A 144,179-nucleotide genomic window follows, 5' to 3' on the forward strand; every position below is an offset into this window, starting at 1 on the left:
CCGTCTCCCAGGTTCAAGCAATTCTCCTGCCTCAGCCTCCTGAATAGCTGGGATTACAGGCACACGCCACCACGCCTGGCTAATTTTTGTATTTTTAGTAGAGACGGGGTTTCACTATGTTGGTCAGGCTGGTCTCAAACTCCTAACCTTGTGATCTGCCCACCTTGACCTCCCAAAGTGCTGGGATTACAGGCGTGAGCCACCGTGCCTGGCCTTTTTTCTATCTTTACTCTCTCCCTTTCCATCAGATAGTTCCTTCTCCCATGCTGCAAATTATGACCCTGTATTCCTTAACAAGGCAATGATATTCAATGAAAACCCTGCCAACTTGCAGAATCCGGTGTGGTCGGACAGTGACCTCCCTGGTCAAGGGTTATCTGCTGCTGCTATATTTAGGACGGCCGCTCCTCCAGGTAATTTTTCGTTTCCCCTACAACTCAAGTATGCCTCTGTGGTTCCCCGCCTGGAACTCCAGCCATGATCCCCTCTGTCAATACTACTGTTGCCAAACTGACATCAGTGAAGGGGTGACTGATTCATTCAGTAAATACTTTTTGAGTGCCTACTGGGTGCCAGGTGTTGTACCTAGGCTGGGGAGACAGCAGTGAGAAAAGAAACCCCAATTCCTGTCTCCGTGGCGCCTACATTCTAGTAGAGGAAATAGACAACATATTATTCTAGGGAAAAGGGCTGTAAAGAAAACAAAGCCAGTTAGGGGCAGGGCATGATAGATACATGTGTGTGCTGGTCTAGCTAAGGCGTTCAGGAAGGACCTCTCTGATGGGATGACATTCGCTCAGTGTCCAGAATGAAGTGGGGAGAGGGTTAGGCCACGCAAAGCTCTGGGAGAGAGAGAAGGCCCTGGGGCAGTAGCGTGCCTGGTATTTGAAGAACCTCGTTTGTGGTTTTGGGTTTTAAGCGTGGGGTGATGTAAGGAAGGGCACAGTTCCCTTCATCCTACTCTCTCACTTCCCACTAGAAAGTGAGCTCCATGAGTGCAGGAGTTTCATCTCTTTTGTTCATTGCTCTTTCCTAAATACTCAGAACAATGCCTGGGACACAGGAGACACACAAGAGATGTTGGTCTAATGTGTCAATGCGCATCGTGAACACAAGCCCAGCGTGCATAACACATGTGGGGTCAGCCAGAGGAATTTATAACAGGGGAGAAAAAGTAAAATTTAAAACCTGATGCTAGGCTGGGCATGGTGGCTCTGCCTGGAATCCCAGCACTTTGGGAGGCTGAAGTGGGCGGATCACATGAGGCCAGGAGTTCAAGACCAGCCTGGCCAAATGGTGAAACCCTGTCTCTACTAAAAACGCAAAAATTAGCCAGGCATGGTAGTGGGCACTTGTAATCCTAGCTACTCGGGAGTCCGAGACATGAGAATTGCTTGAACCCAGGAGGCAGAGGTTGCAGTGAGCTGAGATTGTACCATTGCACTCCAGCCTGGGTGACAGAGCAAGACTCTGTCTCCAAAACACACACACACACACACACACACACACGCACGCTAAATATAACTGTTCCCAGAGTCCTAAAGAAAAAATAGGCCAGGCATGGTGGCTCATGCCTGTAATCTGAGCAATTTGGGAGGCTGAGGTGGGCGGATCACTTGAGCTCAACAGTTTGAGACCAGCCTGGGCAACATGGCGAGACCCCATGTCTACAAAAAATACAAAAATCAGCCCGTGTGGTGGTGTGCATCTGTAGTCCCATGCCACCACGGTAGTGGGAGAGTTGCTTGAGCCTGGGAGGTCGAGGCTGCAGTGAGCTGAAATCGCACTACTGCACTCCAGCCTGGGCGACAGAGGGAGACCTTGAGTTTCAACAACAACAACAAAAATTTAGTCCGGTACCAGGAGGTTGAGTCTGCAGTGAGCTGCATTCCAGCTCACTCTCATTCTCTCTCTCCATATATATATATATATACACACAAAATATATTTATATTTGTGTATATATATACACAAAATAACTAAAAAAAAAGAAAGATTCTCGAGCTCCACTCCCAGAGTTTCCAATTCAACAGGTTTAAGGTGGAGCTTGAAAATTCACATTTCTAGCAAGTTCTCAGGTATTGTTGAGGCTGCTGGTCTGGAAACTGCACTTTGAGAATCACTGGCCTAGAAAGACACCTTAAAAGACATCAACTGGTGCCGGGCGCTGTGGCTCATGCCTGTAATCCCAGCATTTGGGGAGGCTGAGGAGAGTGGATCACTTGAGGTCAGGAGTTCAAGACCACCTTGACCAACATAGTGAAACCTGGTCTTTACTGAAAATACAAAACTTAGCCAGGAGTGTTTTCATGCACCTGTAATCCAGGCTACTCGGGAGGCTGAGGCAGGAGAATCACTTAAACCCGGGAGGTGGAGGTTGCAGTGAGCGGAGATGGTGCCGCTGCACTCCAGCCTGGGTGACAGAGCGAGACTCTGTCTCAAAAAAAAAAAAAAAAAAAAAAATACATCAACTGGTACCTAAAGGTGAGCCTTTGTGAATCAAATTTGGTTCCCCTTGAGGTCTCCCTGCAAGGGAGGAAGGGAAAGAGTCCTCTCTGTGGCATTGCACATGATGGAACTAGTATTCCTTGCATATTATTCTCATTCCCTTTGCTTGCATTAAACTTCACTTCCCTTTTCCTTTACTGATTGTCATTTCATCCTCTGTCCAGCCTCCCCTAAAGGTGAGTGTTCCTCAAGGTCCAGGATCTCCGCTGTTTTCACCTTAGCATTTTGCCCTTCAAGAATCCACCCACTTTCTTTTTCTTCCTCCTCTTCTTCCTCCTCCTCCTTCTCTTCTTTCTCCTCCTCCTCCTCCTCCTCCTTCTTCTTCATCATGTAATAGCTGACATTTATTTCAACTTCCTATGTTCCTGGTAATGTACAGGACTTTACATAAATGTATCAGTTAGGATGCTGCTTTTGGTAGCAATGAGCAGAAAACCCAACTGAAAAAAATAAGGGCTGGGTGTGGTGGAGTGTTCCTGCAGCCCCAGTTACTTGGGAGGCTGAGGTGGGAGGATCACTTGAGCCGAGGACTTCAAGGCTGAAGTGAGCTATGATCGCTGCACTCCAACCTAGGTGATAGAGTAAAACCCTGTCTCAAAATAAACAAACAAACAAACAAACAAACAAACAAAAATTTCATCTCACATACCCAGTAGTCCCAGCCAGGGCAGCTGCAGGGTTGGTTGACTCAACATTGTCATTAAGGGCTCCTTCCTTCTTTCTACACCACCTTTCTTGGCCTGTTGGCTTTGTCCTCAGCATTGAGTCCCTCGCGGTCAGAAGATGGCTGCAATACTGCAGGCATTGCACCCAGTTATGACATTGTCTCTGTCTTTTTAAGAGCCAGGAAGCCTTTCCTGGAGGCATCCTGCAGATCTCCCCCTCACATCTCATTGGCTAGAGTTAACTTGCACGTCCACCTCCTATTGCAAAGAGAATGGGATTCGCATGTTGGTTACCCCTGTGTTGGGGCGGGTCACCTTCTCCGAGTACTTGGCTGTCATCTGGACCGAGCTGGCAGTCTGCTGCAGGGAAAGAGAAGGGAAGCGGGTGCTGGGTGATCAGTCAACAGCTGTGCTCTGGTTATCTATCCACTGCTGTGTAACAGCCAAGACAAAGTTGATGAAAACAACAGCCCCGGTCAATTCCATGTGAATGTCTGAATGTAACTTTACAGTCTATGTATTTAAAACCATGTTTATTTCTTGTTCCTCAAAACCAGCTCTCCTGTGTGGGGGAACAGCTCCACCACCGCATCATGGTGTGAAGGAGTGGCCTGCCCCTCCACACCTGTGGGCGTTTCTCCTTAGGTGGAACGAGAGACTTGAGAAAAGAAATGAGACACAGAGACAAAGTATACAGAAATAAAAAGTGGGCCCAGGGGACCGGCGCTCAGCATACAGAGGACCCGCGCCGGCACCGGTCTCTGAGTTCCCTCAGTATTTATTGATCATTATCTTTACCAGCTCAGAAAAGGGAAGTGGCAGGATAATAGGATCATTGTAGGGAGAAGGTCAGCAGTAAGACATATGAATAAAGATCTTGTGACATGAATAAGTTTAAGGAAAAGTGCTGTGCCTTCATATGCATATGCAAACATCTCCATAAACCTTTTTAGTGCATAAAGAGCAGCATTGCCGCTAGCAAGTCCCACCTTCAGCCCTAAGGCGGTTTTCTCCCATCTCAGTAAATAGAACATACAATCGGGTTTTACACCGAGATGTTCCATTGCCCAGGCATGGGCAGGAGACAGATGCTTTTCTCTATCTCAACCACCAAGAGGCCTTCTTTCCTCTATTACTAATCCTCCTCAGCACAGACCCTTCACGGGTGTCAGGCTGGGGAACGATCAGGTCTTTCCCTTCCTACGAGGCCATATTTCAGACTGTCACATGGGGGAGAAACCTTGGACAATACCTAGCTTTCCTAGGCAGAGGTCCCTGCGACCTTTGGTAGTGTACGTGTCCCTGGGTACTTGAGATTAAGAGAATGGTGATGACTTTTAACAAGCATACTGCCTTCAGGCACTTGTTTAACAAAGTACACCCTGCACAGCCCCAAATCCGTTAAACCTTGAGTGACCACAGCACATGTCTCTTGCAAGGACAGGGTTGGGGGTAGGGTCACAGATTAACAGCATCTCAAACACAGAGCAAAATGGAGTCTCTTATGTCTCCTTTTTTCTATATAGACACAGTAACAGTCTGATCTCTTTCTTTTCCCCACAGTGGTGACCTTGCATGTATCCACTTAGGCAGAGTCTTGGCAGAATGCCTCATGGTCTTCCTGGATGTGGGAGGCTGGGAGGCCTGTGTACAGAGCCGCTGTGAGGCGATCTTCTGTTTGCCTCCTTATCTCTCCTGGGAAGCTGTCATGAGACAGTTTCTCATATCTTGGGGGTTCTGGTGACATGGAGGCTTTCTGTCCTGGTTTCCTCAGAATACAGCCTCCAGGATAAGCACCTCAGTAACGGGGGATCCCACAACTCACACTGCAGTCATCTGGGTCTTTGTTATGGTGTCATACATTTCGTGGTATGTGGGACAAACATCACAGAAGCTGGCACATTTATTCTTTGTGCTGTCTATGTAAGTAATAAACTCTCTAAATCTTAAAGTAGCTCCTTGTAACTTGACTGGTTGATTCAGAACTTGGCTTTGGCCTTGGCACCCTGCACCTCCACACTTCTATCATCAACAGAGTGTACACAATAAATATTTATTGAACACATTCGTTCTTCCAAGGCTGAAAATCTTGAGAGATCCCTTACCCCTTTCCTCTAGGTATCCTACATCTTGGCCTGTCAATTCTTCCTCCATGAATGTTCTCATTTCTGCCTCTGCTTCTATCGAATAACTTTCCTGTTTCTAATCCCTCCCCCTCATCTTCCACCCTGCTCCCAGAATAATCTTAAAGTGCCATTTTTGTACGTGGCACCCTAAAGTTCATAGTTCACAGATTTATGGCATGTTTTAGGTTCTTTTTTTTTTTTTTTTGAGATGGAGTTTTGCTCTTGTCACCCAGGCTGGAGTGCAATGGTGTGATCTCAGCTCACTGCAACGTCCGCCTCCCGGGTTCAAGGGATTCTCCTGCCTCAGCCTCCTGAGTAGCTGGGATTGCAGGCGCCTGCCACCATATCCAGCTAATTTTTGTGTTTTTAGTAGAGATAGAGTTTTGTCATGTTGGCCAGGCTAGTCTCAAACTCCTGATCTCAGGTGATCAGCCTGCTTCAGCCTCCCAAAGTGCTGGGATTACAGGCGTGAACAACCGCGCCTGGCCACGCATCCAGTCTTTTCTTCTTGCCAGCTTGCCAACATGTTGTTCCCAGAACATGTCAGAATGGCATCTCCTTAGAGGCACAGCCTAAGTGCCACTTTTTTTCTCTCGGAAACTTTTCTCCACCACTAGCTTTTCTGAACCTGTGTACTACTGACTTCTCTGTGGGTTTGTGGATGAATCAGAATAGAAAATGGCTGGAGATAGAAGATAACCAGACAGAACAAGCTCATTGCCAGTTTATACTAAATACGTCTGAGATACCTCAGCTAGGACTGGTGTCCTTGGTTCAGACGTTCTTAACTGGAGTCTTGGAGGCCCTTGAAGTTGGCTGCAAAATTCTGCTGTATGCACCAAACTTTTAGGGTCAGAGGGAGGGAGGAAGTGTCTGTAACTATAGCCAACTTCTTATAGAGATAGGCTTAATGATACAATAAAGGCTAGGAACCCCTGACTTAGGAAAAAGAAGGCATAACTTAGTGGGGGAAAAAATAAAGGAACAACAAACTCCACTAAATTTTGGAGTCACAAGACTAGATCAGTATCCTAGCTCTGTACAGCACTGGCATGTCACTAGCCTTTCTGAATCGCAATGTGCTCATTTAGAAAAATTGTATCTACTCTGCCTACTCAATTGGGTTTCTATGGGGCCTACTTCACATAAAATTGTTTTATCAATGATCATATGCCCTGCTAACATGTATGTTACTTGACTCCAGACCATACGGCTCTGTTTATATGTTCCCATTTACACAACGTCTTACTTATTTAGAAATAATAGGTGCTTATTTGTCTTATCACCCCCTCTCGCCAGTTGTCTGAGGGTTTCATTGGTCCAGAGTCCATTGCCATTACCCGAATCAGGTCAAGATTTAGTATCAGATTGAAGGTCATGGCTCTCTTCAACAGTCTGATGATGGGAGGCCCAACCTGACCACCTTATTTAATCCTGATTACCTCCCAAAGGCCCTACCTCTAATCAACTTGTGAATTTGGGGATTAAGTTTCAAATACATAAAATTTAAGGGAATACATGCAAACCATAGCAATAACCAATTCACTTTATAATGGAGTTCACTTTGCACCCTTCTCTCAATAATACTGGATTCATCTTTTTTTTTTTTTTTTTTTTTTGAGATGGAGTTTTGCTCTCGTTGCCCAGGCTGGAGTGCAATGGCATGATCTCGGCTCACTGAAACCTCCGCCTCCCGAATTCAAGCGATTCTCCTGCCTCAGCCTCCCAAGTAGCTAGGACTACAGGCACCCCTACACTCAGCTAATTTTTTTGGTATTTTTAGTAGACGGGCTTTCACCATGTTGGCCAGGCTGGTCTTGAACTCCCGACCTCAGGTGATCCGCTCGCCTTGGCCTCCCAAAGCGCTGGGATTATGGGCATGAGCCACCGCGCCTGGCTGGATTGTTCATCTTGTATGACAAATATATAAAGGTTTTTCCACCTAAATGTCTGGGCTATGTCCTACCTAAAATGACCAGATGACTGAATGTTCGTCAGATTCTGAACCTCAGGTCACTTGTACATAAAGTGAACCCTCAGAAATGAACCTCCTAAGTGATCTCCAGACCCAATCATACAAAGGGGTTACAGATTTCATTCTTCTGTAAGAGCTCTTTTTCCTCAGCTGGGAGCCTCTGATTTGAGAAAATTGCTTATTAGTATTTCAGCAACTCTTGAAAAAAGTTTTAGTGATACTTATGAATTTTCTTCAAGCAGTACAATATGAGATGAGTAATTTCACCTCAGTAGTACCCCAAAGTAGTAGTTGTTGACACCTTAGCTGCTCGGCAGGGAGGAGCTTGTGCTCAAATTGGTGAGAAGTGGTGTTTTTTTGTTAACAAAACATTAAGTGTTATGTTGTATTTGATATTGTTGTCCAAAATGTAAAAGTTCCTAAAGAACACAAGGTTTTCATCTCATTAGCACTGCCTCTCTTGATTTATTCAGTTGGTTAAATCTTGGCTCCTGGGAATCTTTACTCGGGGTTATTTTTCAGTCCTTTGCTATTATAGTTATTGTGTTTACCCGTACACAGTGGGTACCCATACACAATGGCTTACACAACACAGTGCATTGTATTCTCTCAATAATTTTACAAATTTATTATTTTTTTTTTAGCGACAGTGTCGTGCTCTTTGACCCAGGCAGGAGCGCAGTGGTGTAATCCTACCTAGCTCACTGTAGCCTGGAACTCCTGGACTAAAGTGATCCTCCCACCTTGGTCTCCTGAGTAGCTTGGCCTACAGGTGTGCATCACCACACTCAGCTAATTTTTTTTTCTTTCCAATTTAGAAAGTTTATTTTGCCAAGATTAAGGACATGCACGGGCACGAGACACAGCCTCAGGAGGTCCTGATGACATGTACTCAAGGTAATCAGGGTTTCCCTTGCTTTTATACATAAGAATATGGAACATTTCATGAATTTGCATGTCATCCTTGTTCAGGGGCCATGCTAATCTTCTCTGTATTGTTCCAATTTTAGTATATGTGCTGCTGTAGTGAGCACTGCCCAGCTAATTTGTATTTTTTTGAGATGAGGTCTCAATCTGTCACCCAGGATGGAGTGCTGTGGCACAATCTCGGCTCACTGCAACCTCTGCCTCTCAGGCTTAAGCGATCCTCCTACATCAGCCTCCTGAGTAGCTGGGACCAGAGGTGTGTGCCACCATGCCCGGCTAATTTTTTGTATTTTTGGTAGAGATGGGTTTCATTATATTGCTTAGGCTGGTCTCGAACTCCTGAGCTCTAGCAATCCACCCGCCTTGGCCTCCCACAATTCTGGGATTACAGGCGTGAGCCTCCATGCCCAGCCCTGACCAGCTAATTAAAACAAAGTTTTTATTTTTATTTTTGTAGACATAGGGTCTTGTTGTCTAGCTGGTCTTGAACTCCTGCTCAAGCAATTCCCCTACTCTGGCCTCCAAAGTTCTGAGGTTACAGGTGTTATCCACAGAGCCTGGTCCTTTCAAGGATTTTTAAATGCTTTCCAGCAGTCACTCATATGTCAAAAGATTGCCATAAGGATCAGACAACTGGAGGAAACCAGCATGGACTATGTCATTCCCGAGGGTGACTCTGAGCCCTAGGGCAGCTATTGATAAACATCTGACTTTTCTTCCTAGACTATGTCAATAGTGGTAACTGAGAGTAATGCCATGCCATTTGGTCACACACTCAGCTTGCTGACAGGGTGACTAAAAGTGGGGAACTGTCAAAGCAAAATTAAAATGGAAACTAGGCTTGAAATGTTCCTGAGCAAACAAAACTACTAGGCCTTAAAAATAGCCCTAACCTACTTAAACTGTAAACATAAATGAAACTTAACTTGGGTCATTTTTGATAAATGCTTATGTTAGAAACAAAACTTAACCTCAGCCAATCATAAGCAGCCAACTAACATGATCATGAGACTGGGGACTTTCCAAGAAAGTAAGCCAAAAAAGGCAACCAATCAAATCATTTCTTAATTTTGCTTCTGTATCCACACTATGAATACTTCCTTCTGATGTTGTGTCACTGAAACACTAAATCCTCATTGGGTTTGGGGTTTCCCAAGTGACAAATTGCTTCTTAAGTACATTCTAAAATTTTATTGTGCCTTTTTTTTCCCTTTTACAATAGTCCATGTGTAACACTTTTAGCTCGAGATCTCCAATCCCCTAGCATAAGTAATTTTTTGGTGTGTGAAGTTTCCTCGTACAGGGAATCCCTCAGACAACCGCATAAGCCCTAGTCCTAGTGCTCAGAATGATGACAGGTCTGCCAGTATTTAACGCTTTTAAAATACTGTTGGTGGTGGTTGTGTTGATGACGAAAGGCAGTGGGGAGGATTGGCCTGGGTTCAATCTCTAGCTCCGAGCTATCAATGTATAACCTGGAGCCAATAATGTCTACCTCACAGAAACACAGATTATAAAATAAAAGCATGTGACACCTAAGTGTACAATAAATGTGTGAAGCTGTTTAAGAAGTCCAAACATGGAATCATTACATGTAAGACAGCCTGCCTTGTGAATGTCAGCAGCTATCACAGCCACATTCACATGCACGTAAATTATCAAGGGGCATTATGCTTGGCACTGTCTAAAAGAAAGCAGGCAAGTGATCAAGTGATTTTTATTACAAAAATTTTATAAAAATGGATTTCCAGGTGAAGATGACAGAATAAAGCAGGACTACAGAATCTTCTTCCTCTAATGTCTAATAAAATTAATAAAAGATTTTACATACCACAAGATGTTTTTCAGATCGCTACGGATAAATCACAATGCTTTATGAAAATCCAGATGGAAGGAAACACACAGTTCTGCCATGCATATTAAGATGCATTCACTCTCCCGCCCTAAAAATAATCATATAACCTTATGGTAGACAGTAGTCAATTAGTTGCCATCCAATACTTAAAAATTAGATTTCATATACTCTAAATTGCTATCTTTTCTAGAAAAATAAATTCTGTTCACACTAGGCCTGCTTCCCAGGAATCATGTGCTCCAGTTTACCAAAGTCTCTACAACTGTTACCTTCATTGCTTGCCCAGCTCCTGTAAGCACTTGCAATCCCTAGGTGGGCATTAATTCCCATTCTTACAGAAAAAGAAAATTTGAGGCTCAGGAAGAACAAGTAACCGTTCAGTGTTAAAATTACAGCGGTGGAGCTGGGTTTCCATTCAGACATTTCAAATAAATGATGTATTTTTCCATACTCTACCAACTGAAAATAAGGTGAATTCACCCATTTAATCCCACTTACTGCTCTGCTCTGCCAGGAGCCAGTTTATATGTGTGAGAATGAATGTTGCTCCTAACACGTGTATTATTCTGTGCTCTTAGGCTACAAAAGCAATGCAATGTGAACTTTTTAATCTTTCCATCTAAAAGTATGTGATTCAGAACTTGCCACATAGTTTGTCCTGCTGTAGACCAAGAACCATTTTTTGGGACACTAAGTCAAAGCTGCTTATTGTATCTCATGGTTGTGTCAAAAAACAACACAGTATCATACTTAAGTGCTACACTTTTAATTTTATTAAAAAACAAGCAGGTATCTTCAACATATCAAATGCTTTAATTCACATTTCTGCCTGCAGGCACTGCACAAAAATACAGACCCAACAAAACAAAAGCAATTAACACAGGGTTAATTAAGTGGTTAGGTACATAGGACTGTGGTGGGCAGGGGAAAGTGCAAGAGGCCAGCTGGCTGCGCAAGTGGAGTCATCACACGTGTCCTCAACATTGTGGGTTTAGGGATCCAGTGCAATCAGTTCACTTCTAAGAGGACTGGGGTTGAGAACTCGAGCTAGGCTGCTCTAAACTTGTACAGACAGGATTACAAATGAGAGTGCCAATTTATCTGTAGGGTTCGTTTAAGCAGTTCAAATCTGAACTGCTGGCAGAGCCCTAAATTGGATTGAGAACAAACGTTTTTATGAGCCATCTTGGATCATCCAACTCCACAATGTGCCTGCCTTACTCTAGGGTTTTTCTCAGCCAAATCTACTCATCTGATCAGGATGCTCCCTTGCCTGGACAATGTCAGAGGAATAAAGAAAACAACTGAGCTTTCCGGCTCTTCCTTTTCAACATTCCACGTTAGTCACCAAAAAGTAACACATAATGGAAATTCCCTTGATTACAGCTTATTTCCTGTTTAGTGCATTCTGTGTTGATGTCGTCCTTTAATAGTGAGGTAGCTGAGGGCATTCTTAGAGAGACTGAAGTGTTCTTGGTCTGACATCTGATACCAGCAACACAATTTTTTTTTTTTATTGAGACGGAGTCTTGCTCTGTTGCCCAGGCTGGAGTGCAGTGGCGCGATCATGGTTCACTGCAAGCTCCGCCGCCTGGGTTCCGGCGATTCTTGTGCCTCAGCCTCCTGTTTAGCTGGGACTAAAGGCATGTGCCACTGTGCCTGGCTAATTTTTTTTTTGTATTTTTAGTACAGATGGGGTTTCACCATGTTGGCCAGGCTGGTCTCGAACTCCTGACCTCAGGTGATACACCTGCTTTGGCCTCCCCAAGTGCTGGGATTACAGGGGTAAGCCACTGCGCCCAGCCTCAGCAACACATTTCTATTTATAGTTTCTAGGTGATTTATTTTCTGCAGACATTCTTGCAGATGGTTAAGCTCAATCATTTCATTTAAGTTTTATAAACGTCTGTATTAGAGGATGGCATTTTAAAATTCTTTCCCCAGAATGCTGGAATATACCTTTTTGGGCTAGGCTATGCAAACCTCATGCACTGGTTACACAGGGCCATATGGGTAAATATGTATGTACTGATGTGTATTTACGTATCTAAAATTAAATACAGACTATATATTTAAATTAGAAACATGAGGAACGAAGGCTAAGTTCACTGCTTTACTATTCAATAAAATAGCTTTAAAAACTGTGAAATAGCCAAGTGGCCACATTCTAAGCAGCAACAGAGACCTCCAAAATATTCTGTCCACCAAAAACACATGAAGTTTCTGAATATGTAAAAATTAGTAGAAAATCAATTAGGTGACAAAGTCATTATAGTAGTGGCTTTCAAACCCTTTATAAAAAATAGTAGAATCGTTTTAAATGTGGAAGTATTTTATCTATTGAGATCTGAAGCAGCACTCAGTATACACAAGTGTGGCTGCATTGATTGAAGTGAGAAGGCAGGAGCCTCACTATAACTAACTCCTGAAGCAACTCCTTGTCCCCCGACACTGCATGGGTCACAGTCCAAAAACTGACTCCACATATGAATCATACCAATTTTTATGTAACAGAGTTCAGACAAATATATCAATCTGGGTGCAATACAAACAAGTTTTTCATAGAGTTCTTTTAGAAAGTGATTTTGAGGGAAGAGGACAGTGAAGTAGAAGAAAAACAATTTTAAGAACATACAATTAATTCAATTTTTCAGCATGGTATCCCACCTAGCAAAAGCCCTAGGTGAATACAAGAGGTTCAGACCAGAAGCTTTCAAATTTCAGTATGCTTAAGAATCACCTGAGGTGCTTGTTAATAAAAACAGATTTCTATGTTGCGTCTCCAGAGACAGGGAATCATTAAGTTAAAGGTTGGGCTCAGGAATCCATATTTTCAACAGCCTGCCCAGGCATTCTGATGCCGCAGATAGCGTGCAGAGCATACTCTGAGGAACAGGAGAAAGGCTTCAAGGGAAAAATTAAAAAAGACAGTGGGACACTGTTTAAAAGCAAAACCCAAACCCCACCTTTTGTCTTGTTGCTGAGAATGAATTCAGATTGGGATAAACAACCTTTTTTTTCTTTTTAAATATCTAGATATTTTAAATAAATCTACTTATAGTCCACTGTCCTCAACTGGGTGGAAATATTAAAAAAATTATCAATATAAAACATTGGTTCTTGCTTCAGTATTATCATTTTGAAGGAAAACCACACAAAACCATTACCCATTCTAATGACCTTTTTGGCCAAACAAATTATGTATTTGGGTCCACATAAACCTTTGAATTAGTATAACTTTTAAAGTTTTCAAGTTAGTGCAAATTTAAAATTCAATAAATATATTAAATACAATTTTACTTTATATTACAAATGCAAATTATTTTTCTTTTGACATGCTGATAGTATTCATTTTTACAACGCAAATTGATTTCACAATTTGAGTCACAGTAGACTATAACTCTAAGCAAATGTATTTCACAAAGCAAACACTATGTTTTTGAAACACTCTAAAAAAATAAAAATAAATAATTTTGACTATAAAATTTGTATAAACATTGGCTACATTAGGGGTTCACAGCTAATTGTTGCAGAAAACTTAAAACACACTTAAATCATGTAACCTTACTAGTAGAAAACTTGTATTTTAAAACACAAGTCAGTTTGATTTCTATTAAACATGACAAAACACTGAAAATTATCATCATCTGCCTATGGGATCTATAAGAGCTGCCAGGTATTCAGTATTTAAGCCACTATATTTATAGGAGTAAGGAATGTATTGGGATAGTAAAAAGATGAGAGAAATCTGGAAACAGACATGGAGATATGATTTACTTCATGTATTTCTTCCTGAGAATGTTGAAGTTATTTTTTTAAATATCAAGACAATTTAAAATGGAACAGGAAAATCTTATGGCAATTTTTTTGGTAAAGTGTAGAATCCCTGGTAATATAAACAATCACTACCCTAATATGTAACTTGCAAACATGAAGTCTTATAAATTGTACTTACTTAAACAAGACACATGCCTATACATTTATTTGAAATGCTGGGTAAATGTGCCCAAAAAAGTAAGTGAATTTTGCAAAAACAAGATGATACCTTTTGATATGGTATTCTGAAATAGCTTCCCTAAATGAAGTCTAAATGAGTGAATAAGCCAGCAGAAAAACTTCATGACAGATCAGTAGTGATGCAAAAACCTTACTAGATTACAATAACCAAAAAAACAACTTGTTTAGATAAATGGGGGCATTTTACATAAGCCTGTTCTAAATATAATGTAATATTATGGTTGGTATTAAAATTCCAATTTTTTAATTGTAGTTTTCACAATTAAAAAACTATGTTAGTTATTGTGATTATTTTAATTCCGACATCCTAAATTGATTTACTTTGCTTCTACTACAATTAGCACTATGAATTTTATAACAGGTAAACTATAACCTACAGCAAAGTGAATTTAACAGTGTATTTTTAAAATGTGATATCTTTAACAATTTTGATCATGAATGAATGGATATAAACTTCATAATACTCAGAACATGATTGGCCCATTAAAAAAACAAAACTCTGCCATCCTCACTGCCATGGTTACCTACCATGAAAGGTGTATAAATAAGCTGAAAACAGATCTGCTCATAAAGTTTCTCAAGACTAGAATTTAAGATCACCCGAGGAGATCTGGAAGAGGTTAATTTGGCAAAATAAAGTATTTCATAACATGTACTGACTACTGTATACATTACTAAGTTGCTTTTCGAAAACATGGTCTGGGCCTGAGGTGAGGCAAACTTAGGTTTATGGCAATTCACGGATGACAGATTCATAATAGACCCTCAAAGACAGCTAATGGTATTTTGGGGGAAACATTCTGATCTTTCAGAGATTAATGTCATGAAAGAGCACAAAGCCTACAAACGGGCCATTTGTCAGAAAAACACGAGGTTAGATGCCCATTGGGTCAGCTTACCTGTGGGTCATGAAGGGATGGGCTGGTCAACAGCAGAGAACAAGCACCCTCTAACGGGAACCATGAAACTGGCCCTTCAGTAAGTTTGTGGCAATTGAGGGGCAAACAAAACAATGAAACAAAGCTTTCAGTTATCCAAAAGTAGTTCCCTAGTGCTTTTCATGCCCTCCTTCTTTTTTCAATACAATGAGGAATATTTGTGAAGAATAAGAATGTCTAGATATCTGTCAGGAGAATTAAATTAGAATTTTAATTACTTAATAGACTAAATTTCTATCTGATTGTGACTAGCAGAATTTATGTGATCAATTTAACTTATTAAGTAAAGCTACAGAACGTAAACACTAAACACAGGTATCATACCACAAGGTAAATAATAAATAATTTAAAAATATATCTCTCTTATTTTAAAATAAATATGATATAAACATTTTAGCAAAGATTTCTGTCCACTTACCTCCCTAAGGGGAAATTCTGTTAAAAGACTACTGTATTTCAAAATGCTACTAGACCACTAAAGTTTTAAAACTCATCAGTCAGCCTTGAGCTTTTCCTAAGCAATTAATCTCACCATTAAGCTTCCTTTAAGCACAATTTTTGAAGTGTTGACACTGTCTTTTAATAAAAAGAGGTTGATAAACTGTTCAGCTCAGAACCTACAACTTATAATCCAAAGTGCTCTGAATCTTATTTCTTACCAATTCACTTATCTGCTTCTCTTTTGGCTACACTGGTGTCATAAAAAAGATCCTGAATTTCAGCTAAAATGGTTACCTACAGAATTAAACAACATTTACGTGTCTGAATAAGTTCCTAAAATAAAAATTATAATATAAGTTTTAAGTATGATCTTTTTTTACTATTCTCCTTTTGGGGGTTCCTAGAAATCAATACATACACTTGGTTTGGGTTGCAGAAAATTTTAAGAGGCATGCTGCAGGAGGATGCCCACAATTAACCATGGTGGTTTGACAGTAATCATTTCCTTTCAAAAAAGCAGGTTAATTTTTAAAATGCTATGGTGTCACCATATTAAAAATGAAGATGGAAATGATATTTCCACCCACACCTTGTTGGAGATATAATGTATCCACCCATTATGCATCCATCATATGCATGGTTCAAAAATTAGAAATGAGACAGCACATACTTCAGAGCGAGTCCCACTCTCAAAACAATAACAAATTTTCATTGTCATGTAAGTTTTTGTGACTTTTCGTAAGTTAATACTATTCATTTGAAGTATTTTGCTGAAAAAAGAACAAACGTTTGTAAATAACTGAAGGCTGGCTGGTTTTTGGATGCTATTTACAAAAATGTATACCCATAATATTACTAGTGAAATTAAGACTGAATAGCTGATAGAGAATTTCTATTAATACTTTTGGATGAACATACATCTACTTGCGTGAGGATTCTATGCAAAGTTTTCACTCCCTCATCCATCTATTCAGTCTCCTTTATATCTTCTTGATCCGAAGTACTAGAGATGTCATCATCTGTTTGTTCTCCAGAGAAATATAACATCATTGCATGTGTCTTGTGAGTTATGGTGACAGTGCAGGGCCCTTGGGCCCAAGGCTCCCCATCCACCTGCATTGGCATCATGGAGCACTTCAAAATCAGCTGATATTAGGGAACAAATAACGTTTAAAAGTCAGTCCCCCAAAATTTAGAAAGGTCTTCCTTAATAACACCATCCACAATCCCTTAACCCTTATGCATTTCATTTTTAGAAAATATTAATCTGAATATGTTTTTATTCATTGATTAAGGAATTCTTTTTTCAAGTGAATGTTTTATCTCATGGAGCTTGAGCCATGTTTCTGTTTCTTCCTCATCCCACTCTAGCCCCTGGTGTACAGTGACCAGCTGCATGAGCCATAAACCACTGTTTAAAGAAAGATATAGCATGTATACTTTACATATCAACAGCTTAGAAATGGATTGGGACAAATTAGCCTGTTATAGCCATATTTCACCTACCCTCACTGTATGTGCCTGTCCTATTCGAAAAGGATTCGCCAGTTTTACTTGAATCTGAGCACAGTGGAAAGACCCATATACTCCAACGACTTCCAGTAAACCATCGTCATGCCTAAAATTGGAAAAAGAAAATATGGATTATATGATGCAATAAAACAAAATCAGTTATGCTAGAGCAATTACTTTTTAACACAGTTGGACCATCAACTTTAAAAATATTATAACTGAGATATACAAAAAAGAAAATTTAAGGAAAAATGTTAAAGTCTATAAACAAGAGATTGCTTTAAATAAAATAGTGACATAAAAAAACAGACCACAAATGTACATACCTGGCTAGAGGGTAAGTCTCGTCTCCCATCCCTTCCCATAGTCTGCAGCCACCGCCCCAGTAACCAATGTTCAGAACTATAATACCTTCCAAGCTGGGCAGTGCTACTCGCTCACCATCCAGTTCTAGCTTTAAAGAAATACAAACAGATAGTGACTACAGGGTACATGATTTCCATACACATCCATTTAGAATTCACATCTATTTTCATAAATGTGCTTATATATGAGAGACGCACATGTAGAAGATGCTCCCTACCTCTCACTCAGGGCCTCTCATCTGGCCTTTTCTATCTCTTCGGTGGAACTGCTTGCAACATCATCAATAATGTCCTTTTTGTTGAGCCCCATGATTTTTTCAGGCCTTATCTAAATTGCTGTTTCAGTAGCACCTGACACTTGCTGACCCCCTTCCTCTTTTCCTAAAATCTTCTTTCCCTTTGCTTCCTGGGAACCACAGACTCTACTTCCCTGGATGTTCCTTTTCAGGAAAGTAAACTGGGCCAGATCTATCAATCCACTGCCTACAAAACATGTCCATGAACTGGCACCAAATTCCTATGTAAAAAATTGAACAAGCAACTTTTCTGCAATCTGCTCCGTTCCCCAACGTACTTACCAGGAAAGAGTAACAATCTTCCCCTCCTCCTTCTCTTAGTTAACTTACTTACTCTTTCCTAGTAAGTAGGTTAACTCACTCCCAACCCAGCTGTTTAAGCCAGAAACCTGGCAGTTATCTTTGATTTCTTTGACTTTTTACCCTCCACATCCCCTTAATCACTAAAAACAGTTGATGCTATTTCTGTCTTTCTCTCTCTCCACCATTTCTTCCCTAAAATGTTCCTACCTGGCCTATCTGCCTCTAGCTTTACTTTCTTATGCATCCCTCGCAGAGCAATTGGATCAACACTTTAAAAATGCAAATATGTCATCCTCTAATTACAACCCTTCAATGGCTTCAATTCAACCCTGCAATGCCCTCACTTCAACCCTGCAATGCCCATGATGAAATTCAAGCTCCAATACCAGGCAAATATGACACTCTGTGATTTGACTTCTGTCCATCTCTCTAGCCTCAGCTCTTGTCACTTTCCTTCCTGAAAGCTATGCTCCAGCCTGAACTCACTCAAATATGCCATGTGCGCCTCTGGGTCTTTTGCACATGCTGTTTTTAGCCTACAGCAATCTTACCCTCCTCCTTCTCTTAGCTAACTCTTACTTATTTTCAGATTCCATCTTGTCACTTCTTCCAGAAAGACTGCCACTTTCCCTAGTCTCTGTTAGCTCCTAGGTTACATACTGCAGTTATTTATTCCTGTAAGACCACATGCTTTTCTTACATAACTTCTCATACTGCATTGCAATGTGTTAAATATCTTTTTGGTTTTTTCTTGGAGACAGGGTCTCAATCTGTCACCCAGGCTGGAGTGCAGTGGTACAATCACGGCTTACTGTAGCCTCCGCCTGCTGGGTTCAAGTGATCCTCCTGCCTCAGCCTCCTGATCAGCTAGGACCACAGGTACATGCCACTATGCTCAGCTATTTTTATTTTTTGTAAAAGTGGAGTATCACTATGTTGCCCAGGCTAGTCTCCTTGCCTCAAGCAATCCTCCCATCTTGGCCTCTCAAAGTGCTGGGATTACAGGCATGAGCCACTGTGCCCAGACTGGTTTAAATACCTTTCTTCACCCTAGACTGTAAATGTAGAGCAAGGGATTTATCACTGTACCTCCAGTATCGAGGACAATGACTATTTTGTAGGTATGTAAATACAGTTTATTTTATTTCTATATAATTAAAAGTAATTTGTATTTTTATATAAATAAAATGTCAGACAATAAAGGTCTTTATTTTATGTGCTTGTATGCTTTACTCTACCAATACTATCAAAGGCAAGAAAAATAAAATATGATAAAGTAACACTCTTTTTTTTTTTTTTTTTTTTTTTTTTGAGACGGAGTCTCGCTCTGTCACCCAGGCTGGAGTGCAGAGGCGCAGATCTCTGCTCACTGCAAGGTCCGCCTCCCGGGTTCACACCATTCTCCTGCCTCAGCCTCCAGAGTAGCTGGGACTACAGGCGCCCACCACCACGCCCGGCTAATTTTTTTTTGTATTTTTAGTAGAGACGGGGTTTCACCATGTTAGCCAAGATGGTCTCGATCTCCTGACCTTGTGAACCGCCTGCCTCGGCCTCCCAAAGTGCTGGGATTACAGGTGCGAGCCACCGCGCCCGGCCGTAACACTCTTTTTAACAGAAAATGTTGTTCTTGCTTCTACGCCATGGCTACCTAGAGACTTTGAGCTAAACATTATGCCTAACGGCAACATGTTTCCTTGACTAATGTATAATCAGCCTCCTTACTCCCTGCTCATTGTCTCCTTTCCCAAGCTGTTTATGATCTCTTTTTATTTATTTTATCAGTTCTAGGTTGCTATGAATTAATGTCTTTGTTGTTGCTATTAACCATTACAGATTCTTTTTGGAATCAAGCAAGGAATATACATAAGACTGCCATATCATAACGTTAGAGATGCTCTCGCAATAAGCAATCATTAATATTCTACTTTTACTATTTACACATTTTTATTTTGGTATGTAAGAGAGATACCCCCCAAAAGTAATCTGAATTAAACTTTCCATTTAAACTTCCTCTGTGTCTTTGAGTCAGGCACTGTATTAGATAACTGTAAATTATTTATCATGTATGAATGGAGGCCATTCATCCTAATAAACAGATTCTGGATTTACATAAATCTGGGTTCACATCTTGATTACATGTGTATTTAGGCATTAAATGAGAGAATTTGGGCAAATTACTTCTTTCAAAATAGTTTTCTTTTCTGTATAATGTAAATATATAATACATGCCTTATAGAACTGTGGAGAGAATTTAGAGGGACAATGTATACAGAGCACGTAGCAACGTGCCTGGCACACAAATAAATACTCTATGTATGCTGGCAAAATATATTAACAGAAAGTTTAGCACTTCTGTTTAAAACGTCTTCATAATCCAGAGACCACCTAAAATTTTAAAAAATAAAAAGTGTTAATAGCTTACCTCAACTTTTTTATTCAAATCTTTACATTCTTGCACTAAACAATCTTTGGTTCCATAGAATAAGTAAACCGCCTATGAAAAATGGACAGAAAACATAATATTAAAACAGTCTAACCCTGTAAACATTAAGAAAAAAATACACTGTATCAAAGCTCCCTTCAAGAATGTTGAAACGCATTTTCCTTACGGTAGACTAGATGCTGATGAAAAGAAGGGCAACCAAAAGGGATACTTTTGGTGTGCACCCTCTGGCCCTATCCAATACCTCCATTCTAGTAATTTCAAAGGGTAAAACTGGAATCCACTAGGAGCAGCAATGGAAATCTATAATTAAAACACAATGTAAAAATGCCTTTAATATATTACAGATACTTTTGGCATCATTTGTTATTTTACATTTTATTCTCTTAAGCTATTAATAGTTTAAAAGTTCTAGGTGAACTGTGGTTACTCATCCTTCTTTTTTGGAAGATGACAATACAGGCCATTTCATTTAAGTTTAATTAGCCTCTTTCTCAGGGGAAATGTGGGATAGAAGTGATTTTTTTTTTCTTTTTCTTTTTTTTTTTTTTGAGATGGAGTCTCGCTCTGTCACCAGGCTGGAGTGCAGTTGTGCGATCTCGGTCCACTGCAACCTCTACCTCCCGAGTTCAAGCGATTCTCCTGCCTCAGTCTTCCAAGGAGCTGGGACTACAGGCGTGCGCCACCACAGCTAGCTAATTTTTGTATTTTTAGTAGAGACGGGGTTTTACCATGTTGGCCAGGATGGTCTTGATCTCCTGACCTCGTGATCTGCCCACCTTGGCCTCTCGAAGTGCTGGGATTACAGGCACGAGTCACCATGCCCAACCTACAAGTGATTTGTTTCTAAACGGTGTTTTCTCCCAATTTATCAAAAAAGTTGTATTTTATAAAGAAAAATATTCGAGTTAGAAAATTCCACTTTTTCCTAGTACCTCAGATTACTTAAGAATAGTAATGCATATTAATCTAACAAACATTTTCTAATCACTTTCGAATACAGAAAGGTTGATATAAAGACTGAGATGAGTTAATTATCAATTGTATAAATAGTAATATGTATTACCTTAGTAACTATATTAATAAAAGGGAACTATTTTAAAACCTGAAATATTTGTAAAACAGAACCAGGAATACAACTGCTTTGCATTTATTTTTGATATCCTGTTGGTCAATCACCAAACGTTATTTAAAAAATTCCTAAGCAAAACTCCATCAAAGGAATCAACTGTACTAGAAACCAGATATGACCTTAGTTCAAAGCTGTGGCAAACAAGCTGCTCTTTTCTTTATCTCATCTGCCTTCTGGAGGTTTTTCAAACCAATGAAATCTACTGTTCCATTAATGACCTCACCAAAAATTTAGTCTGCCTAAAATTTCCTTCCAATTTTAGCTGCTGTTTAAGATAAACTATCATATATTCCATTTAGTTGCCATCTAAGCAAAATATGCTATAAAACACCCCAAATTTGAATTTAAAAAAATTGTTAGAATTATGTTATACTTTGATAAAGCTGTTTTGTTTTTTGAGATGGAGCTCCATTCTGTTGCCCAGGCTGGAGTGCAATGGTATGATCTCAGTTCACTGCAACCTTTGCCTCCTGGTTTCAAGAGATTCTCCTACCTCAGCCTCCCGAGTAGCTGAGATTACAGACATCTGCCACCACGCCCGGTTAAATTTGTATTTTTAGTAGAGACAGGGTTTCACCACGTTGGCCAGGCAGGTCTTGAACTCCTAACCTCAAGTGATCCACCTGCCTCTGCCTCCCAAAGTGCTAAGATTACAGGCGTGAGCCACTGTGCCCGGCCTGCTAAAGTACATTTAAAGATCTAATTTAACAAAAAGATCTAATTTGACAATCCTACACAAAACAGAGCAGGTAAAAAGTTAGTTAAATCTGAATCTAAGAGTGCTAAATATAATTGAACTATTGATTTTTACTGTACCTTCGGTGATAAGCAGGAAATGTTATTTTATCCAACACACCTTATTAAGAATTCTGCTAGAAAACAGAGATGGTGCCTTCTCACGATGAGCATGAAAATTGAGAGCCATGAGAGCATCAGGTCCAACAGAAAAATAGTTGTTCATTGTGAATTCCTGTGAGAAAGGGTAAGAATAAGCAACAGACTATGATTCCACCTAAGCCTGAGTCATAATTAAACGTCAATCTTAGTCTTTGTGTTCTTTTGAAAAGGGAGATGCTTTCTGTATTTACTTTTCACATGGCTATTTTATACTGTCCGGTGACGTTACCAGAAATAAAGCTTCCATTTAAGGCTGATAACTACAGATGTGAATCTCATCTTCCATTTCTGTTTTATATGCTGCACCTCAGACCTTACCATCTAGAATGGCTCTACTTGATGCTTCCAGGCTTTTCATGCCTGTGTTCCCATTACATTTGCTCTTTAATTACAGCCTCCAAGCTCTCAGCTTCTTAGTCCCAACCCAGGCTACTGGTCTCACCTTAATTTATCTTACTTCCCAATGTGGCCTGGATTCCAAGGTCAATCATTTCAACGACTGTACTCAACACCATCCTTTGTTCCAGCACTCTCTTGACCTCTTCTCAATTTAGCTTTGTTTTTTTTGAGACAGAGTCTCGGACTGTCGCCGGGCTGGAATGCAGTGGCGCGACCTCAGCTCTCTGCAACCTCTGCCTCCCGGGTTCAAGCGATTCTCCTGCCTCAGCCTCCCGAGTAGCTGGAATTACAGGTGCCTGCCACCATGCCGGGCTAATTTTTTTGTATTTTTAGTAGAGATGGCGTTTCACCATGTTGGCCAGGCTGGTCTCGAGCTCCTCACCTCATGATTCGCCCACCTCAGCCTCCCATACTGCTGGGATTACAGGCGTGAGCCACCGCGCCCGGCCAGCCTTACTTGTTAATCTTCTCTAAATCAAACTGTTTTCTCTGCTCTATTTCCAGGTTGCTGGACATTGCTGGTAAGAATCTTATAATTAGGATCCTGTTACAAAGTTATTTCTAAGGATGGCTGGACACAATTGCTAATAGGACACAGTAACCCTTTCGATGACCCCTTTCTTGTATTCCCTAGTGGTTTATTTCAAAATTTACAACTCTCTTCAAGTCCCTGGTAACTAGTTCCCTTGCCTTCATTATGTTCAGATGATCTTGATTCTTGCCTCACTGAAAAAAATGAGATCCTCAGGTATGAAAGGTATGAATTCTCATGCTTGCTTTCTGCCATCTAAACATTCTGACTTTACTCAAGTGTATGACTTTACTCAAGTGTACCTTTCTCCTCCAAATCAAAGATGCTCTTCCTCCTTTTGATGGTTAAGTCTAAATTTGGTCGCTTGTTCTTTTTATCCTTTTCTCATTCATCTCTTATGGAACTAAATGTCCCTTCACTGCCAAAATATAATTTTCAATCCTAGTTGTTCTTTTAAACAAAACCCATAAACATCTTATTTTAAATAAAATACGTCAATGTACATTAATGTGCCTTTATTTTTTAACTGAAATTTTTTTCTAGTTTTCTAGGCGTCCTTTTTTTTTTTTTATTTTTTTATTTTTTTTGAGACGGAGTCTTGCTCTGTAGCCCGGGCTGGACTGCAGTGGCCGGATCTCAGCTCACTGCAAGCCCCGCCTCCCGGGTTTACGCCATTCTCCTGCCTCAGCCTCCGGAGTAGCTGGGACTACAGGCGCCCGCCACCTCGCCCGGCTAGTTTTTTGTATTTTTAGTAGAGACGGGGTTTCACCGTGTTAGCCAGGATGGTCTCGATCTCCTGACCTCGTGATCCGCCCATCTCGGCCTCCCAAAGTGCTGGGATTACAGGCTTGAGCCACCGCACCCGGCCTCTAGGCGTCCTTTATTCAGACACTAAGAGTGGGGTAATATAAGCTTCATGAGGGCAAGGCCTTCATCACTGAAACTCCAGCACCTAGGACAGTGCCTGGCACCAGATGGGCACAAAATACTTGCCTGAATGTATAGATAAATGAAGTTCCTTCTTGTATTTGATTGTTTGGATGTTCTTCTATAGAGGTAAGCAGAGCCTACTTGATTGTAGTGTATTTATTTTTGACAGCAAATGGCTGAAGAACATGTCTTTTTATTTGAATCATCTAACTGGTGTGAAACTTTGTCCATCTTTCTTTGGAAGAATGATCTCTGATAAATATTTCTAAATACTCAGCTCCGCTTTATTACTGAATAGTAATACATCCTGGTATGAATGAGAAATACATCTTTTTTTTTTTCTGCATATCCATCACCTCAAATATTTATCATTTATTTGTGGTGAGAACATTTTAAATCCTCTCTTTTAGGCTCACACTTATAATCCCAGCACTCGGGGAGGCTGGGGTGGGTGGACTGCTTGAGCTCAGGAGTTTGAGCCAGCCCGGGCAACACAGACAAATCTTGTCTCTATTGAAAATAATAAAAATAAAATTGGCTGGGTGTGGTGGCATGTGCCTGTAGTCCCAGTTAATAATGAGGCTAAGATGGGAAGATCACTTGAGCCCAAGAGGTCTAGGCTGCAGTGAGCTGTGATCGCGCCACTGCACTTCAACTTGGCAATGGAGTGAGACCGTCTCAAAAAACCCCAAAAAAACAAAAACACAAAAAACCTCTCTTTTAGCAATTTGAAAATGTACATTAACTATAGTCACCAAGCTGTGCAACAGCAGAACTTATTCTTCCTATCTAACTAAAACTTTTTACCTGTTAAACAATGTCTCCCCTTTCTTCATCTACTCTCCTACCTTCTACAGCCTCTGGTAACCATCATTCTACTCTTGACTTTGAGTTTGATTTTTTAGATTCCACATATAAGTGACATCATACAATATTTGTCTTTCTGGGCCTTGTTTATTTATTTAACATAATGTCCCCTGGGTTCAGCTATGTTGCCGAGAATGACAGATTTTCCTCCTTTTTTTTTTTTAAAGTCTGAATAGTTTTCCGTTGTGTATATATGGCATATTTAAAAAAAACATTCGGCCGGGTGCGGTGGCTCAAGCCTGTAATCCCAGCACTTTGGGAGGCCGAGACGGGCGGATCACGAGGTCAGGAGATCGAGACCATCCTGGCTAATACAGTGAAACCCCGTCTCTACTAAAAAATACAAAAAAATAGCCGGGTGAGGTGGCGGGCGCCTGTAGTCCCAGCTATAGGGAGGCTGAGGCAGGAGAATGGCACAAACCCGGGAGACGGAGCTTGCAGTGAGCTGCGATCCGGCCACTGCACTCCAGCCTGGGCGAAAGCGCGAGACTCCCTCTCAAAAAAAAAAAAAAAAAAAACAAACAAAAAAAACATTCATTTACTGATGGGCACTTAGGTTATTTCTGCATCTTGGCTATTATACATAACGCTGCAATGAACATGGCAGCATGGACATCTGTTTGATATACTGATTTCAATTCCTTTGGGTATGTATCTATAAATGGGATTGCTGGAATAAATGGTAATTCTAGTTTTAGTTTTTTTTTTTTTTTTTTTTTTTTTTTTTTTTTGAGACGGAGTCTTGCTCTGTGCCCCAGGCTGGAGTGCAGTGGCGCGATCTCGGCTCACTGCAAACTCCGCCCCCCCGGGTTCCTGCCATTCTCCTGCCTCAGCCTCCCGAGTCGCTGGGACTACAGGCGCCCGCCACCTCGCCCGGCTAATTTTTCTTGTATTTTTAGTAGAGACGGGGTTTCACCATGTTAGCCAGGATGGTCTCGATCTCCTGACCTCGTGATCCGCCCGTCTCGGCCTCCCAAAGTGCTGGGATTACAGGCTTGAGCCACCGCGCCCGGCCTCTAGTTTTAGTTTTTTGAGAAACCTCCGTATTGTTTCCCAAAATGGTTGTACTACTTTGCAATACCAATAGTGTATAAGGATTCTCTCTTCTCCACATCCTTGCCAACATTTGTTATTACTGACCAATGAGATAGGATAGGAAAGCCCAAAATAAATACACATATTGATGGCCAGTTGATTTCTGACAAAGGTGCCGAGAACATACAATAGGGAAAGGAGAGTCTCATCAATAAATGGTACTGGGAAAGCTGGGTATCTACATGCAGAACAATGAAAATCAACCCTTATCTTACCCATTATAAAGAATCAACTCAAAATGGATTAAAGACTTAAATGTACAACCTGAAACTATAAAAGTACTAAAAGAAAATGTAAGAAAAAAGCTTCATGACATTGGCTTGGGCAGTTATTTGGTTTGATATGACCTCAAAAGCACAGGCAATAAAAGTAAACATAGACAAAAGGGATTGCATCACACTAAAAAGATTCTACACAGCAAAGGAAAACAAGAGTGAAGAGGCAACCCACAGCTTGGGAGAAAATATCTGTAAATCATACACTCGATTAGGAATTAATCTCCAAAATGTAGAAGGAACTCAAGCTACTCAGTAACAACCAATAATCTTATTAAAAAATGGGCAAAAGGACTTGAAGAGACATTTCTCAAAAGACATAAAAATGGCCAACAGATACAGGTTCAGCACCCCTAATACGAACATCTGAAATCTGAAATGTCCCCAAATCTGACCCTTTTTGAACACTGACATGACACTCAGAGGAAACGCTCATCGGAGCATTTTGGATTTCAGCTTTTCAGATTAGAAATGCTCAACGGGTACATATTCTGCACATATTCCAAAATCCAAAAAAATCAGAAATCTGAAATACTTCTGGTCACAACCTTTTTTTGCATAAGGGATATTCAACCTGCATATGGAAAAATGCTAAACATTTCTAATCATCAGAGAATTGCAAATGGAAACCACAATGAGCTATCACCTTGTACCTATTAGATTGGCTTCTATCAAAAAGAGAAACACATCTTTAATGCTGGCATTTCAGGCACTATGATAACTGACAAATACTTCTGAGCACAGCAACCATTTTAAAGGATCTCCAATACTTTCTCTTTTTTTTTATGTTTAATTTTTTTTAATAAATCAAAGCAATCCACTTTAATAAGCTATATAGTTCTACAAGGCTTCAAAGGAAACACTACAGTTATCTGTCTACTCCTCATTCATAATTCCTGTTCCCACAGCTCTTTCCATAGTTCTTTCTTCTGCTATTTATCTCTATATTTCTAAATAACATAATCAGATTATTTCTTGATTTTTTTTTTTTTTTGAGACGGAGTCTTGCTCTGTTGCCCAGGCTGGAGTAGAGTGGCGCGATCTTGGCTTGCTGCACCCTCTGCCTCCCAGATTTAAGCAATTCTCCTGCCTCAGCCTCCCGAGTAGCTGGGATTACAGGCACCCACGACCACGCCCAGCTAATTTTTGTATTTTTAGTAAAGATGGGGTTTCACCATGTTGGCCAGACTGGTCTCAAACTCCTGACCTCATGATCTGCCCGCCTCAGTCTCCCAGAGTGCTGGGATTACAGGCATGAGCCACCGCACCTGGCCAATTCGTGATTTTTAAATTTTAAATATTACTTATTCTTTTTCTCTTTCTTTAGAGATGGGGGCCTCATCTGCACTCTGTCACCCAGGCTGGAGTGCAGTGGCGTGATGATAGCTCACTGCAGCCTTGAACTCTTGGACTCAAGCAATCTTCTGGCCTCAGCCTCCTGAGTTGCTGGGACTATAGGCGTGTGCCCCCATGTCCAGTTCCTTTGCTTTTTGTTGCATTTTCTGAGTGGTGTCTTCAATTGTACTTTCCAATCTGATACTGAATTTTAGTTTGTCAGAGCCTTTTTTGAGGTGTGTGTTTCTGAATGTTCCTTTTATAGAACCCTGTTCTATAAATATTTTCATTTTTCTCTGAGAACATTAGTCCCACTCCCTGACTTCCTTCAGCTTCCTGGACTGTGTTTCCTATAATTTTTTCTTCTTATTTGGGGCTCTCTCATGATAGAGGCTTTCCTTAAATGCCTGCTTGTGCTTCCAATCCTTGGCTGTATATGTTCATATTTTAAGAGTAAGGCATAAAAGGCAAACTGAACTTTGCATTCAAAAGCAGGTCTTGCTAGGGCATAAGCTTCATTATAGGACTACAGTGCAAAAATCTGGTCCTTTTGCTAGGGGACACCCAAATATTGGTAGTTGTTAATTTTTTCCTTGGGCAAGGTAGCTTCCCAGAGAGACATACTCTCTGCCACTATTCTTGAAGTTGAGTGGATGAAAAGGGCCAGTGATCTCACTTTGCACTAAATCTGTTTGTAGTATGGCATTAGCTGGCTAGAGTCTTTCTAGTTTAAACGTTCCAGAGTAAACCTCCAATCTACTACCTGAGTTGAGGAGGGTAGTAAATGACCACGTGAAGCTGGGGAAAGGGAACAAACAGTTTCTTTGGCTCACTCCTTCTATTTTCAGACCCACTCTATACTACTGCTCTCTGAGTGATGTAGTGACTTGAATTCCTAAGCCTTTGCTTGGTTCTGCTCAATAAACTGGTTTCTTTCTTGGTTTTCTGCAGTGTAGGCACTTTTGAGCTTTTTTCAATTATGCGAACCTTCCTAGTTTTGGCTTCTGAAGACTGCTGTGATCTCTTTCTCCTTAAGGTTTTGTGCCTTCTCAAAGATCTATACAAGATCTGTATCCCCATTTTAGAGGGATTTTAGTGGCAAGGAGACAGAGAAGCAAAGAAACATGCATGAGTTCCCCAAATGCTCTTCTTTAAAGTCTGCTTTAATTTTGCTGTTTATCACCCACCTACTGTAATTCTCTTTCTCTGTTTTCTCCTTATTTACTTACTACACTCTTTAGTTTCCCTTAGTGGCCTCTCTTAATCTGTGTCACCTAAATCTATCTATTTTCAAGATGTAGTTTGTGGCTGGACACAGTGGCTCATGCCTGATCCCAATACTTCAGAAGGCTGAGGAGGGAGGACTGCTTGAGCCTAGGAGTTCGAGATCAGCCTGGACAATATAGGGAGACCCTCTCTCTACAAAAAAGAAACAAAAACAAAAACCATCTGGGCATGGTGGCACACGCTGATGGTCCCAGCTACTTGGGAGGCTGAGGTGGGAGGATCGCTTGGTCCCAGAGGTCGAGGCTGCAGTGAGCTGTCATCACAATACCGCACTCCAGCTTGAGTGACAGACCGAGACCTTGTCTCCAAAACAAAAGAAAGAAAAAAAAAGATGTAGTTCTTGACCTTCTTTTCTTTTCTCGCTCCCCATATTCTCAGCATTTAAACAATTATCAGAAATAAAGTTTCAGTTCAAAGGTTGATAACTAGGGGCATAAATCCCACAACTTGGGCTACTCCCCTGCCCCCACCCCAGTTTATTTTACTTTCTAACCCAGTCTAGATTCCTCAATCTGCATCTCTAGCTCTGTCTTTATTCCTGAGCAATAAGCCTAAACTTCCAACTTCTTGTTCAACACTTCAAAAACTTTTAGATTGATATGCTCAATTCTATCTCATTTTCTTCCCACCCAAACCTGAAACTTAGTATTTTTCTTATAGTCATTTCCATATATCCAGTTATAAAAACTAGAAATCTAGTAGTAATACGTATTTTCTCTCTTCCCTTTCTATTAATCAGTTGTTAAGTACTGATTAATTCTACCTCTAAAATGTCTTTGCATTGTCCTCATCCTAATTCTACCTAGTACAGGCTTCTAAGCTATTTTCACATTATCTCCAAAGTATCTTTTAAAAATACAGATCTGCTCTCTCTGTATTATTTGCTACTTGCTAACCATGCTTTGCACTGCCTGGAAAGTCCTTCGCTTTTTTAAGGACCAACTCCCATATCACTTCCTCTGAATCTTCTCAGCCACATCAGCTAGGCAGAACAGGTGCACTCCCATAACACATTTACAGTCCAGCTTGTGAGTTAAGCATATAAGCTTCTGTTCTGTTCCACAGCCAGCTCCCTTGAGATAAGCACCAGGTCTATGTATCCCACCACAGAGTGCCGTATCTTGAGCAATGAAGCTGAAACTACTTGCAACTGAGGCACTAACAACATACCTTGGGTTTTCTTAAGTTGTAGTATCCTTTATTTGTTACTTGAACTTTCCATCTAAAAAACAGAAGTTAAAAAAAACACTTTTTACAATAAACCCTGTACTCTGGATGTTTGGATAAATGAAGGTTTTCTATTAAAATACCATCTAAAAAAGTAACCACACGTATGATAAGCATGCAAATTTAGGGATAAGTACTCAGTGTAACTTATTACTTTGGCTCTTACATAATAAAACAAAACACCAGTATCTATGTATAAGTACGAGTATCATCTTTCACATTTAAATTACATGGCACATTTCACCTACACAAGTCTTCATTTGTAAACCAAACAATGACGGCTAAATCTCAAGAAATCTACTTTTTGGGGAAATGTAACTTACCGATCTAGTTTAATTCCATCTGCTTCCATTACATTTCGCAAAACCTGTGCAACTGGAATTTCTCCAGCATAACCTGTACCCCAACCCAACGTATTGGATAGATCGTTGCCTGTTCCCAGAGGCAAGACTGCAACTTGTGGAATGTACTTTTCTTGTCCCTAGAATATGGAAGATATGTTTTAGATTTTTCTCTGCAGACTATTTGCTGGGTAATAACACTTTACAAAATTTATTAAGACCAAAACAGTAAGAATACAAATATAACAACTGTATGTTGTTTTGCTAAAGCTTGTGCTAACTGCTTAATCAAAACATCTCATTTTTAACTATTTGGAGCTGGCAATGTCTCATATTCATCTGCATAATAAAAAATATAAAGTATAAATATTCCATATTAGGTTGGGCATGGTGGCTCATCCCTGTAATCCCAGCACTTTGGGAGGCCAAGGTGGGAGGATTGCTTGAGCCCAGGAGTTTGACAGCAGCCCAGGCAACATGGTGAAACCCTGTCCCTACAAAAAACACAAAAAGCAGCCAGGCATGGTAGCACACACTTACAGTCCCAGCAACTTTGTAGGCTGAGGTGGGAGGATGGCTTGAACCTGAGAGATGGAGGTTGCAGTTAGCTGTGTTTGTGCCACTGCACTCCAGCCTGGGTGACAGTGTGAGACTGTATCTCAAACAAACAAACAAACAACCCATATATATATATGCATAGTATATTTATCTTAGAAGTCCTTCTGCAGTAGTTCTTAAAGACTAATACCTTAATTTTCATGTCATCAACTGCATCCAGGACCCACCCTACAGTCCCATCCCCTCCACAAACAAGTACTCGAGCTGAATAATATGGAAGAAGAGTACAGAGTTGTAGGGCTTTGATAGGAGGAGTTTTAGTTACATCAAAAACCTAGAAAAAAAAGAAAAAGAAAAATTATTTTTATCCAACATTTTCCTTCATCTGTAAGGATGATTTCTCTCTAGATGAGTAGAGATATAGTTAAATAACATTACTGGCTACTTTGTACTTAACAATATGCCAGGCACTGTGCCAGACTCTTTATATTCATTGTAGCTCATCCCCACACTGACTCTACAAAGCAAGAGTTAGCTTCATTCTATTGGGCTGGAAACTGAGGTGCAGGAAGGTTAAATTCCTTGCCTGTGACTCTCCAGGTAATTAAGTGCTGAAATACAAGGCTACGTGTGGTAACTCACGCCCATAATCCCAGCACTTTGGAAGGGCAAGGCAGCTGGATCACTTGACGTCAGGAGTTCGAGACCAGCCTGGCCAACATGGCAAAATCCTGTCTCTATTAAAATACAAAAATTAGCCAGTGTGGTGCTGTGTGCTTGTGATCCTAGCTACTTGGGAGGCTGAGGTAGGAAAATCACTTGAACCTGGGAGGCAGAGGTTGTAGTGAGCCAAGATCATGCCCCTGCACTCCAGCTTGGGCGACAGAGTAAGACTCTGTCTCAAAAAAAAAAAAAAAATCAAAGTTATAGTTTATCTGTTACACCACATTGCCTCCTTCCTGTTCACATAAACCACAATGTGCTAGGTTCACCTTTAACTAGTATTTCATATCTTATACTGGCTTAAAAAAAAATCACCAGTGCAAGTTAGTACAAATTTCTGGAAAGCAATTTTGCAATACATAGAAAATGACATAAAAATGCAAGTAACTTTGATAATCCATAACTCTGTCAATGACCCTAGAAAAATATTTCAAAAGACAAAAATGCCTAAAAATATGTATAAAAATATTCACTGTGGCATTATTTATAATACAATCATAGAGACAGTGTTACCCTTCAACAGCAGGAGAGTGGATAAATAATGCTATTTCCATTCAATTATTTTAGTCATTAAATATGTAATTATGAGGACAATGTTGAAACAAGGAAAAATATTTATACCATTAAAGTTAAAAAAATCAGAATGCAAATTTGCATCTAGATTATTGTTATAGTACTGTTAACATTAAAGTAAATGCATAGATAATTAATGGAAAGAGCAAGAAAAAAGAAAACTGATGTATTCGTATGGAGAAATTGCAAATGATTTTCTCTGTATTTTTTATAATTTTCTTAAGCTGTATAATATTGAAAGTGTAAAAAATACAAATTGGAAGGACAAAATCATTGCATTTCTAATTGTTACACAATAGGTTAATTTTCCTCTTTTTAAATTTTGTTTTTTGGTTAATTTTTCAAAGTAAGAGTCGCTAGTTGTACATTCAATTTTAATGATCCCTTTTATTTTTAAACCTGAGGTATAATTTACATATAAGATTCACCCATTTGAAGTGAACAAGCCAATAATTTTTATTAAGTTCACTGAATTGCACAACCACCACCATCATCCAGTTTAGAACATTTTTGTTGCTTTAATAAGATCCCTCAATATCCATTCGCAGTCACTCTCCATTTCTAGCCCTAGCCTCAGGCAATCAATAATCTATTCTCTACCTCTACAGACTTGCCTTTCCTAGACAAGTCAGATAAATGGAGTCATACAATATAAGGTCCCTTGTATCTGCCTTCTCTCACTTAGTGTGTTTTTGAGGTTCATTTACTGTAATATGTACGTATCAGTAGTTTGTTCCTTTTGGTCATTTCATGGTATTCCATTGTATGGCCTCATTACATTTTGTTTATCAGCTCATCAGCTCATGAACAGCTGGGCTGTTCATGGGTTTTGGCTATCATGAATAATGCTGCTGTGAACATTTTCATGCAAATCTTTGTGAGAAATATGTTTTCACTTAACTTGGGTAGATTCCTAGTAGAGGAATTGTTAGAAGATATAATAAATTTATGTTTAACTTTTTAAGAAACAGCTAAGATGTCTTCTAAAGAGGTTGTACCATTTTATATTCCCACCACAAGAGTTCCTGTTTCTCCACATATTTAAATGGCTGATCTTTTCGTAATTATTATTCTTTCCTATGATCAGGTGATTAGTGACTTAAAGCATTAATAACCATTCCATTTTAGGGAAAATTAAAACATTAATAAAGAAAGGAAGTTTTTTTCTTTAGTTACCTGGACTGGATTCAACAAGATCCTAAATTCTCCCAACAGTCCTTCTCCCATATTAGTTCCACTACGAGAGTTGGCCAGGATTATTAACGGCGTCCATTGCTTTCCAAGCTTAGAGGCTAGCTAAAAGAAATTGCCATGAGTGAAAAGGGTTTAGAATCTCAAAGATGAAAAACACATTTTCCATGCCTTGAGAACAATGGTGCTATAATTTGCTGAAATAAAAACAACTATACCAGTTCTCTCAATTCAATATAAAAATCAAAGAATTCTAAGAATGGAAGGGAACCTCAGAAATTAACTAATTTAAGCTTCCATTCAATGTTTAATTCTCTTCTACATTATTCTAGATAAGTCATCCAGCATATGCTAAGACACTCACATAAGGAACTCACTAATAATGCAGCCTATTACACTGCTACATCAAATTATTAGAAAGTTTGGACTTAAACTGAGTTGAAAATCTGTCCTATAACTTTCAACCACTCACAGAATAGACACTGATTTTTTTCTCTGATCTTTTACCTTGATTTTCCTTTACTGGATGTATTCTAGCGTATTTTGCAAGGTTTTATTTCTTTTTTTTAAAATGGGGCACTCAGATTAAAAAATCTGGACTTCTAATAGCTCGAAGTCAAATGAAATTAATACTTTTCACAATGTAATCATTTCTTCTTCCCTTCTCCTTGTAGATGTAACCATTAATGAAGTTATTCTGTGGTTTGACTTAGAGATTATCCTCTCTTGTGATCTCAGGTTGAACTCAGATAAATAAGAGATTGTACATTTTTAAAAAAAGTGTCAAAACAATATTGTTTGAAAAATTTAAAATGTCCCTTTCCTTGCAGAAATATTGATAAAGGTGACATGTAAGACATAAAATCTTAATTTGAAAAAGGTACGATTTTACAATAAAATAGTTTAATTATTTTAGTATATCCAATTAGAAAAAAAATCTATAAATTTTTATGTTTCCTTAAGAGCTACATAAAGACTGATTCAGTAAGCTACATCAATTTCATACACATATCTACATACTATAAACTGTTGTCAACAGGTTTAATGTTCACCATTACTTGTAGGAGCATTTAATGTGCAATGTAAACTGATCTCTAGGGACCCTGTATAAAGTTCAAAATCGAAAAATATTTTTAGAACAAGGTGTGAGGAAAATCTATTTTCTTCTCACTGACAATAATCATGAATCCCAAAACTGACTGTTTATCACAATCTTCTGAGGACCTTAAAAAAAAAGATGAATTCCTGGACTTACCCTATACCTACTAAATCAAATATGGTAATGCAAGTACTACTCAGAAATCTGTATTTTTAAAAAGCTCCCTAAGTCATTCAGATGCAGGCAGTGAATTAGAAACCATCAATATAACATTTCCAACTTCCTTTTAGACATGAAAGAACTCAAAAAGCCAAAATTTTTGACCCATCTCTAGGAACCAGGTAGGGTTTTATGGCTTACCATAATGGCATTTTATTTCCTTCCTTGGTCTTGATCTGTTATTTAAATTTATTTTATTCCCGGCACTAATTCTTCTTACATACTGTCTTAACCATCTCAAACAATGACTTAAGCAGCTTTTAAAAAATCAATCATATAAGAGAAATAAACTCTAATTACCACTTCATAATCTGTTTTTTTGTCTTTACGCATCTGATTAATGGAGGTTAAATAACTTGGTGGAATGATTAGGTTTTTGAATTCTCCAAAATCACACTTTTCATTCTTTAAACTATTTCTCATGCACTCATCATGTACTGTTTTCTGGCACCAAATGCACCTGAGGGAAGGAAGAAACAAGTGTTAATTTTAAACCATAATCTCAATGATAACCCACAAAACCATCATTTTTGTTAAAAAATAAAACAGTAATTTTATCACTCTTACTTACCATAACATTTGGCAAATAAAAGAGATGTATCTACACAGTGAAATGAAGCAATAAGGTTTGAACATATTTGGCAGTTTAATCTAATAGCATTTTTTTTTTTTTTTTTTTGAGAAAGGGTCTCACTCTGTCGCCCAGCCTGGAGTGCAGTGGTGTGATCTCGGCTCACCGCAGCCTCCGTCTCCCAGGCTCAAGTGATTCTTCTGTCTCAGTCACCCAAGTAGTTGGGATTACAGATGTGTGCCACTACCGCCCGGGTAATTTTTGTATTCTTAGTAGAGACGGGGTTTCACTATGTTGACCAGGCTGGTCTCGAACTCCAGACCTCAAATGATTCACCCACCTCGACCTCCCAAAGTGCTGGGATTGCTGGCGTGAGCCACTGTGCCTGGCCTAACAGCATTTCTTAAAATGTGGCTTGGGGGCCCCAAGATCCATTCAGGGCATCTGTGAGGTTAAAGTTTTAATAATAATACTAAAGAGTTATTTCACCCTCATCCTCTCAAAAGTGTGCAGTGGAGTTTTCCAGAAGCTTTATGACATGTGCTATGACAACAGAAGCAAATATGATAATCTAGCTGAACTATAAGTGAAAGAAACGTACAAAAATTTAAAACAATGTAACTCTCCTCACTAAATTTTCATAAAAATAATTTACTATTATTTAAAAAATATTTTTAAAATTTATCAGTTTTAATTAAATATCAATAGATATGATCCACATAAACAAAAGCTGATCTAAAATGATAGTTTTATATATATTTGTGCTTTGGCTGAAATGTAGGTCCATGAGGCCTAACGTCCTTGCTGTTTAAATGCCCCACTGACATGGACCCTTGAAGAGTTCATCAGGGACCAACCTGAAAATCTCTTAACCTGTAAATATAAGTACAACAGTGCATTTCTTTTTGTCAGTCAATACGAAAATAACTCATATGCTTGCTTTTGAAATAGACATAAGAACATGTGCATTCAGATTTGCAACTATGTTTGGACCTAATTGGTAAAACAAGCAGAGAACAGAGCTGGTAAAGGTCCTGGGTTTCTATTATTAATTTGCTAAGTATTTAATCCACTCACAGGTAAGGCAGATCTGACTGAAGAGATAAAGCAGGCCACCAGAAAAGAATGGTTATAATTAAATGAATACAAAAAAAAAAAAAAAGAGGATAAACATTCTTTCACCCAGAGGTCCACTGTTGACCTTCTATTTTAAGCTGTTTTTTCCTTTTGGATATTCAGATTTGTCAAGTACTTAGCGCTGTTTACTGGAGTCCTATTTACTGCTAAAAGAAAGAGTTCTCTGTATAATCTGTTACAGAGAAAACGAAAATAATTTGCATTATCACATTTGTTAATTTTAAACTCAACTTGAGAAACTATAGTAGACTGGTTACGTGGCTGAGGCATAATATCTCTATTTATTGGTCTACCATAACTTAAAAATAGTATATTACCATCAAAAGCAATCAGAAAGGATAACCACTGAATTATTTCATAATGGTTTCCTCTGGGAAGAAAAGTAGGATTGAGGAATGGGAAAAATATTAACTTTTTCGCCTACATTTTTGTTTGTATGTATTGCTTGAGATCCTAAAAACCAGAATATATACATGAACTACTTGTATAAATTTTAAAAATTATTTTAAATAATATTAGCTTCTAAAAACTTAGAAATACAAAAAGGCATAAAATAAAAATCATCCAGAGAGAGTCACTCTTAACTTTTTGACTTATGTATTCTCAGTTTTATAGCGTATACGTTTGTTTTTCAGGTTAGAAGTATGATGTATATATATCTGGATAATGCATTTCTACGCTGTATCATAAAACTTTTTTGTATAGCATTCATTTTTTTAAAAACATGGTTTGTAAAAAATGTATATTATTACATCATGTGAATATAGTATAATTTATTTGACCCCGTCTCAAAAAACAAGAAAAATAAACAAAAATTAGCTTGGCGTGGTAACGTGGTAATCAGCTACTAGGGAGGCTGAGGTAGGAGGATCACTTGAACCTGGGAAAGGGAGGTTGCAGTGAGCTGAGACTGTGCTACTGCACTCCAGCCTGGGCATTAGAGTGAGATTCCATCTCAAAAAACAAAACAAAACAAAACAGAACAAAACAAACCTGACCTCTTTTCTGTTCTTTAAAAAAAGATATTTAGTTTATTTTTGAAAATATAAATAATATGGGTAAATGAATGAGATTATTTCCTTGCAGTCTTGGAAGTTACTGAATCAAAGGGCATGCATTTTCCTAAGGTTCTGGATGTTCGTCCAATATGCTTGTTAAGACTGCATGAAAATGCCCATCATATGTAACACTTACTAATACTGCTGCTCATTAGTACTTAATTTTTCTTTGATAATTTGATAGAAAAAGGTATCCTATTGTTTTAATCTGGAAGTCTTCGATTACTAGGTAAAACTGAGTTTTTCAATCCCCTTTTGTGAATTCATTCATGTTCTATATTCATTTTTCACTAGGTTTTAATAATTGCATGTACTTTTATTTATCTAGAATATCAATCTCTTTTCTGGTATATTTATTGCAAACATGCTTCAGTTTTCTTTAAAATTTTCTTTTTAATCTACTTAAGTTTTAAAAATATATATATACACATATATATTTCCGTTTGTAGTTGGCTTAAATGGTGTTTCACTTAAAAACAATTTTTTGTTTTTTTGAGATGTTGTCTCGCTCTGTCGCCCAGGCCTGGAGTGCAGTGGTGCGATCTCGGCTCACAGCAACCTCCACCTACCGGGTTCAAGTGATTCTCCTGCCTCAGCCTCCCAAGCAGCTGGGACTACAGGTGCGTGCCACCATACCCGGCTAATTTTTGTATTTTTAATAGAGATGGGGTTTTACCATATTGGTCAGGCTGGTCTCAAAAACTCCTGACCTCATCAGTCTGCCTTGGCCTCCCAGAGTGCTGGGATTACAGGCGTGAGCCACCGAGTCTGGCCAAAAATGTTTTTTCAAGAGACAGTGTCTCACTATGTTGCTCACACTGGCCTGAACTCCTGGGCTCAAGTGATCCTGCCTCAGTCTCCTGAGTAGCTAGGCTACAGGCACCTAGTTAAATGCTGTTATGTTTTAAAGTCCTTTACCATTTCCTAGATATTCACCGAGAGTTATTTTTTACTCCCACACTTCAGTTTTCATAGTTACACCTTTAATTCAGTGCTTCTTAACCTTCTGGGGCTATAGATTCCATTTAGAATCTCATGAAAGTATCAGGCTTTTCCAGAACTTTATGAACCACCATGTTATTTACCCCTGTATTGGCTGGACACAGTGACTCATGCCTGTAATCCCAGGATTTGGGAGGCCGAAGCGGGGGGATCACTTAAGGTCAGAAGTTTTAGACCAGCCTGAGTAACGTGGTGAAACCCTGTCTCTACTGAAAATATGTAAAAAATTAGCCAGGCATGGTGGTGCACACCTGTAATCCCAGCTACTTGGGAGGCTGAGGTGGGTGAATCACTTGAGCCTGGGAGGTAGTGGTAGCCGTGAGCCGAGATCATGTCACTGCACTCCAACCTGAGCAATAGAGTGAGACTGTCTCAAAAAAACAAAAACAAAAACAAAAAACCACTGCATTAATCTACTTGTAATTAATCTGGTATATTATGAAAGGTTAACCTTCTCCCCTCCCCTAAAGAGCACTTGTCCTAACACGATTCATAAAACCATCTTTTCTATCCCCAATAAATTGTGACAGAACATTGATCATTTACTAAATTCTCATAAATTTCAGAAATAATAATAATAATTATTATTTTTTTGAGACAGAGTTTCATTCTTGTTGCCCAGGCCGGAGCGCAATGCTGTGATCTTGGCTAACGGCAACCTCTGCCTCCTGGGTTCAAGAGATTCTCCTGCCTCAGCCTCCCGAGTAGCTGAGATTACAGGCATGCGCCACCACACTTGGCTAATTTTGTATTTTTAGTAGAGATGGGGTTTCTCCATATTGGTCAGGCTGGTCTTGAACTCCGCCCGCCTTGGCCTCCCAAAGTGCTGGGATTAGGGGCATGAGTCACTTCGCCCAGCCCAGAAAAGATTATTTTAACCAATATAATAGCTATTATAAGCCTTTGCTCCATAAAGGTACAGCTAAAATGCTTAATAGGGCCAGGCATGGTGGCTTATGCCTGTAATCCCAGCACTTTGGGAGGCCAAGATGGGAGGATTGCTTGAGCCCAGGAATTTGAGACCAGCCTGGGCAACAGGCTGATACTCCCATCTTTACAAAAAAGAAAAAACAAATTGTCAGGCGTGGTGTTGCATGTCTGTAGTCCCAGGTACTTGGAAGGCTGAGGTGGGAGGATTGCTTGAAACTGGGAGGCTGAGGCTGCAGTGAGCCATAATCATGCCACTGTCTTCCAGCCTGGGCAATATACAAGACCCTGTCTCAAAAAGCAAAATAAAATAAAACACTTACTACTCAGTATTATATTCTTCTTTAGAAATACCATATTCAAACCTGAAGCCTATTGTCTTTACATATGTTGTAATTAGTATTTAACAATAGATTTCAAACTCACTGGGAAGATAAGACATTACTAACATGTGTTGATATTTCAGCTTTAGCATCATGTCACTGGGTAACAGCTTATGATCTTTTTTCTTTCTCTTTTGAAAAATTTCAAACTTTCAGAGAAGTCAAAAGGATAGCAAAATGAATACCCTAAGCCCATCCTTCATGCTGATTCTTAATGAACATTTTCTCCCACAATATTCTCTTTCCATATAAACTCATATTTTGCTGAATCATTTGAAAGTAAACTGCAGACAGTATGAGATCTCACCCTTCAATATTTCAGCAAATATATTCTAGAAGAATAGTTTACTTTTTAAAATATTTTACTTAAAAATATTTTTTACAGGTATGCCTACCACCTACATTCTACCATTAACATCTTTCTGTAATTGCTTTGTCACATTTCTATCCATCCATTAATCCATCTTATTTTTAGTACATTTCCAAGTAACCTGAAGACATCAGAATACTTCCTAAATACATCAGCAAATAGGCTTATCACTACCTACAATTCATGATTTGTTTTTTCCTTTTGATGTAAAATTTACATACAATGAAATGTACGTATATACTTCCTGAGTTTTGATAAATGAACATATGTAACTAAAACCCTTATCAAGATACAGAACATTACTCTAGAAAGTTCCTTCATATGAAAATGCAGAATGGTTCATGAATTTATATGCTGTTCTTGTGCAAGAGTATGACTGCTTTATTGGAAAAAGAAAAAAAAGGTTTAACAAGGCTTATTTTCTCTAAAAAATTACCTGTTCACAATACCTCTCTTTTTTAGTGTGCTGAAGGAGGCAGCTGAATTATACATAAAGTTGAGATGGTCATTTATGAGATTCACTAGAACAGGGTTCTGCAAACTGCAAATATGTCTGCCATCTGATTTTGTGAATGAAGTTTTACTGGAACACAGGTAAGCTCATTCATGTATGTATTGTCCATGGCTGGTTTTGCACTGCAACTATGGCAGAGTTAAGTAATTATGATAGACAAAATGGTTGGGAAAGCTGAAAATTATTTTGGCTCTTTACAGTAAGTTTGCCCACCTCTGCTCTAGAAGATGATTTGGTATCTTTCACTGTTTCAGATAATTAATGAAACGAATAAACATATACCAATAGAATATAGAAACAAAATTTATGATCAAAGCTGAGACTAATTACATTGAGGCCAATGTAATTGCCTTCTGAGAGTCGGCAGCTTTGTTTTACTAATCACAGTAATTGTGTGTGGGGCGTGGGGTGGATGTAATGAATAAAAAGTCCTATAAATTAAAAAGCAATTTATTTTTCTCTTAATGAGATAGAACACTACAAGAAACAAAGGTTCATTTAATAAACATATTGAATATGTAAAAATATAACCTAATTCCCTATTTTAGTCAGAGGAGAGACAAGAAAATGAAAAAGAAGAATAGGGAAATAAGAGACCAGGTGCAGAAATACATTGTAGTGGTTGGAGGTAGAAACAGGAACACACAAAAAGAAAAAATCTACAAAGTAGACTCTAGCATAGTGTCTAGTACAAAAATAGATGCTCAATAAGTATAATGACTGAATAAGTATAAATTAAAGGGCCTTTCTCACTTATTCTGCAGGCTTTAAACTCAGTCATCATCTCTCATTAGTGTCCTTTGAAATGCTAACTTGTCTGCAGAGTTCACTCACTTCCTTAAGAATGAGATGCAGACAGGGAAGGAGCCCTCCTCAGGGCTAGATAAAATTCAGCAAAGGACTGTCTGGTCTGTGTTTAAGGTTCTAAGTAGCTATTTATTTTGTTTCTCATTCCAAAGTATCTCATTCCTACAGAAGGTCACAGGAGACTGTAATGTTATATAAAATTACTGGCCAACATAAATCAGTTCAGAACATTGTAGAATATGTACAACTTCAGGACACTGTGGTCTCTTCTCCTGGGAATAATAAATATCTCCTAAATTACACAGAGACAATTTCTATTATGGGGTAAGGGGTACTCTGTAAAAATGCACTAATGAGGAAAAGAAAATTTATTATCACAAAGATTCAGTGTGCTCAATGGGAGGACACAAAATTAAGACACAGAGGTGCATGCTTTTTTAAAGATATGTAAATATAGCAGTAGTTCTCTATCTTTAGAAGGACCTGTAGGGCCTGTTAAAACCAAGACTGCTGATGTCCAGCCCAAGTTTCTGATTTAGTAGCTCTGGGGTTGGGCTAGGATTGCCAGAAAAAAAAAAAAAAAAAAAAAAAAGACAATGCCTAGTTAAATTTGAATTTCAGAGAAACAACAAATAGTTTTTATGCTCCAAATACTGAAATATTTTATTTTTATTTGCTAAATCTAACAACCCTAGAATTTGCATTTCTAACAGATTTTGAAGAGATGCTGATGCTGCTGGTCTAGGGACCTTACTTTGAGAACCACTGAGATATAGGATATTATGTTATCACCAAAAAGGAAAATTTGGGGGAGGAGGGAAGGTGAGTAGATCAGGCAAGAGTTCCTGGAGGAAAGGACAAGGACAGGGGATGGGTCTTTAAGGGTGCCTAGAAGCTAGCCAGAAGAATATTAAGAGAGGAAAGCTTTGAGCAAAGGGGCAGAAATGTCAGAAAACGCCTAACATTTTTTTTTTTTTTTTTTTGAGACAGAGTCTCGCTCTGTGCCCCAGGCTGGAGTGCAGTGGCGCGATCTCGGCTCACTGCAAGCTCTGCCTCCCAGGTTCACGCCATTCTCCTGCCTCAGCCTCCTGAGTAGCTGGACTACAGGCGCCCGCCGACGCGCCCGGCTAATTTTTTGTATATTTAGTAGAGACGGGGTTTCACCGTGTTAGCCAGGATGGTCTCCATCTCCTGACCTCGTGATCCGCCTGTCTCAGCATCCCAAAGTGCTGGGATTACAGGCGTGAGCCACCGCGCCCGGCTTAGAAAACGCCTAACATTTTAAGGAAATTACAAGAAGCTTGGTGTTGCTGGTGCATAAAGTTTAATGCAGGTGGTGTTAGATAAAACTGGAAGGACAGAGGCCAGAGAGTACTAGGACCTTATGTACCCTGTGAATAAGCACTTAGGGGTTTACACTGTAAAACAATCAGCTTACATGATGGGGAGCAATTTAAAGGGTTTTAGGCAGAGCAGGGACTTGACCAGATTTGCATTTTTAGAAAGATCATTTGGGTGGAGGATCAGAAGCACTATGATAATGTGTTCAAGAGTATTTGAAATAGCGTTATTTATGGAAACCATTTTTAATATAATTCTGCACAGACACAGACTGCTGGAGGCTACACCAGAGAAGGGAATAGAACAATACTCAATTCACTATGAAATTTATTTAAGGTCCCTGCTAACTTGGCTCTCACTGATGCCAGAAGGACAGCATTTAATTTTTAAAAATACCAAATAAAAATGCATGGTTACAAAACTTTGTAGTTGGCTAGAATATATTATTTTGAAAATTTATTCTTAAGCCTCTTTGATAACCTGTAAAATTATTTAAAATAAGACTTAAAAACAGGTACTGACATTATAAAAGCATTCATGCTAATCAAATAATTTCTGCAAAAAAAAATTAAAAAAATTAAAAAGCAGCTTTCTATTTACTGCCTATTTCATTTCTTAAGCATGTTTAGGGGCCTTTCTACTTGTCAGAAATAAAATCCATTACAGTGATGATGTCCAGACTTAAGGCTCAAAGGAGGCTAGGTGCTAGTCTGGAGTTGGAAATCCTGGAGGCCAGTCCTGTTTTACCAGAGTGGACCTAACGGGCTTTAATTTTCTCAACTGTGAACTGAGTTAGAAGAGATCATTTGCAAAGCAGCATTCTCTTTTACTAATTTCCAACATAAGCAAAGGACATCTTCACCTATTTTCAGACAATATTTAAGGACAAAAATGTGTTGTCCAGTGTGTATATAAAATACATTAAAATATTCTTGGCTTAATCAAGGTCACTTATCTAAGATTCAACATGTCCTGAAAGACCAAGCGTCAAAAGGAATATTACTTTCAGTGCTCTTTTTCAGTATATTTCGCTATGATACCAACAACTATATTAGCAAAAGATATAGAAGTGCTGCCTCGGAATGACACTTGTTTTCACTGCACGTTCATAGTACAAAACCTGTGACCCACCAGTTTTGCGGCTGAAGGGAAAAGTTAATTTGTCCATATTTCATTTTTCCTTATTTAAAATAACGAAATAATCGATAGGAACAAAAGCTAAAATCTACAGTGGCCATGAAGCAAGCACCACTTAGAAACCTCTGTATTAACGTCAGGAGCCAAGTTTTATTACCCAAAAGGGCAGGCTGGCTGAGGAGTGGAGGCTGGACGCATCATCTCAGCAAATGACTACTGCAAAGCTGCCACGCTTGCACAAACTCAGGGATGTTTATTTACTAGCTTGCTTCCTCAAAACGAGTTTAGGTCATCAGCAGAGATTAAAGCAGGCCTCTACACCACTCTATGAAGTCCTGACTCCCACGGCGCATTCTGGGACAGTGAGTGTCCATGAAGACCATACCTGTAATCGCAAAGCTTGGGTTGACAGCCACACTGCTGCTTGCAAACCATACAGTAACTGCACAGGGGCACGTTGCCCCTGATCCAGTGGTGGGGCATGGCGTCCAGGACCTTGGCGTCATTCTTGAGCATAATCTCCTTGCACTGGAAGCGCCTGTCGGCCTTCTTGAGGCAGCCCTCGTCCACCCGGAGCCCGCAGCAGTCGCAGAAAGCGCCCTGCAGAATGTGCTGCGCGCACACGCAGCAGTAGGTGGGCTGACTGAACAGGTCCGTGTCGCGCCACCCGTGCTTGCTCTTGCGGAAGATGTCTCTGCGGTGCAGCAGCCGGCGCGACCGCTGGAGGCTACACCAGAAGGTGATGAACACCGGCAGCAAGACCGAGCACAGCGTCCACAAGATCAGGTGCCCGTCCGCAAACAGGCCCTCGGAGGGCGAGGCCGGCGCCGGCCGCCTCTCCGCTTCCATCTTCTCCAAGGACGATACCTAACGAGGAAAGAAACAGGCGGTGCACCCCGGGCTCGCCATCCCTTCCCCGCTCCCCTCCTGCCTTTCTGGGGCCAACCCGGGCGCCCTGAGTCCAGGTGGCTCCGCTCTCCCGAGGGCGGCGCTGCGCCTCGTACCCCGGTCGCCCGGGACCTGCCGCGCCGAGAAGGCGACGTCCAGCCGTCACGCTCTAGTCCCCACTCCCCAACCCGCCCCACGTCGGGAGCGCGTCCAGGAGCCGAAGGCGGCTGCTGCTGTCGCCGCCGCCGCCTCACCTCCCCGCCAGTCTGACCCACGAAAGGGCGCAACACACAGGGGCAAGCTGCCCTCCACCGAAAGGCCGGGCGTTCAGGCCACGCGACGCCGGTCGGCACCCGTAACCGTCGGCCCAGGCCTGGCACTCCCCTCCGGGCGCAGTCTCCTCCCGGGCCCCACCTGCCCCCACGCGCGGCCCGGCGCCCTCGCCCCTCTCGGGAGGCTTCCGGAGACCTGCGCCGCGCCGGTCCTCGAGCCCTAGCTCGCGCGGGCGGAGGCGCGGCTCCTGGCCAGGCCTTGGCCGCCCTCGCGCAGGAGGAGTGCGACGCTGGGCCGCAGGCGGCGATGAAGCCGGGGCGGGGGGAAAACGCTTGAGGCTCCAGCCGCACGCACGCCGACCCGGCGCGCGGGGCCGCGAGCAGGAGGCGGGGCCTACGGCTGCGAGCCCCTGGTTGGGCGGAGCCAGGGCTGACGGGCGGGGCGGAGGTGTGAGGTGGGAGGGGAGACGGACCGGCCTGAGGGGGCGGGGCCGTGGAGGAGGCTGGAGATGGATGGAAGGGCAGGGCACTGCGGCTGGGGGCGGGGCCTAGGGGAAGGGGGCGGAGTAACAGTGGGGCGTTTGAGATGATGGAGGGTTGAACGCCAAAAACTCATAATCATAGAAAATTCTGGAGCGCCGCGGCGGGGGAGGGCCACGCTCGGCGCGGACACGAGTGCCCCCGGCATGAGCCGAACCTCTAGCCTATACTGCCGCCACCGCGGAAGCGTACGCCGACTGGGAACCGAGGTGGGATGAGGCGGAATGAGGCCTGCGCGGCGCCGCCGCCCGCCATGGCCGCGGCCGGCTGAGGTAGGTGCGGCGGCCGCAGTCGCGCAGACCCGAGCGCTCCTCCGCTGAGGACCGGCGGGCGGGCGTGGAGGCCTAGGGCGAGCGGGGTAGCCGCCCGCTCGTCGCCGCTGACCCGGAGCCCGGCCGCGGTTTCCGCCCCCTCCGGTGGCGGGCGGGCCTCCCATCCACCACCCCGCCGCCCGCGCCCGCCAGCGCCGGAGGCCGGGGAGAAAGGGGAGCAGCGGGAGCCGGAGACCACCGGAGATGGGAGCACACCTCGTGCTGCTGTAGTCTAGCCGCAGGTTCCGGAGGAATGCCCGCTCCCGGCTGGAGTGCTACTGGCCCCACGTGGACCTGAGCCGCAACCACGCGGGCTGCAGCCTGCAGCACATCAGGGACCCGGAGAACGCGGACGCCAAAGCGCCGCCGCTCAGCACTCCCGAAGAAACACGGAATCCGGAGAGACACAGGCGCCGCCCCAGCGCGCACAGCTCCACTCAGCGGCTTCCTTCCTACCACACACGTAGGAATGGGAGCCGAGGACTTGCTTGAGGACTTCCTCTAGCGTAAAAGATGGAAAGAAAACACACACCGAAGCAAGGGACCAAAGGAACAGAAAAGAAACAGAGATCATAGGAAAACTGCGAATAAATACCTGATATCTTCCAAAGGATTAGAGAAGACATAACATTCATTAAGAATGCACCTATAGATGTGTATATATATATACGTGTATGTGTGTATGTATATGTGTGTATATATATGCATATGTGTGTGCGTATATGTGTATTAACTGTAGAAGATAAAGGTTGACACTAGTAAAAGTGGTAAGAGCAGATTTACAATGTACTATTGTAATAGGGAAGAAGGTACCTCGTGAACAGGACTGAACTTTGTGCAGAAGTGACTGGGTGTTTCAGAGGAGGAGAGAGGGAGTATGAAGGGGATGAGCAGGAACTCAGTAGTCAGGAAAGTGAAACTTGTGAAGGGTGGGTCAATGTAGGTACGGTTAGGCGACAGTGCCTATTATATGACTGTTATGGGAGTCAGGGTCCTATCCTCCCACGGGAACTGGGAGATAGGCACTTTGCTTCCTGGTAATTGCATGTTGGAGGAATGGCTTTCAGGTTCTTGAGAAGGACACTCCTGATGTGTCGGAGACATTACAACCCAGAGAGAGGAAGGATTCACAATTGTTTAGTTTGTTGTTGTTGTTGTTAACTCTTTAAGAAAGGGACATCAGGGGCTGCTTGTAAGGTGTTGCCAATAACCAACAGTGAGTTCTTTTGGCAGCTTTCCAAGGCAGACACTTTAGGGGGTCTGGGGGGGGGTCATCCTATGGATGCAGCTTTGAGTAGTTAAAAATTGTGTGTTTAGGCCAGGTGCAGTGGCTCACGCTTGTAATCCCAACACTTTGGGAGGCCGAAGCAGGTGGATCACGAGGTCAGGAATTCAAGATCAGCCTGGCTAAGATGGTGAAATCCCGTCTCTACCAAAAATAGAAAAAATTAGCTGGGCGTGGTGGTGGGCGCCTGTAATTCCAGCTACTCGGGAGGCTGAGGCAGAGAATTGCTTAACACGGGAGGCAGAGGTTGCAGTGAGCCGAGATCACACCGCTGTACTCCAGCCTGGGCGACAGAGCGAAACTCCATCTCAAAAAAAAAAAAAGAAAAAGAAACAAACTATGTGTTTAAGCCTTTTAATATGGGCGAAGGATGGACCATATCCTGTTTTGCTGAAGTCTGCAGATTTCATAGGCCAAGGTGGAGGCCTAGTTGAAAAGGGGGCTCAGGGAAGCCTGGCTAGAGCTTGGTCAAGGAGGGGATCTTCATCAGTCTGTATGTATATACACGGCATGTGGACATGCATAGACACGCGTATGGTGGAGGCTGTCTTACGAGGATTCTGCACAACTCAGGTCCCCTAATGGGAACAGAGTTGGGGAGGTCACTCTTGAGGCTTTTTGTGGTATTGTGGCTACTGGGAGACCTGAGGAGCGTTCTGACCACTAGCAGACTCATTTCATTCACCCCTTGGAATCTGCTCAGGCCTTGGACTTCCGTATAATAGTAACTTCACCCCCCAGTGATCCTCCATGTTCCTTACTGATGCTGTGATTGCTCCTCCAAGTTCTCTACCTATGTCCATCTGAGCACTTGGTATTTCTACTCTAGTGTAAGAAGGTCCTGGTCCCGAGTCTCCTCCCAAACATTTATTCCAATTGATCATCCAGATGCCCCTCCTTTGCCATCCCTCTTTGTTCCAGCAAAGAACACCACCCCTCAGGGAGATACTCACAGTGGACTCCTTGTCCTCATCCTGACTCCCCTTTTTTCTGGCACTCACAGGCCTCAGTGAGTCGGTCTCTGGCTGCAGCACAGGTCCTGGACTTGAGCGCATCTCTCCATCCCCACCTCCACTACTCCCCTGGTCCAACTGTCACTATTCTCACCCTGGAATCACTGTCGCAGCCTCCCAGCTTGTCTGCCTGCTTTACCATGTTCCCTGCATGCTGCCTCTGAACTTTTATATTGAAATGAAACTCTTACTGTGGGGAGAACCCCTCCATCCTCAGACCTCTGGTACCCTTCACTCACTTCCCACTCTGGCCATCATTCACTGAGTTCAGGCCACTCTGGCCTCTGCATGGTCCTCACGCCCACCAGACTCATGCCCCTTTCAGGGCTATTGTCAGTTCCACCCCCTTTTCCTACAAAGTTCTCCATGTCTTCATTTTTCAGGTGCTGCCTCCCGACAGAGGCCTTGCTGACCACCCCTACCAAGATTGCCCCACCCTCCCACGTGTCACTCCCCTCCCTTCCCTCTTGATTTTTCTCCATAAAACTGGCACCTCCTTACATGCTGTGTTGTGTGTTTAATTATATTGTTTAATTATATCTGCCTTAAAGGAGAGCAGCATTAAGACAGGGACTTTCTAATCTTCATTGCTATCTTTAACCAAAGCACTTGTTTTTTTTTTTTGTTTGTTTGTTTGGTTTTTGAGATGGAGTCTCGCTTTGTCTACCAGGCTGGAGTGCAGTGGCACGATCTAGGCTCACTGAAACCTCTGCTGCCCGGGTTGAAGTGATTCTCTTGCCTCAGCCTCTCAAGTAGCTGGGATTACAGGTGCCTGCCACCACACCCAGCTAAGTTTTGTATTTTTAGTAGAGACAGGGTTTCACCATGTTTGCCATGCTGCTCTTGAACTGCTGACCTCAGGTGATCCACCTACTTCAGCTTCCCAAAGTGCTGGGATTAGAGGTGTGAGCCACTGCACCCGGCTGAACCAAAGCACGTCTGCAGCTGCTGTCCCTGTCATTGATCTATGTGACTTCCCCTCCACCACAGTTATTCAAAATGTCTCTTGCTGCTTCCCTTCCACCAGGATAACACCCATCTGTGCTCACTGCCTAATGAGGGGACATCACTGGTGTCTGAGTACACTAACTGTGGGAACCTTGGTTTAATTTTGTGAGAGAGAAGTCTCCTCAGTTTTCCACTGAGAAATGTTTTTGGTGATTTTGAGAGGAGATGGGGAAAAGTGATGTGGGGTTCCCCAATGTTGTCCAAGGGGATTTCTTCTTAGAAATTTCTCACTACATCACTCTTGTAGTGAAATAAAACCATTTCCATGCAATTTATCAATTTTGTTTTTTGAAAAATACCCGCTATTTGAATCTAACTATTATAGAAATTTCTCTTTAAACATTCCCTTTTACTTTATCCCAAAATAAATTTCCCTTTGCATAAGATTTTTCTTTTTTTCTTTTTCCAGACAGTCTCACTCTGTTGCAGTGGCGCAATCTCGGCTTACTGCGAGCTTCACCTCCCAGGTTCATGCCATTCTCCCACCTCAGCCTCCTGAGTAGCTGGAACTGCAGGCGCCCACCACCCACGCCCGGCTAATTTTTTTTTTGTTTTGTGTGTTTTTTGTTTTTTGTTTTTTGTTTTTTTTTTGAGACGGAGTCTCGCTTTGTCGCCCAGGCTGGAGTGCAGTGGCACCATCTCGGCTCACTGCAAGCTCTGCCTCCTGGGTTCACGCCATTCTCCTGCCTCAGCCTCCGAGTAGCTGGGACTACAGGCACGCACCACCACGCCCGGCTAATTTTTTGTATTTTTAGTAGAGACAGGGTTTCACCGTGTTAGCCAGGATGGTCTCGATCTCCTGACCTCGTGATCCGCCTGTCTCGGCCTCCCAAAGTGCTGGGATTACAGGTGTGAGCCACCGTGCCTGGCTTTCTTTGTATTTTTAGTAGAGACAGGGTTTCACTGTGTTAGCCAGGATGGTCCCAATCTCCTGACCTCATGATCTGCCCGCCTTGGCCTCCCAAAGTGCTGGGATTGCAGGTGTGAGCCACCATGCCCGGCCAAATATTTCAACAAATACATATGCCAAAAAATGATGCTTTCACTTATGAGTTAAAACTATTGGGACTATAACTCTAGAAAAAATATTGCAGTTGAGTACTGAAAGTCTTTATTGATAAATGAAATCTATTTTCAAAGTATAATACAATAATTTTGTAGAGAATAAAATAGAAATTGTTCACGTAGGAGATTAATACATAAATAATATTTACAGAGCATTGTCTTGAGAAATGCAGTTTGATAATGTTTCAGTCTGAGCAAAAGATGAGGCTCTCAAGTATGGCATTTCTTTTGCTGCTAATGAGAGAGAATCCAGACTTTGCTGATGTGCTGCAGGATCTCCTGTATTGTTTAGATTTGGAGGAATTGATCATGAAGGAGCTGACTGCAGCGTTAGGAAGGGAAGGTGGAAACTTCAATGCAGGAAGGGACTCCCCTGGATCCACTGGCCTCAGGGACCCTCGGATGGAGTTAACGTGGGAGAACCTAGCCTGGCAGCTCTGGAGGCCTGAGTGGAAGGGAGAGAACAGTGCTGACCTAAGACCCAGGCCCTCCTGGGGAAGGGAGCAGCAGGGCTTGGCTCTTGGCTGCTTGGCTGGTGTGGAAAAGCTCCTAGTGATGGGGTGACTCCCATGGCCTCTTCCAGGGACTCCAGCATTGATAACATCTCTGCCAGCCCTTCTTGTTGCTTGGAGAGTCTGGATCGCTCTTCTTTTTTCTTTTCTTCTTCTTTAAACCTCTCTTCTTTCAGTTCTTGAACCAGGGATGTGATTTTTTTTATATTTTATTTTATTTTATTTTTTATTTTATTTATTTATTTTATTTATTTATTTTATTTTATTTATTTTATTTTATTATTTTATTTTATTTTATTTATTTTATTTTATTTTATATTTTATTATTTTATTTTTATTATTTTATTTTATATTTTATTATATTTTATATTTTATATTTTATTTTATTTTTATTTTATATTTTATTTTATTTTTATTTTATTTTATTTTATTTTATTATTTTATTTTATGTTATTTTTTGAGATGGAGTCTTGCTCTTGTCGCCCAGGCTGGAGTGTAATGGTGCGATCTCAGCTCACTGCAACCTCCACCTCCCAGGTTCAAGCAATTCTCCTGCCTCAGCCTGCTGAGTATCTGGGATTACAGGCACCTGCCACCGTGCCTGGCTAATTTTTGTATTTTTAGTAGAGATGGGTTTCACCATGCTGGCCAGTCTGGTCTTGAACTCCTGACTCAGGTGATCTGTCCACCTTGGCCTCCCAAACTGTTGAGATCACAGGCATGAGCAGCTCTGCCCTGCTAGGATGTGCATTTCTGTATCAGCATTGCGTTGGTGCTGTTCACCTTGTAAGCATCTACAAAACTGGGGATATTTAAATACTTTTTTGTACCCGACATCCTCTAAATATCCCTCAATCTCTGCAGTGTGTTTTTTTTTTTTTTGGCATCACCGTGCTTGCCCATGAGTTGGCGTTTCTCCTCAATGTGTGAATCTAGTGTTTCTGCAAGCTGCTTTGCATACTGCTTTTCATATGTTACATGGAGTCGATTCCTAACAGGTTGACTAAGGAAATGAAAGCCACGAAAGTTAGGATAGTAGTTCTCTCTGATGGGGGAGAAGGTGTACCAAACAACTGGGCACACCAGAGCTCCCAATCTTCAATATGTTAACATGGGTGGTGGGTACACAGGTGTTTGTTTTATTGTTATTTTAAAAACTGTGTGTATATGTTTTACAAACTCTTCTGTATGTGTGACAGGTTTCAAAATATAAACATTAAAAAGTTTGAGTAAAGAATTACTTAGGGATTTTGTTAAGAAGGCAGATTCTTAGCTCTGTTTCATATTCTGATTCCAGAGACCTGGTCAGGACCACAGAATCCACAATTTTTTTTTTTTTTGAGACGGAGTTTTGCTCTTGTGGCCCAGACTGGAGTGCAGTGGTGTGATCTCGGCTCACCACAACCTCCACCTCCCGGGTTCAAGCGATTCTCCTGCCTCAGCCTCCCGAGTAGCTGGGATTACATGCATGCGCTACCATGTCCAGCGAATTTTGTATTTTTAGCAGAGATGGGGTTTCTCCATGTTGGTCAGGCTGGTCTAGAACTCCCAACCTCAGGTGATCCGCCAACCTTGGCCTCCCAAAGTGCAGGGATTACATGCGTGAACCACCGTGCCTGTCTTTTTTAATTTATTTTTTGAGACGGAGTCTTGCTCCGTCCCCAGGCTGGAGTGCAGGTACACCCAACTAATTTTTGTATTTTTAGTAGAGATTGGGTTTCACCATATTGGCCGGGGTGATCTAGAACTCCTGACCTTGCGATCTTCCCGCCTTGGCCTCCCAAAGTGCTGGGATTACAGGCATGAGCCACCGCACCCAGCCCAGCATCCACATTTTTAAATGAAGCTAATGCAGGTGGTTTGAAAACCAGTCTGAGGTGTGTCATATACTCCATGCCCATGTTACATGGAGTCCATTCCTAGCACATTGACTAAGTCTAAATAAAACTAAGAGACCCATCACAGCCTGTGAGGTGTTGATACAGCAGTGTCTTCCCATGGAGGCTGTAGAAAGTGACTTGAGGACTTGAGTCATGGGGTGGCAGCCCCACCATCTATCTCCTCATCCAGCTTCCCAGGGTTCAGTCCAGAGTACAGCTCCACAGAGGATTGCAGCCCCTCCATGACGCTGCAGTCCCACACAGCCAATGGTGGGACTGAGATCACTGTGTTTTAACTTAGTCAACCAAGTCAGCTTCAACTGAAATTAAACCATTAGAGAGAGACTTTCTCTTATTCTGCTACTTCTCTGAGAGCCTTGTCCTGGAAATCGTGTTAAAATGCAGATTCTGATTTCCTTTCTCAGGGAAGAGGCCTGATAACCTGCATTTCTAAGAAGCTCCAAGGTGCTGCCACAGGGCTCTGCCTAGTAACCATGGATTCCACAGCCCCAACAGACACCAGAGAACATCCCACCATTCCGCCTGCACCCAATCAGCAGTGGGCATCCTGGATTGGTTAATTTTATGATCAGTTAGAGGGAGAAATTTGTAAATGAAATCTACTTGTCTCAAAAAAAAAAAAAAAAATCCAGTAGGAATGATTTACAGTATAAGTTAAGCTTATCTATGACCTTCAGCTTCCCCACTTTCTCACCGTGTGGTGAGAGCTGGCACAGTTTTGAATGTTGGGATGTAGAAAACCGGCAATTTTGAGAATGTTATATACTAAAGAATGGGACAGTTCAAGTCAAAAATTGATAAATGGTAACTTGTGCTCTTGCTGGTTATTTATTAAACACGTACTGGCTGAGAACTTACTATGTGCCAAGCATTGCACAGCTCCTGCAGAGTGCCAGGCCTGTCAAAACGTACCCAACAAGAAGCATTATTTACAGGCACTGTTTACAGACACTGCACCCAGCTTCCATCTCTGCACTTGCTATGCACCATGTAGGTTTATCATCCCCATTTTACAGATGAAAAGACCCAGGCACAGAGAGGTTGAGAAACATGCTTCATGTCACACAGCCAATGGTGGGACTGAGATCATTGTTTTAACTTGGTCAACCAAGTCAACTTCAACCGAAACCATTAGAGAGACTTTCTCTTATTCTGCTACTTCTCTGAGAACCTTGTCCTGGGAATCTTGGTAAAATGCAGATTCTGATTTCCTTTCTCAGGGAAGAGCCTGAATAACCTGCATTTCTAAGAAGCTCCAAGGTGTTGCTGCTAGTTCCAGGAGCACACTTTTGAATTTGGAGACTGAGGTATTTAAGAGTCTGTATTGTGAAAATGGAGGGCAGTGTAATGAAGTGGGAGGAGTGTTAGATGGGATTGTGAGGCCTGGGAACGGAACCAGGACCTCAGACATCTGTGTCCCCTTATGCTTGTCACTTCACTTTCTTGGACTCAGATGAGATCTCTAAAGTATAACTTCTGCTTTGGTAGCCTGCACAGTGTGTGAAAGTGTCGTTGTCTTCTATGAATCCTAGCTCATGCAGAACCCTTAAATTAGTTTAGATTTGAAGATACAACAAAATAATATACTTTAAAAAAGTGACGGACTGGGCACGGTGGCTCACACCTGTAATCCCAGTACTTTGGGAGACTGAGGCGGGTGGATCCTTTGAGGCCAGGAGTTCGAGACCAGCCTGGCCAACATGGTGAAACCCCATCTCCACTAAAAATAAAAAATTAGCTGGGTGTGGTGGTGCGTGCCTGTAATCCCAGCTACTCGGGAACCTGAGGCAGAAGAATCGCATGAGTCCAGGAGGTGGAGTTTGCAGTGAGCCGAGATTGTTCTACTGCACTCCAGCCTGGGTGACAGAGTGAGACTCCGTCATACACACACACACACACACACACGCACACACACACTCACTCTGAAAGGTTTTCCCCCATCCCCATTATAGAGTATTTGAAAAAGTAAAAAGGAAGAAAAGAATCACCATCTCTCACTCCAAAGTCCCTTGTGTTTGAACATTTTGGTCTATTCCCATTATTTTCTGTGGAAACTGATTTACTTTTTTGTATGCATACTTTTGATGACATGATAGATATAGTTTCTGTGTGGCTGTTATTTAGCATTACAAAGTAACTTTTATATGTTATTAAAAAGTCTTATTTAATGGCTACATTATACTCCATTCTATGAATATAGCTTACAGTGTGTATAGTCTTACTTTTGTTGTAGCTATTTCTGATATTTTGCTGTTATAAATAATTCCTCTGTTTAGGGTTATTTCCTTAGATTCTCACATTTAGTTAAAGAATTTGAAGAGTTTAAGGCCTATGGGAAAGCTTTTAAGAATAATAGTCTCTCTTTGCTAAGTAAATTTTTATCTGGAAAATTTACCTGTGTAGGGACGGATTAATGGAAATTACCACACCTGAGGAGATACACTCTTAATTCACTAAAAGCAATAATAATAATATTTGTGGCCAACCTGTGTTGATGAGTTAGTAGGTCCGAGGCACTGTGCTAAGTTTATTATCCTTATTTTACAGATGAAGAAAACCTGCTTGATATCATATAGTCAGGAGCCAACCGAGTTGGGGCTTTGAACATAGGTTTATCTGATGCCAAAGTTTGTGATGCTCTTCAACTATTTAGGGTACCTCAGAGTGTGGATTTTGAATCACCTGCATCAGCATCATTTAAAAATATGGATTCTGTGGTGCTGACCAGATCTCTGAAGTCAAAATATGAAGTGGAGCTAGGAATCTACCTTCTTAACAAGTTCCCTAGGTAATTCTTTATTCAAACGTTTTTTGTTTATATTTTGCAATGTGCCACACATGCAGAAGAGTTTATAAAACACATATACACAGTTTCAAAAGTAATAGTAAAATCCACTACCCAGGTTAACATATTGAAGATTTGAGAGCTCTTGTGTGCTCACTTGTTTGGTACACCTTCTCCCCCATCAGAGGGAACTACTCTTGTAACTTTTGTGGCCTTCATTTCTTTGCTTTTCTTTATAGATCCCTGAGGGTATCCCTGAATGATACAGTTTTGTTTGAAAGACTGAAAAGTCCAAACCTGGCACTTTTGGGAAATAGCAGTAAATCATTGATATGTGAAGGTTCCCAGCAGGAGGTAAGCTGAGCAGTGTCTTTGGGACAGAGTATGGATTCAGCTTCCTTGAGAAGATTCCACCTGGGGAAGTCAGTGGGCAAGGTCTTGGAAAGATTGTTAATCACAGTGAGGGCATCTGAGCAGGGCTGTGGTTTGAACAGCTGGCAAAAATATGGCTGAAGAGGAAGGAGGCTGCTTTTTATCTTTGCAGCTCAGCTCACTAGGACCTCCCTCGAGTTCTCAGAAGAAGATTAACAAAGAATGCCTCTCAGGGAGACATGAGTATCTTCAGCTAATCCATGCAATGGGGCATGGGAATGGGGACATGGGAGAACAGGGAGCCCATCAGCTCCTGGTTCTTGTCTTAATCTGTTTTCTGTTGCTATAGCAGAATACCTGAGATTTGGAAATTTAGAAAGAAAAATGGTTCATCTGGCTTATAGCTGTGGAGGCTGGGAAGTCTAAGGGCATGGTGGCAGCCTCTGGTGACGGCTTTTGCTCTGTGTCATAACATGAACAAAAAGTCGAAGGGCAAGCCAGTGTGTGCAAAAGAGACCACAAGAGAGAGCCAAGCTCAATTTTATAACAACCCGCTTTCAGGAGAACTAACTCACTCCTGTAAGAACTAATTCACTCTCAAGAGAACAAACTCACTCCGCAAATAACAGCCTTATCCATTCAGGAGGGTGGTGCTCCCATGACCTAGTCACCTCTTAAAGGCCCCAGCTCCCAATACCATCAGTGGCAATAAAATTTCGACATGAGTTTTGGCAGGGACAAGGGACACTCAGATCATAGCAGTCATTAAGATCAAGTACAAATAAGCTTCCGTATCAGGCTCAACAGGCAGCCTGTCCTTAGACTGCGTTCTTTCACTGAGTAATATGCATTTAAGTTTCCTCCATGTCTTTTCATAGCCTGATAGCTCATTTTTTTTTTTTTTTAGTGCTGAATAATATTCCATTGTCTGGATGTGCCACAGTTTATTTATCCATTCACCTCCAGAAGAACATCTTGGTTGCTTCCAAGTTTTGCCAACTATGAATAAAACTGTGATAAACATCTGTGTGCAGGTTTTTATGTAGACATGAGTTTTCGACTCATTTGGGTAAATGTCCTGTCTTTTAAAAATATGTTTTTCTCTCTTGTGTTTTTAAAACTTTCCTCTTTTTTGCTCTATTATTCTAAAAGATTTCCTTAGCTTTTTTCTTGACTCTACTGTAGAGTTTTAAATTTCTGCTATTATGGTTTTTCATTTCTAAGAAGTATTTTGGTTAATTTGTTTTCTGAACATTCCTTTTTTACAGCATCTTGTTCACGTTCCACACAAGCAAAACTTTGGTCTCTTAGAGAATATTATGTTTATTTATTTTCTCCAGTTGCATGGTGTCTGATTGCCCCAAGTTGCTCTTTCTTTTATCTTTTTTTGTCTTTATCTTTCATGTCAGAGGCTTTCTAGATGTCTCTTGAACCTCAGGTGATTCTAATGCACCTAATGGTCTGAGAAGCACTGCTAGAGTCTCCTAACCTCTCTGAAGCTTAATCATCCCAACAGAGATCCCACCAAGAAAAATGACACAGTTCAGTATTTTTCCCCAGAACTAGAGCTTTTCTCTTCCAATTAGAGGCCTAGCACTTTTCCTGAATGAAATGTCTTATGACAGTAGCCTTAGAAGTGGTTTTATAAATTATTTTGTGCATGGTTCACTCGCCTAGTATGTTTATTCGTACCCATCTTACGTTCTTCTGCCTGTGCCAATGCTCCTTTGTCCTTGTTTAGGTTGGAGAGAAGCCTGACACTGGCCATCGGGAACATGATGCTGACCTTGGCTGTCCTCACCTGCTGGGCAGACATAGTTGAGGCCAACATCCTGGACCCAGAGTAGAAATTATAGTCCACTTGTGGAGGCATGCAGCAGGCCGGAAAGGCCCTGTCCAAGACCAAAACATCTTACCATTGTATTGCTGCTGCAAACAGGAAGGGGTGTATGCCTGTACAAGTGCTGAGGATATGTAAAGGGAAGCCAGGGCCTGCGGTGTTGGCACAGGGGGCAAGTCAACTCACATTAGAAATGAACCATATTTTCTTTTCTAATAAATACATATTTTTTATTTCAACAATATATAAAGTTGTGTATCTTAATACGTGTGATTAATCTATCTTTAGTCATTCAAAACATTTTTATAAAATAGGGTGCATATGCAAAGAGATTTGGCATAGAGAAGGATGAGAAATAAAAACAATGATTTCCAAGTAGTAGACTTTTACTATGTGTCATGAACTTTACACATATCTCTTTTAAATATTAACTTTATGAGGTGAATTGTATTATAATTCTTTTTTTTAATATAAGTGAGAAAACAGTGATTTGGAAAGTTAAGAAATTTCTCCAATGTCACCCAACTCCAATGTAACACAGGTAATAAGTTTGAGAATCAGCATTCAAGGCCAGGTCTGTTGATGACTCTGCTGCCCACAGTCATAACCATTATACCACACTGCCTACACAATAGACTCTCAGTCACTTTTGATTGAATGTTCTGGCAGGACCCTATTATTAACTTAGATGCAATAGCACCCAGATTTGGACACACCAACCATCCCACTAGAATCCCCTGTATCAGTTAGCTATTGTCAGAGTAATGCTATGTAACCACTCCTATTCTCAGTGGCTTAAAATAACTGTCATTTATTCTCGGAGATCTGCAGGTGATGTGGCTCTGCTTCAGGCTGTGGTAGCTGGAAGTCAGCTGAACTAGGCTGGGCTGGATCGAATGGGTATCTTTTAAGCTACAGATCTTCATAAACTTGGCTCCTTTCTTAGCTACTTTGCATGTAAGCTAATTCTGAGACTAAGCTTGAAGGGGCAGTAGCCAACCAGGAAGGTCTTTTTGTAGCAATGGCAGACATGCCAGAGGGCACACTTAACTGCACAAACCATTTCACACCCTTGTTAGTGTCATGTCTGCCACCATCCCACTGCCCAAAATGTCATTTGGTTGAGTCCAAAGTCAAGGCACGGGCTGCAAAGTCATGTGTCAGACAGCATAAATTTGGGGTGCTGGTGAAGAATGGATGCTAATAATTCAACCTTCCATAGCTGCCCAAACCTAACATATGCCTGCACAGTGTGCCTATAAATAAATGTTTACAGGGAAGCAAAGTGACGAGGTCTAACATATTTTCTATGTCTATTTCATGAAGATCATCATTGCTGCTGCATAGAGAATGAATTGAAGGAACAGGGAGGGAAGCTGAGATGCCAGCTGGGAACCTGGTGCTAGGTGAGAGATAACAGTGGCCTAGATGTGGGTGGTGACAATAGAGATGGCAGGATCTAGACCTATAAACACCACACACAGCTTATGGAGTTACTATCATTGCTTTAAAGTTACTATCACTACTTTAAAAATACTGTAGTCTAGTTTACCAACTAGACTATAAATTCCATATTTTTGCAATGTACATATAATTCTTTACAATGTATATGTGAGGTAGACAGTAAAAAAGATGAAAGCAACTATGGAAAGGACTGTTAGAATTTATTTAATTGACCCTGGGCCTAAAGGATGTGGACACATTATAACTCTCTTGATGGGGACAGATTTGGCATTTTTCTATACTTAAAAAAATGTTCCTTTGGGAGGCCAAGGTGGTAGGATTACTTGAGCCCAGGAGTTCAAGACCAGCCTGGGCAACATAGCAAGACCCTATTTCTACAAAAATCAATCAATCAATCAAAATAATTAGCTGGGCATGGTAGTGCACACCTGTAGTTCCAGCTATTTGAGAAACTGAGGCAGGAAGATCTTTGGAACCCAGAAGGGTGAGGCTGCAGTGAGCTATGCTTGTGCCACTGCACTCTAGCCTGGGCGACAGAGCGAGATCCTCTCTCAAAAAACAAAAACAAAACAAAGTTCTCTTGTCTCTAAAGTTTCTTTAGTTCAGTGTGATGGCATGTAGAACTCTAGAATGTTGGGTTTGTCATTTGTCAATGACCCTTAAATATCCATGTAATGGGACAGTTCCTTGCAAAAAAAAAAAAAAGGGGAAACTCACCCAAACAAAAAGTTGTGTTTGCATGTTGTGAATATGGGTGGTAGCACTCTTCCTTTACAGGCTTTTAAATGTTGTCACAGCAGGTCCTCAAATAACATTGTTACCTTCAACGTTGTTTCATTACAATGTTGATGAGAAAAAAAATTAATTCCAGCCCCGGGCCTGACTGTGTGGAGTTTGATAAGTGGGTAAATATTAATAACTATCTTACTCGTTTTTGTTAATCTTTCTTAAATACATGTATAGCCTTCAATGTTTGATATTAGAAATGTTTTTGGTCCTTATTTAGAAGTTTGGTGATGTTTTGTGACCAGAAGTATGCCATAGGAACTCACCTCTTGTGCATATCAATTAGCTTATGGTAAAATTGGTTTATTCTGGACCATTTGGCTTAAAGTTGCAGTTTCCAAGAATTTATCAGCAATGATGTTGTGAGGATTTACGGTACCGCTTTCCTAGGCCACAACATCTGGTGAATGCCTTCAAGTAGTACATTAATTAAAATAAAAATAGGGAAATAGTTTTAGGTGCAGCAGCACCCTCTCTCTCCACCTCCAGTGATTCTCTGGAGCCGCTGGCAACTTGTTGAATAATTAACCTTGGTGGCCTTGAGCTCTTTCCCCTGATCTTAGTTGTCCCTGGTTCCACTCTCTGCTCTGCCACCTTGTGGATTTATTGGGAATTGCATCTTCTCCTGGGAGCCTTGCCGACTCACCTAGTAATCCCGCTGGGCTTTTCCTGAGCGGGGGATGGGGTTTAGAAGAGAAATCTCATCGCTGTAGTGACAGTCAACAATAGGACACTTTGCTCTTTCGATCTTTCTATATTCTTCCCCCTCTCGCTTCTTTTGGGACAATATCCAGAGGCCAAGCTGAAGGGCATTTGATGGCTTTGCCAGTATCACACCTGAACGGCCCTCCCCACCTGAGACCTTGCAGCAGCCTCCCAGGGTGTGATACAGGCCCCGACTCTCCAGTCTCACCACCCCAGTCCACCAGAGGTTTCCTTATGCTTTAAAAATTATAAAAATAATACAAGCTTGCTTAGAGCTTACCAGTGAAGGAGACAGATTTTTAAAAAGTAAACAAATAAATGCAATATATATACATTATGGTGAATGCTGTGAGATGGAGAGTAGTGGTGGTGGTGGGGGCAGAGAACTTTTTATTAAGAAGGCTGGTAAGGGCAGGCTTTCCTGAGTAGGAGAAATTTCAAATTGAAACCTGAAGGATGAGATGGATCCGGTTATTAAAAGAGAGAGAAAAAACACATGCAAAGGTCCTGAGGTGGGAGTGGGCTTGTTAAGCTGAAAGTGAGTGAGTGTGGCCAGATGGCAGTGAGCAGGAGGGGAGTGGTTGGAGTAAGGTTGGAAAGGGCATTAGGCACAAATAACACAGGGTCCTGTCGTGCTTGGTAGGGATTTTAATTTTATTGACTTTCGTGGGAAGATGAGGAAAGATTCTTATGCAGGGAAGCGACGAGGTCTGACTGATACTTTCTATTTCATCCTTGCTGCTGCCTGGGGAATGGATTGAAGTGAACCAGGAGGGAAACTAGAATCCCATTTGGGAGCCTGATGCCAGAAGCTGGGTGAGGGAAACAGTGACCTAGACTTCGGTGGTGGCAATAGAGACGGAAGGATCTAGACGCATGTTGTCTAATATGGTAGCACTAGCCACATGTGGCTACCGAGCACTTGAAATGTGTAAGTGTAAAATCTACACCAGATCTTGGAGGTTTAGTACAAAAAAAAAGGATATGAAATCTCTCATTGATAACTTATTTATATTGATTATGTGTTAAAATAATAATATTTTGGATATTTCATCATGTTAAAATATAATATGAAAATATTTAACCCTTTTACTTAAAAAAAGTGGCTACTGAAAAAATTTAAATTGCATATGTTGTTTGCATCTGTGGCTCTCTATGTTTTTATTGGACAGTGCTGATATAGATAAAAGTTGCAAAATTTAAAAAAGTACTTTTTTTTTGAGACAAGGTCTTGTTCTGTTGTCCAGACTTGAGTATAGTGGCATAATCATAGCTCACTGCAAGCTTGAACTTCTGGGCTCGAGTGATCCTCTGGCCTTGGAATCCCAAAGTGTTAAGATTATAGGTGTGAGCCACTATGCCTGGCCAAAAAAATACTTTTATTGTAAATTTACATTGGATACCTTAGAAATTTATAGCTAAGTATAGATTTTTTTTTTTCTGGTCCACAGAAGATATTTATTTGATATAATAAAACAAAATAGTGTTCTATCCAACCACAAAGAGTAAAAGGAGTGAAAAATTTGAATATACACATACAAAACTCAAGCTGTTTAACGTGACAATTTTTTTTTTTTTTTTTTTTTTAATAATGCTACTAGCTGTGTGTGTTGGCTCATGTCTGTAATTCAAGCATTTTTGGAGGCCAAGGTAGGAGAATCGCTTGAGCTCAAGAGTTTGAGACCAGCCTGGGCAACGTGGCAAAACTCATCTCTATGAACATATACAAAAATTAGCTGGGCATGGTGGCACATGCCTGTAGTCCCAGCTACTAGTGAGGCTGAGGTAGGAAGATCTCTTGAGCCTGGGAGGTTGAGGCTGTGCTGAGCTAAGTTCGTGCACTCCAGCCTAGGTGACAAAGGGAGACCCTGTCTCAAAAAAAAAAAAAAAAAAAGCTTCCAAAATTCCTTAGTTATTGAAAATTATGTGAAAACAGAAGGATGTTAATAGCAGCAGAGTGCATGAAATCAAATATCAAATTTTGAGCAAATGGGTCAGGTGCAGTTCTTTCTTGCCTGTAATTCCAGCACTTTGGGAGACTGATGCAGGAGGATCACTTGAGCCTGTGAGTTTGAGACCGGCCTGGCTAACATAGTGAGCCCCCATCTCTGCAAAAAAGAAAAAACATCAGCTGGGCATAGAGATGCACACTTGTAGTCCCAGCTCCTCAGGAGGCTGAGATGTGAGATTGTGAGCTCAGGAGGTTGAGGCTGTAGTGGGCTGTGAATGGACCATCGCACTTCTGCCTGGGCAATAGAATGAGACCCTCTCTCAAAAAAAAAAAATCTTTTTTTTTTTTGAGCAAATGAACATGTGAGACAATTTTGCTAACATTGCATATTTTTTTTTTTCTTGTTTACAATCTGCTCAAAATATCTTTATGCCAACTGCGTGGGCAGCACATTCAGGTTTAATATCAGTTACACATTAGCATAAATTTGGAGAAATACACATAGGGTATTGTTTTCTTTTGAGCTGGCAAAGTGACCACAGAAACATCAGATCATCTCTCTGAATACCGAATTTTATCCAAATAAATGTCACATGCCTTCCAGACATATTTTAATCACGTATTTAATTTCTTAGGCTGAGAGCAGTGTCTCATGCCTATAATTCCAGCACTTTGGGAGGCTGAGGCAGGAGGATCACTTGAGCCTAGGAGTTTGAAAACATCCTGGTCAACATAGTGAGACCCTGTCTCTACAAAATAAAAAAATAAAAAGTTAGTTGAGTGTTGTAGTGTGTGCCTGTAGTCCCACCTACTCGGGAGGCTGAGGTGGGAGGATCGCTTGAGTCTGGGAGTTAGAGGCTGCAGTGAACCTCTGCACTCCAGCCTGGAGTGAGACCCAAAGTGAGACCCCTATCCCAAAACCAAACCAAACCAAACCAAAGCAAATCAAAACAAGAAACTTTCTTCATGTGATATTTATAGATGATTTGAATTTGAAATGACTTCAGCTTCTTAAACTTTTGTTGTCTTTTTAAAAATACCCTTGAATCTGGCTGGTTCCAGTCTTATGACAGCATGTTGCGTGAGGCCCTGTAAAACATGAGGAGTTGTCCCTGAGGTTATGGGGCTTCCTAGGAAGAACACATGTTCTAGGTTTGAAGACAGAAGACTTAGGCTCTACCTTGGCATCCATAATGTGTGAACTTGAACTTGATTTAACATCTCTAAATCTCACTTTTCTTATTTGTAAAATGGAAATGGATGATGAACAGTACTAGCTGCCATGAAGGTCATAGCTTTCCCCTCATCCTTTATCACACCCCACAAGGTAGGTGCTCTTATCTCCTTTTGACAGGGTAGGAAACTGAAGTTCAGAAAGGGTAAGTCACTTACCTAAGGTTACATTGCTAGAAAAAATTGAAGCTAGGATTTGAACTCTGTTTTTCTGTCTCCAAAGTCAGCTGAAAATTGTTTTCCCCTACTCATCATGCCCCTTGCTAATTTCCTGCCTACCTCTGAGATTATTGGGAAGATCAAATTAGACTGGTGAATGGGCTTTGGAAAAATGTCATAAAAGATACAAATGTGTAATAGATCATGAATTCTCAATGAAACAGGAGTATAAACGGAAACTCCAGAGAAACACTCACAAACGGCTGTCTGGTGCTTATCTGTCTGTTTAAATGAAGTGAATATCACATGTTGCTTTTTCAAATTCAAACTCTGAAAGTCATATTACAGAGTAACAATTTCCTTCCTCAGGATAAAAATTTACAGGAATTCAGAGGAAAATATTTCAGTGGTCATTACTAAAACACTCAGAGTCAGATACATTCAGCATCATACCGTAAGTCCCGTTAGTCAAAGCATAAACAAGTGCAGAACCTGGCGGGGCTTCCTTCAAGTCAGTTGAGTCCGTCTGGGAGGATTCACTCAGCAAGAGGCAGAGGAACCAAGGCAGGATGAAGACATTGCCTGTGCTCGTGCTGTCTCTTACCTTACTGACTGTCTTCTCAGGTGAGCACTGACTCCAAAAACAGCCTATTTCTATGCTGACATGATAAATAATAGTCTATTTAATATTTAATTTTTAAAATTTTAAATAATATATAGGGTTTATAGATATTTCAATGCTTTTTCTTTTCTTTTTTTTTCCATAAGAGCCGGCTTCCAGAATTTTTATCATTAAAGTTACGTTATATATTTTTAAAAAAATCTTGAAATGTATTTGAGCACTAATTCTCAAAAATGCTGATAAATCTTCAGCTTCTGATAGCTTATTTTAGAGTTTATATGAGATCACCAAAATTTGATATATTTTTATTATGATAATGTCTTTTAGAATTTGCAAGTAATTATCAAAGCACTTTTGTACTATCTCCTTTGAGGGGTTGTGATGATCAAGTTTAACATAATCTTCTTATCACTGGGCATCTTCCAGTAATGACTTTAAACTTGATTTAGTGTATTGAGGATTAAAAAAACTTCCATGAAAGCAAGCCTAAGAGACACAGACCAGTGAACTGAAGATCCATTAAAATAATCCTCACTTTTAAAGAGATGGACCGTTGCAATCAGTAAATATGTTTAGGTTGTGCAACTTTTGCTCTGAGTTAACTATGCTCGAAACAATTCAAAATTGCTTCCTGAGCCCTCTGGAATGCTGCATCCTTTGGGACAGTTCCCCGGGAAAGAACTTTCGTGTTTTAACCAAAATTGAACTTGCAAATCTTTTGCCTTGGACTGCTGAGATGGCTCATGAACTCCTGAACCTGAGCGTCCTTAAGGCACCTTCCCGACTTTTCCAGAGACCTCCCCGATTTTGACGGAGAAGCAGGCCAAACAGCTCCTAAGATCTCGGCGACAGGATAGACCAAGCAAACCTGGATTCCCCGACGAGCCAATGCGGGTGAGTGCTTCGCTCTGGCGGTTTTAAAGAAAATGTGATCATTTGAATGCGATTTGTTATGAAACTAGGTGTTGGTCCCAGCATGGGCTGCTAATTGGGGGTTTGGTTAGAGTTTCAGGTATAAGATACATGCAATCTCAATCTTTTACCTATGCATTTTCTCCTCTGGAGGTGCCAGCCCGACTCACCTGTTGTGAACAGGGTAACTTAAAATAGAAATAATGGGGCCAACAGTGGGAGTTCCAGAATCTGGAGAGGGCTGCTGAATGTCACCCCTGTCCTGCTTGCTGGGGAGCTGTTCCCTTTAGCTAATGCTAACCCCATCTCCTGCCTCTTCCCTTAGGCCCTGGGGCAGGCTAGACCAGCATCCTTGGTCAATGATGGTCTGTCCAGGCAGGGAGAATCTCTGCCCCAGCTGCCCAAGGAGTTCTGCTCTGATCTCATCTCTCTGATTTTGGTCTCTGGCCTTACTTCTGCCCTGTGGGGTCATGATATCCACCTGCCTAGTCTTTCTGAACTAGGCTTTCTGTGAGTAGATGTTACTAGACCCTGCTAGCTGGCCCCGGACCCAATTCAGGCCTGGCTTGGTTCCTCCTGTTGCTAAAATGATAGTGACTTTGGTGGCATTTTAGCCCCACGCAATGAAGGGAAGTAGCAGTGACCCAGCAAAGTTAGAATGTCTGGGAGGCCATGTCTGTCAGGCTGGTCTCCCATCCTGGCCCCTTCATCTGGGCACAATGCTTATCCTGTCTTCGCTGAATCTCCATATGGAGGCTCAGAAAGAGCTGCAGTAGCATTTGCCTTCATTCACTGCAAAATCTCACGCATAATTTGATTGTTTCGTTTAAAGGCTCTTCTTAAGATATAGTATTGCACAGTGATGAAGAGTGCTGACTTTGGGGTCAGACTGGGTTTGAATCTCCCTGTTTTCTAACTGGGTAAGTTTGGGGAAGTTTCTTCACATTTTTGCAGCTCAGTACTCTCATCTATAAAATGGGGATAATAAATACAATTGCTGATATTACTATAATATTATTATAAATAATAATGTAAAATAATTATTTTATGATGGTAAAACAAAGTACTTCTTAGGAAAGCACTTAGAAAGTGCTCAGCAAATGGTAAGTACTCCTCTGAGTATTAAGTACCAGGTACCTGCTAGGTTCTGGGGCTGTAGGTTTCTGCTCAAAGTCTGTGGTGGAGACAGAAGTAAGCAAATGGCTGCTATGCAGTATGATTTAAGAACAGATGATTTCAGGCTGTTAGGGATAGATGTGGCTTTTAATTTTTTTTTTTTTGTAGAATAAGAGGTAGCTCAGAATATTTAAGTGCAAGGTTGGAGGGGACTGGGAGGTGGGCAGGGCAAGATCGAGACAGGTTTGAGTACCTTGGGTTTTATCTTGTGTCTAGTAGAGAACAACTGAAGGATTTTTCAAGTGGGGGGAGTACAGGTCTGGGTGTTAGAGAGTTTGAGACAATGAGAGAAGAGGCCCATGATTAAAGTCTGGGGTCACCAACACTCAGAGGTGGGCAGGGGAAGAGGAACCATGAAAGGGCTGAGAAGGAATGCAGAGAGATAGAGAAGCCAAGAGAGTGGGGGTGGCAGAGCAAGGTAGGGGAGGCATAGGAGGGTGTGGGGTGAAGGAGGGGCAGCATGTGCACAACTGTGATGGGGAGGAGGATGCCTGGAGGGAGGGATCCTGTTAGGGAGCTCTGGCTGGCCCCCTGTGCTTTGGCAAGATGCCTAGAGCGGCCATTCTGCAGCTCTTCCTCAGGGACCTGGCAGGGGCTAGGGGAGCTGGTTGAAGGGTCCTCAAAGCAGTGGCTCCTGCTCAAGGTGCTCGAGAGGCAGCTCTGACGACTCCCACATCTGCCCCCTGACATTTCCTGTGCCAGCATCTGCACCTGGATCTTTTGAACTCTGTCTGTGGAATAACAGTCTTTGTCCTAACTGAGGCATTGTAGGTGTGGGTGAACAGGTGGGTTTGAACTGTTGCAGCCCAGCTCCCTGCCCCCCACCCTTCCTGCACCCTGTCCATATGCCAGCCTACATGCCAGGTTAGACTCTGGCCCTAAAACCCTATTTTGTGTGGTCCTTCACCTGCTCAAAAACTTCTGAAAGCTCCTTCTCCGTTTGCCTTTTCCCACTTGTGGTCATCACCTCCCTTAATCCTTGACAGCCCTCTGCTTGCTTCCAACTTTACAATTTTACTGAATATCTGGCTTTTTCTGGTTTGTTTTGCTCATCTTTTATGGGCTTGACCACCACCTGCTCCTCTTAACTGCCTTGAACCTACCTGATTAGTTTCCATGTAACTCCTTCTTGCCTCAGAACCTGTTGCTGAGCCACCATCCCATCCTCCGTGTCCCTCCCAGAGACACTTGATCCAATATCCAGAGTCCTCAGGCACTCAGTCCAGTTTGGAAAAGTGGTCATAGGTTTTGCAGTTGAAATGTGAAACAAACATGCAGTCAATTATTGGGTGGCTAGTCTACACCAGTAGTTCTCATCCATGGGTAATTATGCCTCCTCATCCCCAGGGACATTTGACAATATCTGAAGACATTTTTGGTTGTTACACATGTGTGGAGCATTGCTTTTGGCACCCAGTGGGTCCAGGCCAAGGATGCTGCTAAACAGTGTACACAGGGCACAGGGCAGCCTCCACAACCCGGAATTATCTGGCCCAAAATGTCAATAGTGCCAAAGGAGAGGAACCAAGTCTACACACTGCCAAGTAAACTTTTTCTTGTTTACTCTCTGTCACGCTGTGTGTGTCTCTCTCTGTCTTTCTCTAAAATTGCACTCACTTGAACACACACAGAACTGGCTGAATCAACAAATAGTTTCTGGTATCATATTTTTTCTAGAAATGTGTTTCTTAACTTTGGTTACATTCTGGAACCACCTGGGGAATTTAAATTCTGATGCCTGGGTCCCCCTCCCAGAGGGGTGGCCTGGGGTGAGACCTAGGTATGGGGGATGGGGCCAAAGCCCCAGTGATGCCAACCTGCAGTTGAGACTGAGAACCACTAGGCTAGGCCATCTGGGAGAAATTGGCCACGTGTGTACCAGTTCCTGTGATCTAGCTGGGAACATAAAAACATTTAGAAAGCTGTTAAATGTTGAAGTGAACGATATGGAGAGTATCTTAGTTGTTTAGACAAAAAGAGTGAGAGGGTCAAGTGGTGGGTGCTGATCAAGATGTGCACTTAATTAGATTTTATATTGACTGTGACCTACTAAGCACCAGGGACTGAGGATGCAAGATAAACCAGACATTCTTCCTTATGCAAGGTGCTCACTGTGTGGAGGTGGAGCCAGAGTGCTCCAGCCTGATTTGGGCTCACTAACAAGGTTATGTGGTACAATGAACTGTGGCTCTGCAAGCAGCGAGTCTCGAGCTCTAACTGGAAGGAAAGGGGAGGCTGGGAAGGCTTCCCAGAGGAGGTGACCCCCAGCTGTGGCTTGAAGGATGACTAGGAGTTCTCAGGCAGTGCAGGGGGTAGGGATGAGGCGGGAAGAACATACCACCCAGTGCACTTCCAGGCCATATTCTGCCGCTAACTAGTTATGGACTTTGGGTAAGTCACTCCCTCTTTTGGAAGCCTAGTTTTTTCATCCATAAAATGCAGAGTTTGGCTGGAATGTGGCCTAGATTCCAGAATGTCTAATTTCAGGTGTCATATTGTAAGGCTCTGGATAGAGCCTTGGGGCTGACACAGGTTTCTTGGTGCCAGTCTGCAGTGTGGCAGAAGGGCCAGAGGCAGCAGGATACCAACCCGAGTGAGGAGCCAGGCAGTTTATTTCGAGGCCCCTGGAGGGGTGTCCCTAGAAACCACAGGCCTCTCACCTCATGCTGGCCCTGCTGCCGGGAGTATTCCACATCCTTGACTTACTATTTGACCCACTCATGCCTCTTGGGTCTCCTTGTTGACTTCTTCTTTTATGGATTTACTGAAAGCAAAATTAATAATGCCAGTGACTGGCACGTAAAAAGAGGTAATTTACTGCATTTAACTGTGACTGTAAAAATGATCCTGGCCCTGCACTCCCAGTTGGAGCATAAGAGGCAGTGGCCTCAGGTTTGTCCTTGGGTGGTGAGGAGCCGATGAGGCTGGACCTCTGGCCAGGGGAGGTCAGAGGCTGGCACTAGAGCTGCCGTATGGCCCCACATCTTCATAGCCTGGGAAGGAGGGAGTTCAGAGGCTCAGGCCTTTGCCTCCTGGGAGCCAGCCCTTCTGGCTCTTTGCCTTTTGCAAGACCGCCTCACCCTCCCTGTTTCTGAGTGTAGGCCAAGAACAGCTGCGCACAGATGTCCCTTTGCTCGGGAAGAGGGTGGGATGGATGCACCATGCTGTGAATTTGGCTGCCAGTATTATGTGTGTGTGTATGTGCGTGTGACTGTGTGTGAGAGGTGTGTGTGAGGGATGTGTGAGGGGTGTGTATATGTGTGAGGGGTGTGTGTGAGGGGTTTGTGCGTGTGAGGGGTTTGTGTGTGTGAGGGGTGTGTGTGTGAGGGTGTGTGTATTCAAATGTGAGAATTGTATGAGGGGTATATGTGTCAGGAGTATGTGAAGGTGTGGGAGGGTGCATGAGGGGTGTGGGAGAGGGATGCGTGTGTGTGAGGATGTATGTGAGGGGTGTGAGGGTGTGTGTGAGGGTGTGTGTGAGGGGTGTGTGCAAGGAGTGTGTGTGAGGTAGGGGTGTGTGGGGTGTGCGTGAGGGGTCTGTGCAAGGAGTGTGAGGTTGTGTGTGAGAAGTGTGAGGGGTGTGTGTGAAGGATGTGTGTGTAAGGGTGTATGAGGGATGTCTGAGGGGTGTGTGTGAGGGGTCTGTGCAAGGAGTGTGTGTGAGGGTGTGAGTGAGGAGTATGTGTGAGGGTGTGTGTGAGGGGTGTGTGTGAGGGGTGTGTGTGAGGGGTCTGTGTGAGGGGTCTGTGGGTGAGGGTGTGTATAAGGGGTGTGTGTGGTTGTGTGTGAGGAGTGTGTGTGAGGGATCTGTGGGTGAGGGTGTGCATGAGGAGTGTGTGTGTGAGATTGTGTGTGAGGGGTGTGTGTGAGGCTGTGTATGTGTGAGGGTGTGTGTGAGGGGTGTGTGTGAGGGTGTATGTGTGAGGCGTGTGTGAGGGTTTGTGTTTGTGTGTTTTGAAAAGGCCTCGCTGAGTATTTTTTCAGAAGGTCTGAGTTCCAGCCCCCTCTTCTACTCTCACCTTGACTTGAGGACCTCAGTTGTGTGGAGTGATGGCAGATGGCATCACCAGGTGTTGTTGTGAGGCTGGGTTGGAAGGTCCTTGGATGCCACAGCAGAGTTGGGTTTCTGTACACAGTAGGGAACAGTGCAGGGATTTCAAGCAGAGGAATGATGTGATTAGATTTTGTTTCCAGGGGCCCTTTAGAAGTTCAGGATGCAGCCTCTTAAATGCTTGCCTTTAGATGCTGTCATACCTGGGAAATAGGAAGTGACGTTTTGGATGCACTATTGCACCTTCTTGCCGTGGTACCCAGGAGACAAACAAGTGGACTTGGGCAAATGAGTAGAGTTAGTGATCATTGGAGAATGCATGTGCCCTTGAGAACAGACCCACACACCCTCACACACAACCCTCCACACTCTAAATTACCAAGAGATGACTGGTCAGGTTATTTTATTTTGCTTCTCTGTGTTAAGGGACTGTGCAAAAGAAAACACTTTGAGAGAGGGAAGAGGCCACTGATGAGGGTAAACAAATGGTGCTTTAGGGGAGGTGTTAAGAATTCAAAATGAAAACAAGTATGAAGATTTGCAGAAGTCTCTCCCCATGAAGATCTACGGAGCCATGTTTATAAACTTAACACTTGGCTTAAATATTGGCAGAGGTTGGCTTCTGTGGATTTATAGGCATTTTGGAAAGAGGTTGAGACAAGCTGTGCCCGTGCACACAAAGCGCTAGACTGTTTGACATAGATCCTGCTGATTCACTGCAACAAGCTGTTCTTTTCCGACTTGGTGGTGGGAAGGACAAAGTGCTTTTGAGAAGATTGCTGGGAAACCCTGTACTGTAGGGAGGGCCAGTATTCAATTCAGAGGAGCACAGACACCTTGTGGGGACCCTAGATGGACGAAGACAAGGCCCAGAGGGGATGGAGAGGGAGATCAGAGGGAGACAGATGGCTCTGGGTAAGAGAGAAGGAGGGATTTTGAGTGTATGGAGGCAGCGAATGGAGGTAGCATATGAAGTAGAAGGTGGGAAGGTAGAACCCAAGGAACCACTGAAATTCCCAGCAGCAGGAATAACTGATACATTTATTTTATGGTAACTCTCAACACTGAGTTTAAAGTTGATTTCTGCTCTATGCTGTTATTACCCACTGCTACCCCCAAACCTTAGGACAAGTCCGCTACATACAGAAACTTTGTATTAGTAGTTCCTTGAGGGAATGGTGGATGGCAGGGGTGTATTGTATGGGTGGTGGGGGCTGACGAGAGCAAGGGACTGCCTAGAATGTGGAAGTTGCAGGGGTAGAGAAATTAGTTATGAGAATAATTCAGAATAAACTTGGCCCCACTTTTTCAGAGATTTTGGAGAGTAGGGTTCTAGACTTCACAGGAATGGGATGAACACTCTCCGAAGGCTGGAACTAATTTGCTTGGGGACATCACTTTTGGAGACACGTAGGTTTCAGCTGAATTGACTTGCTACTATTTATTTATTTATTTTTGAGACAGGGTCTCACTGTGTTGCCCAGGCTGGAGTGCAGTGGTGTGATCATGGCTCACTGCAGTCTTGGCCTCCTGGGCTCAAGCGATTCTCTTGACTTTCTACTTTAGACAAAGTGGCCCCATCATGTTAGAGAGCTCATGGTATAATGAAGGCTCAAGATCCTGACAGAGAAAAAACATCTGCTTGGGGAGAAATTAATGAAGATCAGGCTGTGCGAAAAGAAGGGCTAGGTTTGGGTTTAGAGGGAAGAAGGTGGAAAAATATTCTGAGCTTTCCTTGAAGGTGTCCTTAGTGATGAATGTGCTTATGTTGATTTTCAGGATTGTAGTCTAAACTCTTGCTGTTCGAAATATGATCCCCAGCTGGGCTGCACGGGCCTTATCTGGGATCCCGTCAGACATGCAGACCCAGGCTCCTCTCCACACTTCCTGAAGGCAAATCTGTGCCTTGCTAACCCCCAGGTGATCCCTGTTCACCCTGAAGAACTGCAAAGGTGGTCCATCTCTGCTCCTGGTGTCCTGGGACTGGGAACAAGTACATCTTAGTTTTTGACACAATTGATCTTTCTTTCTTCCTTTTGGGCACTCTGCTCAGTTGGTTTCCACTTTCCCAGCATGCCTCGCCCAAGCTTCTCATTCCACTTGGTGGCTCCTGCTGCTAGGTTGCCCTTACTGGATTCTTGGCCTCTGACAGTTGTTTAAATGTCAGGGGGTCCCAGGGCTCTGCCCTCCATGTGGCTTTAAAGCTCACCTCCCTGCTGATGGTGCACACTTCTATCTCTAGCCTGACTTCTTCCCGGTCATTTACATGACTGTCCACTCCATACCACTGTTTGTACTGGAATATTTAACAAGCATTTCAGATCTAACAGCTCCAAACAAAATTCCCTGTTTTACCCTCATAATGACTGCTGCCTTAGCGTTCCACATTGGGCTAATGGGACCACCTCCAAATCCAGAACCTGACTACTTCTCACCCTCCACCGCCACCTCCACCACAATTATTTGTAGAGTGGACTAAGCAATAATCTCGTCATGGTCTCCCTACTTCCTGTCTTGCTTTCAATGGAGCAGTCAGAGTTATTTCTTAAAGTGTAAACAAGATCATGACCCTCTCCTGCTTGAAACCTGCCAATGACTTCCTGTCTTACTCTGTATAAAATTCACAGTCCTGGTCAGGTGGGGTGGCATGCACCTGTAGTTCCAGCTACTCAGGAGACGCTGAGGTGGGAGATCGATTGAGCCCAGGAGTTCAAGGCTGAAGTGAGCTATGATTGCTGCACTCCAACCTGGGTAACAGAGTAAAATTCTGCTTTCCTGGGACTCACACCCAAAACAATACTATATGATGCAATATTTATATAGGTACATCAATATGCATGTAAATTTCTAAAAGAAGGTCTAGAGAGGTAATCAGTTGACTTTTAACTGTATCATCTCATTTCGGAGACTAGGATTAAAGGTAGTGATTTGATGTTTGAATTGTATACTAGAGTAATTACTTGTATAATTAAAAATATTTAAACCTTTCACATATACTATTGAGAAATTGGAAGCCAAGAAAGAGTCAAAAGAATAAAAGAAAATCAATTGTAGGCCGGGTGTGGTGGCTCACGCCTGTAAACCTAGCACTTTGGGAGGCCGAGGCAGCCAGATCACGAGGTCAGGAGATCGAGACCATCCCAGCTAACACAGTGAAACCCCGTCTTTACTAAAAATACAAAAAACTAGCTGGGCATGGTAGTGGGTACCTGTAGTCCCAGCTACTTGGGAGGCTGAGGCAGGAGAATGGCGTGAACCCGGGAGGTGGAGCTTGCAGTGAACCGAGATTGCGCCACTGCACTCCAGCCTGGGCGACAGAGCAAGACTCCCTCTCAAAAAAAAAAAAAAAAAAAAAAGGAAAATCAACTGTAGTCCTGCCCCTTCTCCCCAAAGACAGGCATGTAAAAAATGTGTTTCTTTTTAGTCTTCGTATATATTTTTTAAAAAGTATCTACAATTTTCTGTCCTGTTTTTTCCCTTAATATTAACATACACATGTCCTCGTACTATTATAAGCTATTTGTAACCATAATGTTACTGAATTATCCTCTTTTGTTAGATAGTTGGATCATTTTCAATATTTTTCTGTTATAAACAACACTCAGGACGTTTTTGTGCATAAAGTACTTTTAATATTTTAAAGTATTTTCTATGGGTATATTCCCAGAAAATGAATTACTAGGTCCAAGAATCAGAGTATTTTTAAAACTTTTAGTATATATTACTGAATTATTTTCCAAAAGACTTTAAACAATTCATGTTATGTTTAGTATTCAATGTAACTGTCTTCTGAGACAGTATTCTAGTAGAGGTTTTAAGGTAAAGATATGATGGGAACATGATTATTGTATCTTGAATTGGAGACCAGTGGGCTGTTGCTGGGGCAGGAGGAGTGGGTGCAGGCAGGGAGGAGTAGGGATAAAAAATAACCCGTAGGGTTTTGTGTAGGCAACTTAGTGCCATTCATTGGCATTGGAAATCCATGAGTAGAAACAATGTATGTGGGATGATGGTGTGTTGCAAGTTCTCCTCCCATGGCATCTGCTTTTGTAGTTGTATCTTCTGCTCTTGTTTACCTGGTTAACCCTTATTCATCCCCAGAAACTCACCTTAAATGATGTCGTTTTTGAGAGCCTTCTTGGTGCCTCCCCCTAGTAAATCAGAACATCCCACTAGCATAGCACTTGCAGCACAAGGTTGCTATTTTTGACTCTTTAGTGTCTCTCTACTAGACTGTTCTAAATTACTTGAGGAGATGGACTAGTTATTTTACTTCTGGGTCCCCACCACCAAGCACAGTACAGTATTGGCATTTACTAAATGATTGTTACTTCTTTCCATTCCCTTCTTTGCTTCTCTCCAGGGTAGAAATTTTGTGGGATATAGCTCTGCTGTAAAACCCGAAGGTTATTCCAAAAAAAATTTTCTATTGCCTCACTTAGACTCATTAAATTTCTCTTAATCTACTCAAATTTTAGGGAAGAGATTGTTTGCCAATTGCTCGATTGACCTGTGGAAATTCTTTAAAAAGATGACATTCAAGCTTAAATTATTTCTTTTGTGATTATATTTGTAAGTGCTTGTGAAACCTGGGAATACACTTTCCTAGGAAGTATTCCATTTTGGCCTGTGATCGTTTAAGGAATGTTCTTGTTTGGCAAGCATAAATCATATTAGCTTTATTATAAGTAGACTTTGTAAAATATACTTTCATGTTTAGCTGTTTGACAAATGTGTGTAGTAACTCCATTACCCTTTTGTTCCCCATTACCTCAAAGGCCAGTTTGGAGTGACCGAGGTGTAAATTGCCCACAGCACTGTTCTGCCTTCCTTCAGGGCTGAGCCTTCAGTGTTCCAGTGCAGTTAAGTTCTGAGCCACCATTCTATCTATGGGATTACCTTGCTTGTACTAATGAGCAAAATAATTTTTCCAAATGCTGATGGATCTTTAATTCTGCAAAAATGTCACGGGAAGGATTTTGCCTTCTTGGAAAAAGGCCCTGCCTCAATAGAATGACTGTCCACTTTATGATTCTCAGCATAGGTCAAGTTCTGGTGGGTATTAAAGAATGTTTTATTTACAAACGTATAAAAGAATGTTTTATTTTTATTTTCATACTGTGAGTGTGTGGTGGGGAAGGATACAATGACTGCTAATAGAATTGGGTACCACTGCCTGGATTCCTGCTAAGGCGCCAGTCATTTTACCTACCACTGCCTTGGCACATCAGTGAAAATGCCAATACAGCAAGAAGACAAGTTCGTTATCACACCAGTCCAGAGCCATAATAAAGGACTACTTTTAATTTCTGCTCTAGTTACTGAGAAATATTTAAATCATTACAGTTGGCATTTGACATGGAACACAGATATTGGTTTTATTTTGCTTTAATTTACACCCCCCCTCCCACACTTGGAGAAAGGAATCTGAAGAAATTAAAACTTATTTTCCATATACCTCTTCTTCCTTGCTCCAGGAACATTTGAGATTATCACTAATGTCGGGTCATTTCTAACTCAGCCAGTGCAATTGTTGAATTTGTGGTTTTCAGGAGATTTGCAATTTGCCTTTCGATTTGACTAATGATTGCTTTTTAGGCGTTTGTGGCATATTCATTTTCCTAACATTTTAAGTAAATTGTGAAATGTCATGGAAACCAGTGCTGATTTCTTTCTTGTTCTCAATGTGTGTCTGTTTTGATTGTTTTTCTTCAGTGATGATTTCAGTTGGTGTTTAGGAGTGTGAAATATATATTACTTTTTGATGCTTTTAATGTACATTTGGCCTAGGCTGTTATAATGAGCAGATTGACACAGATGTCAAGAAATTTCCAAGGAGGATTTAGCAAGATTATGGGGAAAGAACAGTTATTTTATTTATTCATTTGCTTCTTTATACATTTTTCCAGTGAGCTTTGTTGTGGTCCTACTGTGTGCCAAGCACTAAGTCATAGACCAGATATACTTTGGTCACTGCCATAAAAAAACTGGTTGGATATTTGACTGAGAGGGACAGAGATTAAATGAGTAAAGATGCAAATGAGTATATAATTATAAAAGGTGCTGTGTATCAGTAGTGACATTCGTTAATATCACCAGTGATCTCATTATAAATGTCTTTAAGTATTGGGAAGTTGCCAGCCTCCTGTAGCAGATGTAAGTTTTCAAAAATCCGGTTTCCTCTGGGAAGCTCAATTTAATAAATACTGTAAATTGTTTTCCTTGAGGTGACAGGCTTACTTCATTCATTGTCAAGATGTCTGCCCAATGTGCACATAAAACATGCATAGCCAGTTCACCACCAGCAATTGCACACGTGCTTTTCCTTGTGAAAATCATTGCACTTTGTCATACAGCAGAAGTACTGCCTGCATATGCCCATTTGGGTTGTTCTATACTGTTTCACCAGGGCATTCTTCAGGGCAACTGGCATTTTAAGAATGTTTTATTTTTATTTTCGTACTGTAAGTGTGTGGTGGGGAAGGATACGATGACCGCTAGTAGAATTGGGTACCACTGCCTGGATTCCTGCTAATGTGCCAGTCATTTTACCTACCACTGCCTTGGCACATCAGTGAAAATGCCAATACAGCAAGAAGACAAATAATGTCTGAGTGTTATTCTAAAAATTATTTGGCCTTATGGGCCCCTGAGGGGAGCACAGATCACGCTTTGAAGAATGATGCTGTAGTCTTTTCTTCAACAAGCCTTTACGGAAAGTTTCCTGTGTACCAGTTCCTGGGAAAGATGCTCTCCTTCACAACCTTGGTGTGTACTCAGATCTTTGTTATCTAATAGTAACCAAAGTTAACAGCTAGCATTTAATGTGTTCCTACTACATTCCAGGAATGGGGTGCCAAGCCCCTGGAGTATTGGGGTCCCAGCAGGAGATGGGGTACCTGAAGAGTGTTTAATAAAGAGACTTTTTACAAAGGTGTGGGCAGGATTAAGGTTAACCAACAAGAAATGATAAAGGATCAGGGTTAACAGTCTCTAGACCATGAAAGAGTAAGGGAGGCAGATGGTTCCCGGAGCTGGAGAGGACAGCCTCCTAGGAGCTGTGGCCTTCGGGAGAGGGATGCAGCCAATTGCTGGGGTGAACTGTGGAAATTCTTTAAAAAGATGACATTCAAGCTTAAATGATTTCTTTTGTGATTGTATTTATGCTTGGTGTGGCTGTGTCTCCTTGGGGAGGAACTAGGGGATTGAATACTCTGACCTCTCCCTCCTCCTACCCTCTAATCTGTTCTGGCACCTCCCACTGATGAAACCCAACCAGAAGCCACAGGCCAAGGGAGTCTATGCCGACAATTAATCTGGGTCCCACAGCCAGGTGAAAAGGGGGAGAGAATGGACCTGGAGGGACAAATGCAGGCTACTTATTTGGCACAAAACTTTATTTGCACCATTTCATTTAATATCTAACCCAAGGAAGCAAGTTAACTACCTTAAGGAAGCAAGTGCTAGTGCAATCCCCGTCTTGCAGATGAACAAATTGAGGCTGGAGAGGTAAAGCAATAATGACAGAGTCCAGGTTTGAAGGAGACTGAGACTCTTAGCCTATATTCCTCCCTGTCTGGACAACAGGCCAGCAAGAAGCAGGCAGCAGGGGTTCCTTCAGTGTGCTGCTTCCACAGAATAGTTGAACAAGTAAAGTTATGTGCTGGGAACTTGTTGTTCCTTATTTACAAGACTGCACACGGCCTTCCTGTTCCTCCCAATTACTATTCTTCTAGCCAAAGACTCCCTGGATAGGGAAGGAGCTCAGCCCAAAATCTGCAAACATGTTCAGAAAGCAGCCAGGGAATCATTGTTGGATCCTACAAGGAGCCCTCTCACCATCTGCCTTCTACCCCAGCTGACCCAGAGACTCCCTGCCAGAACACTGCGTGTGTTTTGATGAGTTAAATGAAAACAACAACCATAACCAAAACAAATCCAAACTGGGGGAAAGAAAAAAAATCAGAAAAGTTGGACACTTCATAATTCCTTCCTTTACACATTCTTTTTTTTTTTTTCTTTTTAAATGACTACATTTGATATAGAATGCAGAGTTCCTAGAGGGTGTTCTAAAAACTTAAAAACTTAGAGTTCTAAAGTGGACCCTTCGTTAAAACCTTCTTAATGCCATAGGAAGATTTCCACGATTTAGAATTTTTATGATATTGATACATGCCAAAAACAATTTAATCACATCACAAGTATGACTGAGTATGTCTACTCTTTCCTAAGGTGAAATGCTACTTCTCTGATTATTGGTCTGCAGTTTGTATGGAACTGTTCTATGCATACTTTGCAATGGTTCACATCCTATAATTACAGCACCAACATTTCCTTCAGGACAATATCAAAAACACACTCCAAGTTAAAAATCATTCCCTTCTCTATCCATTCTCTTTTGGAGGGAACAAAAAATAACATCAAGTTTTTGTTTTTGTTTTGAGTTTTGCTTGAGTCTCGCTCTGTTGCCTGCTCTGGAGTGCAGTGGCATCATCATAGTTCACTGAAGCCTCAAACTCCTGGGCTTAAGTAATTCTCTCGCCTTAGCCTCCTGAGTAGCAAGGACTACAGGTGTGCACCACCACACCCAGCTGGAACATCAAATTTTGATACCAATATATGAGCCAACCCACCTACCACCTCCACTAAACAATATGAGGCAGGCCAATAAAGTCCCCACTCTCAGGGAGAGCTCACTGCCACACAGAATGACCAGGGAGGGCTACGCTGGGAAAAGTCTATGGAGCTTTGGGGACCCAGAGAAGTGGGGTCACGGGGAATCTGAGAAGGTTTCCTAGAGGAAGTAACATCTAAGCTGAGGCCTGAAAAGTCAGGTAAGGATGAGATGGGAAAATAAGAAGGTACAGGGGTGTTCTAGGGAGAGCAAACAACAGGTGCTTTGGAAGCCTTAGAAAGAACAGCAAGCGTGGCCCGTTCAGGGAAAGATGGAGAACAAAGCTCAAGTGTATTGATGGTGAGTGAAGAGGCTCAGGAGATGGGTATAGCTGGGTCATGGAAAGCCCTTAGCCACATTAAGGAATCAGAACTTTCTCCTGAGCCCAGTGGGAGGCATGCAGGCATTTTAAGTGAAGAAGCAATGTGGGTAAATTAAAAAAATGTATCACTCTGTGACTGGGCGCAGTGGCTCACGCCTGTAGTCCCAGCACTTTGGGAGGCAGGTGGATCACGAGGTCAGGAGATCGAGACCATCCTGGCTAACACGGTGAAACCCCATCTCTCTAAAAATTCAAAAAATTAGCTGGGTGTGGTGGCGGGTGCATGTAGTCCCAGCTACTCAGGAAGCTGAGGCAAGAGAATGGCGTGAACCCAGGAGGTGGAGCTTGCAGTAAGCCGAGATGGTGCCACTGCATTCCAGCCTGGGTGACAGGGTGAGACTCCATCTAAAAAAAAAAAAAAAAAAAAAAAAAATTCACTTTGCAACAGGATACGGAAAAATCAAGAGGGATTTTTCAGCCTCTTTTTATAACTTTCTTTTTTTTCTACATGACTTTAAGAAAGTAATATGTATCACTGTTGTGATAAAAATAAAAACCAATAAAGCTATTTTTGTTTTTTATATTTTAAAAACCCTTTCTTACAAAAGACTTGAATGGATATCTACTGAAGAAGATATACAGATGGCAAGTAAGCATGTGAAACATCATACGTCATTAGGGAAATGCAACTTAAAACAGCAGTGAGATGGCACTATACACCTATTAGAATGGCCAAAATCCGGAACACGGACAACACCAAATGCTGGTGAGGATGTGAAACAAAGAACTCTCACTCATTGCTGGTGGAAATGCAAAGCGATGCAGCTACTTTGGAAGACAGTTTGACAGTTTCTTACAAAACCAGACCTACTCTTAACATACTATTCAGTAATCACACTCCCTCGTGTTTACCCAAAGGAGTTGAAAACTTAGATCCACACAAAACCTGCACTCACATGTTTATAGCACTTTTATTCATAATTACTCCAACTTGGTAGTAACCAAGATGTCCTGGTGAGTGAATAAATGAACTATGGTACATCCAGATAATGGAATATTATTCAACCCTAAAACAAAATGAGCTATCAAGCCACGGAAAGACATGGAATTAAACTTCAATGCATATTACTAAAGAAAAGAAACCAATCTGAAAATTCGATTACATGTTCTGTGATTCTAACTACATGACATTCTGGGAAAGGCAAAACTATAGAGACAGTATAAAGATCAGTGGTTGCCAGGGGTTGAGCAGATGAACAGGCAGAGCAAAGCAGATTTTTAGGGCAGTGAAACTGTCCCGTGTGATATTGCTGATATTGCAATGGTAGTGCTAGGGTTTGTATGTGGTTTGTTTGGCCCCACCAAGTCTCATGTTGAAATTTGATCCCCGGTGTTGGAGGTGGGGCCTTGTGGGAGGTGTTTGAGTCATGGAGGTGGATCCCTCATGAATGGTGGTAATGAGGGAGTTTTCACTCTTAGTTCCCATGAGAACAGATTGTTGCAAAGAGCCTGGCACCTCCTCTCTTTCTTGCCTCCTGTCTCGCCATGTGATCTGCATATATCAGCTCCCCTTCACCTTCTGCCATGAGTGGAAGCTTCCTGAGGTCCTTATCAGAAGCAGATGTAGGTGCCATGCTTTTATTTTTATTTTTATTTATTTATGTAATTTTGAGACACAGGCTCGCACTGTTGCCCAGGCTGGAGTGCCATGGTGCGATCTCAGCTCACTGCAATCTCTACCTCCTGGGCTCAAGAGATCCTCCCACCTCAGCCTCCTGAGTAGCTGGGACTACAGGCATGCACCACCACACCTGGCTAATTTTTTTTGTATTTTTGGTAGAGACAGGGTTTCACCATGTTGCCCAGGCTTGTCTTGAACTCCAGAGCTTGAGTGATCTGCCCACTTCAGCCTCCCAAATTGCTGGGATTATAGACGTGAGTCATGGTGCCCAACTGCCATGCTTTTGTGTGATACCAAGAGTGAGCCCTAATGTCAACTATGGACTGGTGATGGTGATGTGTCAATGCAGGTGCATCAACTGTAACAAATATCCCATGCTGGTGGAGGATGTTGGTAGTGGGGGAGGCTGTGCCTGTGTGAAGACGGGGGATATATGGGAACACTATATTTCTGCTCAATTTCGCTGCAAACCTAAAACTGCTCTAAAAAATAAAGCCTATTAAGAAAACAAAACAAAACAATAAAAAATTCCATGAGAGGAAGAAGGTAAGACAAGGGGTAGTAAGAGCCTGCAGAGGTTGTGGCAGGGGTCTAGCCCCAGGGCTGGGGCCTGGGCTGGGGCCTAAGCTGGGCAGAGGCAATCGGGCTGGGTAGAAGGGATCCAGGAGCATTCACAGGAGTTAGGCTGCTTGGATGCTGGGAGGGCAAGGAAGAGGAGTGCGCTGAAGCTTCTTGCTTAACTAGTAATGTGGTTGCCATAAGCAGAGATATGATGAACCACCTTCAGTATGATAGGCAGTTCTTGTAGGCCAGAGATTGCACCAGAAGATGGAGAGGGAAGGAGGAGACCTTATAACTGACTAAGACAAGAGGAATCACATTTTATTCTTTTATTTAAGAGAGGTCCTGTTGATTTATCATTTTTCTGTTTTATGCATCACTTATAGGACATAATGCCATGAGTAACCCATATACAGAAAATTCACAGCCTGAACTGGCTTTGGGGAAGACCAAGGCACGTTGGGAGGAGAAGGCCCGCCCCAAAGGCTGGAAGTGACATTCCTGTTGATAAAGGGCACAGCATGAGCAAACTGAGAGAGAGAGGAGATGCAAAGACAAAAATTTCATGCAAAGATGGGTGTATTCAGAGGCTGATGAGCTGCAGGTTGCAGAGAGGCCCTCTCATGGCCCTCTGTTATTTGTGCTATCTGCTCCCTTCTCTGGTGGTAGCACACCTGCCACTCCTCATCATCCTGGCATTGGCGCGGGTTTTCTCTGCCCAGACCCCAGTCCGTCCTCCACCCTGCTGTGCCCCACTATGTGCTCAAGGAGACTGACCCCTGTAGACTGAATCCCTTAGTTCCCTGGCTGGCTGGCTTCTGATTGGGCCCTGCAGGAGACTGAGGGGAAGAGGAGGGAGAAGACGGGCTGTTTGTTCCCTGTTACCTCCTTGCCTTGCAAAGGCTGTGCTGTGCCCCGAAGACCACAGCAGCCCCACCCCCCTGGCCCCAGGCCTAATGGCTCCTCCAAGGGTTCTCCACCCTTGGCCCTGCAAACTTAGGCATGGTCATGGCTTCCCCATATTGCTAGTCCCTGGGTGCTAGAATATTCTTTGATAGTTCCCTTAACCCTACTCACATGGCTGTGAATGATCCCTTCATTAAAGTCTCTTCAGGCAACCATTGCAGGGAGAAATTGTGTTCTTGAGAAGCATAGAGATTAACAAAGGCTGTCAATGACAATTGTAGACCAAGGTGGGAGGGCAGGGTCACTCCCTGCTGTTGTGAGGAGTGGGGGAAGGTGGAGAATCCTACCCAAAGCTGCACTCATCTGCTGGCTTGCAAGTACATTATCCAGAGCCACAGACAAAACCCATGGGTAGAGGCAGGCGCTGACTCCTTGCAGGCAGACAGCACTGGTGATGTCTTTGAGGAGGAAGGTGGCCCTGGTGGGCCACCTTTGACCATTTTGGGTCACTCTGTCAGAGTGGAGCAGGGATGGAGGAGGGAGGAGGCATGGGGTGAGAGGAATGCAACACAGATGGGTGAGACAGACAGAGGGGTCAGGAGTCTGCGGCAGCCTTGGTGGACAATGGTGAAGACGTGACCTAGGGAAGTGGCAGAGATGAGGGAGGGCATCTGAGAACTATTCAGGAGATAGCCTCAAAACGTTCTAATGCTCAGTCCTATGTTGAGTTTGACGGTGAGGGAGGCAATGACAGTTCGTGTTCTGGAGTGGGTTCCTGAGTAGATGGAGATGCTGGCCACAGTAAGGGGCAGGACTAGTCAGGGCAAGGAGCTGCTTTCTGTTGTGGACAGATTAATGTGTAGGACTGGCCACCTTTCATATGAACGGAATCGTACACCGTGTGGTCCTTTGTGACTGGCTTCTGTCACTTAGCGTAATGTTCTCAAGGTTCATCCATGTTGTAGCAGGGATCACTGCTTCATTCATTTTAATTGCCAAATAATATTCCATTATATGGAAGTAGCACATTTTATTTATCCATTCATTTGTTGGTGGACATTTGGGTTGCTTCTGGTTTTTGGCTGTGACAAATGATGCTGGTGTGAACATCTGTGTACAAGTTTTTGTGTGGACATTCATTTTTTGTTTCTTTTGGGTGTATCCCTACAAGTACAGTTGCTAGCCAGGAGTACAAATGGTAAATCTATGTTTAATATTATAAGGAACTGCCAGACTATTTTTACAAAATGCTTCTCTATTTCTAGTAACATTTTTATACTTTAAAGTCTTTTTGTTTGATATTAGCATAGCAACCCTAGCTTTCTTCTGCTTATCCCTTGTCTTTTAAAAAAGATGATTTTATCAGAAATACATATAGCCATAAGTAATATATTACATGATTTAGTTATGTATATTTGAACTTTATAAAAATAGTGTCATGCTATAAATGTAGTTACTTGGACTTTTCACTCAATATGCTATTTCTAAGACCCACCTATGTTGTTGTATATAGCTACAGTATAATTAATTTATGTTCTCTGCTGTGTAATATTCCATGGCATAACCCTACCATAATTTATTGATTCATTCTCCTGTAAAAGTCTATTTGGCATGTTTCCAGTGTTTTGCTATGACAAATTTATTGCTGCTATAAACATTTTTATACACCTCTCCTGATATAAGGGTTTCTCATGTTCTCAGGGCAACTAGCAATATAACTATTAGCTAGGAACTTGTTAGAAATGCGACTTCTCAAGTCCCACCCAAGACCCACTGAGTCAGAAACTATAGGATAGGCCCAGCAATCTGTGTTGTAATAAGCTCTCTAGGTGACTCTGGTATCTGATAAAATTTGAGGTCCACTGAAGTAGGAGTGAAATTTCTAGATTACAGGCAATCAGTTGTTTTCTGAAGTGGTTGTTCCATGATTTCATGGAGATCCACCCGCTCAGCACTTAGTATTGTCAGACTTCTTTATTTTGCCCACCGGGTTGGTCATACTGACTGATCTTCCCTACTGAGAGGCATGGATGTGGCTGTCGATTTCACCTTCCTGCCTGTCCTCCCATCCTGCCCTGTCTAGGGGGCCAGAGCCGCGCCATGCATGCTGACCCCTCGGCTGTCACTGTGGATGAAGCCTTCTTCAGTGTGGTTTGTTTTGACAGGAACACATGCACCACCTGCTCGCCCTGGAGCATCGCGCCGAGGAGCAGTTCCTGGAGCACTGGCTGAACCCTCACTGCAAACCCCATTGTGACAGGAACAGGGTTCATCCTGTGTAAGGGGATCAGGACCGGCCTCGGTACGTCTCCTTCTCTCTCCCAGGCCTCTGTCTGAGGGAGTGGCGGGGGATATAGCATGGCATGGGCTGGGAGACTTTCTGGACCATGCCACAGGGGGACCAGCTGGTTAGCAGTTTATCGGTTTGGAGTGGGGGTGGCAAGAGTGAGGCAGGAGACATAGTGGGGAGCCAGGTTGAGAGGAGCGCTGGGGGACACACAGGGGAGCCCAACTTTTATTGAGTCACAAAGTAATCCCAAATGAGGAGGGATGTGACCCTATTTGCCATGCAGAAAACCTCTCTCTGGACCCCAAATCTGGAGAAGTGTATTTTGTTGAGACTCGGGTCTCTGCAGGAGGGCTCAGCATTCGTGGAGTCAACCTGTGACATCTACCACGATCATCACTACTGTCATCAGGATCAACAACTTCTTTCCCAGATCTTGCTCATGTTCCCCACTGCCTTCCTGCAGCCTTCAAGGCTGCCAATCTGCCCAGCCCACCCTCTATCTTTCCCTTTTCCTGGGGCTTCTGTTTTCAGCCCACCAGCAGGGGACTGCCCAGCTTTCCCCCCACACCCTACATGCCCCAACTCTGTACCTCTGTGCCTAGATGAGGCCGTTTGCTTCTCCCTGTCTGTCCTCATTGTCTTCCCCCCTTTCCAAATCCTGTTAGATAAGGTAGAAAAATTCCTTCAGAGGGTAAGCCCAGTGAATTTCATTTCTCCTCTGTAAGTTTTATGGACCAAGCAGGACAAGATATAATCAGGTAGTTTATCTTTGTGGTTAAGAGAAATCTTATACCTTTGTTGTTTATTTTGTGCTACTGTGAATTGACACAGGTACACTCCTATTAATCACTCTTTATAATATAACATAAATTGCCTTATATGATCCTTTTAACACCCTGGTGTCATTGCAGAGTATGCACTTTAACCCCATTTTAAAGAGGAGCTAACTGAGCATGATTAAGCTACTAACTCATGCTAGGCAGTGGTTGGTACGCTAGGCTTCTGACCACCATAAATCTGCATGCGTTATGTGGACTGTGTTGCACAGTCCTGTGTGTGCGTGGGCATGGAATCACTCTGAGGAAGCTTTCACAGATAGTGAGAGGATCACCTGCTGGCAGTGGAATAGAAGTTCTGCTTTTGAGGGGTAGGAGTGGGCTACATCCCTCTTCTAATTCTTCCAGCTGCTGGAGCTCTATTCTAGGTCAGGGTTCTGGTGTGCCTGGGCTTGGCTCCCAACTCCCAGGGTGCTGGCCTCCCCTGCACCAAGGGCCTTTGTCTTTTAGCACTGGAAGCCCTCACTTGGCTTCTTCCAGAAAACAGAACTGTGGAGTAATTGGATGCTTAAACTCTGGAACTGGCCAGAGCTGAGTTTGACTTTCTGATTTCCAGCTCTGTGCCCTTGGGCAAGTCACCTAACCTCACTGACTCTTTGCTTCTGCCTCTGTAAGTTGGGATAATAATGATATCTAGGGAGCCTGGTGCATAGTAAGTGACTCTAAAAATTAAAGCACTTATTAGTGTTGTGCAGTTGAAGTTAAAGGAGAGGTTTCTGGGTTCAGCCCCACAGTAGTACCCTCCAAGGGGTGACTGAGGCCTCTGATTCTTGGTAGGACAGGCACTGCTGGTGAGCCTGGGTGCCTAGCTCCTGCAAACACAGGGTTCCACAGAGGCCTCACTCCAGGCAGCTCCCACTTACATAAATACAGGGAAGCGGTGGCTGGCGAAATGTGTCAACTTGGAATTGGGAGTCAGACAGACTTCAGATAATGAGTCCTCCAGTCACTGACTGAGTAACCTTAGAAAAAAAATGCCTGATTGAATAGTTGCCTCATTTGTAATGTAAGGATAGTAATGGTTGCTTCCTTATGGTTCTAGGATTTAACAAGTCAATGCCTGGAAAATCATTAGTGTTGCCCTGGCACACATAGGAAGTGCTCAGAAAATGACAGCTGGATGGTGTTTCTTTTTCCTTGGTCTACTCTTCCTCTTCCTTAGTCTCCTCCTTTTCCCCTCTCCTCCTCTTCCTTCTTGTTCTTTATCACCATCATCACAATCACCACCTCCACCATCATCACCATCACTACCACCGTCACTATCACCACCACCACCATCACCACCATCATCACCATTACCCCCAGCACCATCACCACCATCATCACCATCACCACCACCACCATCACCACCACCATCACCACCATCATTACCACCATCACCACCACCATCACCACCACCACTACCACCATCACCACCATCACCATCACCACCACCACCATCACCACCATCATCACCACCATCATCATCACTATCACCATCACCACCACCACCACCATCACCACCATCACCACCATCACCACCATCATCACTATCACCACCACCACCATCACCACCATCATCATCACTATCACCATCACCACCACCACCATCATCACCATCACCACCACCACCATCACCACCATCATCACCATCACCACCACCACCATCACCACCATCATCACCATCACCACCACCACCATCACCACCATCATCATCACTATCACCATCACCACCACCACCACCATCATCACCATCACCACCACCACCATCACCACCATCATCACCATCACCACCACCACCATCACCACCATCATCACCACCATCATCATCACTATCACCATCACCACCACCATCATCACCATCACCACCACCACCATCACCACCACCATCACCACCATCATCACCATCACCACCACCACCATCATCACCATCATCACCACCACCATCATCACTATCGTCACCATCACCACCACCACCATCACTACCATCACCACCACCACCATCACCACCATCACCATCATCACCATCACACCACCACCACCACCACCACCACCATCACCACCATCATCACCATCACCACCATCACCACCATCACCCCCACCACCATCACCACCATCATCACCATCACCACCACCACCATCATCACCATCATCACCACCACCATCATCACTATCGTCACCATCACCACCACCACCACCATCACTACCATCACCACCACCACCATCACCACCATCACCATCATCACCATCACACCACCACCACCACCACCACCACCATCACCACCATCATCACCATCACCACCATCACCACCATCACCCCCACCACCATCACCACCATCATCACCATCACCACCACCACCATCACCACCATCATCATCACTATCACCACCATCACCACCACTACCACCATCACCACCACTACCATCACCACCATCACAACCATCACCCCCACCACCATCACCACCATCATCACCACCACCACCATCACCACCATCATCACTACCATCACCACCATCACCACCACTACCACCATCACCACCACTACCACCATCACCACCATCATCACCATCACACCACCACCAACACCACCACCATCACCACCATCATCATCATTACCACCACCACCACCACCACTACCATCATCACCATCACCACCACCACAATCACCACCATCACCATCACCACCATCACCATCACCACCATCACCACCACCACCAACACCACCATCACCACCATCGTAACCATCACCATCACCACCACCACCATCATCCCCATCATCACCACCACCACCACCACCACCGTCCCCATCATCACCACCACCACCACCATGACCACCACCACCACTCTCACCACCATCATCACCGTCACCACCACCACCATCACCACCATCACCACCACCACAATCACTATCATCACCATCACCAACACCACCACCATCACCACCAACATCACCATCACCACCACCACCACCATCATCACCATCACCATCACCATCGCCCCCATCATCATTATCACCACCACCATGACCACCACCACCACTCTCACCACCATCATCACCGTCACCACCACCACCATCACCACCACCCCCATCACCACCATCACCACCACCACCATCACCCCCATCATCACCATCACCATCACCACCACCACCACCATCATCGTCACCACCACCACCATCATCACCATCAACCCCATCATCACCACCACCACCATCATCAACACCACAGCCACCATCATCACCATCAACCCCATCATCACCATCACTACTATCACCACCACCATCATCATAATCATCACTATCACCACCACCACCATTATCATCATCATCACTACCACCACCATCATAACCATCATCACTATTACCACCAGCATGATCACCATCATCACCATCACTGCCACCACCATCATCATCACCACCACCACCACCACAATCATTATCATTATCCTAATGTTATTTTCTTGTTCTTTTTCAGCAAGCATTTTAATAGACAACAACCTGGATGATGTTGAAACAAGACAAGGCTGCTTTTTTCATTTGTTTTTAAATTGCGGAAATGGATGTCTTCAGACCTTGTGAACTGTGGGCATATCAAAGATTGCCTTGGAAATGGCAAATATATATACTGCTTCATTTTACTAACCTGCATAAGTCACTAAAACCAATAGCTTAAAGCATAGACACCTGCCAAAGGTCTTTCCATCAGTTTGCAAGAGTGGGAACAACCAGAATCTTACCTGGGGCTGATGGAGCTGGAACTCCCAGACCGAGTTAGGGCAGGCTGCCTGCCCTAAGGAATTTGGGGAATCCTTGTTCAGAGTAGTGAAGCATACCACTTGGGGTTGCTGAGTTGTTTTGTCATCTATTTTTATTCCTCTTCTTTTCTGCCCTAATAAACATTGGTATTAAATTTACTTTTAGTGGTCTCTTCCTTTCTCTCTCTCTCTCTCTCTTTTTTTAGATGGAGTCTCACTCTGTCACCCAGGCTGGAGTGCAGTGGCATGATCTTTGCTCACTGCAACCTCTGCCTCCCAGGTTCAAGTGATTCTCCTGCCTCAGCCTCCCAAGTAACTGGGACTACAGGCACACGCCACTATGCTCAGCTAATTTTTTTTGTATTTTTAGTAGAGACGGGGTTTCATCATGGTGACCAGACTGGTCTCGAACTCCTGACCTCAGGTGATCCACGAAGTGCTGGGATTACAGGTGTGAGCCACTGTGCCCGGCCTCTTTCTTTCTTTATAAGTATTGAAACAGAGATTTCCCTCCCTTGTTTATCTTTGAAAATCCAGCATCAGAAAGCTTACTGTTCTTTGAATGAATGAAAATACAAACACCCAGCAATTTTGCACAAGGGGTGTGTGTGTGTGTGTGTGTGTGTATATATATATATATATAAAAATTATTTGCCTAAGGCCAGCTCTGGAAATAGGGCCATTGCTTAATACCAGTTGTACACCCTGGTCTTTTAGCAAAGGCAACATTTCTTGTGAGAAGTGGGTTGCAGTTCCTGTATCCCAGAGGCCCTCACCTGCCCCACAACGTCGGAATCAAAGATTGGACAATTAGAGGCCAAGAAAAGCAGAAATTTGGAGGGCAAGGGAAGGTGGGTCAAATGGTTCTAGGGAAAGAAGAATCTGGCATCCTCAAAAAAAGGTAAGGAGGGATGCCCACACACCCTGAGCTATAGAGGAGGGCTTGTCCCAAAGGAGGTTGGGTGGTGTATTAGTTCATTATTGCATTGCTATAAAGAAATACCTAAGACTGGGTAATTTATACAGAACAGAGGTTTAATTGGCTCACAGTTCTGCAGGCTGTACAGGAAGCATGATGATGGCACGTGCTTGGCTTCTGGGGAGGCCTCAGGAAACTTACAAACATGGTGAAAGGTGAAGTGGGAGCAGTCACATGGCCAGAGCAAGAGCAAGAGAGGGAGTGGGAAGACGCCACACACTTTTAAACAACCAGATCTTGTGAGAACCCACTCACTATTGTGAGAACAGTACCAAGGGGATGGTACTACACCATTCATGAAAAACTGCCCCCATGATCCAATCAGCTCCCACCAAGCTCCACTTCCAACATTGGGGATTAAATTTCAACATGCAATTTGGGTAGGGACATAGATCCAAACTATATTAGGTGTGCTCGTCTAGGGATGAAGGTACTGAATATCTCAATAATAATAATACCAACATTTTGGGTCAAACTCTGTACAGATGGTCCCTGACTTCTGGTGGTGTGAAAGTGATATGTCCTCAGCCAAAACCATACTTCAAGGACCCATACAACCATTCTGGTTTTTACTTTTAGTACAGCATTCAATACATTACATGAGCTCTTCAACACTTACTATAAAATAGGCTTTGTGTTAGATGATCTTGCCCAACTGTAGGCTAATGTAAGGGTTCTGAGGACATTTACAGGCTAAGCTGTGATGTTTGGTAGGTTAGGTGTATTAAATGCATCTTCGACTTCCAGTGGGTTTATTATGATGTAACCCCATTGTAAGTCTAGGAGCATCTGTACTATCCCCAACTTATAGATGAGAAAACTGAGGTTTACAGAGTTTAGGCAGTGTATTAGTTTTCTATTTTGACTGTAATTACTTAGTGGGTTAAAACAACACATTAATTATCTTACGTTCTGCATGTTAGAAGTCCAAAAGGAGTCTCACTGGGTTAAATCAATGTGTCAGCAGGGCTGCATTCTCTTCCTCTTTTACTCTTGGGGTGAATCTATTTCCTTGTCTTTTCCAGCTACCCGCCTTTCTTAGCTCCTGGCTCTTTCTTCCGTCTCAAAGCCAGCAATGGTGAGTTGAGCCTCACATCATATCACTTTGCCTTTCTCTTCTGCCTCCATCTTCCACTTTTAAGGACTGTCATGATTACATTGGGCCCTTTAGATAACTCCGAATAATTTCTCTACCTTAAGGTCAGTTGATTAACAACTTTAAGTCCATCCACAATGCTAATTCCCCCTTGCCATATAAGGTAACATTTTCACAAGTTCCAGGGATTAGGACATGGACATCTTTGGGGAAACCATCATTCTGCCTACCTCAGGCAGGCAGTTTGTTTGGGTTCACATAGCTGGTGGGTACAGGACCTGGGATTTGAACCTGGGAAGCCCCTCACTACTATGCCCCCCTCCCCCGCACAAACACTTTGTACCTCTGCCCTAAACTTGATATTCTTATGCCTTGAATGAAGTAGTTTTCTAGACTGAGTTCCTTGAGGGTTGAGGATGTGTCTTATTAAGACTCAACTGCACTCCTTACCTAGCTGGGATGTCATCTGAGCAGAGGCACCTTCCATGGACTCTGATATTTAGTGCCAGGACTTGTCCAGGGTACATGGAACAGTGGTGGACAGAACGCTTCCTTAGTCCACCTCCCCACCCGCCTCTCAGAGTGGTTTACAAGAAGTAGGAGCTGAATCTGTGCATGTGGGACAGAGTGCACAGGAATGAGACTAACAGGTCCCAAAAGAGAGAAGGAGGGAAGCAGAATTAAAAATAAATCAGACCTACAGGGAGCCAGGGTCCTGCATCCAGGAAGAGAAGGAAGGGCTTCCTTGAGGTTCTAAAGACCCTGGGTATGGCCCACACATCAGGGGCAAAAACTTCCTTTAAGAACAAAGAGGATTCTTCATCAGTCACATACAGCTTAATTCTCAGCTTCCTCCTCTTGACACTCAAAATGCATGTGTTTATCCAGAACACACTCTCCTGAGGCCCACAGATGAAGAGGCTGAAGTGCAGCAATTCACAGTGAGCTTGCTGCAACTTCACACCCCCTTTGCCCACCAGCAAAGTTTTTCAGAAGGCAGGTGAGTGACAGAAATCTTGAAAGTGGCAGACAGCAGTAATTCATAATCCAGGTTTGGAGCCAGACTGCATGCATTCAAATCCTCGCTCCACTGACTAGCTGTGTGTCCTTGGGTAAGCTGATTAACTTCTTTGGGCCTGTTTCCTTACTGTGGAATGGGAATGATTATAGTACTTAGTTCAAAATGCCATTGTGATTATTAGTTTATTGGGTAAGCACTCCATAAAATGAGCTATTAATATTTTTAAAATTATTGGGCATTATTCTGTTAAGACAAATTGTCTCTGTCTCTCTCTCTATTTTTAAAAAACCTTTTATTTAGAGAAGAGGTGGAGAATGTTTGGGGGACCTAGAGTCAAAAGGCCCCCCTACTTGAGAAAGGGTTGCCTTCTTTACAGTATTGCATCTTCCTATCTATGAACATGGTCTATCTCTCCATTTACTTAGGCCATTTCTATGTCCATCATTAAAATTTTATAATTTTCTTTGTAAAGATCATACTTTTTTTTTTTTTTTTTTAAACAGCACTAATCCTGGATACATTATGGATCTTTACAAATTATAACTGGAATTTCCTATATTTACATTTTCTGGTTGGTTATTCTGGTATGTGTAGGAATAATATTGATTTTTATATATTGTTCATATCCAAAAGCATCGCTCCTGGGTAGGTTCTATGGTGGAGCAGAAACAACTTCACCAAGGGTATCTCCAGTGGGGCAGCTCATAGGCCTCCGAGCTACTGGCAGAAGCATTCAGTCTTTTTTTTTTCTGAGACAAAGTCTTGCTCTCACCCAGGATGGAGTGCAGTGGCGCCATCTCGGCTCACTGCAAACTCCGCCTCCCTGGTTCACACCATTCTCCTGCCTCAGCCTCCCCAGTAGCTGGGACTACAGGCACCCGCCACCACGCCCGGCTAATTTTTTGTATTTTTAGTAGAGATGGGATTTCACCATGTTAGCCATGATGTTCTCGATCTCCTGACTTTGTGATCCACCCGCCTCAGCCTCTCGAAGTGCTGGGATTACAGTCGTGAGCCACTGTGCCTGGCCAAAGCATTCAGTCTTATTGACTAATACATGTGCTTCCTGAAACAGGCAGAGACCATTGGCTCTTACGGTCTGGGTTTGGGGTCAGAGAAAATGAGCATAAGGATTTTCAGAGGGAATTGCATTTCATGTTTCCTCTAAACAACACTGAGACCCTTGCAAAAAAGTGTGCTTACTCTTCCTAAAGGTTCAAAGAGAAATAAGATCCCAGTTCACATGAACTTACTGTCTAGTCAGGGAGACAGATATATAAGCAAGTAGCTGCTGTATAGATCAGGGGTTGGTAAACTTTTTCTGTAAGGGGCCTGATAGCAAGTATTTTTGTCTTGTGGGCCATGTCATCTCTATCACAACTACTTTGCTATTGTATTTGTAAAGCAGCCAAAAGCAATAAGTAAACAAATGTGCATGGCTACTGTATAGAGGGATAAGTAGGGGACAAGAATGGGGTAAATGGTGGACTGGAAAGAAACCTAGTTTTCGAGTGAGACAGATTCTAATTGCAATTTAACCTTCTGCTAAGTGGTGTGACTAGGTGAATCATTTAATTTCTCCAAGTCTGCTGCTCCCCCATCTTTATATAGGATAGCCATATTGGTCTCTATGTTGCTGGGAGCATTAAATGAGATAACTGCTAACATTCTGTTGAGCACTTGAAAGGTTCCAGGCACCATGCTAATTCCTTCACTGTATTCATTTAATCTTCGCAATAATCCTGTGAGGTAGGTACAATTATTATCCTCATTTTACAGATGTGGGCCCTTGAGGTTTCGTGATGGACCCAAAGTCATTAAGTCGCAAAATTAGGAAGTTACTTGACCAGAAGCCACAGTGTTAGCTCTGTGCTGTGCTTCTTCCTCAGGGCCCATAGAAAGTGTCCATCTCAGAGGCTGGCACACGTGAGCTGGCCAAAAAACATCACAGTAGTTCCCCCATCTGTGGTTTCTCTTTCTGAGGTTTCAGTTACCCAAGGTCAACCACAGTCTGAAAACATTTAATGGAAAATTCCAGAAATAAACAATTCATCAGTTGTAAATTAGGCACCGTCCTGGGTAGTGTGATGAAATCTCACGCCATCCTGCTGCTTCCTGCCTGGGACATGAATCACTCCTCTGTGTGTACTACCTGCCCTGTTAGTCGGTTAGTAGCTGGCTCGATTATCAGATTGACTGTCAGGTGGCATTATGGCAGTGCTTGTGTTCAAGGAACCCTTCTTTTACTTAATAATGCCCCCATATTGCAAGAGTAATGATGCTGGCAATTCAAATATGCTGAAGAGAAACCACAATGTGCTACCTTTAAGTGAAAAGGCGAAGGTTCTCAACTTAGTTAAGAAAGAAAAAAATGCATGCTGAGATTGCTAAGATCTGTGGTAAGAACAGATTTTATATCTGAGAAATCGTGAAGAAGGAAAAATAAATTTGCGCTAGCTTTGCTGTTGCACCTTGAACTGCAAAAGTTATGGCTACAGTGAAAAATGCTTAGTTAAGATGGAAGATGTGAACAGAAATGTAGTCGGCGATTGGGTTCAGTACTATGCTTGGTTTCAGACATCCACTGGGGGTCTTGGCATCTCCCGTGGATAAGGGAGGTAGCTGTTGTTTGCTGGAGCAGTAGCTGAGTGGCACAGATGATTTCTGTGTACTGTATCTCCATGCCTAGCTCATTGCTCTGTGCATAGGTAGCACTCACTAATATTTATTAGTTGAGTGGTGAATTCTTTCCATGTCCTGCCCCACCCCACCCCAGCACTGAATTGCAAACCTGGTACTATGATAACTTTTTCTCTGAGGCAGGGGGTTAGGGATGGCTCAAAACAAGGCATTACTGGAAGCTTACTTAGCAGGAGGGGTAAGAAGCAGTTTTCCAGGTAGAAAAGGGGAGGCAGGGCATTTCTGTCCAAAGGAAAAGCTCTTTGCAAAGGTGTACTTTTCTATGCCACCTGGACTTTGTTCCAAACCCTTACTCCTCCTTCTTCTGGCAGCTTTCTCTCATGGACAGTGCTCTGATGCCAGACGCTGGCTGGTCTTGATTGCTTTTGGCTTCTGGATCTCGTTCCTTGGTTTGTTTGTTCTTTGCTTATTTATTCCCTATGTGTTAGGCACTGCACTAGGTACTGGACACTCCTCCTGAAACTCCCACTTAAACAGAGGCCAGTATGGAAGAACACATTGCGTGCTGAATGTTAGGAAGGAGCAGTCAAGATGACCAGGTGTGTGGGCATTGACAGGTACCTTGTCAGGAAAGGCTCTAGGAAGACAGGGTACCTTCAGTGATTTGTCAAGGAATTAGCTTGACAAAGGAGATGGAGATGGGGATACAAGGTAGGGAAGGGTGAGGGTAGAATGAGTGGCACAGGATGGAGGTGGAGAGAGTTGTTGCAGGCAGAGGCAGCAGCAAGAGCAAAGGCCCTGAGGTGGGGAAGGAGCAGGTTTGTCCTAGGAGCTTCCAGAAGGTCACTGTGGCCTTCCCTAAAGAGTGAGGGGAGAGTGTCTGCAATGAGCCTGGAAGGCAGGCAGAGGCCAGTTTTATGGGCCTCACAGACCTTTGCAAGGAATTTGGATGTTATCCCAATGACACAGGGAAACAGATGGGCGTGGAGGCAGGAAGCCACAGTGAGTTCTCTGACTTCAAATCAGAACATGAGTTTACTCCCACGATCCAGCAAGTGTCATACAGCCAAGTTACCCTCCCCCAAAACCTGTAAGCTCACCTGAGAGCAAACAAGTTCCTGCTTCAGGACTTCTTCAATTGATTACAATTGACAACTTATTTTTTGTGAGATTCAGTTTTCAGGTGGTTGAAATCTCTCTCTCTCTCTCTCTCTCTCTCTCTCTAATTACATGTGGGCCCTGCTTTTCCTCCATCCGGGTCATGTCAATATGTATCTTATCTTCTCTTGTGGTTTAATGGGTAGCTACAGCCTCTGTTCTCAAAGTGTGGCCCCCAGGCAACCCGTTAGACATGCAAACTCTCAGGCCTCACTCAGATCTTCTGTTACCAGAAAGGGGTCTCGACCCAGACTCCAAGAGTGGGTTCTTGGATCTCGTGCAGGAAAGAATGTACAGCAAGTTGCAGAGTGCAGTGTAGTGAAGATAGTTTATTAGAGACTGCTCTATTACAGAGTAGGCGGTCCTCTAAAAGCAAGAGAAGGAACACCCCTATCTCAAATACAACGCTTGCTTGTATAGGATAACAGAGCTAAAAATAATGGCCTTATGTGTTTTACTACAAAGGCTCATGACAAGCTTGTGACAGGCTGTTAGTATTGTTATTCTCTTGTGTAACTATTGATTTTTGCAAAAATTTATGAACATACTATTATTTCTAAAGCGAAACCTATTCTTAAACTAAGAATGTGTTTTGTTCTTAAGATATTGGGACATCAGGAGATTTCCTTAAGTTCTGAGTCCTGTTTAGTTAGTAAGCATCATTAATCTGTTTCCTCAGCCTTAAACATCTTGTGACCAGGAGTGCTTAGCCTCCTGGGATTGTAACCCAGCAGGTCTTGCTTTCTTCAGTTCTTATTCAAGATGGAGTCACCGTGGTTCGGATGTCTGTGACACTTCTGAATCAGAAACTCTGGGGCTGAGGCCCAGCGATCCGGGTTTTCATAAGCCCTCCTGGTGATTCTGATGCATGCTGGAGTTAACATAGAGCTTCCTGAAGTGGAAAGCTCTATGTGTGGAAAGAACCTGGGGCTGACAGAAAACAATAGATGCTGGCGAGGTTGTGGTGAATTAGGAACGCTTTTACACTGTTGGTGGGAATGTAAATTAGTTCAACCATTGTGGAGGACAGTGTGGCAATTCCTCAAAGATCTAGAACCAGAAATACCATTTCACCCAGTAATCCCATTACTGGGTACATACCCCCAAAATATAAATCATTCTATCATAAAGATACATGGACACGTATGTTCATTGCAGCACTATTTGCAATAGCAAAGACATGGAATCAACCAAAATGCCCATCAATGATAGTCTTGATAAAGAAAATGTGCTACATATACACCATGGAATACCATGCAGCCATAAGAAGGAACAAGATCATGTCCTTTGCAGGAACGTGGATGGAGCTGGAAGCCGTTATCCTTAGCAAACTAATGTAGGAACAGAAAACCAAACACCACATATTTTCACTTACAAGTGGGAGCTGAACAATGAGAACACATGGACACAGGGAGGGGAGCAACACACAATGGGGCCTATCAGGGGGCGGGATGGGGGAGGAAGAGCATTAAGAAAAATAGCTAATGCATGCTGGGCTTAATACCTAGGTGATGGGTTGATAGGTGCAGCAAACCACCATGGCACACGTTTACCTATGTAACAAACCTGTACATCCTGCACGTGTACCCCTGAACTTAAAATAAAAATTAAAAACAAAAGAAACCTGAAACTGAGACCTGGATTCTCATCCCCTTTACTCATTTCTCTAAAAAATAAAAAAATATATTCTGAGGCCTGTTGTGTACCTTGTACTGCTCTAGGCTCTAGGAGTGCAGTGATGAACGAGACAGACAAGGCTGATTTTTAAAAAAGGTTGTAAAATTCATATAACATAAAATTAATCATTTTAACCATTTTAAAGTATACAATTCAGTGGTGTTTAGTATATTTGCAATGTTGCACAACCGTCACCACCATGTATCCCAACTTTTTTTTTTTTTTTTGAGATGGAGTCTCGCTCTGTCACCCAGGCTGGAGTGCAGTGGCCGGATCTCAGCTCACTGCAAGCTCCGGGTTTACGCCATTCTCCTGCCTCAGCCTCCCGAGTAGCTGGGACTACAGGCCCCTGCCACCTCGCCTGGCTAGTTTTTTGTATTTTTTAGTAGAGATGGGGTTTCACCGGGTTAGCCAGGATGGTCTCGATCTCTTGACCTCGTGATCCACCTGTCTCGACCTCCCAAAGTGCTGGGATTACAGGCTTGAGCCACCGCGCCCGGCCTTTTTTTTTTTTTTTTTTTTTTTTTTGAGACAGAGTCTTGCTCTGTCTCGCAGACTGGAGTGCAGTGGCGTGATCTCAGCTCACTGCAACCTTCACCTCCCGGGTTTAAGAAATTCTCCTGCCTCAGCCTCCCGAGTAGAGTAGCTGGGACTGTGGGTGCATGCCACCGTGCCCAGCTAATTTTTGTATTTTTAGTGGAGGCGGTGTTTCACTATGTTGGCCAGGCTGGTCCTGAACTCCTGAGCTCAGGTGATCCACCCGCCTTGGCCTCCCAAAGTGCTGGGATTATAGGTGTGAGTCACTGCGCCTGGCCTATCCCAGAACATTTTGCTACCCCCAAATGAAACCCCATACTCATTAAGCAGTCACTCCCCATTTCTCCCTCCTTCCAGCCCCTGGCAACCACCAATCTACTTTCTATCCTTACGGATTTTCCTATTTGGAGTATTTCACATAAGTTGAATCACACAATATGTGGCCTTTTGTATCTGACTTCTTTTATTTAGCAAATGTTCTCAAGGGCAGCAGTGTTGTAACACATATTAGTACTTCATTCATTTTTAGGACTGAATAATATTCCATTGTGTGGTTATACCCATTTTATTTATCCACTCATCAGTTGATAGACATTTGAGTTGCTTCCACCTTTTAGCTATTGTGAGCCATGCTGCTATGAACATTCATGTACAGGTTTTTGTTTGAGAACATGTTTGCAATTCCTTAGGGTACATACCTTGGAGTAGAATTGCTGGATCAAATGGTAATTCCCTGTTTAACTTCTGAGGAACCAGCAAACTGTTTTCCACCGTGGCTGCCCCATTTTACATTCCCATCAGCAAGGTACAAGGGTTCCAATTTCTCTATGTCCTTGTCAACAACTTATTTCCCCCTGCCACCCCCTTTTTTTAAATTAAAAATTAAGCCATATGGGTGTGAAGTGGTAGCTTACTGTGGTTTTGATTTGCATTCCCCTAACAACTAATAATGTCAGCATCTTTTCATGTGCTTATTGGCCATTTGCATATTTTCTTTGGAGAAATGTCTATTTAAGTCTTTTATCCATTTACAAATTCTGCTGATGTTTTTGTAGTGACTAGAGCACAACTTACTCAGGGTGAAATCTTGGACAGGTTACTGAACCTTTCCTGCCTCAGTTCCCCCTTCTGTAAAATGAGGGTTAAGGACAGCACTCACAGTAAAGGGTGGTTGTGAAAATTTCATGGCTCACTGTGAGTAAAGCTTTTGGAACTTTGCTTGGGACATTATCGGTTTGCACTCTGTAATTGATACCCCTTATTAGACATGAGATGAGTCTAACAATAGTAACTGAATAAGAAATTACCAGAGATTAATACCTGCTGGGAAGTAAATAAAACCGTGATGCAACAGAGTGACTGGAAGGCTATTTTAGGTTGGGTGGACAAGGAAGGCTTTTCGGAGGAGGTGACATTTGAGCTGACACCGGAATGACAGGAAGGAGCCGACTGTGTGAAGACCAATGTACAGGAAGGGCATTTCAGGCTGAGGGAATGGCTCAGGGAAAGGTCTTAGGCAGGAACAAGCCTGGCCAGTTCAAGGGGCTGCTTGAGAGAAGGCCAGAGCTGCTTGGGTGGGGATGGGGAGGCTGGGCTTTCTGTGTGTGGGGTCCTGGCTGACAGCAACAGCGTGAGAAGGCATAAGCTTTGGAGTCAGGAAGCCAGGGTGTGCAGGTCCTTGCTTATTAGTTAGGAAAACCTGAGACACATTACCTAGCCCATTTAGAAGAGGCCTCCATCTTCTCATGTTAAAATGGAGGCTGGTTATACCTACTTCATGGGGCTACTATGAAATGCAAATAAGAAAAACTAAAGCGGGGACACACATTTTAGATGGTATTAATCACATCACTGTGTCGTAGGGGCTGCTCAGTTGCAGTTAGCTCATCCCCTTGTCCCGGCCAAAAAGAGAACATGCAGTGTGGGTGTGTCTGAAAATGCGTTTTCATGGGGTGCTAAGGGACCTGTGTTTCTCTACCGCAGTGTTGTGGTTCTTGCAACCCACTTAGCCTCCCTCCTGCCTTCACACCTTCCTTGGACCTTCCCTCAAGGTCCAGTCCAGTTCAGTTTTTATTAAGCACCCACTGTGTGCCAGGCGTGAATGAGGCTCCAAAGGTGATGACACGGTCTATGTCTTCGAGGAGTTTATCAGACACCTCTTCCACAAGGTGCCTTCCTTTTGTGGCAGCCAGAATTATTGCTGCCTCTCTTGCATTGCTGTAGCACTTCATTCCCGGGGAACAAAGGAGGTAGACTCAGAACAGCTTGGGTTTTTGAGCCTCTGATGTGCAGACTAGAATCCTGGTCTCCTTTTAACTAGTATCCATGGGGTACACACACACACACACAAACAGCCCAGTGCAGTGGCTGAGAGCACTCTGAAGCCAGGCTGACTAGATTAAATGCTAGACTCATGCTCGCTAGTTATTTAACCTCTCTGTGCCTTGGTTTTCTCATCTGGGAAATGGAGGTAATAGTAGTACTTACAGGGTTGTGATGAGGATTCCACACAGGTAATTTTAATATAGGTAAAGCATTAGAAGAAAGCCTGGCAGACAAGAGCTATGTAAACATTTGTTTATTAAAATCAACACAAATGAATAAAAACATCAGCTTTGTGACCTGGACAAGCCATGTGACGGCTGGGGCCTCAGTTTCCAAATATGGGACTATCATTAGGCTCCAAGGGAAAACTGTGTGCACAGTGTCTGGTACTGGGAATCTCCGCAAACGCCACCCCCTTCCTTCCTCTGAGCCGTGTGTCACACTACGGGGACCCTGTCTGTCTTTCCTTAAGAGCAGAGGCACATGCCTGAGCAACAGCACAGAGGCACTCTGCTTACGGTTCTCAGGCATCTGTGTTCTCTGAAATTGGACAAGGACAGCAACTGCTTCTCTGGTTTGGAAGAGCAAATGAACATGGTGTGTATGCGCGCGCGTGCTTGCGTTGGGGTGGGCGGTGGAGACACAGCACCGGCCACACCCCCGCCAGTCCACACAGAGCTGCTCTGTGCAAGGAGCGACTTGACTGCGACTCTGGCCGCCCGGAGCAAGGGCGGGCGCCGGGCCCGGCCGGCCACTAGGGGTCAGTGTGTCTCCGCCGCAGGCGCCCGCGCGCCGCTTACCTGATTGGGGCAGGCGCCCGCTGACAGTTCTTGACAGTTTGCAACATTTCCTGCCTAACATTAAAAAAAAAAAAAAATTAATTAATTAATGTATCTTTCTCTGTAGTAAAGAAGGGAGCCCAGACAACCGAAATAACAAGCCAGCTCTCTTTGCAGGAAAATGCAGAAGGCGGTTAAACCGTCCCGTCCTTCGCATTCCTGGGCTGGAGGAATAAGGATCCAATTGTGGTTTCTGCCCTGGTTATCTTGGTGCCGCCGAGGGGGCCACCGGGGAAAATCTGCTGAATTCTTCCTTTTCTATTTTCTGCCTCGGCGAGGAGAAGGGCGTTAATGCCGGTTGGCAGTTACATGAAACTGAGATGGATGGTAATGGGGTGTGTTAGCAAACAAGGGCAGGAAATAAAGTGTCATATTTTCTGGAGGGTGAACCGCTCCCCGGAGACAGAGCTGCACCAGGCGTCTGCAGAGGAGACACTTTGAAGGAAAAAAAAAAAAAAAAAACCCTGTATAATCTCTCTCTCTCTTCACTTTCCTGTGCCTCCTTGGTGAGACATAAATTCAGTTTTATCCTCAGTCTAGCTAACAGGCAAATAACAGGGCACAAAAAAAGAAAAGAAAAACCCACTTAGATTTCTACTTCAATGTTCAGTACTTATTCTCTCATCTCAAGCTGAGTCTGGAGGTAAAGAGAACTTCAGAACTTGGAGGCAGACTTCACAACATCAGAGCTACCTGCTTGGAACCTCGAACTGAGTGTCCCTGGAGTCAACTGTGTGTGGTCATCAAGGCCCATCCCCAATCCTACCCACTCGGCAGATAGGATGCCCTGAAGCTGCCTGCTTGCCGTTGCTTTGTACACGTGGCAAACACCCTCACCCCATTCCTGCATTCCCGTCACCCTCCTCCAAGGCACCCTCTCTGATTCTTTTTGCAAGGACTCAAGACTCCTACCCTCCTGGCAGCCTGCCTCCCCCACTGTCCCTTACTCTGGAGGATGAGCTCTTTGAAAGCCTGGCTACTGTCTCATTCTTCTTTGTAGCCCTAGCGCCTGGCACAGTTTCCAGTGCATTGTTAGGAGGTGCTTAATATAGGAGGTGCTTTGTTAGGAGGTGCATTGTTAGGAGGTGCTTATTGTTTGTGAGTGAATATATGATATCCCGAACTCCTCTGCTAGAAATTAGGGCCAGTGCATACTGAACATATCATATCCCCTGTCCTAAACGCATTGCATGCTTTCTCTCATTGAATCCTTACACCAGCCCTGTGAGATAGGAACTAGAGATGATGTCATCATCATCATCATCATCTTCTCATTTTACAGATTGGAAAGTTTACCCTCAGCGGGAGCAACCAACTTGCCCACAGGTACAGAACCTGGCAACTGCAGAGCAGGAAGGCAGACCCATCAGTCGATGCTTCAGACCTCTCTCTTCTTGCGCAGCATCTAAATCCCTTGCAGGCATTTCACACTTACCAATTTATGTTACTGTAAATACATGTGCTCTTGTTTGATCTTCTTGCAAAAATGTAAACTCCTTGAGGCCAGCACTGTGGCTATGGTTTCTCTGTGGCCCTCAAGAGAGAAAAGATCAAATTAAGGCAGGGGTCTGAGCCCTCTGGAAGTGGGCCTTTGGGTTTGTCTCTGCTTTGGACTGAATGGATCTCCATGGGCCCAACTACTTCTGTGGAGTTTGAGTTCCTGGGTGAAAATTCCAACTCTACTGCTTGCTAAACTGGACTGGCACTGAAGCCTCTCTGGGCCTTGCTTTCCTCATTTACGAAATGGGGATAATAGTAGCCCCTACCTCTCAGAGGTGTCATAAGGATGAAATGAATTAATGTATTTTTTTTTGAATGGTGCTTGGCACAAATCTCCACTAAGTGTTAGTGGCTCTTATTTTGAGACACTGGACACAGAATTTGCATTCTTTGCTGCCACTTGTGACCTGGATGTTTGTCCTTATTCAGTTCATCAAATGACTGTGGGCCTCATAACTCCCTCTTTCTCTTTTAAAAAGTCATCCTTCCATGGAAAACAAACAGCACACCAAACCAACAACCTTGCACGTTTGAGAAGACAAACATTTGGCATCTCACCTTAGACATTCACTTCATGTTGCTTATTAACAACATATAAATCAACAAAGATACCCATATGAGGCTTGATACTCGATACATTTGGTATATGGCTGCTATGAGTGGATACACGCTCACAATTAATGAAGCCAGCCGGCTTCTCCGGATGGATATAAATACTCTAGGAAGAGAAACCCAAGACCAAAAGCTTGGGACACCCCACGCTGTCGGCACCAGCTCATGCTCTTCCTGTGGATGATGCAGCATGACCTGACACTTATTCCTTCCTGAAAGCTGGGTGAACCCACTATGGCCACATTTTTGTCAGTGTTCCCAGTGGTGTCATGAGATACCACGTTCTCCAAGACCAAAATGCATGCTATTGAGTTTTCTTCAGAAAGTGGATGGAGAGGAAGACTCAGATCTCTTTGTGTGGGTGGGGACTCAGGCTGCTTGGGAGTGATCCTCACAGTTACCACTCAGTCTCCAAATATTTATGAAGCACTGGCTATATTCATGGACACAGTACTAGATGTGGGGATATTGGTGGGTCCGTCTCCATGGAGGGTGCAGCCTAATGGGGAACAATAATTACTGTTCTGCTGAGTGTTGGGAAGGAGAAGGAGAAGGCCAGTGTGCTCAGAGTGCTACGGAGTTTATAAAGGGGTAAGGGGACCCTATTTTGGCCCAGAGATCAGGGAAGGCCTCCAGAGGATTGCTGTCTGGAATGAATGACAGGTAGCTAGGCAAAGAGAGGAGGTAGAGTGTTCCAAGCTTGTGCTAGACCCTGAAGTTGAAAACGTGGAAAGTAAGAAAACAGAGAAAAGCCCTGCAGGGCTGGAGCAGAGATAACAACAGGAAGGGAGAATGAATTGAGGTGAGCTTGCAGAAATGGGGCAGGGGTGGGGTAGGCCATCCATAGCCTTGATTCATAGCCACAGTAAGGCTTTGAGGATTCATTACAAGGGTAATAGGATATAGCGGAAGTATTTTAAGCAAGGAGAATAAGGTAATGAGATTTACATCTAAAAAATGCCTCTTGTAGCTATCTGCAACATGGAGTGGAGAGGGTTAGAGAGAAACCAAGGTGGCATAGGAGATTAACTAGGAACCTCTGTAGTAGGCAGTGGGGAGAGATGAGTGTGACCTGGAGTAGGGTGGGAGGGGTCAGGGTGGAGAAGGTGGACGGATTCTGCAAAGATTTAGGTGACAGAATTGATAGGATGTGGGAACAAGGGAGAAAGAGGAATCACAGAAGACTTCTAGGTTTTGAGTCTGAACAGAAGAGTGGATGGTGGAAGGGAGTGGGTTTGGGGCAGAGCAAATCATGTGTTCAGTTTTGGACACATTGAGATTGAGGTTCTAGTGAGATGTCCGGGGCAGGTGTCGGGTAGGGTCTGGTATGCAGCTGATAGGCTGGGCTGGTGTTGTAGATTGTGAGTCATTGGCTCATAGATGGTATTTAATGCCACGGAATGGGTGAGGTGGCCCAACTGAGTGAGCAGGGCAGTGCTGAAATGGAGAAGGTGAATGGCGTTCCTCGAATTGGAGGGGCTGTATAAGGGAAGATCACACATGGCGGGGTTAGGCTCTCCTACAGGATGATTTGGCATTTGTCTGGGAAACCAATCTTAGGTGGCAAACCATTTTTTATACTTTTATGTTTTTGGAAGAAATAGTAGTGACCTTGAAATTTCAGCCACATGATGAATCTTCAGTCATTCTTAGCTTGCTTTGAGGAGTCAGCAGACTCTCCTCAAAGTTGAGGTCGAAAAGCCACAGGTCCTTTGCTGCTGCTTTGTTTCGCTGAAATTCTTCCCATGTGATCTTGTTGGAACAATGACCTTTCTTGGGTGCTCTTCTCTGTCCTTTGGCCCATTATAGTACTTCCAAAGTAGCCTTTGGGGCAAGGCGAAAATTCCTGAAAAAAGCAAGTTTGTAAGGGCATCTTCTCTCAATTGCTGGCCTATCTAACTTGGTGTGTGTGTGTATCTCTCTATATATAAAATGCATTATACATATTTGTATATATATTATATATACTAATATAATAAATGATGTAACATATAATATATAATTTAAGTTAATTAATATAACATGGAGTATTATATATAATATATATAATAATATATAATATAATATTATATATATATATAAATGGAGGCAGAGTCTCACTCTGTTGCTCAGGTTGAAGTGCAGTAGCGGGATGATAGCTCACTGCAGGCTTGAACTCCTGGGCTCAAGTACACTCCTGCCTCAGCCTCCCAGGTAGCTGGGACTACAGGTGCATGCCACCATGCCTGACTAATTTTTGAATTTCCTTGCAGAGATAGGGGGCTCAATATGTTGCCTAGGTTAGTCTTGAAACCCTGGGCTCAAGAGGTCCTCCTGCCTCAGACTCCGGAGTGGCTGAGATGACAGGTGTGAGCCGCCTTGCCCTGTCTGGATTAGGTATTAACTAGTAGGAAGGGCTGCTTTGGAAGGACGAGTGCCCCTACATTTAAATGACGACCCAGCCTTCATCCTCTCACCTTTACACTCTCTTTGATTCCAACTTCCCAAATGTGTGTGAGGTGCTCTGCTGATGGCAGGGAGATAATGTTAAGTGTCAAACAGACATGGCATTAAATTACATTAAATCACAGAGTGATGAACTTACTTTTTTTGTAATCCTGATATGAAAAGGAGAAAATTCTAGCATACTTTTAATGCTTACTTATCTCTCCTTTTTTTTTTTTTTTTTGAGACGGAGTCTCGCTCTGTCGCCCAGGCTGGAGTGCAGTGGCCGGATCTCAGCTCACTGCAAGCTCCGCCTCCCGGGTTCATGCCATTCTCCTGCCTCAGCCTCCTGAGTAGCTGGGACTACAGGCGCCCGCCACCTCGCCCGGCTAGTTTTTTTTTGTAGTTTTAGTAGAGACGGGGTTTCACCGTGTTAGCCAGGATGGTCTCGATCTTCTGACCTCGTGATCCGCCCGCCTCGGCCTCCCAAAGTGCTGGGATTACAGGCTTGAGCCACCGCGCCCGGCCTATCTCTCCTTTTTTAACAAAGAGTGAGCAGGCCCCTGGGGCTAGACGGAACCTCAGTCAGCACTGCTCACTGCTACCTAGTGACAGTTGTTTTATTTTCATTGATTTTTAATTTTTCCTTCTCTTCATGGCAAGTGACGCTAGTTTGCTTTTACAATTGTAGCGCTGTCAAGATTGCACAGATGGTAAGTGGCAGAATGAGGAGTGGAACCACATCTCCTGACTGTTAGTTTCAGTTAATTTTCTTCCCCCGGGGGAGGTAGGCCTCTTTGCTCAACTCTGTCCCACCCTTCACAGCCTCTGTTTGCTTTCGGGTGCATCTATAATAATGTTAAGACAATTAACAATTAGAAGATATTAATTAAATTGAGACACTGTCTTAAGAGCTTTATGTATATTAATCATTGATCTCCACAGTCATCCTCTGAGGTAGGTACTATTATTAACCCCTTTTTAGTCATAAGGAAACTGATATATCAAGAGGTTAAGTCACTTGCACTCATCCAGCTGGTGAGTGTCAGAGGCAAGTTTTAGAGTCCAGGCCGTCTAATTTAAGAGTCCGTGTGCTTAATCACCAAGCTTCCCCACCCTCTGTGCTTGTGGTGTGTTCCTATGAACGCTGCTGTTATGTGGCAGCTCCCGGAAGGCCATGTCCACATTCATTTTGTGGGTGGTAGTGGAAAGGGTTCCGGTTTAGGTGTCACAAGACTGGGGTTGAATTCTGGCTCCAGCATTCACTTAATGTGCCTGGGTCTTACTTTACTTGTGAGTAAAATAGGAAAATAATAATAATAAGTAATATTACATCTATTTTTCTTTTCTTTGCTGTGTTTTCATAAGGATGACATGAGTAAGTGTATGTGAAGGGACTTTGTGAACAGCCAAGTAAAAACAGATATCAGTCTAGTTTTTGTGAAACAGACAGTAGCATAACGAGATGCTTGTTAAAGGCATGATAGTGATGTGTAAAGTCCACTGTGAAGAGGCGGTGAATTGGCTAATCATAAAGGCTCTGATTAAAAGTCTGAATGGCAGAGACATAAATAGAAAGTGCTTAATAACACTGTGGAATGGACAAATGAATGACGACAGTTGGAAATAAGAACCATGACCTGGTCAAAAAAAAGACAAAAGTGAAAAAGCAAAAAACAGAAACAAAAAGTCCTTGAAGCCTTGGTATTATATTGTTACTAGGTCCATTCACTTTACAGGTAAGGAAACCCAGGCACAGAGCGCCCAAGAGACTTGCACAGATCATACCTCTGCTCCCAGCTCTGTCCTCACCAGCTGCTGACACTGTGCATGGCTGTGAGTTCTTTGATCCTCGTTTTCCTCCTCTGGCATCCAGGCTGGTGAGGAATAGATGATATATTTCACCTAACACATCAAGTGCTCAGCATAGTGCCTGGGAATAGTTGATATTAGCTATTATTGTTACTGATGGAAGGGCCTGGGTTAAGGTGAACCAATAGTTATTGCCTGGAAGATATTGATTTGTATTTCCCCATCTCTGCAGAGATGCTGAAAACAGTTGCCACCAGAGGCTGTGAAATCTTCCCCTGGGTTCAAAACCTCTCTGATCCTTCCTGGAGGCAGAGGGATGCCTTCAAGATGCCTTGCAGCCTCTCTTTGACTCCAGCCCATCCTCTGGGTTTGATCCTGTCTTTTAGCCAATCCTTTCACATCTTCCAGCTTTAGTAAAGAGGCTACCCAATAAAAAAATTAGCTCTGCTCCCTTCAGCAATGAAATGCTTGGTGCTAACAAAGTGTCTTTCAGATGACCAGAGGCACAGATTGCCCACAGGCTGAATTTCTGGGAGCAATAGCAGGCTCTCTTGCTCCTTACCTTCTCCCGCCACCCCCAGCATGTTATCTATGGGGACTGGAAAACATTATCAAAACAGGCCCCATCTGTTCCTGAAGTTGTGGAAGAGTACTCGTGTGATAAATTTACAGGGTCACTGGAAGACCCTCTAATTTTCTGGGAAATGACAAGGCGTCTGTGGCCACGTTGTGTAAAATTTCCTCTTTTATACCCAAGTTACATGCCATGGACTATTTACTCGGAGTCTGAGGATATGTTTACCATTCAGGCAACATCACAAGCTGTCAAAGAAATCTACTCAGAGTAGGATGTGTTGGGTGTCTCGCCTTTCTAAAAATGACACTCGCCCTCCACTTTTTTTTTTTTTTAATAAATCTTTTTAGGTGCTATGTTCACAGTGCAAATAGCTCAGAAAGGACACTGGAGTCAAAGTTTAAGTCAGGGCAGAAGTGTTGCATGGAAATAGGACTCAATCTGGTGGCTTTGCCAGGACAGGAAGCAGGCTGTATGTTGGATTTCCTCTACGATGTTCAACCAATGTATGCCGATGATGGGGGTGATGATATATTGATCTGCTAAGTAAGCACCTCCTGTGTTTGAAGGCTCCATGTGTCATTCAGAGCAAACAATGGACAGTTACATAGTATTGAGAAGTTGCCTCCAAAGTCAATAGCTGAAGGAATGCTTTGGGGAGAGATTAGAGACCATGTTTTTCCAAATTTAGAACCCGCTCACATTTTGTGGGTTCTGACATTAATATTGAGCTTGAACATCAGGTTCTGGCAAAATAAAATTTCCTAACTCAAAACAAGACACTGTCTAAGGGAGTCTGCAAGGGTGTCTTGGAAGTCCAGGGTCTCTTATAAAACAGCCTGTTTGAGGATTCGAAGGTGAATGAACCAGGACCAGACTGATTCCATTTCCCTTGTAGTGCATGTGGCTTTTACAATTAGCAGCAACAGGGTGGGGTGGGGGTGTGAAGAGGAGGAAAGGACTCTGGAAAAAGTGCATGTGAAGTTTTGCTGACCAAAGACGTTTGAAAATGAATATGAGTTCTCTGACCAGGTCTCGACACTCAGTGAATCTTGTGGACCTAGTTTTTGGTCTGATACATACCCAAGAAAAGTTGTTAGAAAACAGAGTGGGCATTAGGCCACCTCCCCGAGGAAACAAGGACAGCCACTCTGTGCTCTGACTGTCTGTCTTTATCACAAGACCTTAAGCTCCAGGACTGGTCTGATCCCATACCTACTCCTTGGGAGGGGAAAGGACCGCTGCCTTGTAATAATTTTGGCCTTGAGCTGGAGGCTCTCACAGCCTTGAGGTTAGGGTTGAGGGACGCCATATCCCAGCCCCTACTGTCTTTCTAAAATTCTCAAATCGAGTCCCTTCTAGGCGTAGGAGCCCTCAGTAGCAGTTCTACTGCTGTAGCTTAGAGTGCAGAATCCCAAGCATGGCTTGCTCCACCTTTTATGGGCTAGCCCCTGCCTGCCTCCCTCTCCAGTGTTGTCTCCTGTTGCTCCCCATACTGTATTCTCTAGTCCTATTGAACCAGTTTTGTTCCCATTGCAAAGCACAGTGACCTTTCTGGTGTCTTTGTCCTTGTTATTTGTCATGCTTGAAATATCCTCTTCATCACCCACTCTTTATCTAAGAATCTTTCCCAGAAGCCCCTCCCGAAGCCCAAGACTAGTTTAGGTTTGGCTTTTCTCTGCCACCTCTGTGTATGCGTCCTGACCTTACCTCTGTTGTAGAGCTCACTGTTCTCTGTACTGTAACAGTCTATTTACAGGTGTCATGAGTTGGAGCACATTATATTCACCAGATTTGAGGGACAGCTGACTGTCTTGGGGCAGGGGTGGTACGTCATATTAGGGAGTGAGGACTAGATTACACTTCCAGGAGTCTGTGCAGCGGGGAGGGTTTCTTGTCAATAGCTTGGGCTTTGGGGAACTGGACAATTATTGGTGGGAAAGCAGCAAGACAGTGGAAGGCTGTGGCATGTGGAACATAATCCTTTACAGTAGCTTCTCAGATCTACAGTCAAATCACTAAACCCACAATATCACTGCTGGATTTGTATTTCTTGTGGAAAAATGGTAAAGGGGCTTAGAACTGTGTCCTAACTGGCTCAAGACCATCCTGGGATGACACCTATAGACACAGGAATGGAGACAGGATCAAGAGGAAGAAAGTGGAATTTCCATAAGTTGTGAGAAGGGAGTCCTGATTCATATAGGTTATGAAATTGGGGATTCAAGCTATGGATTATACTTGTTTGTCCTTCCATTGGACTGTGAGCTCTGTTGTGGGGAGGAAATGTAGCTTATTCATTGCTGGATCCCCAGTGCTTCACATAGTGCCTGGCATATAGCATATGAGACTAAGTGAATAATTGTTGAATGAATGGAAAGATGGATGGGTGGATGAGTGGAAATATGGATGGGAGGATGAAGGGATAGATGGATGGAAGGATAATTGGATGGATGGGTGGATGTATACATGTATGGGTGGATAGATGGATTGAAGGGTAGATGGATAGGTGAATGAATAGATGAATGGGTGTGTACGTGGGTGGATGAATAGATAGATGGATGGATGGATAGATGGATGATGGATAGATGAATGAATGGAAGGAAGGATGGATGAACAGATGGATGAAAGGGCGGATGGATGGGTGATGAATAGATGGATGATGGATGGATGAATGGAAGGATGGATGGATGGATAGATGGATGGAAGGGAGATGGGTCGATGGATGAAAGGGTACATGGAAAAATGAATAGGTGGATAGGTGGATGGGTGGATGGAAAGGTGGGTGGATGGCAGGACGGATAGCTATTCCAAAGATGCAGAAAAATCAGTCATGATTTGCCTGTGCTTCAGCTGCCTTTCCTCATCCTGCTGCATTCCTCAGCTGGCTTACTTGTAGTCCCCCTTCATAACACAGCATCTGAGGCAGAGGGAGGGCCAGGAGTAAAGGCTTGGAGGCCAGAAGGAGCAAGACCCAGCTGGGAAATGGCAAGAAGTGTGTGTTGTAAAGCACATTTTGAAGGAGTGGGCAGAGGTGGGCAGTGCAACTGGAAAATTTTAATCAGGGGTCAGAGCATGAAAGGACTCTGTGCATCAGTCTAAGCCTTTAGGCTTTGTCCTAAGAGCAGCGTGAATTGCTGAAAGGTTTCACACAGGGCAGCATCCTGAACATTTCCTTTCAATTTCTTGTCTATATCACCGTTTAAACAGATGCTTCCAACTGCCCTTCCAGGAACACTGCAACTCAGGCAGAAACCAGGGCAGTCCTGTTTCAGCAGGAAGTCAGAAGTCCTGGGTTTATTTTGAGGCCTCACTCTTTCGGTGAGCTGAGTGACATTGACAGAGTCACTCTACCTTGTTTCTCATCCGTAAAGTGAATGAAACAGTACTTACTCAGAGCTGGCTTTATGTATGCACAACTTGTGCAGTGACACCAGATCCCATGCCCACAACAATCCTGCACTTAGTTTAATGCTCTGCTGTCATTGTCTTGAAATTCTTACTAATTGGACAAAGAGCTCCACATTTCATCTTGAACTTGACTCCTCAAACTATGTAGCCAGTGCTGAATTCACCTTAACTCCATAACATTAACGGGGATATTGTGGGGGTAAAATAAGATCCAGTATGTGAAAGGTCTTTAAAGATGATAATATATGAAACAAAAATTAGGCCTTATTGATATTTCTCTTATTGATATTTCCCAAGGTGACATAATCATTCTAAGTTTGCTGATTCTCCTGCATGTCAGGTGATTGGTCCCAGACATAATTAAACTTAATCGTTGTCCTCATGAAACTCTGGTAGAATTGAAATAAAGGGTAGAATTGAAACTTGAACCTATGTCTTTAATACTCAAGTCCAGTGCTCTTTCCTCTATAGGTAACAGTTACTAATATGTCTGTCTACTCCACTCTTTTGTAAGAGACTTTGTGGCTGGGGAAAATTCTTTATCCTCATGTGTCTTGAACAGTCTTTTGTACATACAAAGCACCCAGTAAATGTTTGTTGAATGAATTACTACATTTGAGGGACTGGCAAAATTATATCCCAAGCATCCTGCTTAAATTTGCTTTAATGCTTCTTACTGTTCTCAGAATAAAACTCAAACTCCCTATCTTGGCACAAAGATCTTAGTGGTCCAGCCTCTGCCCAGTTATTCACACCCACCATGCCAGGGTCTTAAGACATGCTGTTCCTTCTGCCTGGAACACTGTCCTTTGCTTCTCATCCATTGCCTGACTACCCCTAGCTCATCATGTAACATCCCAAGCTTTACTTTCTCAGGGAGACCTATGCTGTCTGTGCTGATCTCCCTGACCAAGTCACTGAAATCCTGATGGTCTCTCAAAGTACTGCAAATCCCCCTCTCCTAGTACTTCTTGCAATGGCAATTTTTCACTTATTTTTATGTGGCTATGTGGATAGTTGCCTGCCTCTACATTTGCAGGGCAGCATTTGTATTTGTTCTCTGAGGTATTCCTGGTGATCAGTGCAAGTGCCTTTCACAGAATGAATACTCAATAAATATTTGGTGAGTGCATGAAGAAGAGTAGAGTGTTTGCAGTGTTTGTGCATGGATGTTTTCTCCAGCATGATGAGGGAAGTTCCTTTAGGCCTGGGATTATATAATAATCATGTAACAGTGGCCCTGCAATGGGGGCTTTTCACATGCACCTGATATTGCGCTAAGTCTTCTCGATGTACCATCTCACACCAACCCCACAGCACATCTATGGGGTGGGACTGTGATCTCACTTTACGAATGGCGAGATTGAAGCTCACGGAGATTAAATGGTGTCTCCAAGGTCATATATCTAGTAAGGCGCAGTGTGAACTTGAGGTTAGCTCTGGCTAACACTGAAGTCTGGGTTCTTCGTTCTTCTCTTTTACCACCTCCTGCTGCTGTTGCTTTTTCTTCCAAACCTGACTCCTCCATGAGGGGCCACGCTGGTCTCCGGGGGTCACTAAATGTGCAGGAATCTGCTGGAGGGTCTGCGCTGCACACACGTGAGCTTTGACACACGTGACAGACATGAACAGTGGAATGACACTACACAGGAGTGTCCGCAGGCACAGGGACCTGTCCTGGCACTGCTCCCAATTGCTGGGTCACCCTGAGCGAGTCATACTTTCTCTGTGAGCTTCAGATTTTCCAAGTGTAAATCTGGGAATTGAATCCAGTGACCTCTAAATTTCTAGCTGGCACTAATTCTGGGCTAAGTTCCAGCTGGATCTATATTATTCTTTCCAACTCTGCCCCTTCCCTATGCCCCAGCCACCCGCCCTTCTTCTGTTCCTTGAACGTGCCAAGCTCCTTTCTGCCCCATGGCCTTGGCACCTGGCAGGTTCTCTGTGTGGAGCTTCTCCTCCCGACTTCAGGAGCCAGGCTGGCTCCTGGACATGCAGGAGGTGTCAGCATACATGTCACAGAGAGGCCTTTCCCACCCACCTGAGTTAATATTGGATCCCACTCCAGTTACTCTTTATTACCTGAGCCTGGTTTGTTCTTTTCATAGCACTCAACACTGTTTAAAATTATTTGATACATATATAAAGTTAGTCATATTTCTATTGATAAATATAAGAATTCTTCTATCTATGTGTCTCTATTATATATCATTGTTCATTGTTTATGGGTGTTCTGTCACTAGGGTGTGAGCCCCATAGGAGCAGGGCAGTGGGCTGGGCTGTCTTATTCCTTGCTGTATTTTTAGCTTTTGGGTAGAGTGCAGTGAGTATTTACTGAAGGCATTGAATAATTGAATGAATGAATGAATGAGTAGTTCTGTGCTCTCCAAAGCACCAAGGATAGGGACATAGCAGGGAGGGAAGGTCAGGTAAGATCAGGGCCACTGGTGCCGTCATCAGAAGCCCAGTTCCAACCCCTTATCTCACTTCCTGAAGCAATGCAAGGGCCCAATACATATTCATTAAATACGTGAACTCATCTAACCAAGTAGGCTGTGGCATCTGCTCTGTGTGGCAATTGTGCTTATAAGCCCATTTAGAATTATCCTGGAGGAGGATCACAAATCCCAACAGCCCAGATGAAAGGGCTCCATCCTACCCTACCCTCCCACCCTTTCTCGCTTCTTCAAACCAGGGAATGTCAGTGTCCAGCTGCCGGAGGCACAGCTTGCTTGAGTCCGACTGGGTCACCCAGGGAGTTTGTGTTCAAATTTTGGAAGCATTTCCAAAACTCTCAGACATCCTTCTGATCCAAAATCCATAGCTCCCCAGGACTCTGAGGGTTTGGATCTGATTATTTTAAAAAAATGTTCCACAACACGAAGAAAATGCACCCTCTACCCCACCCTTGCCTGCCAACCCCCCAAGCTCTCACCTTTTACCTCCCACCTCCCATCATCCTGACTGACCATTTGATACTTTAGAGCTGCCCAGGGGCTGGAGAGAAATGGATTTTATTTTACGTCCCACAGCTGTTGCAATGCTGGGGAAACCCCACGTATTTAAAATATTAAAATGGTTTCCAGACTGACAATATTTCTTATTTAGTGTTTGAAGATTTGGAGCTTACCCAGTTGACCCATCTCTGGAAAGTAAAAGAAGAAAGTAAAAAATGAAGGCTTAATCCTATTCCTGCTGCCCCCAAGGACATTAGAGCAATTTAGGCAGAGTTTAATATTTGCTGCCCCTGCTGGTTTTCTGGACCCAATGATCTACCCAGAAAGGGGGAAACCTCAGTTCTTAGGCTGGAAAGTGCCTCCCGGGGTGAGATGGAGTGGCCTGAGAATTCATCAAACCTCTCTGCCAGTCTCTGGGCTGGCCCTCAATCCACTGCCTCCCCTCCCCACCACACACACACACACACAAAATCTAAAAACTTTGAAGGCAATTTCACAGTCTCTCTAGGAGTCCGCTTTCATGGTCCAATAAGCCCTTACAGTCAGGAAGTCATTTCTTGGTCTGACCTAAGGCTCTTATGCTGCATTAAACCATGTTGATCTTAAAGAGTCTGGGTTTCCTGGATGGCACCTATCTTAGGCTTTCCCGGGGCCCATGAAGGCAAATGAGCTGCCTTTAAAGGCACATTTTAGAGGAAATCTGTCTTCCACTGTCTGATGGCTGGAGCGTTCCTGCTGCTGGAGCCTTTGATGATTTCCTTGCCCGCCAAGGATGCCTGCCCCACAGCAGGGAGGCCGCCCCGAGTTCCGCAGTGGCCTGGGGTTGGTCTCTTTGGCGAGGTTTAGATGAGGCTTGCTGTGCTCTATTCCAATCCGTAACCTTCCTTGGGGGCCAGTGCTGAGAGTGCTCTTCATTTTGTTCTTTAATTGTTTTACTAACCCACTGGCTCCATCTCATTCTTCATGACACTCTTTAGGATACCCCAGCTGGAGAGGGATATCTAATGGAGACCCAGCCACCAGGCTACACTCAACCACATTGTCTAGATTGAAGGCATTTTCCCTTATTCTAACCACTCTGACCACGACTGGTTATCCTTTTTCAGTTCTGAATGAAACTTCTAGAACGGAAAGCCCTCACACTGCAATGGACAGAAAACAGATATTTGTGAATGGAGAGATTAATGAATGAACGGGGTAGTGCATTACCGTGTACTTGACTAGACACGCTGGCATTTTGGGTTTTCAGTTGCTTCCCTGTTTAGCGGTGGGTTTTCTACTTCCCACTGGCTGAGATCACAAAGCACATTTAGTAAGTAGAGAAAATGCCAGTAATCCAGGACAGGGGAGACCCAGCTGGGAATCCGGGAAAGAGTTTGACCAAATTCTGGCTTCAGCACTCAGCCGTGGGCCAGGCAGAACACAGGCTGAGGAGACAAAACTGCCCCTTGTATTGGTGACATTAACTCCAAAGTGCTTTTAAAACTTAACCTCTTGGATCTAGTCAACTCTCCTGTCTTTCTTCCTCTGATCCCCTACCTCCACTTCAAGCCCAACGGAGCCAAATTCAGGAGGATAGTGTCATATTCAAAGCAGCTCTGAACTGAGTTCACTTCTCTGAAATTCCAAACAAAGATATGCCATAAATATGATGTCTGCATCTCCCTGTCCTCCTCTGACAAAGCAGCCCCCAGAACTTTGCAGCCTGGCTTCTAGAACAAAATGTAATAATAGAAACTACTGAACTGGAGGGGCTGGCACTGTTTTACAAAGGCCCCAAATAGGCAGTGAGTTTGGGAATGGATTTTCCCAGGAACCAAATCTCATTCCATATGGTGAAAGAAAATTTTAACACAAGAAGCTTCTCTTTTTTAACTTTTTTTCTTTTCTTTCTTCTTTTTTGTTTTTTCGAGACTGGATCTCACTCTGTTGCCCAGGCTGGAGTGCAGTGATTCCGGCTGACTGCAGCTTCAACCTCCTGGGCTCAAGCTATCCTCCTGCCTCAGCCTCCCGTGTAGCTGGGATTAAAGGCATGCACCACCACACCCAGCTAATTTTAAGTTTTTTTGTAGAGACAGGATCTCCCTATGTTGCCCAGGCTGGTCTCAAACTTCTGGGCTCAAGTGGTCCTGCCACCTCTTCCTCCCAAAGTGTTGGGATCACAGATGTGAGCCACGCCCAGCCTCTTTCGAACACTTTCTATTACCAGTGTAATAACTCTCCTTTTCTGGCATCCTGCCCCTCCAGGCTGGAAGAGACATTACAGCCTCTTGCTCATGAGCCAGAGTGGTTGACTATTCCCTAAACCTGATGTAGGAGTACCTAGGATCTTAGCTCCCTAACACACTCAAAAAACAAATCTCTGTATCAGGCCTCAGCCATCAGACCAAGTCATATCCCCAAGTCATTAGAGTACAAATAATAACACCTGCAAATTAACAAGTCATGAAACTGAAATAATACATCTTCCTTGCTCTCTAGTTAACTAAGCTAATTAATTTTATGATTCTCCTCAGCTTTTTGCAGCTTGAAAAATAAAATAAAAAACACTTGGGTAAATCTTGAGTTTTTCTCTCTTGGAAGATGCTTTAAATGCCTTCTCTTTTTCCCTCATCCCAAGTTCCAATCTCCCCCACAAAACAGAATGCTGCCTTTAGGATATAAAGTCTTGGCTTGAGGTTCTCATGAACTCTGAAAGGCCCTTTTTTTTTTTTTGTGAGACGGAGTCTTGCTTTGTCACCCAAGCTGGAGTGCAGTGGCGTGATCTCGGCTCACTGCATGCTCCGCCTGCCGGGTTCACGCCATTCTCTTGCCTCAGCCTCCTGAGTAGCTGGGACTACAGGCACTCATCACCATGCCTGGCTAATTTTTTGTATTTTTAGTAGAGACGGGGTTTCACTGTGTTAGCCAGGATGGTGTCGATCTCCTGACCTCGTGATCTGCCTGCCTTGGCCTCCCAAAGTGCTGGGATTACAGGCGTGAGCCACCGCGCCCGGCAAGACCCTTCTTTTTAATCCCAAGGTATTTATTGAGTTCTCGGGCCTGTGGGACATTGTCTTCACTGTAGGAAGTTTTCTGCATCTGAATTTTATCTTGCTTACTGTGCTTGACGGTCCCTAGGAAAAAAGGTGCCTCAATTAACAAACTAGCATGCATATTTTAATTGTGTGTCTCATTATGTTTTCCTTTGGCCACAAGGAAAATCACTAAAACTTTTTGCTCAATTGCACTAGCTTTCCTTAGTTAAAGTTTTTGATTCTGACATCCACTAAGATGCAACTCCTCTGAAGGCACAAGTGTCCACTGTACCCTTTCAGCTGGACAAAAGAACTCATAGAAAAATTAAGGGTGTGAGTCTAGAGAGAAAAAGAAGCATGTCTCCAAGAAATTGTGGATTTTGTGCTTTTGGTGCCTGGAGTTGAATGGAATCAAATGCACAGAAAACCCACAAAATTTTTGAGAGAGTTACTGTCAAAACTATCGCCAGGCTTGTCTAAAAGAAAATGAAACTGTTGGAGATAAAAACAAATTTCTGGGGCCCCACCTTCTTATAGACAGGAAGCAGATTGAGAGTATGGTCATTGTCATATTCTCCGATGTGCTCTTTCGAAGTAATCAAGGCTGATGGGAAGAGAAAACCTCTCACAAGGCAGAGCCAAGAACCCACAGAAGAAAGAACTGAGTGTGGAACAGGGGCCCAACCAAGGAAAATTCTCAACTCCTGGATTAGGAGGACCTGGCCAAAAATTCTCAGGAGAACATCAGAATTGCTGCAGCCCAGCCAGTGCTGAGTGACTCTCGTTCCTTTTCTTTCCAAGTAGCAGTGTTTTTGTGATTCTACATCTGTTCCACCGTACCTGGGTACATATGGAAAACAACTTGTCTTTTTGAGTTTTTAGGTCCTTATCAAATCAAGAGGAGCCTCAGTGAGATCTGGCATGGAACATGGATTTCCAGCTCAATACCAGCGTTGGATAAGATTTTTGGAGCGTCCTAGGGATGCAGTGAGTGTATTTTGCGTGTGGGAAAGAAGTGAATATTTGTGACCAAAAGGGCAAAGAGTGGCCATTGTCTGTAAATATTCACTCCCTCCTCTTCTACCTGTCTCCAGGGGGCACGCACACTTCCCTGCTCTTGACTTTGGGCCTTGCCATTTTACTTGTTTTTGCAAATGAGATGTTAATGGAGGTGACATGAGCAGGAGTTGAAATGTGCTTGTGCTGCAGAGCTTGCTGTCTTGCACTTCTACCATTGCCACGAGAAAAATACGATGAGTCCAGTAGGATGAGAGGTATTTGGAACAAAGCTGCCCCAGGTGCCCTGTAGACCTGTGGCCTGAAGCGAAGCCACCCCATGTGACCTTCAGGCAAATGGGCGAGAAATACCTCGTGTTATATGGCACTGTGCTGTTTGTGGTTGTTTGTTACACGGTGGTGGCTGACTGAGACAACCCGCAATAGCAACCAGGAGTCCCATGGCTTCTTTAAAGATAGGAAGTGAAAAAGTAAATGGCAAACAATTTGGGAGTGGGCTGATACCAACAGAAAGGAGAAATGATCATAAACTTTGGGATGAGCTGACAAAGTTCTCATGACTGCCTGGAAAACTCAGCATACCTAGTGGGTCCTGGAAAAGGTGGGAGGCTATACATACAGAAGCAAGTGTACCTCAAAGTCTCCCATGCCAGCCAAAGAAGAGGAATAAAGAGTCGGTTGAGGTTGTGGGTGAGGTGAATGGGTTTATAGACTGAGGTTGCCCAGGAATTCGCAGTGTACATATACAGTGTACATACTTAATGTTTGATATATTTATTATACAGTAATTTTCTGATAATTAAACTTCTTAATATAACTTTGTGGTAAGAGTGCTTTTCCCACATTCCAGAGATTACCAGGAGTCTGACTTTTAAAAAATCTTGTTGTATTGTATGTATTTTTAGAAAGAGGTAGAGTAAAAATAAATAGATTAACTAGGACTGTTGGAAAAGGGGGTTGGGTGGGAAAGAAAAATGCCATTCAGAAATAGACCATGAAACTAATTACCTGGATAAACCAATGTAAAAAAATTTATTGTTTCAGACAGGGTCATAAACTCAATTACCTTAGGGGACTGGCAGGTGACACAAACAAGTGAGGTAGCCATGGTGGGGAGTGTGGTGATGCGGGAGTGTGTGCCCTGTCCCAGAAGGGCAGCTATGACTGAGCTCCCTCCAATTGTTGCCATGTGGGAGTGGCATCTAGCATTGCCAGCTCTTCTGAGGAAACAGGGCTGCCATGTTTGCTTCTGCAGGTTGTACACTGCACAAGAGTGCTCAGCCGAGAGGGTAGCTGGAGCCTAAAATTCAGTACAAGCTCCATGTACCAAGCCCTGGGCCAGGACACAGGACTCGAAGAGCAGAGGTAGGCTGGGTTTCAGCCCCTATGCACCCTCTTTAGTCTACCTTTGTGTAATACACAGTCACACAGGGTGGCCTGGGATGGAGGATCTTGCTTCCCATTGTGGAAGATGAATAAGAAATATCTTTATATCTTTGCTCCTGACAGCTCAGGCACAGGTGCCCTTTCTAGGCTCAGCCAATAGATGCTCCTTTCTCAGGCCTGGAACCTTGTGTGAGTGACAGAAGCACAGAGGTGGAGAGATTACATGGCGTAGCATCCACTGTGTTTAGGCATGTCTGAGTGGTGACACATACAGCACTTCTGAGAACACTGAGCTACTATTGAACAAAACTCTGGCATGCTGATTGACCCAGTGGGTCTCCAGCTAGCCATCTCTGGATTAAGACATCCCAAGTCCAGGAAGGTGTATGAGTGTACTCACTTGTTCCCAGTAACCTTTGCATACACATAAGTTTCTCTCTCCTTCCTTCCTTCCTTCCTTCTTCTTTTTGGGAGACAGGGTCTGTCTCTGTCACCCAGGCTGGAGTGCAGTGGCACTATTGACACTTATTGCAACCTCAACCTCCCAGACCCAAATGACCCCCCACCTCAGCCTTCCAAGTAGCTGGGATCACAGGTGTGCCCCACCATGCCTGATTAATTTTTTATATTTTTTGTAAAGATGGAGTCTCCCTATTTGCCCAGGCAGGTCTCATGCTCCTAAGCTCAAGTGATCTTCCTGCTTTGGCCCCCCAAAATGCTGGGATTACAGGCATAAGCCACCACGCTTGGCCCTGAGAGGTCCTTTCTTGGCATCATAGTGCAGGGCAGTGACAAGCTTCCTGTCTCAGAAGGTTTGGATTTGGTTCCAGTTCTACTAGAGCTTGGTCCCAGAGCTTCCTAGCTCTATGACTTTGATCATGTTTGCATCATGCTGACTCTTAATTTCCTTGTCTGTAAAATGGAAATTTGAATGCTGGTACTCCTTGCCTCTCAGGGATATTGGAAGACTCAAATCCAATAAGATAATGCATGAGAAAGCATGTTGCAAGCCTAACACGCTATGTAAATGTAAGGTATTATTATACTGCTCAGAGACATGAGAATTCATGTTGCTGATGCTTGAACCAGAGATGGTGGGAATCTAGCATGGAGCAGGCCTATCTAATTATTTTCAAAATGCTGAAAAAGGCCTTTCCAATTCATTGCCTTCCCAGGTTACCCCTCCTGTCTGCTGCTGTAAACTTTCACTTTCCCATAACAATAAACATTTCTATTGTGCCATACCATTATTTTATTTGACCCTCACAACATTCCTATATGGTAAGGGTTATTCCCATTTGCTGATGAGGAAACTGAGGCTCACGGAATTCTGGGAGATACAATTCAAGTTGAGATTTAGGTGGGAATACAGCCAAACCATATCATTCTGCCCCTGCATCCTCCAAATATCATGTCCTTACTTTTTTTTTTTTGAGACAGGGTCTCACTCTATTGCCCTGGCTAGAGTGCAGTGGCGTGATCTCGGCTCACTGCAAGCTCCGCCTCCCGGGTTCACGCTACTCTCCTGCCTCAGCCTCCCGAGTAGCTGGGACTACAGGTGTCCGTCACTACGCCTGGCTAATTTTTTGTATTTTTAGTAGAGACGGGGTTTCACCATGTCAGCCAGGATGGTCTCGATCTCCTGACCTCGTGATCTGCCTGCCTCGGCCTCCCAAAGTGCTGGGATTACAGGTGTAAGCCACTGAGCCCGGCCCATATCCTTACATTTTAAAACCAATCAGGCCTTCACAACAGTCCCCCAAAGTCTTAACTCATTTCAGCATTAACCCAAAAGTCCACAGTCCAAAGTCACATCTGAGACAAGGCAAGTCCCTTCTGCCTATGAGCCTGTAATACCAAAAGCAAGCTAGTTACTTCCTAGATACAATGCGGGTATAGGAATTGGGTAAATACAGCTGTTCCAAATGGGAGAAATTGGCCAAAACAAAGGGGTTACGGGGCCCATGCAAGTCTGAAATTCAGTGGGGCAGTCAAATTTTAAAGCTTCAAAACGATCTCCTTTGACTCCAGGTCTCACATCCAGGGAGATGCAAGAGGTAGGTTCCCATGGTCTTGGGCAGCTCCGCTCCTGCGGCTTTGCAGGGTACAGCCTCCGTCCCGGCTGCTTTCACAGGCTGGTGTTGAGTGTCTGCAGCTTTTCTAGGCAAATGGTGCAAGCTGTCAGTGGATTTACGTTCTGGGGTCTGGAGGATGGTGGCCTTCTTCTCACAGCTCCACTAGGCAGTGCCCCAGTAGAAAGTTTCTGTGGGGGCTCTGACCCCACATTTCCCTTCCGCACTGCCCTAGCAAGGTTCTCCTTGAGGTCCCCACCCCTGCAGCAAACTTTTGCCTGGGTATCCAGGCATTTCCATACATTTTCTGAATTCTAGGTTAAGGTTCCCAAACCTCAGTTCTTGACTTCTGTGCACCTGCAGCTCATCACCACATGGAAGCTGCCAGGGCTTGGGGCTTCCACCCTCTGAAGCCACAGCCTGAGCTGAAGGTTGGCCCCTTTCAGCCATGGCTGGACGGCTAGGACACAGGGCACCAAGTCCCTAAGCTGCACACAGCACGGGAACCTTGGGCCTGGCCCACAAAACCACGTTCTCCTCCTGTGCCTCTGGGCCTGTGATGGGAGGGGCTGCTGTGAAGGTCTCTGACCTGGCCTGGAGACATTTTCTCCATGGTCTTGGGGATTAACATTAGGCTCCTTGCTATTTATACAAATTTCTGCAGCTGGTTTGAATTTCTTCCCAGAAAATGGGTTTTTCTTTTCTATAACATAGTCAGACTGCAAATTTTCAAAACTTTTACACTCTGCTTCGCTTATAAAATGGAATGCCTTTAATAGTACCCAAGTCACCTCTTGAATGCTTTGCTGTTTAGAAATTTCTTCTGCCAGATACGCTAAATCATCTTTCTCAAGTTCAAATTTTCACAAATCTCCAGGGTAGGGGCAAAATGCCACCAGTCTCTTTGCTAAAACATAACAAGAGTCACCTTTACTCCAGTTCCCAACAAGTTCCTCGTCTGCATCTGAGACCACCTCAGCCTGAACCTTATTGTCCATATCACTATCAGGCTTTTGGTCAAAGCCATTCAACAAGTCTCTAGGAAGTTCCAAACTTTCCCACATTTTCCTATCTTCTTCTGAGCCCTCCAAACTGTTCCAACCTCTGCCTGTTACCCAGTTCCAAATTTGCTGCCATATTTTTGGGTATCTTTTCAGCAATGCCCCACTCTACTGGTACCAACTGACTGTATTAATCAGTTTTCACGCTGCTGATAAAGACATACCCGAGACAGGGAGGAAAAAGAGGTTTAATTGGACTTATAGTTCCACATGGCTGGGGAGGCCTTAGAATCATAGCGGGGGGTGAAAGGCACTTCTTACATGGCAGCAGCAAAAGAAAATGAGGAAGAAGCAAAAGTAGAAACCCCTGATAAACCCATCAGATCTCATGAGACTTATTCACTATCACAAGAATAGCACGGGAAAAAGACTGGCCCCTATGATTCAATTACCCCCTCCCCTGGGTCCCTCCCACAATACGTGGGAATTCTGGGAGATATAATTCAAGTTGAGATTTGGATGGGGACACAGTCAAACCATATCAACTTATATTTACAAGTATAATAGTGATATAATTATTTGGGGAGAATAAAGGAGGTGAGAGTGATGTAAAACAGCGAAATTTGCTTCCTGATGTTATAAAATTAATAAATCAAGAAACAGTAAATAAAAATACTCAGAGATTTGAAATCAGCTACCAGAAGAAACAGATAAAAGAGATAAAAAGTAGTTATCTTTGGAGTATGGAACTAAGGGGGGCAAGGGATGAAGCACTTCTATACTATTTATTTTTAACTGTGTGCATTCTTAATTTTACTTAAAAGGCAAAAGGCATGGGTTTTAGTTAAGCAATTCATATGTTATTCTAGTGGATTTGAAATCCCTCTTTGACACTTGCTAACCATGTAGGTGCCTGGCCCAGATGTGGGGGGTAGGAAATGCTAATTTCCTTTCTCACCTTCTGAGGGTTCGTTGCTGTAATCACCAGAAATGTACACTTTCTGGGCTATTTCATTCAGCCCCCAACCTTGTCCACTAAACAAGACAACTGAGTCACTACACCAAATTCTGGGATCCACTTTGTCACACCAGGCCTCCTTACACATATGACTCCAGCTCCGGACACATAATAGCACTCAGTGAATATTTGGTGAAACTGAATAAAAATGCCTGCAGAGACCAAATGCCTCATGCAGAGACCAAATGCCTAGAGAGACCCAATGCACTCTGTCTGTGAACTCTTTTGATGCTGCACAGAAACAGCACCATGCTTATTCCTTCAGCATGTGTCTGTGCAGTTTCTACTATGTCCCTGGTAAGCAAGTGAGTCATGGCCTCAGCCTTCATGGAGACAGACATTCAGTAAGTTGGTATGTAATTACACACTGCAATAGGTGCTATGAAAGAAAAGAACAGGACTCTTAAGAAAAAATAACTTCATTGGAAGGTCAAGGGGGCCTTTTCAGAGGAAGTGACATAATGAGCTCAGGACATATGAATCTCAGAATTCAAGATTAAAAAAAGGAGTGTGGCCGGGAGCGGTGGCTCACGCCTGTAATCCTAGCACTTTGGGAGGCCGAGGTGGGCAGATTATGAGGTCAAGAGATGGAGACCATCCTGGCCAACATGGTGAAATCCCATCTCTACTAAAAACACACACACACACAAAAACAAAACAAAACTTAGCTGAGTGTAGTGATGCGTGCCTGTAGTCCCAGCTACTTGGGAGGCTGAGGCAGGAGAATCACTTGAACCTGGGAGGGTGGAGGTTGCTGTGAGCTGAGATTGCACCACTGCATTCCAGCCTGGTGACAGAGCGAGACTCCGTCTCAAAAAAAAAAAAAAAAAAAAAATGTTATAGACAGAGAGCTGCATGTGCAAAGGTCCCGAGGTGGAAAAGCTAAATGTGCAAGAGTGGTGCTTCTCACACTTCACTGTGCACCTGGGGGCCTTATTAAAAGGCAGACTCTGTCTCAGTACTTCTGGAGTGGGGCAGAACTGAATTTCCAACCTACTCCCAGGTGATGCCAGTAGCATCATGTTTGAGGAACTGAGAGATTTATGGAGAGCATAGTGAGCAAGGAGACGGGACTGGAGGAGGCAGAGACCAAATCATGCAGGAGCTCGGGGGCCACCTCCTAAATGTCAGCAGGAGAGTCACACAGTCTGATGTGGCAATTGACAAAATGTCTCTTAAATTTTTAAAATGCTCTGTAATGTTGCTGACAATGGTGGTGGTTGAATTAGACCTACTCTTGGGAGTTTACAATCTTGGGCTTGTTCCTTGTTGCTGGAGAACCCTAAAGAGCCAAGGGGTTGCTAGAAGTATTTATACTAGAGGCTGGCAAATCACACAGCCAGGAAGTCCACGCTGTCTCTCTCCTCTCCCCTTTCGTGCCCCACTGGACCTGCTGTTGTGTTCACAAAGGAGGTGAAACCTTAGCCCACGACTTGCCTCCTATGTATCTTCCTAATCTTGGGCACGCTCTTAATCTGCTTTTGCCTCAGTTTCCATATCTGTAAAATAGGGATACATAAACCTCTCTGGCAGGGATGTTGGGATGGTTGGAGATAATGTAGGAAAAGCATGGCCATTCAGTAAATATTAAGACGGATTATTCCTGATTTCTATTCCCAAGTGTTGAATTTAGGAAAAGCTCACAACATCTTCTGCACAAAGTTTAATGAATTGAGACTGCCAGGACCTTTTTTTTTTTTCTTTACGTTGAAATGCCATCCCCCAGCAAAGTTCAGGTGAAAAAGATTCCCTGGTCTTAAGAAAACCAGGAGTATCTTGGGTTAGACTGGCAAAATACAGGCCAAAAGAAAAAAAATTATAAATTTTTTTCTTTCTTTCAGAAAGAAAAGCAAAAAAATTTGCTTTTTCAAAGCAAATTTTTCATAGAAAACAAAAACAAAAACAAAAACAGCTGAGTTCCACTGCTTGGGTCTCTGCTGACCTCTCCCTCTGCTGTCGGTCTGTCTGTCCATTGGCTTCTCTCTCATTTCTACTCAACAACAGGATGCCTTCCTTCTCCCTCCCCCTCCTCTCTGCTGCAAACAACCCCGGAGCCACTCTGTCTGCCCTGTGCTCTGTTTAAAGGAACAGACACCCATTTCTCACAGAAGAACTGTTAGGTAAACAATAATATATTTTTTTAAACCCAGAAAGTGGCTCAACACACTCAGCATGGACTGACTGTCTCTAGCATTCCCGGCTAGCTTCAGGACAAAGGTCTCCAGAGGAAGGATGCTTCTTTTCTTTTCTTTAAAAAGAGTAAAAGAGGACAACAGGAAACCCAGGCGAGAAGGGCCCTCAGACTTGAGGCCGGCAGACAGGAGCCTGGCCTCGGCCTAAAGAGCCCTGGGAAGCTGCTCTTGGCAGCCCTGGCCTGAGTGGCAGGAGAGGATGGCTTTCGCTCCCTGAGGCCCTGTCCCTAAATGCACCTCCCAGCAATGTGAAGTCTCCCCCAAACCCTGACTTCACTGCACCCTCCTAATGACACCGGGAGTTATACCTTAATACTCCTATTTCACAGATGGGGAAACTGAGGACCAGAAGGATGAAGAAACTTGCCCAAGGTCCCATAGAATAAAGTTCACATCAGGACTCACACCCAAGCCTAGCTGACTCCAAAGTTCATTTTGGAACCACCCACAACATGGACTTCCTGGATGCCAGACTTTTGGATGACTTGACTTCACCCCACAGCCTTTCAAGAGAGAAAAGGGTCTACTTTCTAGATCTGGGACCTGGGAAAGTGGGCAGCTTTGGGTTCCTGGTGGGCCAGGAATAGGGCTGGGGTTCCCAGGGTCCTGACTCAAAACCCAAGGCTGGCCGTTTCAATAAAAGAAAAAACCAGACCAGGCTTGGTGGCTGCCACCTGTAATCCCAGCACTTTGGGAGGCCGAGGCGGGTGGATCACTTGAGGTCAGGAGTTCGAGACCAGTCTGGGCAACATAGAGAAAACCTGTCTCTACTAAAAAAATAAAAACTAGCAAGGCGTGGTGGAAAGTGCCTGTAATCCCAGCTACCTGGGAGGCTGAGGCAGGAGAATCGCTTGAACCCGGGAGGCAGAGGTTGTAGTGAGCCGAGATTGTGCCACTGCACTCCAGCCTGGGTGACAGAGCCAGAGTCCATCTCAAAAACAAAAAACGAAAAACCTAAAAAAATCAATAAAAGAAAACTCCAAAGAACAGGCTGAGGTCAGCCCCTCCGTTTCTTTGCTTGGATTTGCCTCTCTGAAGAAACAGAAGTCTTCCCTCCTGCTACCCTATGTTTTTCTGAGCTGCGTCCACAGCTGCCATCCACAGAGGCCAATGGCTGCACACACGTGTTCCCATCTGTCCATAACAATAAAGAAATAATTCCCAGAAAAATAAAAACACAGAATATGTTCTCAAACAAAGAAGGAAGAAAATGTTTTTGGTTTCTTTGAAACACCGCACCTATCTGCTGATGGGGATAAGTCGACTGGGAGAGACAGTGTGGGGTGCAGAGCAGAAAGCCACCGGCTTTGGGCCAAGGCAAACCTGGGTTCAAGAGCAGCTTGCTAGTGTGGGTCCAGGGGAAATCCCTTTTGTATTCGGGTGCTCGTTTCTTCATCTGTCACACCTGCACAAAGAGGTTACGGAAGGTCTTCTCTGTGCCAGGCCTTCTCCAACTATCCTCACAGCAGCTTGCAGGATGGCAGCAGGCTTATTTTTGCAGGGAGGAAACTGAGGCTATAGAAGTTTACTAGATGGCCCAAGATTGGCCTGGCTCCAAAGCGAATGCCCTTAACTACTAAGTTGAATCAGGTGTGAGCATAGAATGTGCAGGGCACAGCACAGGGGCCCAGTCAATGCCGATTAGTTTCCTTGATTCCTTGACAAATCAAATGGAATCAATTCTGAGCAAAGGGTTCTAAGTAAGGCTTTGGTGAGGATAAAGGAGGACTTGGTGTCTCAGTTGCCTTTGTCCCTAGCACCCTAATAAACTCTGTAAAGTGAGACCAGAGATGAGATTTGATCATTAGAATGGAGCTGAATGTTGTCATCTTTATTTTTCCTCGCTAAGAAGACAAGGTATTACCAGTGGAGGGTCTTGACTATGAATCATCCAGGTTCTTGGTGCATTGAACAAGGAATTGGACAAAATGTACAAACAAAGCAACAAAAGAATGAAGCAACAAAAGCACAGATTTACTGATGTGAAAATATACTCCACAGAGTGGGAGCGGGCTCAAGCGAGCAGCTCAGCAGCACGAGTTGCAAAATCTTTAAGTATCTTTTAGAGATTTCCTATTGGTTTCACCCTGTTGGAGGCCGAAGTAGAGTTACACCCTATGCAAATAAAGACTTGGCCCATGACCAATCAGCCCTATGCAAATGAAGAATTGGCCCATGACCAATCAGAGGCTGAAGTGAAGGCTCCCTGTTTCCAGACCCTATTCTCCTGCTTCAAAGGGATATCCCAGTTAATTCCCTAGAATGGAGGAAGAGGGGACAGAAGAACAGAGCTGTAGGGAAGGGGCAGTTTTCATGCCAGACAAAGAATGTAATTGATAATGATGACAACAGGAACCAGAATGCACTGAGTTCTTACTATGGGCAGGCACTGTGCCAAGTGTTTCATTTAACAGACGTGCTTTGAGAGGGTGTGATGGCTGTTCCCCTTCCAGATCCATGCTTTGCCCTTCCTTTTATGCAAGGGAGGCTGGACCCTTACAGACCACATTAACTGGGCTAGCTTGCCCTGTGGCTTCCTTTTGGGCTTGTCCAAGGGGAGATAATATCAGGAAATCAGAGGGCGAGAAGAGAGTTTGGGGTGTTTCCCTTCTGCCCGCTCTGTGCCACAGCTCTGTGTCTCTCACAGTGATAGCTCTTAGTGGTGGGGCCCTCCCTGTCACCAGCTCTTGCCTGGTCTCTCAGCCCTGGGGGAGGTAACAGCTTTACATTATCTAGTCCTTGGGTGTCTCAACATCCCACATTGGGTCCCTTAGCCCTGCTCCCACTTCCATAAACAGTTCCTTCATGAAGTTCTCTTCAAACCCACCCTACCCTGCATCTGCTGTTTCCTGCAACCCACCAAGTGCTTCTTTCTCTGTTTGGCAGAGGAGGAGGCTGAGGCTCAGGGTAACAGATCTTGCCAGGGCTGCAGTGCTTGTAGAAGACATAGTGGTCTTTCCAATTTCACTATCTCATACAAGCTGGCAGGCAGGATGGGCTTCCCCTGCGGGTGCAGGGGACTATACACTGGGCATATGGGGTATACATGGCTTCCGAAACAAACTCCTGGGTCCCTGACATCAGGGCTGCAGGGAGTCCAGAGGCAGGTGAGAGTAGGTATGTGGGGTGCACGGTGGGGGTGTTGGGGAGCATGTGGTGTGGGGGCTCAGCCTGGCTGGCCATGTCTTCTCACCGTGACTTGTTCTAAGAACAGATCACATCACTCTGCCTGGCTGATGGATTCTGCATGAATGTGCCCAGCATCTATTTATTTCCTTCCTGTACAAAGCAGCGGGACGTCTGGGAGCAGGGAAAGTAAACAAACACCAAATTCTGCTGCCCAAAGCTATTACTGGTACTGCTCATGCTATTAAATATTTTAAATGCTTTTTCACACTTCCAGATTGTGAGTTTCCCTCTTGCTCCTCTGTCCACACCCCCTTCCTCATCCTTGCGGCCAAGCTGAGAGACAGCTGGGCATTATCCCCTCAACCCACTTTCCAGTTTGGGGCACTGAGGTGCTGACAGAGGTAGAGCTGGCCTGGAGGGCAGGAGGTGACACGGGGTGGGGGGTGTGTTGCTTCTCTGGGGGATTAGCTCCAATAGGAGCCAGTGACATCTACTCCAAGAACCACCAGCAGAGATGTGCAGTGAGTCTGGCAAGGAAAACCTAAAGCTTTGCAGGAACAAAAAGGCCAGAAAGAGGGAAGAGTGGGAGAAGCAGCATTTTTTGGAACAAATGTAATAATGCTGTATGCAGTCACTTGCTGTCTCTGCTTGGCTACCTTATATCATTATACCCATTGTCCAGATGAGAAAACAGAGGCTTGGAAAACGTATAGTATGTACTCAATAAATACATGTTGATGGACCAGATTAAGTAACTTTACCCAGATCATCCGTAACAAAGCTGAAGCTGAAACCCCAAAGCCCTGTGCCTGCCCCAGCACTGCTGTCTGTGCCAGAAAGAAAGAAAGAAAGAAAAAAAGAGAAAGGATGAAAGACTGAGAAAAGTAAGAGAAAGTCGAGAGCTGTGAGACAGCTCTAGGGGAGGTGCTGTAGCATTGCAGTTGAGATCATGGGCTCAGGGGACAGGCTGCTTGGGTTCACATTCCCACTCCAAGGTCAGCTGTTTGATCTTGGGCAAGTTGCTTAACTTTTCTGTGCTTCTTCATGTGTGAGTGGGGATGAGAAAGGTGCCTGTGCTGGTCCTGGGCCTATTTGCTTTGATATCCATTCTATGCCTTTTCCTTGCTCTGCATCGAAGTGGTGGTGGGGGTGGGGGAGGCTGACCCCTGCAGGCTGTGTTTGCAGGCTCCTGTGACATCTGGTCTCCAGCAGAGTTTTGCCAGTAGGAGGCATTGGCAGGAGGTTGGGGGGTAGAGTAAGAGCGAAGCCAGAGGGTTTCTTCTCTCTCTCTCTCTGCCTTGGGCCTACTTTCTAGAAGCAGTTGCTTCTCCTTCAGGACTCTGGCTTCTTCCGGACAGGGATGCTGTGATTCCAGCTTCCGGGTGACCCCAGAGCCAAATGCCCAGCTGTGCCTAGGGGGAGGGGTGGTAGCTTCTTCCTACTGCTCATCTCTGGGCCCTCTCACTATCCTTATTTGGCTTCTTTGCTCTTCTGTCACCAAGAAAGCCAGTTCCCTGCACTAAGTTCCCTCTATTTTAAGGACTCAGAGTGGTTTCTATTTCCTAATTGGTGCCTCATGGGGGTTTATGTGAGAAATAAGTTAATCAAGTCCTGGGCACTCAACACATAGTGGCCTCTATTCTTGTCATTACTTAGACCCCAGTGTGTCCAGCCCAGCTGGCAGGTTCCTGAATCTTCTGCTCCTCTGTGGCCTTTTCCTTGGAAGGCGGAATACTCCACATCCACCATCGTTATGAGAGTGATGGCAGCTGCCATTTGTTCCTCCCTGCCCAAGCACCCGTGCCAGCAAATCACTGCAATGGTAGCCCCTCAGAAGAACCCTGCAAGTCAGCAAGTGTTATCCACATTTTACAGATAGGGAAGCAGGCTCAGAGCCCTTGTGTGGCTTTCTTGAGATCAGAGAGTGGGAAGGAGATTAAACCCAGGTCTGTAAGATACTAGAGCTGATGTCCTCACCACCAGTCCCCATGGCTGCCAGGCCATGGTGGAGCCACTGTGGTCACATTGCCATAGTCAGTAGGTAAGGGCCTTGTTCCTAGACCTGCTCTGAGGTTCTCTTTGGATGTTGCTGCCACTGGCAGGGGTGTGTGTGTGTGTGTGTGTGTGTGTGTGTGTGTGTGTTTGCACCTTCCCTGAGTCCTGCTGGAATGGACATAACCTTTGCCACCCATCCAAGAAGATGGTGGAGGCAAAGGCTGATCTGCATCAGAGTTAAGAGTGAACAGTGTGTTCACTGGGGAGCAAATGTAAAGGCTGCGTAGACTCAGGAGCCATGATTTTGTATGTGCGTGGAGTTGATAGGCCAGGGCCTGTGATGAGGAGCAGTGGGCGCTGTGTGGAGGAGCAGGAAGAATTAAGTGATGCTCAGGAAAAGGCAGAGATGGGAGACCATTCAAGTGGAGAGCGTGGGAGAGAACAAGAGAGAAGAGAGGTGTCTGTGCCTTCTGCAATTGAATTCTGACAGATTCCCTTGAATGCTTAAAATGAGTTTCTCTTTTACTTGACAGGAACAAGAATTGGGTGGGGAAGTGTAAATGACAAACTTAAACCCCCATCAACAGGGACGAGTTCAGTAAATCATGGTAAGTCTATAAAACAGGATGCTAGTAGCCATCAATAATGATATAGTTCCACATTTGTTGACATGGAAAGACACCCACAGCCTATTGTGTAGTGAGAAAGGCAGGTTACAGGATGACCCACTGACTGGGGACCCATCTGTGTAGAGCTCGGCACATGCACGTATCTGTGAACAGACAGAGCCTGGGAGCAAGTCGTGTAGCATCACGCAAAACCTCGTTCTCTCTGCAGAAGAAATTCCGACTTTGGTTTTTAAATGTTCCCGCATTGTTTGACTCTTTTGTAAATAAATGATGAGCATATGCCCTTATATTAACTGAAAGAAAAAGCCCTAAAATATTTTCACATTTAAAATCCGTAAGTGGCAAATAAGGAAGAAATCGCAGACCGGTTCTGACTTTCAGGTCTATCAGCCAGGAAGGTAAGGGGGGAAATAGGTTGCTACTAAGGGCAAGGACGGAGGTCTAGGACTTTCTTTTTTTCCAGAAAGAAGAGACATGACTGAGCATAAGTGCTGAGACAAAGGTGCCTATGGTTGGGGGAAAGGACACAGATAGAGTAGAGGGAGTGGTGCTTCTTGGTGGCATTAGGACTTAGGGAGAAAGGGGTGGGGTGGAATCCTGGGCACAGGAGGTAGGATTAGCCCTTGACAGGTGGAGGAGCACCCTTTTCATGCAGCAGGAGGGAAGGCAGGAAGGACGGTGCACATGTGCGCAGTTGTAGGTGGGGTGGCAGGAAGATGAGGGCGTCCTTTCCTGATTGCCTCTATTTTCTCTTCAAAGTAGGAGGCGAGCTCATCCCATGAGAGTGAGATGGTCAGCTTCCCAGGCTGGGGGCCTGAAGTTCCTGGGAGGAGGTTTGGAAGGCACCGTGTGGGGCTGGGGGTGGGGTAGAAGAAGGGCTGGTGGGGACAGTTGGGAGGATAGTCAGTCTCTGTTGGGCACCAGCTGCTGTTGGAGGCCATTCATTTGTGTTGGCATGTGTCCACACAGTTGACTGGTCTCTCTCTAGTGAAATTCTGGTGTCCAGAGCTGGGAATGGAGAAGGTTCATTGTTGGATTGACTACAAAGCTGCAAGGCTTGATGGGTTACTTACATGTGACCGGGGACAAGTTGGTGAGGGGTTGACAGCGACAGCAGGAGAGTGGTTTAAATGAGTAATAAGGACCTATAGGCCAGCAAGGAAGGGAAGGAAATTAGCATGCAGGAAAAAGGGGGTCTTAATTAAGGCAAAGGATGGGCTTTGCAGGAGTTAGTGAAAAAGAAATATGAGAGGATGATGGCTACTGTGGCTAGGAGGGAAGTGTTGATGGGGAGACTTCAGAGATGGGCATTGGAGGGTTGTGACTGTGATCGTGGGAGAGGGGCATTGAAATGGAGGGGATTCAAGGTCATTGACTGAGGCCAGGGTGATGCATGGGTTGACTTAGGATGGAGACAGAAAATGGGAGCAGGACCCTCACTTGATAAATGTTGGGGAGGTACTGGGGGGTCAATAGAGCAAAGCAATGAGGGGAAACGGAGAGGGCTCAAAGTGGCAAGGGAGATAGTTTTGTTCAAGACAAGAAGATAAAGAACACTTAGGGTCTGGAAAGTGAATTTACAGGATAAAGAGTAGGTCTTGGGTCCAGACTGTCAGAGAGGCCCTGGACACCACTAAGTACATTTCACAGTGAAGGAAATTGAGGTTGGGAGAAGTGAAGTGAACTGCTCATGGCTAATAAGCAGCAGAACCCTCACTGCCTTAATGCTAGTCTAGTGCACCTTCACTGTGTTGAGATGGCAGAGCCACGAGTCTTAAGTGTGAAGTCATCTTAGAAATCACTGATGGGCCAATCCTTTCATTTTAAAGCTGAACAAACAGAAATCTAGGAAAATTAAGTCAAATTTAGTATAACTGGGACCAAACCAAGGTGTCTTGACTCCCGGTTGCTGAGCATTGGTGATGGAATAGGGAAGAAAGTATGTTAGAAAGGGAACATAGACATAGAAGGCTAGTGTGTATGTGCACGTGTGTGTGTGTGTGTGCACATGCATGCACATTCTCACTCACATGTCTGTGTTTGTAAGAAAGCCGAACCAGGACAGTGTATTCGTTTTTGCAAAGAAGAGCATGCTGCTGCCTTTGTAGAGGTGATAGTAAATGCTTTTATTTGCCAGGAGTGGAGATGGAAGAAATGAATCACCCATTCCACATGTCCTGATTCCAGTGGATGCACACTGAAGAGGCAGCCAACCCGTGCCAAGAGAATACCTCATGCCTTGCAGCACACTGGAGCTACCGGGGCTTGGGCCATACCCTGCTCTAACTAGTAGGCTTGCAGGGCCAGACTCCCCATTGCTTGTATTAGCACCAAAATTCATACACTGGGCACATTTGTTTAGTCAGGGCTTGTATTAGTGTGCTAGGGCTGCCATAGCAAAAGTACCACAGACTGGGTGGCTTAAACAACAGAAATTAATTTGTCATAGTTCTGGGAGCTGGAAGTACAAAGTCAAAGTGTGGGCAGGGGCAGCTTCTGCTGGGACCTCTTTCTTTGGCTAGTAGATGGCCATCTTCTTCTCCCCATGTCTTCACATGGTCTTCCCTCTGTTCCTATCTGTGTTTAAATGTCCTTTTTTTGTTGTTGTTGTCTTCCAGGCTGGAGTGCAGTGGTGCCTCAACCTCCCCACTCCCCGGCTCAAGCAATCCTTGCACCTCAGCCTCTCAAGCAGCTGGGATCCCATCGAGCTAATGGTTTTTTTTTTTTCCTTTTTCTTTTTTTGTAAAGAGACAAGGTCTCATTATGTTGCCCAGGCTGGTCTCAAACTTCTGGGCTCAAGTGATCCTCCTGCGTCAGCCTCCCAAAGTACTGGGATTACACATATGAACCATTGTGCCCATCCTAAATTTCCTCTCCTTATAAGAACACTGATTATATTAGATAAAAGCCCATGCTAATGAGCTCATTTTGACTTAACCTCTTTAAACACCCTATCCCCAAATATAGTTCCGTTTTGAAGTACTAGAGGTTAGGTCTTCAATATATGAATATTTGAGAGACAGAATTTTGCCCATAATAGGACTACTTTCGTTGCAGGAACAGACACCTACTCACGTTAGCCAAGCAAAAAGAGGATTTATTATTATTCTTATTATTTTTTGAGAGAGTTTCGCTCTTGTTGCCCAGGCTGGAGTGCAATGGTGCGATCTTGGCTCACTACAACCTCTTCCTCCCGGGTTCAAGTGATTCTCCTGCCTCAGCCTCCTGAGTAGCTGGAATTACAGGCATGTGCCACTATGCCCGGCTGATTTTGTATTTTTAGTAGAGATGGGATTTCTCCATGTTGGTCAGGCTGGTCTCGAACTCCTGACCTCAGGTCATCTGCCTGCCTTGGCCTTTCAAAGTGCTGGGATTACAGGGGTGAGCCACTGCGCCTGGACAAGAGGGTTTCTTTTTAAGGATGAGGCTATCTCATGAGAATTGTGAAGTAGAAAGCAACTCTTCCTATCTCTTTTTTCTCTCTGGATGGATGATGGTTTCAAATCATGGTCACAAATTATTTGACTCTCCTCTCATAGAGAAGTGGGACCTATAGCGCTGCCTCTGGAATCTGGATGGGCTTATGACTGCTTCAACAAGTAGAGTATCTCAGAAGTGATGCCATGTGACTTCTAAGGCTGGGCCTTACAAGGCCAAGCAACTTCTACTTTGTTCACTGAAACACTGGCTCTTGGAGCCCTGACCCATCTCATAAGAAGTCCAGCTACCCTGGAGTAGAGGCCAGGTTGGAAAGACCACAGGGAGGCACTCTGGTTTATAGCCTCAGCTGAGCCAGGCCTTTCAGCTGTCCCTGCCATGGTGCCAGACGTGAATGAAGTCATCATGGAGACGCTGCACCAGCCCTTCTGCCAGCTGACTATGATGCAGTGACTTCTGCTATTCCACGTAGAATAGAAGACTCACCCTGTTGAGCCTTGTCTGAATTCGTAAGCCACACATTCATGAAACAGAAGCAAATGGTTTTGTTTGAGATGGGGTCTTGCTCTGTCACACAGGCTGGAGTGCAGTGGTGCGATCTCGGCTCACTGCAACCTCTGCCTCCCAGGTTCAAGCGATTCTCCTGCCTCAGCCTCCAAAGTAGCTGGGATTACAGGCGCACACCACCATGCCTGGCTAACTTTTGTATTTTTAGTAGAGACAGGGTTTGGCCATGTTGGCCGGGCTGGTCTTGAACTCCTGATCTCAGGTGATCTGCCCACCTCAGCCTCCCAAAGTGCTGGGGTTACAGGTGTGAGCCACCACACCCAACAGAAAAAGTTGTTGTTTTGAGCCACTAAGTTTCAGAGTAGTTTGATATGCAGAAATAAATAAGCAGAGCACTGGAAGTCTGCTTCTTTCTGCTCTTTCCTGGCTTTTTTTGTTTGTTTGTTTACTCATATTTCCTGCTCCTCTCTAAATTTAACTTGCACATGGCTATAACTGGTGGTCCCAGTTATCCAACCAACTTTCTGCTGTAGCCCCCGCAGCTCTGTGGGTACTCTCCATATTAGTCAAAACAGTTGAGACTCTGATCAGCCAAGGCTAGGGGCACGGTCATGTGTTATGGAAAGAGGGCTATGTCTTCTGGAGGTCAGGGCCCAGCAGACCCTGATTCTTACCTGTATCTAGTCCATGTCAGTGTCCCACCTGTATATGGTCTGTGTCAGTGTCCCATTTGTATATGATCCGTGTTATATACAGTCCTTGTTGGCATCCCACGTGTATAAACAGTCCACATCAGTGTCCCATCCATATATGGTCCATGTCAGTGTCTCATCTGAGTCTGGCCTATGAGACAGTCACTGTCTCCCTCAACCTCTTCAGAACTGTACCGCCTCTGTATTGATGAAAACTATTCTGACTCAGAATCACATAGTCAGCTTTCAGATGGAAGAGGGCCCTGTGACCATCCAGTTTATTTTCCTTTTTGAATAGAAATTCCTTTGATGATGGCAGAAAGATGAAATCCCCCTAACTTCCTTATGATGCCCCCAAGACCAGCTTTCATTAGAGGCATGCATGCCAGGCATCCCTCTTACCATGGACCAGTTCTGCTTGTCCAAAAATTCTACAAGCAGAGTCGAGATTTGCTTTCCTCTCTTTTAGTCTTTGGTCTTCACTCTGTCCTCAAAAGTCACCCAGAATAAGTTGTTCCCTCTTTTACAGGGCAATATTTGAATTACTTAAACCCTTCATTTTAAGGCTGTGCCTTTTCATAGGAAACCTGGGGCTCAAGTGTAACTACCAGAATGGGCAACTGAGAGCAGGGAAGGTGAGGGAAGCTGATTTGATTTCATGAGCTGCAGGGAGAGAGTGGATAGGGAAGCTGCCCCGAAGTTCATGTTCTCAACTGCAAGCTTTTTTGGATCACGTGTCTTTACTGATTTTTTACAAGAAAGCACGCCTGGTTTGGCACTTCCTTTCTGTATCAGTCCCCTAGGACTGCAATAACAAATTGCCACATACTGGGTGGCTTAAAACTACAGGAATGTATTCTCTCACAGTTCTGGAGACCTGAAGTCTGAAATCAAGAGGCTGGTGGGGTTAATTCTTCTGGAGGCTCTGAGGGAGCATCTGTTCCATGCCTCTCTCCTGGCTTCTTGTGGTCAAAGGCAGCTTGTAGACATATCGCTCAATCCCCACTTCTGTCTTTACATAATGTTTGATATGGTTTGGCTGTGTCCCCACCCAAATCTCATTTTGATTTGTAATAATCCCCACATGTCAAGGATGGGGCCAGGTGGAGATAATTGAATCATGGGGGCATTTTCCCCATACTGTTCTCGTGATAGTGAGTAAGTCTCATGAGATCTGATGGTTTTATAAAGGGGAGTTCCGTTGCACATGCTCTTTTTTGCCTGCCCCCATGTAAGACGTCTCTTTGCTCTTCCTTCATCCTCAGCCATGATTGTGAGGCCTCCCCAGCCATGCGGAACTGTGAATCCATTAATCCTCTTTCCTTTATAAATTACCAGTCTCAGGTATGTCTTCATTAGCAGTGTGAGAGTGGACTAATACAGTGTTCTTACTTGTGTCTTCTGTGTGTGTCCACATATCTTTCTTTTAAGGACATCAGTCATTGGTTTAGGACCCACCACAATGTCCTTATCTTTTCATTACATGTGCAAAAATCCTAGTTTTAAATAAGGTAACATTCTGAGGCTCTGGGTGAACATGAGTTTTGTGGGGTGGGGCACTATTAAACCTGGTATGCTTTTTTTCCTTCCTCCTTTCCTTCCCTCCCTCTCCCTCCCTCCCTCCATCTGTTCCTCTCTCCCTCCTCCTCCTTTTCTAGTCCAGTGTTCTTGGAGGGATCATTATCTCTGCCCTGTGCCTCATCTAGCACTATGTATAATTAGGGTGCAGTTCAAAAAAACCTTCAGAAGGTAGACCAAGTTGCTGCTTATAGTTGACTGCTAATCACTCAGTGCTAATATCTGGATCAGATGTTTTAGCAGATGATGATTAAGAAGAAGGAGGAGAAAGAAGAGAATAAGGAAAAGAGGGTGGAAAGAAGAGGAAAAACACAGTTTTTCAACTGAAATAATTTTTGCGTCTTGTCTGCATGTCTAGAAAGAGGTGAAGTTGAGATGAAAGTTTTTCCTCTTAATGAATAAAGATGAATCAAGCAATGATCCTGCTTTCCTCTCTTTGAGGTTTTTCTCAAAAATACACTTGGCATCAAAGACACTGTCAATTCTTGCTAACATGGTTAAGGCATTCCTGCTTAAAAGCAGGGAGCTGGATGAGATGACCTTTGAGAAGGTATTTGAAGATTTGCAAATGGAAGACAGAGAAAAACCAGTGCATCCTGGTGGTTAAGATAACTGACTTTTGCATCAGACAAATACTGGCCAGATTTGGGCTGGCCAGTAACATAGCCATCAGCCACATGTGGCTGGTCTGAAATGAAGTGTGCTCAAAGTGAAAAATACCCATGAGATTTCAAATACCTAGTATTAAAACAAAGAAGGTAAAATATCACATTAATGATGTCTGCATTGATTACATGTTGAAATGATAATATTTTGGATATATTGGGTTATATTATATATACTATTAAAAATCAATTCCACTTGCTTTTTTTTTTTTTTTTTTTTTTTGGAGACGGAGTCTCGCTCTGCCACCCAGGCTGGAGTGCAGTGGCCGGATCTCAGCTCACTGCAAGCTCCGCCTCCTGGGTTCACGCCATTCTCCTGCCTCAGCCTCCCAAGTAGCTGGGACTACAGGCGCCCGCCACCTCGCCCGGCTAGTTTTCTGTATTTTTTTTAGTAGAGACGGGGTTTCACCGTGTTAGCCAGGATGGTCTCGATCTCCTGACCTCGTGATCCGCCCGTCTCGGCCTCCCAAAGTGCTGGGATTACAGGCTTGAGCCACCGCGCCCGGCCTCACTTGCTTTTTTGTAACCTTAAAAATGTGGCTACTGGAAAATATTAAATGCCGTATGTAGCTTGCATTACCAATCCCTTGGACTGTGCTGTTCAGAGTTCAAGTCAACATGGTGTAAAGCTGATCTGCAGGGTTTGGCATTGGCAAGTTGTGTTCTCTTGGGCAAGACACTTTGTCGCTCTGGGCTTCATTTTCCTCCCCTGTGAAATGGGTGTGATGTGATATGATACCTGATCTGCCTCCCATGGGGAGTCGCTATGAACATCAAAAGAGAGAATGTATACAGAGAGGCTTCATAACTACAACATAACGTGCAGCACATTAGAAAAAATCAACATCAGCTGCAGCAGCAACAGCAATATCTGGATCACCACCACAACCATCATCATCATCAACATCAGCATCCTTGCCTCCTCTTGCAGCCAAGGGAATTAGGCCACCAGGGCAGGAGCATAATACCAGACTCAGGGTAGAGCACAGCCTGCAAGAATTTCTGCTTTCAGCTCTTCAGAAACCCTGTGGTCGGGTTATAAGTGACTTACACTCTGCCAGCTGCCAACAGTGCTTTTGTCTGCTTGGAGAGGGTTGGGTGGGGGGCAGGTCTCTGAGAAGAACGTGCATTCTACCTAGTGCTCTTCAATCAATACAGCATTTATGCATGCTTTTGGATTAGAATAAGACATCCAGCTTCCTTCCCCCACCAAAGGAATTCTGTTGCATCAGACCACCAAAGCATTTCCCCTCTCTTTTTTTGGCCACCAAATATTTTTATGATTTTCCACATAAACAGCTAGGGAAAATGCTAGCAGCCACTCAGGCGGCAGTGGCGGGCACACTGTATCTCCCATGGGAGTAAGGGATTAAACAACAACAACAACAACAAAACAACAAAACCAAAGTCTAGGAGTTGCGGGTGGCAAAGGAGTGGGAATGAGTCTGAGATACAAGGATTTCTATGAATTCTTCTTGGGAATTCTGGGATCCTAAGCTAGAATTCACTGTGTGGCTTTGGGCAGTGAGTGCTCACTTTTGAGAGATTCAAACATTTGCAGATGAAATTAGCCATTGGTGAGGTTAGGAGGTGGGTGTGGAGCAGTCCTACCCATCTGAGGGCTAACCCTGGGTCCACCAGACCTGGCTCTTTCTGGCCTCTTCTCTTCCCAGTTGGACTTTCTGCCTCCTCCTCATCCCTTTACTATGTGTGACTCACAATAAAGTTGGGGACCAGCCTCCTGAGCAATACTGTGTGATAGCCAAGAGCGTGTGGTATCTATTGATTATTTGGTCTTCCCTTTTTCTCTTTCTTATTTCCATCCCTGGCTAGCTTTCCCAGAGACATTGCGGGGCCTCTTGTTGCCAGCCAGCTGCTCTGTGCTGAGAGATTTAAAATCCTGCAATTGATTCTGACTGTGTCCAGAACAATAGGCGTCTGAATCTGATTTATTAATCTTCTGGGGAGTGAGAGAGGCAGCCTTCGGGTCCAGGCTGTTTACTGTGATGACAATGGGCAGGGCTTGGACTTGTATTTCAGCTGGGTTTATTATGACCCAAGGCTTGGGAGTGGGGGATGGAGGGTATGCAGTGGGGATCTGCCAGCACAGAATTAGGGGAGACATGCTGCAGGAGTGCTAGGAGGGATGGGAGGCTGATTTAGGGAAGATCCCCAAATGGGTGACTGCAAGTGATGTAACTAGATGGTGCACATGGTTCCTGGTTCCTGGTGATGCTCAGCATAGTTTATTTCACTATCTCTCTTTTGTGGTTGAATCTCTAAGGCCTCTGAAAGACATAAAGTGGACATACATGGTTAAGGCATTCCTGCTTAAAAGCAGGGAGCTGGATGAGATGACCTTTGAGAAGGTATTTGAAGATTTGCAAATGGAAGACAGAGAAAAACCAGTGCATCCTGGTGGTTAAGAGAACTGGCTTTTGCATCAGGCTACCTGGGTCCAATTCCTAGCTCTGCTACCTGTTGGCTGTGAAACATGGGGCAAGTTACTTAATCCTCCTGAGCCTCCAATTCTCCATATCTAAAATGGAGATAGCAAAAGAACCTATTCCACAGGGTAGCTAGGGCCCCAGGGGGAAGACACAGGAGCATATAGATGGAGGTCATAAGGATGTTGATAGTACTTCAACTCAAAAAAGAATATTCTGTTAAATTGTAGAAAGAATAGGAAGAAGGGAGGGAGGAAGGAAAAAGGTAAGGAAGGAGGTCAAGAAGGAGGGAGGGAGGGGCTGACATACATGTTTATGGGTAAGGGTAAGCCTGCAAACAACAATGACATGCCACATGAAAGTAGGAGATGACCGCAACTCCAGCCTTGGTTAACTTCAGCCTATGTTGGGGCATTGAGAGAACAAAGCCCAGGAAAGCCTCCCTAGGCTGCTGTCCATTGACAACAAGAGAAGTCTTATGGCTACCTCTCCCATCTCCTCTCCCCAAGGTGGTTGGATCCCACCTCACGGAAGGTTGTGAAACAGTGAGGAAATGATGGACTGACATTCCTGAAGCACGTCCGGGGCAACTGTTCAGGCTGTGTCTTCAATATGAGCTTCCAGATCAGATCCCTTAGGAAGCTGAGCCTGGCACTGTCTAAGAGTAAGCACCTTGCCCAACCAGGAGCAGCCTGTGCCCCCAGAATGGCATCTTCCTCCCATTACGGCCTCTTGGATGGCCTTTGCCCCCACTCTTGATTGGAAAATGACTGAGTGTCCTCTATAAATAGTTCTTTCTCTGGCTTGGAGTCATCCTTCTTTTCCTCTTCCTCCTCCCTCATCCTGCCAAGCTACCTGGTTGATGCTGAGTCTATGGCAATCATCCCCTTCTCTCTACTTGACCATCACTGGCCTAGTGATGGCCTCCTTGTCTTTCTCCTGCACCCAGAGGCCCTCCCAGCATGGCATGTGCAACTCAGGGAGCCTCAACCACTCTGCCAACCTTGACTTCTTCAGTCCTGATCTCCCCACCAAATGACCCTGTTATAGCCTTAGGTTCCTTGTTTGTAAAACGGGGCCTCCATGTGTATTCAGCGTGATAATGGACATGAAGTGCCTAGCACAGAAATTGCAAGCTATGATTCTATTGTTGTTCTTATTGTCAGATGGCGGGTGATGAGGCCAAGCCCTCTGTGCAGCCTTGAGGATAAGACTCCAACCTGGAAGGAGGCACCCCAAACTGAGAGTACGACAGGGCAGCAGATGAGAGGGACTGGAAAGGAGTGGAGGGGGGCAAAGTGAACGAAGTTCATGCTAAAGATACTTGGCGGTAGTGAGGCCACAGGCCTGTGGCTGGGCGCCAGGCAAACCGCGAGCCTCATTTCCATATGCAGGTCAGCCTGCGGCATGTTTATAGCTGCTTCTCACACAGCTTTACCAGGAAGGTCCGGCCCCCAAGGGCGGTGGGAGGTAGCAGGCGCTGGCTGTGGGAGGTGGGCTGCATGCCTTTGGCTGGCAGGGCACGGTTCCCATCAGAGTCAATTAGCAGGCGCACAGCCCCCGATGTGAGGTCAGGAAGCAGGCCCCAGGCACCTCAGGGATGTGTGAAGTGATGGAGGTGAGATCTATATGTGGGGCTGTCCACACATGGCTGTGTGGTTATAAATACACACAGACCGCTCGT

The 144,179-nt window shown here is 43.7% G+C and overlaps 2 protein-coding genes and 1 non-coding gene across 17 annotated transcripts; 1 reads left to right on the forward strand and 2 right to left on the reverse strand.

Annotated features, from left to right (window-relative positions):
- Positions 1 to 3,478: 3,478 nt before the first annotated feature.
- DGKE (diacylglycerol kinase epsilon) lies at positions 3,479 to 45,843 on the reverse strand. 9 transcript variants are annotated; one of them, XR_012088811.1, is made up of 14 exons: positions 45,600 to 45,843; positions 44,683 to 45,164; positions 35,351 to 35,510; positions 33,718 to 33,837; positions 31,436 to 31,579; positions 30,670 to 30,827; positions 30,290 to 30,341; positions 22,359 to 22,472; positions 20,350 to 20,421; positions 17,290 to 17,417; positions 16,958 to 17,069; positions 16,370 to 16,597; positions 14,972 to 15,045; positions 12,872 to 12,959 (listed from the first exon to the last, which is right to left on the reverse strand). XR_012088811.1 is itself a non-coding variant. In XM_073004912.1 (13 exons), exons 2-12 carry the CDS (start codon positions 45,144 to 45,146, stop codon positions 16,418 to 16,420), a joined length of 1,704 nt encoding a protein of 567 aa, XP_072861013.1. In that variant the 5' UTR covers positions 45,147 to 45,164; positions 45,600 to 45,843; the 3' UTR covers positions 14,857 to 15,045; positions 16,370 to 16,417. The 9 variants fall into 9 exon arrangements, 6 of the variants coding, with proteins under 6 accessions (XP_008009571.1, XP_072861014.1, XP_072861013.1 ...); XR_012088812.1 differs by lacking the exons at positions 12,872 to 12,959; positions 14,972 to 15,045; positions 16,370 to 16,597 and adding exons at positions 3,479 to 3,532; positions 10,032 to 10,143; XR_005238744.2 differs by having other exon boundaries at positions 14,972 to 16,597.
- LOC119622252 (U6 spliceosomal RNA) lies at positions 8,201 to 8,307 on the reverse strand. Its single transcript, XR_005238915.1, has one exon. It is a non-coding gene; the product is annotated as a U6 spliceosomal RNA (small nuclear RNA).
- A 180-nt stretch (positions 45,844 to 46,023) lies between the features above and the next one.
- C16H17orf67 (chromosome 16 C17orf67 homolog) lies at positions 46,024 to 90,309 on the forward strand. Of its 7 annotated transcripts, XM_073004917.1 has the most exons (9): positions 46,024 to 46,962; positions 54,313 to 54,399; positions 55,640 to 55,880; positions 56,117 to 56,231; positions 57,157 to 57,318; positions 57,991 to 65,011; positions 65,803 to 65,903; positions 85,458 to 85,594; positions 89,871 to 90,309. In XM_073004917.1, the coding sequence occupies exons 6-8, from the start codon at positions 64,957 to 64,959 to the stop codon at positions 85,572 to 85,574; spliced, it is 273 nt and encodes a 90-aa protein (XP_072861018.1). In that variant the 5' UTR covers positions 46,024 to 46,962; positions 54,313 to 54,399; positions 55,640 to 55,880; positions 56,117 to 56,231; positions 57,157 to 57,318; positions 57,991 to 64,956; the 3' UTR covers positions 85,575 to 85,594; positions 89,871 to 90,309. The 7 variants fall into 7 exon arrangements, with proteins under 7 accessions (XP_072861018.1, XP_072861016.1, XP_072861017.1 ...); XM_073004915.1 differs by having other exon boundaries at positions 46,024 to 46,980; positions 57,157 to 65,011; XM_073004916.1 differs by having other exon boundaries at positions 57,157 to 65,011.
- The last annotated feature ends 53,870 nt before the right edge of the window (positions 90,310 to 144,179 follow it).

The sequence above is a fragment of the Chlorocebus sabaeus genome, chromosome 16, assembly GCF_047675955.1.
Source record: "Chlorocebus sabaeus isolate Y175 chromosome 16, mChlSab1.0.hap1, whole genome shotgun sequence".
In the NCBI taxonomy this organism is placed as follows: Eukaryota; Metazoa; Chordata; class Mammalia; order Primates; family Cercopithecidae; genus Chlorocebus; species Chlorocebus sabaeus.

Coding starts and splice junctions, on each gene's coding strand:
- DGKE (XM_008011375.3), bottom strand. CDS start 45,146: ATGGAAGCGGAGAGGCGGCCGGCGCCGGCCTCGCCCTCCGAGGGCCTG. Junction 35,511..44,682: donor CCCAAGCTTTGCGATTACAG/GTATGGTCTTCA, acceptor TCCTTCCCTCAG/GTGCATTTGGTGCCAGAAAA. Junction 33,838..35,350: donor AAAAAACAGATTATGAAGTG/GTAATTAGAGTT, acceptor AATTTCTTTTAG/CTAGCCTCTAAGCTTGGAAA.
- C16H17orf67 (XM_073004915.1), top strand. CDS start 64,957: ATGAAGACATTGCCTGTGCTCGTGCTGTCTCTTACCTTACTGACTGTC. Junction 65,012..65,802: donor CTTACTGACTGTCTTCTCAG/GTGAGCACTGAC, acceptor CGACTTTTCCAG/AGACCTCCCCGATTTTGACG. Junction 65,904..85,457: donor TCCCCGACGAGCCAATGCGG/GTGAGTGCTTCG, acceptor TTGTTTTGACAG/GAACACATGCACCACCTGCT.